The 137,100-nt window shown below is 49.1% G+C and overlaps 11 protein-coding genes and 3 long non-coding RNA genes across 28 annotated transcripts in view; 6 read left to right on the plus strand and 8 right to left on the minus strand.

The window, feature by feature from the left end:
- Positions 1-1,465: 1,465 nt before the first annotated feature.
- On the minus strand, positions 1,466-8,870 carry LOC114427908 (uncharacterized). The gene is made up of 3 exons (XR_003669484.1): positions 8,808-8,870; positions 1,796-1,945; positions 1,466-1,502 (listed from the first exon to the last, which is right to left on the minus strand). It is a non-coding gene; the product is annotated as an uncharacterized LOC114427908 (long non-coding RNA).
- A 10,843-nt stretch (positions 8,871-19,713) lies between these two features.
- LOC114427907 (uncharacterized) lies at positions 19,714-23,533 on the minus strand. The gene is made up of 3 exons (XR_003669483.1): positions 23,471-23,533; positions 20,044-20,193; positions 19,714-19,750 (listed from the first exon to the last, which is right to left on the minus strand). It is a non-coding gene; the product is annotated as an uncharacterized LOC114427907 (long non-coding RNA).
- An 18,740-nt stretch (positions 23,534-42,273) lies between these two features.
- Positions 42,274-42,983, minus strand: LOC114427909 (uncharacterized). Of its 2 annotated transcripts, none has more exons than XR_003669486.1 (3): positions 42,629-42,983; positions 42,504-42,563; positions 42,274-42,412 (listed from the first exon to the last, which is right to left on the minus strand). It is a non-coding gene; the product is annotated as an uncharacterized LOC114427909 (long non-coding RNA). The 2 variants fall into 2 exon arrangements; XR_003669485.1 differs by having other exon boundaries at positions 42,283-42,428.
- A 4,332-nt stretch (positions 42,984-47,315) lies between these two features.
- LOC114427884 (protein transport protein Sec23A) lies at positions 47,316-55,063 on the minus strand. Of its 2 annotated transcripts, none has more exons than XM_028396108.1 (20): positions 54,961-55,063; positions 53,810-54,076; positions 53,615-53,672; positions 53,449-53,535; positions 53,127-53,363; positions 52,965-53,041; positions 52,739-52,883; positions 52,496-52,654; positions 52,300-52,415; positions 52,062-52,185; positions 51,894-51,974; positions 51,649-51,738; positions 48,959-49,065; positions 48,728-48,881; positions 48,580-48,657; positions 48,329-48,490; positions 48,098-48,184; positions 47,775-47,930; positions 47,626-47,691; positions 47,316-47,549 (listed from the first exon to the last, which is right to left on the minus strand). In XM_028396108.1, exons 2-20 carry the CDS (start codon positions 54,028-54,030, stop codon positions 47,460-47,462), a joined length of 2,295 nt encoding a protein of 764 aa, XP_028251909.1. In that variant the 5' UTR covers positions 54,031-54,076; positions 54,961-55,063; the 3' UTR covers positions 47,316-47,459. The 2 variants fall into 2 exon arrangements, with proteins under 2 accessions (XP_028251909.1, XP_028251911.1); XM_028396110.1 differs by lacking the exon at positions 54,961-55,063 and adding an exon at positions 54,767-54,954.
- Positions 55,064-55,746: 683 nt separating this feature from the next.
- LOC114427890 (signal recognition particle 54 kDa protein) lies at positions 55,747-60,168 on the minus strand. The gene is made up of 17 exons (XM_028396116.1): positions 60,031-60,168; positions 59,161-59,250; positions 58,940-59,037; positions 58,779-58,870; positions 58,587-58,671; positions 58,405-58,509; positions 58,256-58,322; positions 58,104-58,161; positions 57,859-58,009; positions 57,602-57,750; positions 57,291-57,391; positions 57,091-57,177; positions 56,940-57,013; positions 56,748-56,856; positions 56,494-56,664; positions 56,320-56,415; positions 55,747-56,243 (listed from the first exon to the last, which is right to left on the minus strand). The coding sequence occupies exons 3-17, from the start codon at positions 59,015-59,017 to the stop codon at positions 56,152-56,154; spliced, it is 1,515 nt and encodes a 504-aa protein (XP_028251917.1). The 5' UTR covers positions 59,018-59,037; positions 59,161-59,250; positions 60,031-60,168; the 3' UTR covers positions 55,747-56,151.
- A 1,789-nt stretch (positions 60,169-61,957) lies between these two features.
- Positions 61,958-63,592, minus strand: LOC114427902 (HAUS augmin-like complex subunit 2). 2 transcript variants are annotated; one of them, XM_028396142.1, is made up of 7 exons: positions 63,411-63,592; positions 63,161-63,247; positions 62,922-63,020; positions 62,674-62,743; positions 62,369-62,501; positions 62,178-62,286; positions 61,958-62,097 (listed from the first exon to the last, which is right to left on the minus strand). In XM_028396142.1, the coding sequence occupies exons 2-7, from the start codon at positions 63,245-63,247 to the stop codon at positions 61,999-62,001; spliced, it is 597 nt and encodes a 198-aa protein (XP_028251943.1). In that variant the 5' UTR covers positions 63,411-63,592; the 3' UTR covers positions 61,958-61,998. The 2 variants fall into 2 exon arrangements, with proteins under 2 accessions (XP_028251943.1, XP_028251944.1); XM_028396143.1 differs by having other exon boundaries at positions 63,189-63,247; positions 63,411-63,488.
- Positions 63,593-63,665: 73 nt separating this feature from the next.
- Positions 63,666-66,719, plus strand: LOC114427899 (leucine-rich repeat-containing protein 57-like). 6 transcript variants are annotated; one of them, XM_028396130.1, is made up of 6 exons: positions 63,666-63,872; positions 64,478-64,641; positions 64,916-65,051; positions 65,130-65,398; positions 65,514-65,699; positions 65,780-66,719. In XM_028396130.1, exons 2-6 carry the CDS (start codon positions 64,558-64,560, stop codon positions 65,819-65,821), a joined length of 717 nt encoding a protein of 238 aa, XP_028251931.1. In that variant the 5' UTR covers positions 63,666-63,872; positions 64,478-64,557; the 3' UTR covers positions 65,822-66,719. The 6 variants fall into 6 exon arrangements, with proteins under 6 accessions (XP_028251931.1, XP_028251934.1, XP_028251930.1 ...); XM_028396133.1 differs by having other exon boundaries at positions 64,481-64,641; XM_028396129.1 differs by having other exon boundaries at positions 63,666-63,868.
- Positions 66,720-66,742: 23 nt separating this feature from the next.
- On the plus strand, positions 66,743-75,085 carry LOC114427880 (tyrosine-protein kinase receptor TYRO3-like). Its single transcript, XM_028396102.1, has 19 exons — positions 66,743-67,024; positions 67,590-67,773; positions 69,176-69,276; positions 69,406-69,576; positions 69,722-69,808; positions 69,891-70,006; positions 70,073-70,253; positions 71,077-71,219; positions 71,291-71,429; positions 71,910-72,033; positions 72,113-72,207; positions 72,299-72,394; positions 72,912-72,992; positions 73,156-73,248; positions 73,328-73,449; positions 73,528-73,637; positions 73,722-73,881; positions 74,065-74,201; positions 74,350-75,085. The coding sequence occupies exons 1-19, from the start codon at positions 66,961-66,963 to the stop codon at positions 74,798-74,800; spliced, it is 2,655 nt and encodes an 884-aa protein (XP_028251903.1). The 5' UTR covers positions 66,743-66,960; the 3' UTR covers positions 74,801-75,085.
- A 1,695-nt stretch (positions 75,086-76,780) lies between these two features.
- Positions 76,781-93,923, plus strand: LOC114427873 (MAX gene-associated protein-like). Of its 5 annotated transcripts, none has more exons than XM_028396082.1 (25): positions 76,781-76,850; positions 79,567-80,673; positions 81,203-82,922; positions 84,296-84,395; positions 84,791-84,925; positions 85,007-85,132; positions 85,251-85,373; positions 85,627-86,345; positions 86,513-86,792; positions 86,880-87,007; positions 87,085-87,238; positions 87,322-87,662; positions 87,733-88,101; positions 88,468-88,735; positions 88,812-89,033; positions 89,115-89,731; positions 89,804-89,923; positions 90,003-90,114; positions 90,209-90,312; positions 90,510-90,607; positions 90,815-90,851; positions 91,783-91,999; positions 92,084-92,215; positions 92,301-92,372; positions 92,528-93,923. In XM_028396082.1, exons 2-25 carry the CDS (start codon positions 79,613-79,615, stop codon positions 93,202-93,204), a joined length of 7,932 nt encoding a protein of 2,643 aa, XP_028251883.1. In that variant the 5' UTR covers positions 76,781-76,850; positions 79,567-79,612; the 3' UTR covers positions 93,205-93,923. The 5 variants fall into 5 exon arrangements, with proteins under 5 accessions (XP_028251883.1, XP_028251882.1, XP_028251886.1 ...); XM_028396081.1 differs by lacking the exon at positions 76,781-76,850 and adding an exon at positions 76,923-77,734; XM_028396085.1 differs by lacking the exon at positions 76,781-76,850 and adding an exon at positions 76,923-77,734 and having other exon boundaries at positions 90,212-90,312.
- Positions 93,924-94,213: 290 nt separating this feature from the next.
- LOC114427875 (mitogen-activated protein kinase-binding protein 1-like) lies at positions 94,214-110,160 on the plus strand. Of its 3 annotated transcripts, none has more exons than XM_028396093.1 (31): positions 94,214-94,747; positions 96,395-96,486; positions 99,273-99,335; positions 99,408-99,465; positions 99,538-99,708; positions 99,798-99,935; positions 100,019-100,201; positions 100,856-101,016; positions 101,126-101,324; positions 101,391-101,519; positions 101,628-101,830; positions 102,336-102,427; positions 102,970-103,095; positions 103,177-103,247; positions 103,350-103,471; positions 103,552-103,627; positions 103,771-103,882; positions 103,959-104,022; positions 104,105-104,233; positions 104,932-105,050; positions 105,191-105,228; positions 105,310-105,462; positions 105,539-105,658; positions 105,740-105,864; positions 105,938-106,065; positions 106,139-106,324; positions 106,808-106,889; positions 107,408-107,826; positions 107,897-108,601; positions 109,364-109,449; positions 109,542-110,160. In XM_028396093.1, the coding sequence occupies exons 1-31, from the start codon at positions 94,631-94,633 to the stop codon at positions 109,761-109,763; spliced, it is 4,689 nt and encodes a 1,562-aa protein (XP_028251894.1). In that variant the 5' UTR covers positions 94,214-94,630; the 3' UTR covers positions 109,764-110,160. The 3 variants fall into 3 exon arrangements, with proteins under 3 accessions (XP_028251894.1, XP_028251895.1, XP_028251896.1); XM_028396094.1 differs by having other exon boundaries at positions 107,900-108,601; XM_028396095.1 differs by lacking the exon at positions 94,214-94,747 and adding an exon at positions 96,049-96,124.
- An 8,744-nt stretch (positions 110,161-118,904) lies between these two features.
- On the minus strand, positions 118,905-123,301 carry LOC114427888 (beclin 1-associated autophagy-related key regulator-like). Its single transcript, XM_028396114.1, has 11 exons — positions 122,797-123,301; positions 122,188-122,250; positions 122,066-122,108; positions 121,915-121,996; positions 121,590-121,827; positions 120,945-121,174; positions 120,725-120,842; positions 120,431-120,521; positions 119,926-120,011; positions 119,400-119,574; positions 118,905-119,314 (listed from the first exon to the last, which is right to left on the minus strand). Exons 1-11 carry the CDS (start codon positions 123,072-123,074, stop codon positions 119,192-119,194), a joined length of 1,527 nt encoding a protein of 508 aa, XP_028251915.1. The 5' UTR covers positions 123,075-123,301; the 3' UTR covers positions 118,905-119,191.
- Positions 123,302-126,041: 2,740 nt separating this feature from the next.
- On the plus strand, positions 126,042-129,098 carry LOC114427895 (bifunctional peptidase and (3S)-lysyl hydroxylase Jmjd7-like). Its single transcript, XM_028396121.1, has 9 exons — positions 126,042-126,410; positions 126,676-126,829; positions 126,909-127,047; positions 127,141-127,255; positions 127,519-127,575; positions 127,648-127,743; positions 127,815-127,891; positions 127,967-128,126; positions 128,967-129,098. Exons 1-9 carry the CDS (start codon positions 126,362-126,364, stop codon positions 129,053-129,055), a joined length of 936 nt encoding a protein of 311 aa, XP_028251922.1. The 5' UTR covers positions 126,042-126,361; the 3' UTR covers positions 129,056-129,098.
- A 639-nt stretch (positions 129,099-129,737) lies between these two features.
- LOC114427893 (complement component C1q receptor-like) lies at positions 129,738-132,232 on the minus strand. The gene is made up of 3 exons (XM_028396118.1): positions 132,187-132,232; positions 131,531-131,729; positions 129,738-131,372 (listed from the first exon to the last, which is right to left on the minus strand). The coding sequence occupies exon 3, from the start codon at positions 131,366-131,368 to the stop codon at positions 130,097-130,099; it is 1,272 nt and encodes a 423-aa protein (XP_028251919.1). The 5' UTR covers positions 131,369-131,372; positions 131,531-131,729; positions 132,187-132,232; the 3' UTR covers positions 129,738-130,096.
- A 699-nt stretch (positions 132,233-132,931) lies between these two features.
- LOC114427878 (protein TALPID3-like) overlaps positions 132,932-137,100 on the plus strand; it is a 20,002-nt gene continuing 15,833 nt past the window's right edge. The window contains exons 1-7 of the mRNA XM_028396099.1: positions 132,932-133,357; positions 134,468-134,537; positions 134,805-135,003; positions 135,080-135,162; positions 135,311-135,371; positions 135,445-135,559; positions 136,716-136,812. Coding sequence (XP_028251900.1) covers positions 133,111-133,357; positions 134,468-134,537; positions 134,805-135,003; positions 135,080-135,162; positions 135,311-135,371; positions 135,445-135,559; positions 136,716-136,812 — 872 coding nt within the window. The 5' untranslated portion in view covers positions 132,932-133,110. The remainder of the gene's footprint in view (positions 133,358-134,467; positions 134,538-134,804; positions 135,004-135,079; positions 135,163-135,310; positions 135,372-135,444; positions 135,560-136,715; positions 136,813-137,100) is intronic.

The raw sequence follows: 137,100 nt of genomic DNA on the forward strand, positions 1-137,100 counted from the left end.
CCCCAGGTCATCGGTGGGGGCGTGGTCTCTGCCAGCCAGCAGATCGGTCCGTTTCAGAGCGCGGCCTTCTCCAAATGCACGGTACAGATACACCGCCATGACGAACAGCACCACCTGCAGAGAGGCGGAAACACTCAGTGTGATGGAGCTAGAGTAACATAAGGTTACCATCCAGACTCACTGTATGAGACAGCGTCTAGTGGACACTGGAGGAACTGCAGTTTGTGCTGCTTGGTCTCAGTACCTACCTCAGTACCTCATCTACTAACAGATACAGAGCTGCGCTGATCTTCCTTCTTCTTCACCCTTAATAAATATTTATGTCATATAACCACAAACAGGCAGCCATGTTGATTCAAAACCATCCAATCAGAAGCAGACAGGAAGTGCTGACACGTCAAAGTGATCTGCTGGTGACTCAGTGAAGACACATAAAAACCCTCAGACTGTGACAAAGGTGTGTTTGCACCCTCTGCAGGCAGTGCAGTGTTACTACCTGCAGTAACTGCAGGGCGACGTCCATGGCGATGATGGTCAGGGAGTTCTCCTGCAGCCAATCACTGAACGTCTGACTGCAGCCCTGAAAACCACAAACCCAGCAGCATCATGGGTAAAACATCACATCACACCAGCGATATGAAACACAGCAGGTTTAGAGCCGCCGGCGCCCCCTCAGGAGCGAGCTCGTGCCGCTCCCTTGGCCAATCAGAGTGAGGTTCAGCAGCTCGGAGCACCAGGAAGAGTTGACGCTGCGCTGAAACGAGTGAAAGCAGGAACACGGAAGCACGTCTGGACTCGTCAGGTTCAGGCTCTGGATGTAGGTGTTGCTCAGCCAATCAGCAGCACCGGTTCTGCCACAGCAGCCGCCCTGTGAGTCAGTCACAGTGTCAGTGTGTGTTTTAGTGTGTGTCAGTGTGTGTGTCTGTGTGTCAGTGTGTGCCAGTGTCTGTGTAATAATAGCACAGGGTACCAGCAGGGGGCAGCACTAAGAAACAAAACTGGATTTTATTTCTCACAGTGTTCTTTCAAGAAACCCACCACACATCAGCCGAGGGACACAGGTAAAAAACACCTGACTGAGCCCTGGATGTGGTCGCAGCATTTTCCCACGTGACCTGAATGCAGCATCAGACGTTACGCTGACTCACCGTCAGCAGCAGGAACCTGATCTCACAGGTCGCTGCCACGCTGACCGCCAACACCACCGATCACCAGCAGGCCCACGGACACCACCTGCAGCTCCTCTGCACACACAGAGACACAGAGACAGAGACACACACACAGAGACAGACAGACACACACACACAGTGTCATTGAGCTATGCTAACAGTTCCCCCTTGTTTACAGTCTTTGTGCTAAGCTAGGCTAAAGCAGCGTCCTCTTTGTAAATGTTGGGCTGATCCTTTAAAGCTGCAGTCTTTACCGGAGGGGAGGGAGTTCAGGAAGCTTCCTCTGTCGAACAGGATCCAGATCGCACAGCCGGCCGCACTCAGACCCACAAACTACAGAGGTCAAAGGTCAAGACAAGGCTCTGAGCATCATCACTGTTCAGACTGTGCTTTACTGTTAAAGTGAACATCTATTCCTACTGTTGGCTTCAAAGAGGAAACTACTAAATAAACCAGCTGACATCAGCAATTCAAAACAAACGAAAAGAAACAGAAAAAGAACACATTGAAAATGTATCCGTGATGATCAGAAGGACTCTGACTGATTAATCCAGAGGAATCTTTTCTCAGACCTCCTGGATGAAAAAGGCCTCTGAGCTTATTGAAGGATGTGAAGATGGACTCACCAGAAACACGGTGTTAAAGACTGCCAAGCAGAACTTCAGCAGCTCCACCTTCACCTCCAGCTTCTCCTCCACCTTCATCTCCACAGGCAGCAGACCACGGTCCGTTCAGGTCCCTCCGTCTGACCCTCAGAGGACCGACACTGCAAACGCCTGCGATCAGAGTTCACTTCCTCATTGTCTGTAAACATTAACACCATTTTGATCTGTAGCCATTCTCCAAGATGGCGCCAGTGTGTGTAGCCGGCTGTCTGTCTCTCCGAGCTTTGATTGTTTTTATGCTGTTTTTATCTTTTGTCACTCTAAATGTTGACTCGCTGTACGTCTATGATCGACAAACGCTTCTAAATCTGCGATCATTTGTTGAAAACTTTGCTGAATTTCGTCAGGATGGACAGAAAACCTGCCCTCCATTACTCTCTGTCATACCAGCTTACCTGTGCCGCACGCCGGCTCCACCTGTACGTAGGAGACGTGGACGCCGTGGAAAACGCAGCGGAAGGATGGTGAAGCTGAAGGCCAGCTTGTCACTCTCTCGTGCGGAGAATATCGTGATGATTCCACCGTCAGATCGCCGTTTTGTGCCCTGGCGCTCCCGAGACCCGATCAAATCTAGCCTCTTCCCTGTGGTCGGCTTGGATGGAGGGCCAGTGAATCGCCGTCTTCCCTGTCGCCTGGTCCGGCGCGGGGTGAACCTCCACAATCTGCGGCCTCTTCCTCGTGCTCCACCGGCGGCAGCGGCACTGGAGCCTGCCGCTGTCAGGGTGGCCCTCGTGAATGCTAGATCGCTAGCCAACAAGACTTTCATTTTAAAGGATTTCTTTACTACAAATGAGCTGGACTTCCTCTGCATCACGGAGACCTGGATGTCTGTCGGTGAGTCGAGCGCTCTCTGCGAACTTTTACCGTCCGACTGCACATTCTTCAACTCCCCTCGGACAACTGGCCGCGGGGGCGGCATAGCGACTGTTTACAAAGATAAATATATCTGTAAACAACTCACTCCGACATCGTCTTACTCCAGCTTTGAAGTCGATGTGTTTGAGCTGGGCCCGTCTCTCCCAGTGCTATACGCTGTTATTTACAGACCACCAAAATACAGCAAAGACTTCTTGGGAGATTTCTCTGATTTCTTGGCTGAAATTATGCCAAATTACGACCGTGTTTTAATTCTTGGTGATTTTAATATTCATGTCTGCTGTCCGGACAAACCACTGGCCAAAGACTTTTTAAATATCATTGACTCTTTTAATCTTGTACAGTGTGTCGTTGGCCCCACTCAACAGCACGGACACACTCTGGACTTAGTGCTGACTCATGGTTTTTCTGTTGCAAACTTAGAGGTGTACGATGCATCGTTTTCAGATCATATGCCTGTGGTCTTTGACTTTCTGCTCCCATGTCCTGTGGTCAAAAAGCCGTGCGCTCCTGCGCAGCGCCACCGGGTCGTTACATCCTCCACTGCTTCTCAATTCTCCGCTTCTTTCAGTCAAACCTCCGCTGCCGATCCTTGTACCGCAGACGTAGAGGCACTCTTTTCTTGTTTTAATTCTAAATGCCTGTCTATTTTAGACTCTGTGGCTCCGGTGAAAACTAGGCATGCAAAACCTAGTCCTGAGCCCTGGCTGAATGACGTCACACGCGCAGCCAGGCGTGAATGTAGAAAAGCGGAGAGAAAGTGGAAAAAGGACAGGCTACAGGTGTCCTTTCAAATTTTAAAAGACAGCTGGCGCAACTATCAGAAAACTGTAAAAACTGAAAGAACTAAATATTTCTCTGACATTATTGCTTCCAACTGTAATAATCCCCGTGTTCTGTTTAAAACCATCAACAATGTTATTAATGCTCCCAAAACAGCCTGCTTGGAAGCTTCTGATGAATTATGTGAGGCATTTTTGCACTTTTTTATTAGCAAGGTTGAGAGCACCAGAGCCCTCATACACCCCCCTTTATCTAACCCATCAAACCCGATCACGCCCCCTGCTGTATTAGACCAATTTGAGCCTGTTGGTCTTCCTCTGTTAAAGAACATTGTTGGTCATATGAAGCCCTCTGGTTCCCCTAAGGATCTCCTTCCACCCCGTCTCTTTAAAGAGGTTTTTCCAACAGTAGCTCCAGATGTGCTCAATATTATAAACAGCAGTCTGATAAATGGTACGGTCCCTGATGGTTTTAAGCATGCCGTGGTGCAGCCTTTAATCAAGAAGCCTGGTCTGGACATTTCTGTCCTCTCAAATTTTAGGCCGATTTCAAAACTCCCTTTTATCTCAAAGATTTTAGAAAAAGTTGTTTTTAGTCAGTTGAATGGGTTTTTAGATGAACAAAAAATCTTTGAGGTGTTCCAGTCAGGTTTTAAAACAGCACAGCACAGAAACTGCACTACTGAAGGTTTTTAATGATGTTCTTTTAGCCACAGACTCTGGCCACTGTGTCATCCTGGTCCTGCTCGACCTCACTGCGGCCTTCGACACAGTGGACCATGACATCCTCCTGTCTCGATTGAAAGACTGTGTGGGAATCCAGGGCAGTGCGTTACAGTGGTTTAGGTCATACCTGACAGGGAGAAGTTTTAATGTCCGTGTGGGGTCTGCTGAGTCCTCTGCTGCCCCTCTCACCTGTGGAGTGGCCCAAGGCTCTATTCTGGCCCCACTCCTCTTCTCCCTATACCTCCTTCCTCTCGGGTCCATTCTCCGTAAACATGGTGTCTCTTTCCATTTTTATGCGGACGATTCTCAAATCTACATGCCCTTAAAACAAAACCAAACTCATTCTGTTCAAAAACTCTTAGACTGTGTTGAGGAAATTAAATCCTGGCTGTCAGCAAATCTGCTTCATTTTAACGACACTAAGACAGAGGTCATACTGTTTGGGCCCAGTGATGCCTCTGCTGCTGATATAGATTTGGGTGTCCTGACACAATATCAAAAGTCCACAGTGACAAATCTGGGTGTAAAATTGGATTCCAACCTGAAACTTGATGCTCAGGTCAGTGCAGCTGTCAAAGCGAGCTTTTTTTCAATTGAGGCAACTGGCCAAAGCCAAACCGTTCCTTTCTCGGCATCACTTTGAGATTTTAATTCATGCTTTTATTACGAATCGGTTAGATTACTGCAACGCACTTCATTATGGGCTCAGCCAGGCTTCACTTGCACGACTGCAGCTTGTACAGAATGCTGCTGCACGGCTTTTAACTGGGGCTAAGGAACGTGAGCACATTACTCCGATTTTAAAGTCATTGCACTGGCTCCCGATTCCTTTTCGCATTGATTTTAAAATTCTCTTATTTGTTTTTAAATCCCTTCATGGTCTCGCCCCTCAGTACATGTCAGACATGCTCCAGCCCCACTGCCCTGCTCGCTCTCTAAGGTCAGCTGACCAGTCTCTCCTGGTCGTCCCAAAAACACAGAGAAAACGCAGGGGGGACCGTTCCTTCTCTGTCGCAGGTCCGAAACTGTGGAACAAACTGCCTTTGCACCGTAGACAGATGGATTCTTTTATGGTTTTTAAGTCATCACTTAAAACATATCTTTTTACTCTGGCTTTTAACTCTGTTTGAGTTGTTGACTTTTACTTGTTTTATTGTTCTTACCCCTGACTGGTGCTTTTATTGTATGGTTGTATATTCCTATGTTTTATCAACTTATATTTATTTTATTTCATTTTATTCTATTTTATTAGTCAATTATTCTATGCTTGGTAGGATGTGTACAGCACTTTGGCTGACCCTGTTGTCTTTTAAAAGGTGCTCTATAAATAAAGATGGATTGGATTGGATTGGAACATTAAACTGGTCTCAGAGTCTCCAAGGAGACGCGGCACACACGTCTATCACATAAGGCCATGTTGTAGGACAGGACCTGGACTCTCTGACAGAGGTGTGCCAGAGGAGGACGTGGTCCAAAATAAAGACTATACTGGACTGTCCCTCTCACCCGCTCCACACTGTGCTGACCAGCTACAGGAGCTCGTTCAGCAGCAGACTCCGACTCCCACGATGCACCACTGAGAGACACAGGAAGTCATTCCTGCCTGTCAATCAAACTACTGAACTCTGAACTGTGACAGTCACTCAGACACTGTACATTCATACTGGTACATTCATGTCCTGCTCTTTACTATGTAAAGGTTTTTATACAGTAGTAAATATGTGTCTTCTTCTTTAGATACAACTCAGGGATTTAAATGCTGTCTAGGTATTTAGATTATTATATATTTCTATTTCAAACTTCAATTTATCTTTGATTTCTTTGTCTGTAACAAAAAAGAATTTCCCCTCAGGGATAAATAAAGGAATTCTGAGTCTGATACTTGCAGCTATTTGACAATACCAACACGCGGCCACCAGAGGGCACTGATGAAGCCAAATATAGAGAAAAAACATGGAATTCTTTAAAAAGAAGAAGAGACAAATGCACCAAAATGTTGTTCTTAGGAAACTCTCCCAGCAGTATTTATAGGACAGATGTGAATCAGACAACCCACATAAACTGTTTTAAAGTCTGCAGGCCATTTGAATTTGAATATGAACAAAGAAGATTTGACAAAGAGGATGCTACATCTTCCTCCTGTGTTGCACAGAGGGGGAAATATCTGATCTCCAATGCTACACATCTCATTACACATGCACCATGATGACATCATGTGTGGACACTACCATTCAAAAGTTTGGGGTCACCGAGCCACTTCTAGAGCTTCTCTGATCAGCATTACTCAGCTGTGCTAACATCATCTCACAGCACTGTTCTAATCATCAATTAGCCTTTTTAACACAATCGGCTAACACAATGCACCATTAGGACGACGCTTGTGCCAAAATCTGATCGTGTGCGATTAATCGTCAGAAAAATTGTCACCGATTACTATATTTACCACTCATCAATTACTGCAATTAGTGCCTTGTCATGATGATGCATTTTTGTGTGACGTACTCTCCCCTGCAAGTGCACACATGTAAGCCCACAATAATAAATCACAATAATGGCAGAAGGCGGTGGTGTTCAGTTAAATGACGCGGAGCAGGACATTCTAACAGAGGCTCAACGTCTGTCACCATAAGCTGGAGCACGAAGAAAGGCGAAGAAAGCGTGACGAGGTCACAACGCCAGCTACAGCGAGGCCTCCTCCAGCAGATATTGGAAAGAATTCCACTCGGCCGAGAATCCGCGACATGTTTAGTATTATGCTCCTTACAACCAACCTAACGTAACGCAGGTTGATTTGCACAAACACACAGTTACATGTGAAATTGTCCAGTTTGTTTGTTTTTTCTGCTGCTGTTCTACAGTATGAGTGAAAACATGCACTAGCGTGGGACGTATTCCAGCCACAGGTTAGCAGGTCTGTTTGCACAGACATTTTTTTAACCTTAAATAATCACTGATGTGTAATCATTATCAGCTAAATGCCATAAATAATCGTGACTCATTCTTTGGCCAATATCGCCCAAACCTAATTACAACACAGGAGTGATGGCTGCTGGAAGTGCCTCTGTTCACCTTTGTATATATTCCATTAAATAACAATACAATATATTATATATATATATATATACAAAAACATACCTGTTAACACTGGTACACTCTGCTCACTCACAGCACCCTGCTGCAGCTCAGCACACACCCGCAGAAAACACACACACAAAATGAACACATGCCACAACCTTCTCAACTACATGACCGCACACAGACACATCACAGCATGACCCGCTGCTCTCTAACAGCCCATTTACCACACCGACAGGAAACACCTCGTAGGACCTTCAGGAACAAAACACAACGTCAAAAACAACACACAACACCGTCTCATTAATCACATAAACTACACACACACACAACAGTTACACAACACCTGCATCCGCACATGCCTGTCGCTCTGGTTGACAGGCAGCAGCCTCAGCTCCTGTCAAACCAACCAAACACTATCAGTTTATAACACATCACAACGTGTCATCACCAACAAACAGGATCACTGGTCCCACTCCAACAGGACCCGTCACAACAACACTACACAACTCCACATCACAATGTTTCTCTTTCGTCCTCTGGTTCTACTTGAAACATGAACAGTATCATTCACTGACATGGACCCATTTGGCCCGTTGCTTGTCTGAACTGACCCGGTGCGTCCAGGTGCCGATGTTGCTCTGTATGACACAGGTGCAGCAACGTGCTGACGGGCCTCCCTCACCAGGAACCTCTCTGAGCTCCTCCGGTACCTCTTACTGGAACGCTTCCTAGCTTCTATACAGCTGCTTCTGATGGGTCACAGGCCCAGACAGCAGCTCGGCATAAATCCAGCCTGCAGACACATGCAGACACACAAATGTCTACAACTACACAGCTACATTACACTCACCAACCGCCGACTGTGTTGTACATATGAAATCTCCGCCTTCGTTCACACTGCAAACCTCTGGCTGGCCTTCATCACACAAACACCACTCAACACATTAGCCAGAGACTCTTTTCATCCCATGTGTCACAGCCAGTGGTTAGGCCCTTTGTTTGGAGGAGGTTTGTGACAAAAAAATAATTTTCTCACCAAAAAAGAAATTCAAAATAAGAACTAATCAAATCAAATCACGGCAACAAAACCGGATCTCTCCTCCTGCCTTCCTCCTCCTGCACACACCTCGCCCCGCCTGTCTGCAGGTGTTTTAGAGCTGATTGCCAGGGAGGAGCCATCCATTCATTCTATACAATCCGTACATTCTATCCATAAAAACAATTCAAATCATAATCTAATCAGTAGCAACATAAACTCTGATTGTCAACATATTTACGTCTATTCAAAATTCATCTGGCTCCATGCGTAATGAACACACAGTGACCCGACTCACTGCTTCCCTCTCCACACACACACACAGACAACTGCACACTTCTTCAAAATCTTTATAACTCATCACATGAGCTTCTAAGACCTTTGGACATTTATTAAACAACTACCTAACCTCACAAACTATTTGTGAATGGGAAATATTTAGCAACACAACACACTGACACTGACAAACCATGACCTGAGGGTCAGCTGCTGTGTGTCCTGACACTGGCTGTCGAGCTTCTGTTATCATCACACACAGGGCCTGTGGCATAAACACAACAACAACAACACATTAACTGTGGGACTTCAGGACGACATTTCTACTCAGTTACACAACATACTCAAACCGCACATACCTGCATCACTGCTGATTCACTCTACACTTCATTCAGCTGGATCATCTTCTGCTCCAGGACCTACACAAAAAACACATTCAACTCATTTCCACTATTTTAATATTGCAATTTAAATACTGCTAACAGTGTCAGCTACCTCAAAGCACGTCTAACAGCAACAGTAACATTACAGCAGCTCAGCTATGCTAAAACATGTCCTGTGCTGAGGCCACGTCAGCCTCTACACACTATGTTTAAGGCTGCCTGAAGCTGTACTGCTGCTTTGGTCCGGTCTGTCTGAGGCAGACCATCACACTGGTTCAACTATCTAAGTAACTATCTAAGTAACTAACTAACAAGAAGACATTTATACTCAGTTCAAAGGGAAGCAGGCAGAATTAGACCAGCAGGGGGCAGTATGAGAGAAGAAAGATGCATTAAAAGACTCAGACTTGGACACACTGGGTTAAACAAACACTGAAACGAACAGGTAAACATACATCAGGGCTCTGGAGGATTGTACTGAAGAAGAAACAGTCCCTCATGTGTTCTGCATATGTCCAGCACACACAACAGAAAGAAACAAGTTCCAGAGGGAGGAAGCTAAGGAAAGCAGCATGAATGAATTCAGATACCATCTATTCTAAAAGGGAAACCTTGGAGATATTTGCTAAGTTACCTAAACAGGCTTAGTTTTTAGGATTTAGCTGTTTTGTTTCGCTCTCTCCACTCAGGCCCACACTGCAGTATAGTATGGGTGGTAATGCACAGGGGTAGGATGCCACTTGCCAATAAACTAGAAGAAGAAGAAGAAGACAACAACATAAACGGCGAGCAAACTGGGTAGAAGTCCGGCCGCGGCTCAGGTCAAGATAAATACCTAATTTGCAAGTTAGCACCGTAATGTAATGGCGGATAGTTTATAATGACTGAAGTGTTGTCACTCGGCTAGTTAGCTGTGCAGAGAGTTAGCTTCTGTGTTTGGTGACTTGTATCGCGGGACACCGGGGACAACAATCTGGCCTTCTTGGACTGCACAGTACATATTGAGGAGGACAGGAGCCTCAATGTGGAAGTGTACAGGAAACCCACACACACGGACCAGTACCTGTTGTTTGATTCACACCACCCACTGGAACACAAACTGGGAGTCATCAGGACCCTGCAGCACAGAGCACAAACTGTACCCACCAGCTCAGAGGGGAAGAAGAAGGAGCAACACCACATCAGGAAGGCCCTGCAGACCTGTGGCTACCCCAAGTGGGCACTCATCAAAGCCACAAAAACAAGACCCCCCAACAACAAGAAGAAGGACGACACCAGGCGGAGGAAGAACATCTCCATTCCATATGTGTCAGGAGTATCAGAGAAACTCCGCAGGATCTTCAACAACCATCACATCCCGGTCCATTTCAAACCTATGACAACACTGAGACAGAGACTGGTTCACCTGAAGGATCAGACTCCCAGGGAGAAACACAGCAATGTGATATATGCAGTCCAGTGCAGTGAGGAATGCTCTGATCTGTACATTGGAGAAACTAAACAACCACTCCACAGAAGAATGGCTCAGCACAAGACTCAGCTGTTCACCTCCACCTCAAAGACAAAGGACACTCCTTTGAGGACAACAATGTCCACATTTTAGACAGGGAGGAAAGGTGGTTTGAAATGGGAGTCAGGAAGCATCTACGTGAAGCTGGAAGAACCTTCCCTTAACAGAGGCAGTGGCTTCAGACATCATCTTTCTACCACATACAATGCAGTGATTCCATCCATTCCCAGGAAGTTTGCACAGACACACAGCAAGTGTTTGTTTATTTAAATTTTACCCAGACCCACCCACTGAGGTCTGCAACCACATATAAACCATGTTTCCCACCACCAGTCAGAACTGATGAAGCTGCTTGGATGAGCAGAGAAACGTCTTCAAGAAAACTCTACTCTGCTCTACGTATGATGACCTGGATGACTGAGAATCTTCATCAACATGATTATAATATGAAAATTAAAAACTACATATGTTCAACCTTTAAGGATCTACACCCCATCACAGGACACCAGCATGGTCATCACATGAGCAGACGACACAACAGTGGTGGGGTTGATTAGGAATGGTGACGAGTCTGCACACAGAGAGGAGCTGCAGGCGCTCACAGACAGGAGCAGCGAGAACAACCTCACTCCAAACATAAGAAAAAATCTGATAGGAGCTGTGTCACTGACATGCAGTGAGTGCATCTTCACAGACTCATGTAATAATGCAACAATAGCTTGATGTGTTGAAATTAAACATTTACAAAGCTGATTATTATGCATGTGATTATTAACCCATTGGTTGTATAGAATTATACAGTCATCAGCAGTGTTCAGTTTCAATTGAAAAGCTGGAAGCTTTGGACCTGAGGCTCCACAAAGAATGATACTCCATATGCTTCTTAGTTGTTTGTGTTTTACGGATAAAGGCTGAGCCAAAAGTCCAGATGCATCATTTTATATTCAAAACATTTGAGTTCCCTACCTGTTACCCCAGAAACCATCGCATCATTTCAAACTGGGGTTCCAGTTTAAAAATGTGACTTGGGGCATCTAATTATTATTATTATGATTACCATTATTATAGGACAGAAGGGGGTCTGGGGGTGGTCCCCCAGAAGGTTTTTCATTTACTAGAAGCCATTTCCTGCATACTGGTGGATTTTAACAGGTTGTTAAACACCTGTGTTACATACAGAAGTAAACGCTTATTTTCCCATTCTGGAATCAGATCTACTAATTCCAGCCTGTAACCCTTCTCCTCATGTCCATCGCAGATATGGCAAACAACAGATCATCAGCCAAATAAAACCATCTACTGTACCTTTAAGTAGACAACTGCTTCCTCCCAGCGTTTTCTTTGAGTCTAACCATCAATGTACCGTCACAGAGAGCTCCACCGTCTCTACAGTCCCTGGGTTTACACTTCATCTGGTCTCTGTATCACAAAGTCATTGCACTGGCTCCCGATTCGTTTTGGCATTGATTTTAAAATTGTCTTATTTGTTTTTAAATCCCTTCATGCCTGACATGCTCCAGCTCTACTGCCCTGCTCGCTGTCTCAGGTCAGCTGACCAGTCTCTCTTGGTCGTCCCAAAAACCCAGAGAAAACTCAGGGGGAACCGTTCCTTCTCTGTCGCGGCTCCTAAACTGTGGAACGAATTGCCTTTGCACCGTAGACAGATGGATTCTTTTATGGCTTTTAAGTCATCACTTAAAACACATCTTTTTACTCTGGCTTTTAACTCTGAGTTGTTGACTTTTATTTGTTTTATTGCTCTTACACCTGACTGGTGTTTTTATTGTACTGTTGTATATTCCTGTGCTTTATCAAATTTAGACTTTATATTATTTCATTTTATTTTATTTATTAGTAATTTATTCTACACTTGATAGGCTGTGTACAGCTCTTTGGCTGACCTTTGTTGTTTTTAAAAGTGCTCTATAAATAAAGATGGATTGGATCACGCAGAGTGGAGTTCGCCCCAATACACACACACACACACACACACACACACACACACACACACACACACACGGCATGCTCGTAAATGTGCACGACTCTCTCTCTCCCTCTGTTGGTACTCACCACGAATCTGACTTCATGAAGAACTCTGTTGCTAAGATGTTAGCCTCCTCTGCAGCTGTGTTTCTTGTTCTTCCTCTCTGATGACAATATAACAATATATCAAAAATAAATACGAACGATGAAACATAAACATAAAGTCATATCTGCCCGCATCCTTTGCATAGACAGCCTGCTAGCAGACCCACCGACAGCTCGCCAGTAACATGCTAGCGGCCGCACCCCACTCCAGCTGCCACCAATAAAACAAACATTACTGGCATCACGTACTATTCAGACCCGCCAGATACCAAACTACGTACTTAACAAAAATACAACAGAGTAAAGGCGGTTTTAGCAGGCTTCATAAACCGACGAAAATCACTGGAGCACACAACCCAGCTTACCTTCAAGGTAGAACAGCGACACTGAACGTGAGCAGGCGCTTGTCCAGGAGGGTTGCGCCCAAACTACGGTGTCCCGGGGGGCTCACTAAGTCTGGGTAAACTGTTACACGGCTGCCACCTAGTGGCCAAAATAAATACCTGTCTTACATATATATGTAGAGTATATATAGTGTGTGTGTGTGTATGAGAGGAAACTGTTAAATAGCTGCATTTCTTTTCTTTTATCTTGTTAATGAGGAGCTTCTGCAGCTTCTGATGAAAGCAGAGCTGATGAAGCTGCTTGGAGCAGAGCAGCAAAACCTCTTCAAGGAGCTCCAACAAGTCCAGCTGCCCTGCTCCAAAAATGACCTGGATGAAGCTCCATCAATGTGGAGCTGCATGGCTGCAAAGAGAAGGGAGCAGGTGCAGAGCTCCACCAGCTTTGGTGTTATATTGCCACCTAGTGGAGTAGATATGAATAATTAACTACTCTGTTATTGGTACATGAATAAATATAATATAGAAGCCCGCACACATGCACCAGAAGTGATTGATGTAACATCTTAATGAGCAAAAATTAACATGAATTAATACATGTGTAAATCTCATTTTGTTATCAATTAAAATTAGAGGTTACAGTTGAGAACCTGCATGTAAAGCAACATTAATGATTAATTAACAGTAAAACTAACCATTTTTTATCCCTGATTAACATAATCAATCAAATCAAATGATCAAAGCCAAGCAAATCATTTATTTCAAGCAATACATTTGTCCGTTTATGTTCAATAAATCCAACTCTATTCAGTTTACCATAAAATACCCCACAGATTTGAGACTCTGACACTGACATGTAAATGTTATCCATCCATTAATCAGTGTATCTACTACTTGGGAATGTACTTGGACCACAAACTGGACTTGGACACTGTTAGATAAAATAAGGTCAAGTAAACAAGGTCAAGTCAAGTTTTTTAATTTTATTTATAAAGCACATTTGAAAAAACAACTTTCATTGAACAAAGTGCTGTAGACAGGAGTCAGTCATGTATTAAAAAATTAAATTTATTAAAAGTAAAATAATAAAAGTACAGTAAACAAGATAAAACATGCATAAAAGTGGTAAAAGCCAAGGTGAACAATGTAAACTAAATGTGAGACTATAAACTGACATGACAGACACACAATGACCAGAACAGAACATGAGTGGTGGTTGTTGAAAAAAAAAAAAACAGGTTAAATTCAGAGACTTAGGTCTACTTCAGTATCTTCTGTGTGTCTTCTTTTTCTTCTTTCGTCCTGTCTGTCTTTCGCCTGTCTCCTTTCCACAATTATCCCCAATCTTCGGGTTGCCCAGGCTGTATTGGTCCTGGTGGTCTACGCTCTCGTTGTAGTCCCAGCCGTGCTGGTAGTCTGCGTATTCCTGGTCGCTTAGGTTGTCCGGGTCTAGGGTGCCCTGCTCGTGTATGCGGAACAGCCAGTCCAATCTCTTATCTGGTGTCTCTGCAACACGTTCTCTTTTTGGAGGTTCCTGTAATTTTACCCATTTTGGCAGAAAGATGTCTACCAGCTGTTCGGGGTCCAACGGTCTGTACTTGTCCCTGCTCTTGGACAGCTGGTTGCAGGGATCCTTGCTCTCAGCAATCAGGTCGCTGCCATGTTGCTTGAGCTCCTCTGGTTCTTTTGCTTCCTGCTCACATTTCAGCTGATCTTGTAAGGAGGACCTGTCCTCTGACAGTTGGCTGATCTTACTGTCCTTCTCCTGGACGGTCTTGTTGGCCTTCTGTAGGTCACTCCTCAGAGTGCAGACCTCGTTGGCCAGCTCCTCACACTTGGAAGAACACTGGGCATGTTCTTCGGCAGCCTTTCTGAGGTTTTCATTTTCTTTTCTGAGCTGGTCACACTTTACCCTTAACTCTAGAGCCTCTTTTTGCTGAAGAGTCAGAGACTGCTGTAAACTTTTCTGCGTTTGCTCAAATTCCAGCTCTCCCTCCTCCAACTGTCTGAACTTGGCCTTGCTCTTGGCCAGTTCGTTGCAGACATGATTGTTTTCAGCAAACAGGTCAGTGATGACATTCTCCTTACTAACCAGCTCTGATTGAATTTCACTGTTACGTTTCTCGAGCTCATCAAGGTGTTTCTCAATGCTTTCTCTTGATTCCTGCTCACGTTTCAGCTGATCTTGTAAGGAGGACCTGTCCTCTGACAGTTGGCTGATCTTACTGTCCTTCTCCTGGACGGTCTTTTTGGCCTTCTCTAGGTCACTTCTCAGAGTGCAGAGCTCGTTGGCCAGCTCCTCACACTTGGAAGAACACAGGGCATGTTCTTCGGCAGCCTTTCTGAGATTTTCATTTTCGTTTGTGAGGACGGTCCCGTTGGCCTTTTCCAGTCCAGTGATCAAGCCGTCTGATTTCACAATAAACTGCTTCACCGTTTGTCCTTTCTTCTCGCGCTTCTCACGTTCTTGGCGCTCTTTCTTCTCGCGCTTCTCTCGTTCTTGGCGCTCTTTCTTCTCGCGCTTCTCACGTTCTTGGCGCTCTTTCTTCTCGCGCTTCTCACGTTCTTGGCGCTCTTTCTTCTCGTGCTTCTGACATTCTTGGCGCTCTTTCTTCTCGTGCTTCTCTCGTTCTTGGCGCTCTTTCTTCTCGTGCTTCTCTCGTTCTTGGCGCTCTTTCTTCTCGTGCTTCTCTCGTTCTTGGCGCTCTTTCTTCTCGCGCTTCTCTTCTTGTTTTCTGCCTGAAGGCATCAGTTTGGACATCCATCCATCCATCTTCTGTTAACCCGCTTGTCCTGCAGTGGAGGGTCACGGGGGGCTGGAGCCTAGCCTAGCTAGCTTTGGGTGAGAGGCGGGGTATACCCTGTGAGGACACGACACACCCTGGATGGGAAACATTGGAGATGCATTAGGAAGGGGACAGAGACAGTTGAATGGCTGAAATCGGTCAATGTATGCTGAAGATACGCTGCTGTAAAAGGCTCCTGAAGGAAATGCAAGTTTGATTGCAGAAGCTGAAGCATTGCTTTGAAAGCTTATCTGAATGATTGCTTTGAACTCTAAAAGTATGAAAAAACACATCTAAATGCATATGAATAGAAGCTGGATGGCAGAACAAGGGCTGAATTCCTCTGAACACAAGCTGAAGCAGTCATAAAAGCAGCCGAATTAACCTGAACAGCAGCTGGATAATTGCTTTGAACAGCAGGTGAATTGTCTGATCTTGGAATAATAGCTGAGGCTTAGGGAGACTAAACGATTTTGATGTGGGCATGTAGCAAACAGCTCCATAGCGATGAATATGGCAGATATCATGTGTAATGATTGATAAAGAAGTAGCCGTAATACTAGTGATACTATACAGCTGAAGGATGATCAATATGACACATATAATGCTTAAAGTCTGATAAAGACTACAAATATGGCTGCTTTGTATGCTTCTTGACAGCCTGTCACCATGGTAACCGCTCTGCCTGCCTAATTAAGCCTAATTAATGTTGGAGAGAGAGGTGTGTCAGCCTCCTGTTACTCCTCTCAGGGCAGATCCCATGTATTTTAATAGGGGTTGCACCCTCTGAACAACTGCTTGGTGTGTCCAAACCAAAACACTCAACAATTTAAAAACCGTGAGCATCACAAGTGTTTGCTCTACAAATGTCTGCAATTTCATGTTGATCCTGTAAAAGATGTGGAAATGGCAGCGACTTAGAAAATAGGTTTGCTCTGGTCCAGTCACTTCACCATGAATGAGCAAAAAGACCGGCACTCTCCCCGAACAGCTGGCTCTACAGGCAAAACAGTTTGGTTTAACGTCACCAGGAGCTCTACCGTCTCTACAGTCCCTGGGTTTACACTTCTCTGGTCTCTCTATCACGCGGAATGGAGTTCGCCCTTACACACTTACACACAAACACGGCATGTGCATAAATGCGCACAACTCTCTCTTTAAATAAACATGAAGAAGTTGCACTTATCACTCACTACTGTTGGTACTCACCACGAATCTGACTGTATGAAGAAATGTGTAAAAGATGTTAGCCTCCTCTGCAGCTGTGTTTCGTTCTTCCTCTCTGATCCTTCTCTTCTCCGAGTTTAGTCCAGTAATCAGTTTGATTATTTTCCTTTGCACTTTAGGCAGGTTCGTTTCCACGAACTCTCCAAAATCTCCTGCTGTGTCTCTCCTTGAAACTGTCCACCAACACCTTTATTGCACAAAGGTGTACCTTTATATAACTTTGGTATGCCTTTGATCTCTGAGTCATCAAAGGTACCCCTGTCAGCCTGTCACCACGGTAACAGCCCTGCCTGCCTGTATCCATGGCAACCTGAATGTTTCTCAACTGCCCCTAACTGCAGCTCTCTCTGTCCCCCTCCTAATGCATTTCTGATGTAAAAACACCCTCTAAACAACTGCTGCTTTTGTCCAAACCGAAGCCTTCAGACAAAAAGTATGGACACAGCCAGAATCACAAGATGTTGCTCTACAACACAGTATATGCGATGTGGACATGTAGCAAACAGCTCCATAGCAATGAATATGGCAGATATCATGCGTAACGATTGATAAAGAAGCAGCCAAATACTACACAGCTGAAGGATGATCAATATGACAGATATAATGCTTAAAGTCTGATAAAGACTACAAATATGGCTGCCAAATGCAGCCAAATGCCATATGGTTGCCAAATATGGTAACAGCTCTGCCTGCCTCATTAAGCTAAATTAATGTTATTTTTTTCAAAAGACTATAGTTTTTCAAATATTAAGCAGTTTCTGTGTGATTTTTAACATGGGAGTCTATGAGAGAGCCCTTCAACCAGGGTCATCTGCCAAATTTCTCTCCTCCTACAAATTTCAAGCTTCACACGTATAGACTTAGCCTGCCTGTGTACGTCATCTCCCCAGTTGTGTTGTTTTAGTATTGGTTGTGTAGTGTTAGCTGTGTTTTTGCCATCGTTCGTTGTTTTCCACACAGGTGTTGGTGTGTTTATAGATGTCTTACTATGGACATATATGTGATGTCACTCCGATGATCTCATCCATGATATGTTACTGTGAAATATGATTGTGCCTGTGCCTGCTCTAAGATGTGTGTGTGTATTCTGAGAAGCTGTGTCTGTTGGATAACAGAGGGTATAAGACCGCAGGCTGGTTGGAGGCTCATGTTTCCAGAACCAGAACCTGAGCCTATAATGTTTGTAGCAGGTTAGTAGCTCTGCACTTGGTCCACATACACCTGGCCGTGGTCATCGTGGTGATAAGGCAGGTGATGGGGGTCTATGTAAGCTCCAACCTGGTCATTGTAGGCGTAGTTCAGCTCCCCCAGGTCATCGGTGGGGGCGTGGTCTCTGCCAGCCAGCAGATCGGTCCGTTTCAGAGCGCGGCCTTCTCCAAATGCACGGTACAGATACACCGCCATGACGAACAGCACCACCTGCAGAGAGGCGGAAACACTCAGTGTGATGGAGCTAGAGTAACATAAGGTTACCATCCAGACTCACTGTATGAGACAGCGTCTAGTGGACACTGGAGGAACTGCAGTTTGTGCTGCTTGGTCTCAGTACCTACCTCAGTACCTCATCTACTAACAGATACAGAGCTGCGCTGATCTTCCTTCTTCTTCACCCTTAATAAATATTTATGTCATATAACCACAAACAGGCAGCCATGTTGATTCAAAACCATCCAATCAGAAGCAGACAGGAAGTGCTGACACGTCAAAGTGATCTGCTGGTGACTCAGTGAAGACACATAAAAACCCTCAGACTGTGACAAAGGTGTGTTTGCACCCTCTGCAGGCAGTGCAGTGTTACTACCTGCAGTAACTGCAGGGCGACGTCCATGGCGATGATGGTCAGGGAGTTCTCCTGCAGCCAATCACTGAACGTCTGACTGCAGCCCTGAAAACCACAAACCCAGCAGCATCATGGGTAAAACATCACATCACACCAGCGATATGAAACACAGCAGGTTTAGAGCCGCCGGCGCCCCCTCAGGAGCGAGCTCGTGCCGCTCCCTTGGCCAATCAGAGTGAGGTTCAGCAGCTCGGAGCACCAGGAAGAGTTGACGCTGCGCTGAAACGAGTGAAAGCAGGAACACGGAAGCACGTCTGGACTCGTCAGGTTCAGGCTCTGGATGTAGGTGTTGCTCAGCCAATCAGCAGCACCGGTTCTGCCACAGCAGCCGCCCTGTGAGTCAGTCACAGTGTCAGTGTGTGTTTTAGTGTGTGTCAGTGTGTGTGTCTGTGTGTCAGTGTGTGCCAGTGTCTGTGTAATAATAGCACAGGGTACCAGCAGGGGGCAGCACTAAGAAACAAAACTGGATTTTATTTCTCACAGTGTTCTTTCAAGAAACCCACCACACATCAGCCGAGGGACACAGGTAAAAAACACCTGACTGAGCCCTGGATGTGGTCGCAGCATTTTCCCACGTGACCTGAATGCAGCATCAGACGTTACGCTGACTCACCGTCAGCAGTAGGAACCTGATCTCACAGGTCGCTGCCACGCTGACCGCCAACACCACCGATCACCAGCAGGCCCACGGACACCACCTGCAGCTCCTCTGCACACACAGAGACACAGAGACAGAGACACACACACAGAGACAGACAGACACACACACACAGTGTCATTGAGCTATGCTAACAGTTCCCCCTTGTTTACAGTCTTTGTGCTAAGCTAGGCTAAAGCAGCGTCCTCTTTGTAAATGTTGGGCTGATCCTTTAAAGCTGCAGTCTTTACCAGAGGGGAGGGAGTTCAGGAAGTTTCCTCTGTCGAACAGGATCCAGATCGCACAGCCGGCCGCACTCAGACCCACAAACTACAGAGGTCAAAGGTCAAGACAAGGCTCTGAGCATCATCACTGTTCAGACTGTGCTTTACTGTTAAAGTGAACATCTATTCCTACTGTTGGCTTCAAAGAGGAAACTACTAAATAAACCAGCTGACATCAGCAATTCAAAACAAACGAAAAGAAACAGAAAAAGAACACATTGAAAATGTATCCGTGATGATCAGAAGGACTCTGACTGATTAATCCAGAGGAATCTTTTCTCAGACCTCCTGGATGAAAAAGGCCTCTGAGCTTATTGAAGGATGTGAAGATGGACTCACCAGAAACACGGTGTTAAAGACTGCCAAGCAGAACTTCAGCAGCTCCACCTTCACCTCCAGCTTCTCCTCCACCTTCATCTCCACAGGCAGCAGACCACGGTCCGTTCAGGTCCCTCCGTCTGACCCTCAGAGGACCGACACTGCAAACGCCTGCGATCAGAGTTCACTTCCTCATTGTCTGTAAACATTAAACTGGTCTCAGAGTCTCCAAGGAGACGCGGCACACACGTCTACCACATAAGGCCATGTTGTAGGACAGGACCTGGACTCTCTGACAGAGGTGTGCCAGAGGAGGACGTGGTCCAAAATAAAGACTATACTGGACTGTCCCTCTCACCCGCTCCACACTGTGCTGACCAGCTACAGGAGCTCGTTCAGCAGCAGACTCCGACTCCCACGATGCACCACTGAGAGACACAGGAAGTCATTCCTGCCCGTCAATCAAACTACTGAACTCTGAACTGTGACAGTCACTCAGACACTGTACATTCATACTGGTACATTCATGTCCTGCTCTTTACTATGTAAAGGTTTTTATACAGTAGTAAATATGTGTCTTCTTCTTTAGATACAACTCAGGGATTTAAATGCTGTCTAGGTATTTAGATTATTATATATTTCTATTTCAAACTTCAATTTATCTTTGATTTCTTTGTCTGTAACAAAAAAGAATTTCCCCTCAGGGATAAATAAAGGAATTCTGATTCTGATACTTGCAGCTATTTGACAATACCAACACGCGGCCACCAGAGGGCACTGATGAAGCCAAATATAGAGAAAAAACATGGAATTCTTTAAAAAGAAGAAGAGACAAATGCACCAAAATGTTGTTCTTAGGAAACTCTCCCAGCAGTATTTATAGGACAGATGTGAATCAGACAACCCACATAAACTGTTTTAAAGTCTGCAGGCCATTTGAATTTGAATATGAACAAAGAAGATTTGACAAAGAGGATGCTACATCTTCCTCCTGTGTTGCACAGAGGGGGAAATATCTGATCTCCAATGCTACACATCTCATTACACATGCACCATGATGACATCATGTGTGGACACTACCATTCAAAAGTTTGGGGTCACCGAGCCACTTCTAGAGCTTCTCTGATCAGCATTACTCAGCTGTGCTAACATCATCTCACAGCACTGTTCTAATCATCAATTAGCCTTTTTAACACAATCGGCTAACACAATGCACCATTAGGACGACGCTTGTGCCAAAATCTGATCGTGTGCGATTAATCGTCAGAAAAATTGTCACCGATTACTATATTTACCACTCATCAATTACTGCAATTAGTGCCTCGTCATGATGATGCATTTTTGTGTGACGTACTCTCCCCTGCAAGTGCACACATGTAAGCCCACAATAATAAATCACAATAATGGCAGAAGGCGGTGGTGTTCAGTTAAATGACGCGGAGCAGGACATTCTAACAGAGGTTCAACGTCTGTCACCATAAGCTGGAGCACGAAGAAAGGCGAAGAAAGCGTGACGAGGTCACAACGCCAGCTACAGCGAGGCCTCCTCCAGCAGATATTGGAAAGAATTCCACTCGGCCGAGAATCCGCGACATGTTTAGTATTATGCTCCTTACAACCAACCTAACGTAACGCAGGTTGATTTGCACAAACACACAGTTACATGTGAAATTGTCCAGTTTGTTTGTTTTTTCTGCTGCTGTTCTACAGTATGAGTGAAAACATGCACTAGTGTGGGACGTATTCCAGCCACAGGTTAGCAGGTCTGTTTGCACAGACATTTTTTTAACCTTAAATAATCACTGATGTGTAATCATTATCAGCTAAATGCCATAAATAATCGTGACTCATTCTTTGGCCAATATCGCCCAAACCTAATTACAACACAGGAGTGATGGCTGCTGGAAGTGCCTCTGTTCACCTTTGTATATATTCCATTAAATAACAATACAATATATATATATATATATATATATATATATATATATATACACAAAAACATACCTGTTAACACTGGTACACTCTGCTCACTCACAGCACCCTGCTGCAGCTCAGCACACACCCGCAGAAAACACACACACAAAATGAACACATGCCACAACCTTCACAACTACATGACCGCACACAGACACATCACAGCATGACCCGCTGCTCTCTAACAGCCCATTTACCACACCGACAGGAAACACCTCGTAGGACCTTCAGGAACAAAACACAACGTCAAAAACAACACACAACACCGTCTCATTAATCACATAAACTACACACACACACAACACCTGCATCCGCACATGCCTGTCGCTCTGGTTGACAGGCAGCAGCCTCAGCTCCTGTCAAACCAACCAAACACTATCAGTTTATAACACATCACAACGTGTCATCACCAACAAACAGGATCACTGGTCCCACTCCAACAGGACCCGTCACAACAACACTACACAACTCCACATCACAATGTTTCTCTTTCCTCCTCTGGTTCTACTTGAAACATGAACAGTATCATTCACTGACATGGACCCATTTGGCCCGTTGCTTGTCTGAACTGACCCGGTGCGTCCAGGTGCCGATGTTGCTCTGTATGACACAGGTGCAGCAACATGCTGACGGGCCTCCCTCACCAGGAACCTCTCTGAGCTCCTCCGGTACCTCTTACTGGAACGCTTCCTAGCTTCTATACAGCTGCTTCTGATGGGTCACAGGCCCAGACAGCAGCTCGGCATAAATCCAGCCTGCAGACACATGCAGACACACAAATGTCTACAACAACACAGCTACATTACACTCACTCACCAACCGCCGACTGTGTTGTACATATGAAATCTCCGCCTTCGTTCACACTGCAAACCTCTGGCTGGCCTTCATCACACAAACACCACTCAACACATTAGCCAGAGACTCTTTTCATCCCATGTGTCACAGCCAGTGGTTAGGCCCTTTGTTTGGAGGAGGTTTGTGACAAAAAAATAATTTTCTCACCAAAAAAGAAATTCAAAATAAGAACTAATCAAATCAAATCACGGCAACAAAACCGGATCTCTCCTCCTGCCTTCCTCCTCCTGCACACACCTCGCCCCGCCTGTCTGCAGGTGTAGAGCTGATTGCCAGGGAGGAGCCATCCATTCATTCTATATAATCCGTACATTCTATCCATAAAAACAATTCAAATCATAATCTAATCAGTAGCAACATAAACTCTGATTGTCAACATATTTACGTCTATTCAAAATTCATCTGGCTCCATGCGTAATGAACACACAGTGACCCGACTCACTGCTTCCCTCTCCACACACACACACAGACAACTGCACACTTCTTCAAAATCTTTATAACTCATCACATGAGCTTCTAAGACCTTTGGACATTTATTAAACAACTACCTAACCTCACAAACTATTTGTGAATGGGAAATATTTAGCAACACAACACACTGACACTGACAAACCATGACCTGAGGGTCAGCTGCTGTGTGTCCTGACACTGGCTGTCGAGCTTCTGTTATCATCACACACAGGGCCTGTGGCATAAACACAACAACAACGACACATTAACTGTGGGACTTCAGGACGACATTTCTACTCAGTTACACAACATACTCAAACCGCACATACCTGCATCACTGCTGATTCACTCTACACTTCATTCAGCTGGATCATCTTCTGCTCCAGGACCTACACAAAAAACACATTCAACTCATTTCCACTATTTTAATATTGCAATTTAAATACTGCTAACAGTGTCAGCTACCTCAAAGCACGTCTAACAGCAACAGTAACATTACAGCAGCTCAGCTATGCTAAAACATGTCCTGTGCTGAGGCCACGTCAGCCTCTACACACTATGTTTAAGGCTGCCTGAAGCTGTACTGCTGCTTTGGTCCGGTCTGTCTGAGGCAGACCATCACACTGTTATGTGACGTGTGGGGTTTTAATAGGACCCAGGCGCAGACAAAAATAATGTTCAACAAAAGGAGCTTTATTCAAAGCTAAATAACAAAAGCAGTCCAGAGGAGCAGGTAAACGAAAGGAGGGCTACTGGAAACAGTGCCAAACAAAAGGTAAAAAGTACAAAATAAACACAAAAGAATAAACCAAACCAAACCTGAGGATGATTGGGGAAACATGAGGAAACACGGAGGAAGAAGAAGGACGAAGAGGTGAATCACGAGGGAGTACACACGAGGAATCACAAGGGAAGAACTGACAAAGACCAAGGGAAGGCACAGGGCTTAAAAAGAGGAGAGACGACACAGGTGAACACAATTAGGGAGGAGTTGATAATCAGGGAGGAGGCTAGAGGAGGAGAGAGGGAAGGACTGAGGAGCAGAGAACAGGAGGGAGGAGGAACAGAAGGAGAGAGGGAAGGACTGAGGAGGAGCAGAGAAAGAGGACAAACACTGAAAACTAAATGACAAAATAAACAATATAATAAAAGACAAGGAGCCAAGACCCTGGCTCATGACAGTACCCCCCCCCCCCCCTCAAGGGACGGCTCCCAGACGTCCCTGAAGGAAAAATACAACAAGAGTCCAAAACTGAGCCGGGAGGGTGGGGGGAGGTCCGGAGGAGGGACCAAAACAAAATTACAAGGCCAGAGTTCAACACAAGGTGACCCAATGGGCAAAAGTTCGGGAAGAAGACAAAGTTCATAAATGGCCAGGGGGCCAAAACAGAGTCAAAAATGGCCAGGGGGCAAAAACAGAGTCAAAAATGGCCAGGGGGCCAAAACAGAGTCAAAAATGGCCAGGGGGCCAAAACAGAGTCAAACTGGCCAGAGGGCCCAAACAGTCAGGGGTTTGGGACCTTCTGGGTCCTGGCAGCTGCCCAACAGAGGCAAGGAAAAGGGCAAAAGGGCCAGTGGGGGCAGAGTCGCGGGCCCTCCAGGGTCCGGTCGGAAGCCCAGCATGGACAGGGGTGAGGACCCTCCGGGGTCCGGGTGGCAGCACAGCAGGGACATGGCTGAGGGCTCTCCGGGGTCCGGGCGGAAGACCACCAGCGATGGAGACGCGGACCCTCCAGGGTCCAGGCGGAAGACCACCAGCGATGGAGACGCGGACCCTCCAGGGTCCGGGCGGAAGACCACCAGCGATGGAGGCGAGACGGACCCACCTGGGTCCAGGCTGAAGACCAGCAAGGACGAGACGACAAACCCTCCTGGGTCCGGGCTGAAGACCAGCGAGGAAGGCGAGACGGACCCTCCTGGGTCCGGGCAGAAGACCAGCGAGGACGAGACGACGGACCCTCCTGGGTCCGGGCTGAAGACCAGCGAGGAAGGTGAGACGGACCCTCCTGGGTCCAGGCAGAAGACCGGCGAAGACGATGGGGCTAACCCACCAGGTTCAGGGCAGACGGTCAGCGGAGATGAGGAGGCTGACCCACCGGACGAGGAGGCTGACCCTCCAGGGTCAGGGCAGAAGGTTGGCGGAGACGAGGCTGCGGACCCTCCAGGGTCCGGGCAGAAGGTCGGCGGAGATGATGAGGCTGACCCACCAGGGTCAGGGCAGAAGGTCGGCGGAGACGATGCTGCGGACCCTCCAGGGTCCAGACAGGAAGCCAGAGCCGAAGACGAAGCAGAAGACCCTCCGGGGTCCAGACAGGAAGCCAGAGACGAAGACGAGGCAGAAGACCCTCCGGGGTCCAGACAGGAGACCAGAGCCGAAGACGAGGCAGGGGACCCTCCGGGGTCCCGACAGGAAGCCAGAGACGAAGACGAGGCTGCGGACCCTCCGGGGTCCGGACAGGAAGCCAGAGACGAAGACGAGGCTGCGGACCCTCCGGGGTCCGGACAGGAAGCCAGAGACGAAGACGAGGCTGCGGACCCTCCGGGGTCCGGACAGGAAGCCAGAGACGAAGACGAGGCTGCGGACCCTCCGGGGTCCGGACAGGAAGCCGAGGCAGAGGACCCTCCGGGGTCCGGACAGGAAGCCAGAGACGAGGACCCTCCGGGGTCCGAACAGGAAACCAGAGCAGGGGACCCTCCAGGGTCCCGACAGGAAACCAGAGCAGGGGACCCTCCCGGGTCAGGGCTGGAAGCCAGAGTTGGGGGTTCCCCAGTGACTGGACCAGTCGCTGGGGCTGAGAGTCTTTCTGGGTCAGGGCGTGGATCCAGATCTGATGACCCTCCAGGGTCAAGGCTGGATGCATCCCCAGCATCCTGACAGGTGACCTCCAGTGTCTCTGCCACCCCTGTCTTGGCAGGAAGTCCTCTGCGGGGGGCACTGGAGGTCTCTGTGGCAGGTGGCGTCGTCTGGAGCCCGCCCTCTGGCCGAGACGGGGGAAGCGACGCCGCCTGGAGCCCTCCCTCTGGCCGAGACGGGGGAAGCGACGCCGTCTGGAGCCCGCCCTCTGACGGAGCGGGGAGGAGCGACGCCGTCTGGAGTCCGCCCTCTGACGGAGCGGGGAGGAGCGACGCCGTCTGGAGTCCGCCCTCTGACGGAGTGGGAAGGAGCGACGACGTCTGGAGTCCGCCCTCTGACGGAGCGGGGAGGAGCGACGTCGTCTGGAGTCCGCCCTCTGGCCGAGACGGGAGGAGCGACGACGTCTGGAGTCCGCCCTCTGACGGAGCGGGGAGGAGCGATGTCCTCAGAAGCCCACCTCCGGGCGGAACCGGAAGTGGTGGCGTCGTCGGGAGCCCGTCTCCGGGCGGAACCGGAAGTGGTGACGTCGTCGGGAGCCCGCCTCCGGGCGGAACCGGAAGTGGTGACGTCGTCGGGAGCCCGCCTCCGGGCGGAACCTGAGGTGATGACATCAACTGAACCCCACCTTCGGAAGGAAACTTGAAGGCCAGCCGAGTCCCTTCGAACAATGGCTCGAATTTAGATAGAAGGGCATAGTCCCATATAAACTCCCAATAATCCAGAAAAAACTGTCTACGCTCCTCTGCCCCCTTCAGGGCAGCAATGAAATCAAATAAAACGTCTGCTGGGTCCATTTTGGTCAGTTCTTCTGTTATGTGACGTGTGGGGTTTTAATAGGACCCAGGCGCAGACAAAAATAATGTTCAACAAAAGGAGCTTTATTCAAAGCTAAATAACAAAAGCAGTCCAGAGGAGCAGGTAAACGAAAGGAGGGCTACTGGAAACAGTGCCAAACAAAAGGTAAAAAGTACAAAATAAACACAAAAGAATAAACCAAACCAAACCTGAGGATGATTGGGGAAACATGAGGAAACACGGAGGAAGAAGAAGGACGAAGAGGTGAATCACGAGGGAGTACACACGGGGGTGCACACGAGGAATCACAAGGGAAGAACTGACAAAGACCAAGGGAAGGCACAGGGCTTAAAAAGAGGAGAGACGACACAGGTGAACACAATTAGGGAGGAGTTGATAATCAGGGAGGAGGCTAGAGGAGGAGAGAGGGAAGGACTGAGGAGCAGAGAACAGGAGGGAGGAGGAACAGAAGGAGAGAGGGAAGGACTGAGGAGGAGCAGAGAAAGAGGACAAACACTGAAAACTAAATGACAAAATAAACAATATAATAAAAGACAAGGAGCCAAGACCCTGGCTCATGACACACACTGATTCTAACATGCACACCAACTGCCTACACTGTAAAAAGCCCTTCAATGGTGTCGTCTGTAGGACTTTATTTTATAAAGTATATTTCTTCCAGTAAGTTCATTACCTTTTCTTTTTGAATTTATTTAAGTTGCACATAAGTAAAAAGTGTCAACGTTTTGGCAGCTTAATATTAAAACAGATTTGACTGAACGTCAATAATAAATTACTTCTACAGAACTCAATGTAATTGTCTATATCCAAAAACGTCAGGACCCGCCCACCCACAGCAGAACAACGGCACCGTTCCTCACTGTCACCTACACCGGAGCAGCGCCATCTGTTGGGGTCTCTGTGGAGTGCCTGAGGGCTACATACAACACGCAGCACATGTAGCTATTTACCTGGCTGAAAGTCAGGATTCATGCAGTAACGTTACGTTTAAAAACAACAACAGACAGAGTGTCGGTCATAGCACTTTGAAGGCAGAGTAATGTCAAAGTAGAGCTAACAGAACATTTACACCGACCGTGGAAGCAGAGATGTTCGGGCTGCTGCAAGTTGACTCTAAAGTAACGTTAGCCTCGGTCAGTGTTCTGTCTCAAGTCACTCAAGTCACAATGTTAGCCTCTGTCCAGCTAGCAAACGCTAGCAGCCCTGCCTCTTGTCCTGGTTCACATATCAGTTAAAAGTGACGCTGGGTTTGTAGTCACTGTCGTCCCTGCATGTTCGCAAAAGATGACAACATCATATATTTCAGCGTGTCTCTCCCTGTGCAGCGTGGCATCATAAAAATGCGTAAATATGTAAAGGCTACGTGTGTGTGTGTGTGTGTGTGAACACTGTTCTCTGTTGCCGATTATTTTTCTGTTTATGTCACAAAGACAAATGGAGACCAGTGTCCAAGAGGAAAATGCAGGTCTGTCTGTGGAGAGCATTGTCCTGAGCATGGATCTGTTGTATGTATACGGAGATTGTACATACACATACTGACTCGTTCTGTTCTATCATTACTCACTGAATTTGACCTGGAAAAATATGGACAATGTCTGCACACGAGGAAGTAGTACTGACCCGCTCAGAGGACAAAGTGGTTCAAAGTAACGACACTCATGTACAATCAAAATCTCTAACTACTGAGCACTAACTGGCAACACGACACACACACCAGGACAAACCATCACCTGATCGACAGCTGCTGTGGCTCCTCACACTGGGGCCAGGGCCGGGGCCAGGGCAAGGGCCAGGGCCGGGGCCTACGGTAAAAACAAAACGAAACATAAACTTTAGGACTTCCAATGCTGTCCCACTACACAACATACAGAAAAAAACATACCTGCAGTCTTGCTTACATTTCCACCATTTCTGTTAGGCTGACACCACTGTGACGCTCCGTCATCTCCTTCTCCTTAGCCTACATAAAAAAACACATTCAGTTTAATTCTATTTCAATTCGACAGCATGTCTCACAATCTCAACTGTCTCAAAGCACTTCACACACCCAGAGCCACAACCCCTGACCAACAGCGACAAGAAACACTCCCTTACATACACATATTTATGTGTATATATATATATATATATATATATATATGTGTGTGTTAAAAACAGTCCATTCCAGTCCACATATTTTACACTCAGGGCCACATTTTACACAATAACTTATTATATACTTATAGATTATTCCCAGCTCATAGAGCCCACGAAAAGAGGAATTGAACAAAATTAGACTACAGTGACCCCTCATAGACCATTATCAAACAATCGGGATGCAAGAACAGAACAGGACAAACAACACAATGCACTTTTATAAAAACATGCAACGCTGCACAAACAAAAACCCACAAAACAGCAAAGCGCATGACCGCAGGCTGTGAAACACTGTTTTCAGCCGTCATTCTGATCATCCACTCAACTCAAAACACCTGCACAGATGTTCCAAGATGTCTTTACATTGCTTCAACATGAGCAAAACTGCAGACATGACAACTGGCCAGAGGACCATCACCGATACCCTCCATCCGCAACGGTTCATAGCTAAGGAGCGCTGTGTCCAAGCTTATAAGCCTGAGCCAACATACAAAGTCAAGCGTGCCTTTCATTCAGGACTCAAGGTGCAAAAGTTTGGAGAAAAAAAGGACAGATTGAATCCAGATTGTGACCTTCATGTTGACGTCCACTGAGTTGATGTGTTCTGTGAACCGTTCCGATTCACGCGTCTTGGCTTTGACCCAGGTATCAACAGGAACTCTTCTCTCCACTTCTTCCATGTACAGATTAGCCACAATTGGAGACATAGGTGATCCCATTGTACTGGAAGCAAGTGCTGTTCAGGCAGAGGTCCGGCAGGTCACGGCTGTGGTCCGGCATGACGTTGGTTCGTTGGTCCAAGAATGGACTATCTAGCTCTTTACCGGAGACCCCCATCTTAAATAGCCGGAAAACATATTCTATCAATATCACTTCCAGTAAGCAGCCCTTTCTCACTATTTGGCTACTAGCCTGGTCTGTGGACTGGACTCCGAATTTGGCCATGTTCGCCGGGGTCCCAAATGATCTCGGCAATTCATGTGGCGCTCACTGCTCCGTGTCCCTCTGTGCTTCAGCCTACCGCCATGGCATTCAGCATTCAACCTTTTCTCAATCTGCCACGGATATACAAGGCCGTCATATTTTGAATGGCTGTCACCTCTCCTCATCTGTAGCGCCTACAAGGATACGCACCCCAGGTCCGTGCGCAGTACGGTTTTCAAATCCTCATTTCGCGTTTGTCAACTCTCTGGTTCATGTCTGTTTTATTTCCTCTCAGTTTCACAGGTTAAAAAAAACAAACAAAAAAAAATCTAATCAGCACGATATGAAAACTCAATAGTCTCTGAACAGAAAGAACTAGAAGGGCTACCGTGTATAAATCCCCTCCGCTCTCGTCTTCTCGTACAAGCCCCATCGGCATAGCCACATGCTTACTCCTGCAGAATGGCTTTATTCCACCTGTCCGCTCCTCGCTCCGGCCCATTTCAGCAATTAGTCTGATTACGCCCGAACCTCTGTCCCCTCTTTATGCCAGCGGATAGCGCTTTAAACTTATCTATTCATGGGCCTGGGAGCCGACTTCTCTGACCGATTTAGATTCCTCCATTCGCCTGTTGCAATGGAATCTTTTCGGCATTTGGGATTTAAAATATATATATTTCACCGTTCGTCTCATTTGCATTAGTACCTGCATCTTCAATCTCGCGTCAAAGCCCTATGCCAGATCCTGCTAAAGAAGCTAGAGTTCCCTCTATGCTCACATGCTGGATGATTTCCTCCTCAGAAATCCCTGTTTAGTCATCTTCGATTGCGCTGCATGGAGCTTACTACCTGACGTGCGTAATTTATAACGCGAGTCGATCCACTATCCATCATGACGATGACGTAGTCTGCATATTAAGTAGCCATGTGCTCGTGTTTACATGTATTAGACAAGCGAGTTCGCTATGCCGTCGTTAATGGGTATTTTGCTACGTTTAAATTCATATGGTTTGACAGGTCAAACGGTTATATATTATTAATTATTAAAATAAATATTAGTTTAAAAAAAAATTATAATAATGTATTCAGTTACTGAATACAGATTACATGCCCTACACGTTACGTGTATACATTACAAATTACGTAACGTCACGTTACATTTCTCAGTCTGAGTAATGTATTCTGAATACTTGGATTACTCACACATTGAATTGCATTTTAAGTGATTGAACGCAGCCATCAGCCCCTGCTGACTACAAAGGACGCGATGTTCCAGATGGAGCCCATCTGTGGGTTTTGGGGGGTTCTTTCCTCCAAGGCCAGTGATTCGCTAGATGCCGGCCTTTAAATTCTCAATTCTGTCTCTTCGGTGCTGCATGCAATCTATCCCTTAGCCGGGCTTGCTTCATTTGGGTTCATCATTGGAAACGCATTTAGTTCAGATAAGGGTGCTCCTGGTGGTTCATACTACCTCACATCAGAACCTTGTCGGCTCACATGCATTTCAATTTCAGGTTATTTCTCAAACCTGCAGTTATACTATTAAAGGCATTCGAAGGCTTCTCCCTCTCCTCTAGAATCTCTGTGGCCTATAACCCTTTCAATTCTCCACTAATTGGTTTCAACCCAGATCAGGTGTATTTCTCCTTCTGTTGATTCTCTCCTGGAATCTCTCTTCGCTTAGCTTTTGGCTTTCTTAGAGTAGGCCTCCCATTCGTTCAGTCCTTCTAGAAGTCACCTTCTCAGAACTAGTAGTCCATCTAACCACTACAGCTGCCGTTACACCCTAAATGCAGTGGTGCATGTTCAGAAGTCATAGCCCGCACTAATTCATCCTTCTGTCCTTTTAAATCCATGAGCGGTTATTTACAGGTTGCCCCAATTTAGATCCTCAAGTCCCTCGGTTATCACAGGAATCTCCCTCTGTCTAGGAACTGGTTCTATGCTCACTTCATACAACCTCTCTTCAGATCCCCATTATCCCCTAATCATTATTAGGGTCATTCCTTTAGAATAGGTGCAACTACTTCAGCAGCAACTCAGTGGCTCCGGTTCATGCAAGGCCATTTAGCTATGCTATCGCAGCAGTAGGTGCTTTCATGCAGGCCATATAACTAATGCTATCATAGCCATTGGGGTTTGTTTCACGCAAGGCCATTTAACCAATGAATTCCTGCTAATGGCACGCTCAGTCATCTTCTCTCTACACATTCATCTTCAGGCCCACCTGGCCTAGCTGGTAGAATTGTTAATCATATTATTTTGTGATTTCATCATTATGTGAGTTTTCATCATATTACTGGTGGTGGTGTAATGCTCGAATCATGTATGTTATCTCCATGCCCTCCTTTTCTCTATCCTCTCAGCTTTCCCTCAAGCTTTATAATTAATGTACTGTCAGCCAGCGGGCTTCGTTTCATTCAAAGCATTATCCGTGCATCTCAGCCAGCGGGCTTCATTCTGTCAGCTCAAGGTATCTCCTGCATCTCTGCAACCACTTAGTCGATGATCTTCGCTTCCTGTATTCTCCAAAACACCGAACATGTGCTTGTATCTCAGAAAACTCCGTCCCTGGTGAGTTTCACCTATTACCGCTGTATCGTCAATTCATGTCTGCTAACTTCATTCTCACGGCATTCCCTAGGCCTCATATTAATGCACCTTCTACTGGCGGGCTTCATTCACACAAGGCCTTAAATCAATGCATTCATAGCCAGTGGGCTTCGGATCTTACAAGGCCATTTAGCTATGCTTTCACAACAGCGAGTTTTATTTCAGACAGGTCACTTAATCAATGCCATCATGCCAGCGGGCTTAATTCATACTAGGCAATATATCTAAGATATTCCTGCCAACGAGCACGCTCCGTCATATCTCACCACTCGTTCACTTTCAGGCCCTTCTGGCCTAGCTGATATGCTTATTAATCATATTATTGGGGTGATTCCGTTATGTAAGTTTTCATCACTTACTGGTGGTGGTGCAAATCTTGAACCATGCTTAATTTCTGATTAGGCTGTATAAACAACACAATTTCAGCCCGTGGGCTTCGTTTTAGGCTTCATTTTAACACAATCTCAGCCGTTGGGCTTTGTTTAAACAAATTCCCTTTTCCCTGCTTTCCCATGCTTCCTTAGCTTGAGCACATGCTCGCTAAACTCTCTCCATGTTTTCATCAGCTCGAGCTCACGCTCGCTAAACTCTTCTACGCCTTCCTCGACTTCCTAAACCCTCCTCTTCCTATGCTGTCCCTAGCTTAATCCCTAACTCGCTAAGCTCTGTTTCTCCTTCCCCCTCTCAAGACATCAAGTCCGTAGATTGCTGTCACGTTATGCATTCTTTTTAACAATTGTCTTTCATTTTACATGATTTCTACCTAGAGCCCAGATATGTAAGTATTGACCTCAATTCTCGTCTCTGTTTTGGGGGGATCTTATGATCCAGCAGCCTCTCCTCTTGCGTTTTCCCCCTTTCCGGATGTGGTCTTCACAATGGGGTCTAGGACGGCAATGAACTTTGTACTTAATAAATCTTTCTCATTCAGTTCGCTGAGTCTCTCATGATTGAAATGCACTGGTCTCGAGTCAGAGAGCAACACAGCTTTCGCTTTATCTGCACGATGAGCACAAGACCAAAATGGTTGCCTTTTTGATGGACATTACGTCACATCTTAATGAGCTTCATTTAAAGCTGCAGTCGGTGTTCGCTCTTTCAAAAGGAAGCTGGGCCTTTTCAGAGAAAATCTTCAGGGAGAATGTGAACACTTCCCAAAACTACAAGCTGATTGGAAACTTCACAAAAAAGTTCAACACTTTCTGCCTCTGGCAGCTGCTCCTCCTCCTAATCCAGAATCCTTTCCTCATCGGACAAGTCCAAGAATTTTCACCAGAGCTGGCTCAGACGTTCAAGTGGACACATGCAGGACACCTACAGCTTCAACTCATTCATCTGCAAGGAAATACTGCATTAAGAGAGCGTTTTGAGGCAACTGACCCTGCTTCTGGCTACAGTCTGTTCCCTGGTTCCACCAGTACACCAAAGAAGCCCCAATACTACTCAGACTTAAGTTAACTTTAGGAACTTTGGATTAGGATTGGCCTATAATTGCTACATGCCTCTGTACAGACAAGCATACACACTCCAAACAAACAACATTTGTACAATTATCAATGCTACTTTCATGCACAACACGTGCAGTGTCCAGCTTATCTGACGTACTTCTACCACATGACGGCATTCCTGCAAGGCTACAGTGGCAAACTGAGTACATACAAACTAGCCTACAACACCCTTACACTGAGAAGAACCAATTCATCTGGCAAAGTAAAGCTGGATCCATACTCCGCGAGACAAAGAGCGGAGAACGCGCTCCACGGGTGGTAAGAGATACAAAAAAAAGGTCTTTTCCGCACTGAGGTACCATACTCCGCGAGACGCGTGTGTGCAGAACTCCTCATACGGCCCGCCCACTAAACTATAAGGAAAGACTTTACTGAGTTTTTTAACACACCACAAGGACTTGTGCCATGGCAAGAGGGCATTATACAGAGAGGGTGCCTGCAACAGCGTGAGATGTCCGGCGATGAGTTGTGAAAATGCGACATTAAAAGTAACAATAGCAAAGATTCAGTGTTTGTGCCTTTATGACCACATTTGCACATCTACTGTGTTCCAATGTGCCTGCGATACTTCAAACTGTCCGGTGATGAGCTGTGAAGATGCGACATTAAAAGTAACAATAGCAAAGATATACAGACATTGTTAACGAGCCTATTATGCCCGGGTATGTAGGAGTATATAGAATGGTAATAACAGTCACCATCTGGTATGTGTGAACGGCTGTCTGGAGTTATTGGTGACAAATCACCCTGACTTGCCTTTCTTTCTTTCTTTTATTGCTCATCATGCAAACCAGTATGGTCTTATCTAAATCTGTTGAATCAGCGCTGTTTATACACCTACCTATATACCTGGAGAGGCTCTTGCGCTTCTCCACTTTCATCACGCCCACAATAAATTCCGACCAATCACAGCATGGTTGCCGCACAGCCTTGAAAGACAAAGTTCGGCCCGGACCCTGTGCACAGGAGTGCGGATCAGCGGGCGGTCAGAGACAAAAAATGACGTCATTTTGTGGGCGTAACGTCTGCAGGGGGGAAAAATGTCTTTGTCTCGCGGAGTATGGATCCAGCTTCAAGCACAACAATATGTCTTGCAGGAAGACGCTTCATCGCATAGTGAGAGCAGCTGAGAGGATCACCGGCGTCCCTCTCCCCTCCCTCCAAGACCTCTACGACAGCCGTCTCACCCGAAAGGCTCTCCGCATCACAGGAGACCCCACCCACCCTTCACACCGCTTCTTCAGTCTGCTGCCATCAGGAAAGAGACTGCGCAGCCTCCGGGCCAGGACCAGCAGACTGAGGGACAGCTTCATCCACCAGGCTGTCAGGAAGCTGAACTCTGTCCCTGCTGCGCCCCACTTTCTCCCCCTTCCCTGATACAACTCTGAAAACTTTCCTTTCACATCACCCAAAAACACTCCATCTTCTACACTGCAGAGAACGCTAGCATGCCGGTTCAGCCTACAGCGCTCGACGACCAAGAGACCAAGAGAGTGTGAAGGTTTCTTCATATTAAAAGGGACTTTCTATCTGGGGGTGAGGCTCTGGGTTTCTTTAAAACAATTTCAGACAACTTTTCATGCACAACATGCTACACAAATAACATTCTACATGATTACATCAATGCCACTAATGCCATTACCTCAATAAAACCAATAATAGCGTCAACAACCTTTACCGGAACCCCTCCTGCTGACGGGAAGCCAGGACAACTCTAGCCGTCTCACAGGTCCAGACTGCAGTTCTGCATCAACATCCGACGTCACGCGGGCCTGCGGACACAGTAAAACAAAATCAGCTTCAGCGTCGTACCTCTTTGGAATAACATCTTTCAAAGGATTCACCAAGTGTTCGGCTTTCTATGGCAGGCAATACATCATGTAATTAACTGGTGAATACGCAATGCATTTCAAACATTTACCATTTTGGAGACGTCAGCATGGCTTGACTGCACCCAGTGACATGACTGTTATGACGAGCAATGGCATAGATTTTTTCAAATACAGATTGTATGTAGAGAAGATTGAAGCAAGGCGTCTGGACTTGTAGAGTTTTCTAGAAGACGTTTCGCTGCTCATCCAAGCAGCTTCATCAGTTCTAACTGTTTGGTGGGGAAACATGGTTTATATGTGGTTACAGACCTGTGTGGGTGGGTCTGGGTAAAACTTAAAAAACTTAAAAACAATAGCACTAAATGTTTCCATACTTACCTGTGATGTTCTGGCTGACTGGGCCAGGTGTGTCTAACGACTGGCTAACAACTATGAAACTGCCGGAGGGGGACTGGTTGACAGCCCTTTGTTCTTACTGTGAGCATGTTTCCCCACCAAACAGTTAGAACTGATGAAGCTGCTTGGATGAGCAGCGAAACGTCTTCTAGAAAACTCTACAAGTCCAGACGCCTTGCTTCAATCTTCTCTACGTATGATGACCTGGATGACTGAGAATCTTCATCAACAGATTGTATGTAATGACTGTAACTTCATGGCATGATTCACACGCTCAAACTGTGTGTACAACCTTTAATGACACATCTTGCTTGTACTTTTTAAAGCCACCTTATCACTCAACTGTAAACAAACACACAACATTGTGTGGGACAATTTATTGACTACAATACCAAGGCTTTGACATTAAGGGGAAACCAGGGCACTGTTTGGCAGGACACAACCGCCCACTCCAGAAGCTCCAGTACCTGTGTAAAACACACTAAAGTATAACACATGCAATCGTTTAAACACCAAATCTGTCTTTATCAAAGCACATTCTGATGTTCCAAACTCACAAATATGAGCAAACCACAAAAACTTCCATCAATCACTTTTATTCAGTAATTTCACAACATGGCATTGATAAAAATAAACAAAAGGTAACAGGCTGGAACACAGCGAGGCCGGCGAGTGACGTCACCGGACCATCTGGAAGACAAGAGACAAACTGTCAGTGTCAGGAATCACCACCTCAACATACACTGCATTTAAAAATACACTTCGCTTGCCAGCTCCACTTACCATTCCTTGTTAACGGCATGCCCCAATTGTCGATCACATCTCGCTCATTTCTGCAAAGGCAAATTCTGGACACGGCTGTATTGACTGAAACGGATCCATTACAAAAAGCACGTTTGGGTTTGTGGTGACGCAAGTCTGGCCAAAACTATCCAGGTCAAGACCACCCCTCTGGTAAAGAAGACCATTATTAAACAAGGTTAACATGACAATGACAAACGGGATTAAATGGTTAGGGTTAGCAAATTAGGAATACACATTTATTGACAAAAAACAAGCAGGTCAACTTTTGTCCCCCAGCTCAGATTCTGGTCTTTGCTCCACCCCCCACCACCCCAGTGTTAGGTGGAGTTGGGGTGGCAGTGGGTACCTGACAGATAAGCAACAGAAACAAAGAGAAAAAGCACAGGTTTCTAGAATGACGTGACCATGCGATGCAATGACGCCACAAAACGCAAGGGGTGGGACCAGAAAAGGATTTTTGTCCTTTTCAAGCATCATTGGTCCCCATCATTGGTATAAAGGGACCGTTCTGAAAGTGCTGAGATTCCAAAAAACCAGCACCCCAGCACATTTGAATATCATGTTGGTCACAGAACCCGTACTTGCATTTCCACAATTCCCTTGTGCAAGTACTTGATTGAAACATTGCTGTGACACCTTCATTGTTGTTTTGAAATTATTTCCCAGTTGTCCACAGCTTTGATTCGGGTTTGGATGCATTTGCTGATAGCATTGCTCGTTTGTAGTTGCAACTGCGTTTTCCATCTTGCTCTTTACTTTAGCAGTCATGTGCTGCTCTGTTCCAACACCGTGTTTGAGTATGTTTATTTCATTTGTCCACAATGTCTCCCTGCTGTCACCGTTTCCACACAATGGTTACATTGAGAAATCCTTGGTGCCTGTTGTGCGACACATTTGGCATTCCTTGCTCCTTTTTTGGTTGTTTTTTGGTTGGTTGGTTGCTCTCAGTCCCAGTCAAGTCACCCAAACCACACCTCAACCACCACAAAACTAATCAACTAATCCACAAGCTCAACTCCAACTAACAACATGCCGGCATTCTAGGATCTAAGCTACAATATCCACAACCTTGACCCTACATTGCACAACACAATACCACCCACACCCTCAGTCAGTCAAACAGTCAGGGCACGTTGGTGCACGCCGAATCCATCCAGAGCCAAATTCCTGGTGAGATTTCCAACACAGAGAGTCAATAACAATCCTGTCCATCGGGGTTCTGGAGACAGGGCAAAACACTGTTTGAGTGTTCGGCCAAACCTAAAACGAGTCCTTTGACATTTCAAAAAAAAAAAAAACAAAACGGAAAAACACACAAGTTAAATACCTACAGTTTCACAATGTTTTACAGTACCTCCACATCTGCAATAGACTGTTGGTGTGGTCTGAGAGAGAACACTAAAACAATTACTGTACACCACGCTGACAGGCAGAGGCGATGATGCGCAGATGCTTCGGGGTGCTCTTCATCTGTGGAGGAGAGGACAGACCATATTAACACAGTAACCTTCCTTTGGTTAATTGCCATTGGTGACAATCTGTGACGCGGAGTTCATCGCACCTGGTTGAACTGCAGAAGCCACCGACTCCTTCAGCATTTCTTCAAGGCCTACAGGGGATAAAATGGTCACAAAGCAAATATTGTAAGTATATTACTCAGGTAGGATGCATTACCATGACTTGCAGACTTAATACCTACACATCCAGGCTTCTAAAGTCACACAGCAGCACCCATCTTCACGGGTAGGATGTACTACGATGAGTTGCAGACACATCACCTCACCGGCAGAAATCCAGCCTTCAGTGTGATGAATCGGTGGTCCTGTGAAGAAAAAAGTGGTAAGGAATAATGTTCACTGAAAGAACGTGTTAACATAGCTTGCAAACACACTACCTTACTCGCAGAAATCCAGCCTTCGAGGCGACAAATCAGTGGTCCTGCGAAGCCAAAAAAAAAACACAGCAGCATGGTGAGTGTCTTCACTGGCAGGATGTGTGAACAGGTTGCAGACATATTACCTCACTTGCAGACATCCAGGTGTCCACTCAGCGGTTCTGCCGAACAACAAAAATCAGAGTGGTAAGCAAGCGTCTTCACTGGAAGGATGTGTTAACATGAGTTGCAAATATACTACCATACTCGCAGGAATTCCACCTCTCAGATGACGAATCAGTGGTCCTGTGCAGCTAAAAACATAATAAAACACAGTGGTAAGCAGGCATCTTCACAGAAAGCATGTGTTATGATGACTTGCAAACACACTACCTTGCTCGCAGGAATCCAGCCTTCCAGGTGACGAATCTCTGCTCCTGCAAAGCAAAAAAAACACAGCAGCATGGTAAGTGTCTTCACTGGCAGGATGTATTCAGTTGCAGACATATTACCTCACTTGCAGACATCCAGGTGTCCACTCAGCGGGTCTGTGGAACAATAACGTCAGAGTGGTAAGCAAGCGTCTTCACTGGAAGCATGTGTAGAGAACAGTTGCAGACACATTACCTTTCTCGCAGAAATCCGGCCTTCCAGGTGACAACATCAGCGGTTCTGTGAACATGAAAACAGCCATGAACGCACACATATTTCCTCCAACAACCCACTGTTCTGTTAAAGCCCTCCAGTGCTCAGACAGGAACCTCCAAAAAGCCCATGATAAAAAGCACCCGTAGTGGCTGTGCTACCTAGCTGCCTACATCAAAGTGAAAAGTGACCCTACGCTTTCGGCTACCAGCTCGTCCTAAGTTTGAATTAGACTTTCTTTATGCGCTCTACAGCTACACCTTTTTTTAGGAAGCATAGTTTGTTCTAAGAATTTACCTTTGTACGCTACAACTACTTGACATATTTTACAGTTAAAGGGAACACTGACACTTCACCTCTCCTTTAACATATTCTAGTTCATTTGCTGCCTGGTTCACACACCGACACTTTAATCCATCTCACTTATATTAACTACTCTTATTGTTGATGATGAAGATTCTCAAAATTAACCTAAACACCTTTTTTTGTTACGCTCTGTTAAAACACTAATGACGCACGTGCTACTTAACGAACCTCGTTTTGCCACTATTAAAGGTGATATACGCAACATATAAACTTCACTTTTAGGACGCCAGGTTTGGGCCATTAATTCTAGCCTCTACACTACTGCTTTGACTAGTTTGCCTGGTATCCTGTCCTATTTATTACTACACCAAACAACTACTCTGGGCATTCTACACCAAACAACTCCCCAAGACCGACAACTAGCCCATCGTCAACAACCCACCTACAACCATCACAACAAACCAAATGCCCAGCACCAAGAGCTCCTACAACCACTAGCTACCAGCTAACATAACGTCTGAATCCCTAATGTTACTTATAATAACTACTAACTCTCTCCTACCCTACTTAGCCATTAAAGTTATATACATTATAAATTTGATCTACTAGTAAATAAGGTCTAGGCCATGTTCTCCTGACGTCCTTTTCTTACTGTGCTGCTAGCACGTGGTAACGAAGCACAGACTTTAAACGCCTACTTAATTACTTCACATTTTATTGGATTTTTGGCTAGATAACGACAAGTGTTTAGCAAAACTACAGCTAAATTCTCTCAGTCCTATCATCCTCTATTATTACTTGTGTTTGATTATTCTGCCCTACACTGTCCTATTTTATATGCTTCCCATCACAACACCTAATGGTTTCATTTAACTCCTTCCTCTCCTACACTGTCCTAGTTTATATGCTTCCCATCACAACACCTAATGGTTTAATTTAACTCCTACCTCTCCTACACTATCATTCGTTTGCTTATTCTGCCCTACATTGTCCTATTTCCAAGCCAACACCTCCCAAAGCTCCTACAACAGTTCAGGAGCACCCGTCCTGCAGACGTATTGAACGTCTGTCTCCCCATCTCCTCAGAAATAGACTTCCAGTTTCCACAACAATTGCTGATTGATTGGAACATTGCTGTGACGCTGCTCGTCGTCATGTTGACGTGGCACACACTGAGTGTATGATCCAGAAGGTTTGTCCAGGTTCTGACACAGTTGATGAAAGCATTGATCATTTCTTCTTGTTGTCTTCAACTCTTCAGAGATCCTCACAATGCTTCTTCCATTTAAAGGAGTCATGAGCTGTTCCATTCACTGCAAAGTTGATTTATTTCTTTTCTTATTTTCTGTCCACGTCGTGTCCTTTGCTGTCAACATTTTTATGTCATTGCTTCAAAACTAGTCAAGGCACCCCTTTGGGTGTTGCCTATTCACAGTCAACAAAAAAAATCTCCATCAATCAAACCCAATCCACATAACCACCAATACCACAGCAGCACATGGTAAGACACAAAAACAAACCCACAACACAGAACCACCACAACAACAACAACAACACTAACCAGATGCCGGCATCCACACACCCCCTAAACAACAACCACAACCTCCTACACACCTGTCGTCACTAAACACTAATTTAATCTTACTTAATCCTACCTTAACGCTCTACTACTAATTTTATATTATAAATATAAATCTATATATTATAGTTATTATTGTTAGCGACCCTGACTAGCCACTCTATTTAAACATCTATTTTATTATTAAGCCTATTTTAGTTGTCTACTGACATAATCCTAACATTTAGGTTAACCTAATTTCTTTGTCGCACCTTTCCACTAAGAACACTACATTTATTTAATTTATTAATGCAACAACTATGTTAATTTATTTAATTATACAATGAATAATATAATTTTTATCACTACACTAGTGGTAGCCTGCGTGAGGGAAGAAAATATGAGGTGAAAAAAAACCATGCCATACAGAGATAACAAGAAAACCGATAACCTGACACAGCAGCACATGAAGACGTCTCCTCAGACCACAGGCGGGGCCTGGCTGGTGGATGACCAGGTGCAGGCAGAGGCACTGGAGGCGCTGGTGCTGTTATGTGGTCGTCAGCTGAGGAGGACAAGATGGACCATGTTTAACAACAAATATAACACATGATCTGCAATGCAGAGTTAAAACACTGCAGACATGAGGGCAACACGAGCAAAACTAAACGCTGATGGTGCAGATGTTGCTGCAGGCCTCATGAGTAGTCGCAGTTGAGGACCAGGCCAACACGCCTGACGTTGCCACTGTTCCTCCTCGCAAGATGCTACTTTTGTCTGAGCGCTAATCATCTGCCAAAGAACATGCTTTATCTGCCAGGCAGGCCATGCTGCAGTCAGGGACCTCTTCACAGGACAGCAGCTGGACAAACAGCAGAGTCTTCAGGTTGGTGTGTCCTACCATCAGCAGTGAAGCAGCCAGGAAACATCCACTCACCTTGTCGAGTTCAATCCACTGCAACGTCTCCCAGAAAGCACCAAGGAAGGCCTTCAAGGCCTGAAGAGGGAAAATCAGACGTGATGACACAATTTACAACTAAATTCAACTTTAAAAAAACACACTTCATGATCCTTGACTGTAAACTGAAGCAGACAGCGCTCGTCCTCAGACAGCCTGGATCCTCTGCAGTCTGTGCATTGCTCCTGAGCGCCATGTGCTCTGATTATCACTGCTTTCAGCTGTGTCTCTGGAAGCGGCGCATTTCTCCTGTTCACCACTAGATGGAGACAAACTTTGTTAGTTTGGAAGCATTGACTTCACACTGATATTTATGAAGCGTTGACTTCACACTGATATTTATGAAGCGTTTGAATTTAACACTTATTGTTGAACACAGACAATAATGCTTCCCTTTTATCTCAGCGACTCTGTAATGAAGTCCAGATTATCTGCAGCCATTCACAGGGTGGAAGCACCTGCTCTGGCTTCTAAAGACAAAACAACATTCATCAACTTGTGTCTTCATCTTCACTGTAAACTCAAACAAGCCAACAGCACCTGCTGCAGCTCCTTGCTGTGCGCCATGTGCCCACCGCTGCCTCTGCTTCCAGGCCTTTCTGTGGAACCAGGCCTTCTCTCTTCTCCTTTGGTCGAACCAGGGCCCTTTCTCTAATCTGTCGGTGGATGTTACACCAGAGCTGGCGGTGACGTGCAGTGATACTGGCTAGCTGCCGTTACACCAGCAGTAAATTAGACCAAGCAGCTGAACTTCCACACCTGCTTCAGGTTGTCTCCAAAATGGCGCCGACATGCAGCCAACTTATCACTTCCTGAGAACTTCTTCTTCTTCTGTTTAACGGCGAGTGACAACCAACGTTTGAGGTGCATTACCGCCACCTACTGTCCTTCTCACCGTTCCTTTAAACATGAAAACCCGAAAACCTCCTAAACACTGACTGTGTTTTATTTATTTATTTAGTCAAATGTCCACAGGATGTTTTTGTTTGGCTTCATCAATCACACTATTAATTTTTATACATATAAACTAGGGGTGGGACGGTTCAGGAAAAAAATCCGAACCGTTTGGTACACGTGTTTCGGTTCTGGGCGCGTGTTCTGTTCGGTTCTCTCACTACATTTGGCGGCTTTCCAAACTTTTTTTAATCTAAACCAACTACTGACTCTCTCTGGTGACGTTTGGAGACTGACGTGAAATCATTCTGCGGTCAGCTCCTGTCCTCGACCAGCAGCAGCCATGAGCTCCTCCGCCGCCTCAAAACACTCACAGCCGGTCACTCTGTAGCTTCACGCAGCAGGTTCAGCTGCAGGCGGAGCAGACCCACAGACCCACAGACCCAGAGACCCACAGACCCACAGACCCACAGACCCAGAGACCCACAGACCCAGAGACCCAGAGACCCACAGACCCAGAGACCCACAGACCCACAGACCCAGAGACCCAGAGACCCACAGACCCACAGACTCACAGACCCAGAGACCCACAGACCCAGAGACCCACAAACTCACAGACTCACAGACCCACAGACCCACAGACCCAGAGACTCACAGACTCACAGACCCAGAGACCCACAGACCCACAGACTCACAGACCCAGAGACCCACAGACCCAGAGACCCACAGACCCAGAGACCCACAGACTCACAGACCCAGAGACCCACAGACCCACAGACTCACAGACCCAGAGACACACAGACCCACAGACCCACAGACCCAGAGACCCACAGACCCAGAGACTCACAGACCCACAGACCCAGAGACTCACAGACCCAGAGACCCACAGACCCAGAGACTCACAGACCCAGAGACCCACAGACCCACAGACCCACAGCAGTCTGCATCCAACCGTGCGCAAAGCTGCCGCTGGTCCCGTCACTGCTTACAGAGCGGGATGTAAATAATATATTTCAATGGCAAAAATAAAAATAAAACCACGGACATCAGCACCTTTAGCTTAGCCTAGCGTGGTCATAGAGTTCAGGCTATCCAACTAGCATGTAATGAGCAACAGTGGACAAAGCAACACACGCTCTGTCCGACGGTGTGTGTCTGTGTGTGTTTGTCTGCGCATGTGTCTGTGTGTGTCTGTGTGTGTACACGTCATGCTGCCGTGCAAATAAGATCAATAACATGAGCTGTTGAGTTTGTTTAATAAAGAACCAGATGCAGACCTGTTCTATAGGAAAGGTTCTTAAATGGCTTCTGTTAGGATCTGGTGCTATATAGAAATGAAAAAGAAAAGAAATGACCTGATATAATGATGGAAACACTGAACTGATTCTTAAATATGGTGAATGTTGGATAATCGGGATGTATTTTAGGCTCATCTGGTATTTAAAGTAGAAAAAACCTCAACAATGTGAACCGTGACCTCAGAACCGTGATACGAACCAAATCGTGGATTTAGTGAACCGTTCCATCCCTAATATAAACAATACATAAAGACAGAGCTGTGGTCATTCCCCACACTGACCAGTAGAAGCCGATAGTTTCTTACGACTGAGAACAAGAGCAGACATGAACATTATTTTCGTAGTCTTTAGGTTTGAACTATTTGATTTTTATTAGGGCATCAGGTAGTCCTGCAAACAGCAGACGTAGCTCCGTTCACACACAGTAGCTGTTTGTGGACTCGTATTCCAGCTAGCCGGCTAGTCGCTACTTACTGCACCAATCCAGGAATCCAGGATAGGTTCTTCAGACAGTACTTCTATCAGAATCAGAACCCGAATCAGAATTCCTTTATTTATCCCCGGGGAGAAATTCTTTCTGTTACAGACAAATAGAAGTCAAAGATAAATTGAGGTACAGAGAGGGATGTAGAGAAGATTGAAGCAAGGCGTCTGGACTTGTAGAGTTTTCTAGAAGACGTTTCGCTGCTCATCCAAGCAGCTTCATCAGTTCTAACTGTTTGGTGGGGAAACATGGTTTATATGTGGTTACAGACCTCACTGGGTGGGTCTGGGTAAAACTTTAAAAAACTTACAAACAATAGCACTAAATGTTTCCATACTTACCTGTGATGTTCTGGCTGACTGGGCCAGGTGTGTCTAACGACACACATTTAGTGCTATTGTTTTTAAAGTTTTACCCAGACCCACCCACTGAGGTCTGTGACCACATATAAACCATGTTTCCCCACCAAACAGTTAGAACTGATGAAGCTGCTTGGATGAGCAGCGAAACGTCTTCTAGAAAACTCTACAAGTCCAGACGTCTTGCTTCAATCTTCTCTACGTATGATGACCTGGATGACTGAGAATCTTCTTCAACATACAGAGAGGGATAATGTTCTGCTCAGAGAACCATGATGCAAATGTTACACAATGAGTTAAAAACAAAGAATTTCCTGTTGATTTTGTTTGATTTACTCTGTGATTCACTCTTGGCAGGCGGGCCAAAAAGAACACATTTTAAGATAGAAGCCGCGGGCCATAGAAAATCCGACCACGGGCTGCAGTTGGCCCGCAGGCCGTAGTTTGGACACCCCTGATTTAGGCAAACTGGCTGCCCTGGAACGCCTCTCATATAAATATTGGACAGAACAGACAGTTTCCATCTGAAATGGGACGCCTGTCTTATTAGGATATGCGGGACTATTCAGCTCTCTATGGCCCCCTCTCCATTATTCATCATTATTGGGTTTTAGGGTGGTAAGACCAGCCTCTTTCTGCTAAACTTGATCCTCTCACTGGGTGACCCTTAGGTTAGTTGTTTGTATTGTGTTTGTTATTTGCTTGTTGTTTTTCAATCTTGTCACATGTTTACCCTTTAAGGGTTGTGTATCTCATTTTGTATCTCTTGATTTTTGTTATGCCAAAAATTGTAATAAAATTCTAATTATATAAAAAAAGAATGTTAAGCATACATCAAAGGTTACATATAAATAAAGAACCTAATGAGGGCCTCTTACCCTCCCTTTGTGAATATGTACCACCAGGATTCAGTCTTCTGGATGTTTGAGTCCTCAGTCTCATTGGAATGACGCCAAGGTTTCGCACAGATGACAGAAAATAGTGAGCAATCACACTTAGGTCAATATTTGTTGGTCCACAGCCAAGCAGGACAGTACTTTATGTCGATAAAGAGCCAAACTCTATGTTGTTTATCATATCCATCCGCGTATCCCAGAGAGTAGTAAGTTATTCTTATAAACCTTCTGCATGCTCTCCTGTTGCACAATCAAGGGTTGAAATCATCACATAATCAATGATCCATCTTCACTCACAGGTTTTTATTGCTGTCCATCTGGGGTCCCCATGAAGTCCAAACACAACAACTCCAACAGTCCACTCACATTATCACTTCAGCGTTCCCCGGAGTTAGGACATTCTGTTTCCAGTAGATTTTGGAACTTGTAAAAGTGTTTCGCCACCTGTAAATGTGTTGTTTTGCATCGTGTTAATTTGTTTTCTGAAATGTAAATTTGTTTCGGTACATGTAAATGTGTTTTGGCAATGTAATTTTGTTTTATATGTAAAAATGTTTCTGCTCCTCCTCTCTGAACCTCCTCCTGAAGTACTCCTCCATCTGTGGGTCGGTGAACCCTCTCTCTCCACAGTGTCTGCTGGACCCCAAGAGACAGAAGAGTCCTCACAGAGACACACGGAAGACGTTGGACTCCCCTTCAAACAGACAAAAACAAGCTGCACAGAAGATGCTGCTGAAAGTGAAAACAGACCGCAGCACCAACACCAGTTTGCTCGGGATGGGGACTTGTTCCAAAAGCTGATTGGTTAGATCAGGAGACAACAGGAGCAGCAGGAACAGAAACACAGACTCTTATTGTGAAACTGTCAGTGCTGCTTTATTTTGTATATGTGACACGTGGAATTGGCTGATTCTAAACAGGCAGCTTGGTTGGTTTAATGGTTGTCATGAAAAATCAGGCAGCAGACAAACTCATGAGACATGAGGGGGTGGGGCGGAGTTGGATCAGGCGGCGCTGGACACGGCCAGTTTCTTCAGGTGGTCCATAAAGACCTGCAGGCTGACGTCATCCGTCAGAATGGGAGCTCCGGACTCCTGCAGAGGGTATGACTCATGTCAGGCCTATGTCTGATTGGTGGGTGTTTAATGAGAAGTAAGGTGGGGGTCTTACCTGTCCCCAGGCATACATGTTGTTGTGGGTCTGGGAGGGGTTAACTTTGGAGAGCAGGAAGCGAGCCTGAAAACAGAATCTGATCTGAGCCGAGTGTGTCTGAACAGGTGTGTGTTTATGGATGTACACAGTGAGTGTGGCGCCCCCACCTGGCTGCCTCCGTGCTCCGTGTCGATGTATCTGGGCATGGGGAAGCGCGTGTGCAGCAGCTCCTGAGCATCATCCACTGGCGCCTGCAGGAGGTGTTTGAAGTTTTCGTACTCGGGCATGTCCTGATAGCCGGCCTTCCTCCACTGAGCTACTGTCTGACACACACACCACACACACACCATATTATAACTACATTGATTATGTTTATACAGATTAATAACAGCTCTAATAAACAGTGATCTAATTAAACATCTGTGTGTGTGAACACAGCCTCGTACTGCGTGCTGATTGGCTGTGATGTCATACATGTAGCAGCAAGTACCTCTCCGTGGTAGATGAGGATCTGGAAGAACGTGTCCATCAGCAGGATTCGATCTGGAAGGATGCTGCTGCTGTCCAGCAGAACAGGCTGTAACACACACACACAAACACACAGTGATCATTCAATTAATTAATATCCCTGACTTTCTGGTTTTCATAAGGTGTGTGTCTGTGTCTGGTGTCTGTCCAGGTGTGTGTATAGGTGTGTGTCTCTGTGTGTGGGTGTATGTACCTCCGGTGGCCCGTTGAAAGAGTAGGCGTACAGCACCGGTTGGATCATGATGAGCGCCTGGGTCAGGTCCTGTCTGTTGAACTGGTGTCTGTAATATGAGCTTTCGTCTGGACTGTTGTTGAAGACCTGCAGGAACGGCGAGCGCCGCAGGTGGAACATGAACTGCAGACGGAACACACAGGTGAGACTTCAGTGTTTACAGATAGTGTATGGGAATGAGGTACCGCGGTGCATTATGGGATGTGGATCACCTGAGGATAGAGAGAGAAGGTCTCCGAGAACCTGAAGGAGTTGGGGTCGTCTTTGTGGTAGTCTCCGAACTTCTGACACTAAACACAGACACACGAGTTAACACCTCGGATGTCCACGGCCTCTCCGTCCACAGCATCACATTCCTACCAGTCTGATCAGCTGTCTGTCCAGCCATCTGAGGACATCCGGACCCTCTTCCGTCTCTGCCCGGTACACCGCCAGCCTTGCCATCAAGATGGCTGCCGCCTCCTGATCGAAGGACGCTGCGATGTTCTGAATCTGCGTCTGAGCATCGGCCCAGCTGGAGAGAAGTTTGACATGAATGTGAGTCATGAAAGGACACCAACGACAGTTCTGTGCACAGGTGTGCTGCCGTACTTCCTCGCGGTGGTGGTGACTCGGATCCGCCTCTGTCCTGATGAGTGCTGGTACTGAGTGACGAACTGGATCGCCCCGCGGCCGCCCTGAGGGATGGGAGCGTTGTGCTGCAGGAAACAGACTGATAGTGAGGTGTGTTCACTGATCACAGGTGAGGCTGCAGCTGTTTGATTCACTCGTGTTTATCCTGCTGAAGTCACGGACCAACAAATGAACGCCGCGCCCTGATTGGCTTCTTCATGAACCTGACCTGAGCTCCTCTGTGGTCTGAGGTTCAGCAGGAGGATGATTACACACCTGCACACCTGTTATTAACCTAATCAGGCTACACACACACACACACACACACACACACACACACACACACACACACACACACACACACACACACACACACACACACACTATCTGCTGACAGTAAAATCAACACTACCTAAACATGCAATATCCTGTGTGTGTGTGTGTGTGTGTCATCATCTTCTCAGCAGGTGATGGACAGGTGTGCCATGGTAACGCAGCTTGTGGAGACTCCCCTGCTGTGAGGACACGCCTCCTGCAGTCCAGCCTGCTCAGACTCAGAGCTGATCGGATCAGTTCTGATCAAACATCAGAGGACATCAGCGATGACTCCAGAGCCCAGCAGACCACTCAGAGCTCCTCTAATGAATGAACTGATGCAGTGAGGGACACTCTGGACTGACAGGTCCCAGGTCAGGGGACCCTCTGAAGGACTAGGACTGGTCCAGACTCCTGGTGAGTTCCAGTCGTTTAAACTACAGGTCAGTCAGCGTGGTGACTCATCAAAGCTCAGATAATCCTGCTGATCATGTCCGAGCGGTGACTCTGCAGGATCCGCTGTGCTTTATAACTCAGAGCAGGCACAGAACATGGAGGACAGTTGCAGCGGACCTGAACTCACTATTAGTTTCTCAGACAGCTGAGTTTGACTGAAAAAACATTTGAACATAAATTAAGGTCTGTTAGTGATGTCCGACCCCCCTGTCCTATGAACCCATCTAAAGATGACAGACACTCTGAGGACCTCGTACGCTGCTCTCATGATTGTGTCGAGCGTGGCCTCCATCAGTGGGAACCTCCTCCTCCTGCTGGTGCTCCTTCTCAACAAGGAGCTCCGGTCTGACACGCTGGGCCTCACCCTGAGCGTCAGCCTCAGTGACTTGGCCCTCAGTCTCTCCACGATTCCCTTTGGAGCCCACAACAGCCTGTCCTGGCCCACCGTGTATCCCAGCGAGGGCGCCTTCTGTCAGGGTAGCGGCTTCATCTTCCTCCTCCTGCAGACCTCCTCCATCCACTCGCTCACCTGGGCCACTGTCGACAAGTTCACAGAGATCTGCTTCGCCCTCAGCTATGGCAGCATCTGGACAGTGAGGCGGAGCCAGGCGCTGCTGCTCCTGGTCTGGCTGTTCTGTCTGGTGAGCGCCACCCTCCCGCTCCTAGGTTTCGGCAACTATGGCTACAGCAAGTCTCGGTTCCTCTGCTGCCCCAGCTTCACCCCTGAGAACAGGCTCTTTGTGGTGCTGTGGATGGTGGTGGGCATCGTGCTGCCGATCGTCACCATGTGTTCTCTGTATGGATATATCGTCTACGTGGCGAGGAAGCAGGCCAGAAGAGGAACGTTCATGTGCAACGAGCTGCACTGCTTCTACGTCCCTGCCAACAATTATCTGAGGAGCTCCATCGTCATGGTCACCACTTCAGGTGAGCTCCTGTATTTTATGACACCTGTACACACCCTCACCCTGTACACTACACAAACAGCAGGTGTGTTGTTACCACAACTAGCCAACAGCTGCCAAGTCGAGGGTTTGAAGGTAGGCGTGAGCAGCAACCAGAAATCCAACAAGATGGTAACCTTCAGGACTCACAGTGATGTCATCAACACAGAAAGGTCAAAGGTCACCACAGAGACAACAAGTCCTGACAGTTCCTGTTCTGATCATCAGATAGTAGTCCTGACCTGTTTCCTGTCTGCCTGCAGTGTGTCTGCTGCTCTGCTGGCTGCCCCACATCTCAGTGTGTCTGTACGAGACCTTCAGTGGACAGCAGAGTCCAGCAGTGACCTCCGCCCTCTCCGCCTGGCTGGTTCTGACCAGCTCCGCCCTCAACCCCTGGATCACCTGCATGATGCAGACGTGAGTAGAACAAACAATTCTGAATGCAGAGCTCAGTAAGTTGTAGGTTTCAGGTGGAGGCTGATTGCAGTGACTCCTTTGTGACTCCAGCAGGTACAGAGCGGCGGTACGTCGAACTTTGGGCCGGTTTATTCAGAGGTGTCCTGGGAAGTTTCTGGAACCCCACACTCAGAGTTCCGCCCAACACCTGGGCATGACCAAGCGCAACAGCACAACAACAACAGCAACACAACCGCCGTCATCACCAGGAACTCCAACAACACCATGACCCACTCAGCTGACTGTAGGACCTGGTCCTGACATCACCTGATGACACCGCGTGATCCAGACTGTACGGACTGCATGGACCTGGAACACTGATTTTACTGTTAATGATAATAATGTTGATTCCCAGTCATCCAGGTCATTCATAGGTTTAGCTTCAATCTTCTGAATGATGATATTAATAATTAATGGAAGGAATGGACACAGCTGATGTTTACTTCCTGGAAAACTGATCCACATCAGTCACCTGATTCTGTTCCAACCACAGCTCACCTGGTTGACGACTTCAAAGTAAAGAGCCAGTGTGGTGCTTGGATCCAGACCACAGACCTTCCACTGACAAGTTCCTCCTGTGCCAATTTCCTACAACACAAAAAACACACTGTGCTATAGCGTCCTCTACAGGAGAGAGAACTACACAAACACTGCCCCCTGCAGGCAAAGACAGGAGCCACAGACAGTACAGACTGATCCTGTCTCTGCCTGCAGGGGGCAGTGTGGTGGGGACGGTCACATACGTTCTCAGAGACACAGGGTCCTTTGGCATTCAGGGACACACAGGGGCCGATGGCACCGGATACTTTGATCTCTCTGGAGGTCTGTAAAAAGAAACACACCGGGACTACCTGTGACACAGGTGAGCTAGGGGCGGAGCCTCTGTGAGCACAGCGTTTCATCACTCATACCTTGACCTCCAGAGTCGCACCAAAAGCCATCTTGAAGGATCCCTGGACGTCTTTGGTGAAAACCCTCTGGAAGGTTTGCTTGAACAGTGATGTGTTGAAGGAGTCAGCCATCACCATGTAACCTCTGACAGAAGGAGACACACACTGTAACTCCACCATGAAGGAGACAGAGGTGGGTGAGGGGGGACATCACTGTCCTCACAAAGACACTATTTGTACACTGTGTGTGTGTGTGTACCCGCTGTGGTTTGAGCAGCATTTCATCTCCAGCAGGCCGGTCTGGTCGAGAGCGCAGGCGTAGATGTCGATGATGTGACCGTTAGTGGACGCTCTGTTGGCCAGAGCCTCGTAGTGCTGCAACACACACACACTTGAATAGAAGGTGGTAGTGCACTAAGGTTTGCTGACACACTGTGAGAGCAGCTCTCACTCACTTTGGTGGCCTTCTTCATGAACTTGGCGTTGTCCTTCTCGATGTCATGCCAGGACCTGATGGGGGTCTTGAGTTCGTCTCCCACCACCATGCCGGGCCCCTGCGTTGCTGGGCCACCGATGAATGTCATGATCCGGGCGCCGGTGTTGGGGAAGGTGCACTGTGGGTAAACACATTAATCAGATTCTGTATATGGCAGCAACATGGTACTGACCTGTGCCCCTAAACCCCGACCCTCCCTCACCTCCAGCAGGCCCACAGCAATAGACATGGCAACGCCCAACGACCTCAGTGGCCTCTTGCCCTGGGTGACAGGCCAGGGGTCACGCTGCAGCTCCCCCAGCAGATCGGTCAGGTTCATGTCGATCTTCTGCACCGGCTGCAGAAACCTGAAGCACAAGGCGCACTGAGGAAGGCTACATTCACAGCCCAGAGCACGGTAACACACCTCATGTGGACTCAGACCTTACCTGTTGGACAGAGGCTGCTGAGTTGGCTGCGAACCTCGAGCCTGAGTGGCTGCCGGTTTGGACAGCCCGAGCATCTCCTGCAGGAACCACCATACATTCAGAAGTCATTACCGCCATTAGCTGTCCCTCGCCCAGATTCGAGGCACCACCATTGATATCTACCTGGAGCTGCTTGGCATTCAGGTCTTTGGTCCCTCTGAAGACATAGCTCTTGGAGATCCCTTCACAGCCCAGCTCATGCACCTGGACCATACGTCCAAAGGTGATGAGTCCCACCAGAGCGGTGGGGGGCAGCAGAGACAGGGACATCTGCAGAGACTCCTTGAGAGCCTGCAGGTCCTCGTCCTCCATGCAGGTGTCCACCACGTACAGGAAGACCAGCGGCATCTGAGGGCCCCGCTGTGGACAGAGACCAGACTGGGTCACACATCAGGTGTGCCTGCTCTTACCCGTCCCCCTCCCTGTGCCTGCCTGACAGTCTCACCTGAACCACATACTCGATGGTGGAGAACTGAGGCAGGAGCTCAGCGGGTTGGTTCACCTCAGAGATCCCAGCATAGGACGGAGGAAACTGAGACAGAAAACAGGAGAGTGTCAGCGTCTCTGCTCTGAGCCACCTGTCAGACAGGTGCAGGACACACTGCAATCACCTGGTTCCTCTGGTAGCAGAAGTTACAAGCCCACAGCTTGGCTCTGTAGTCCACCTGACTGAAGACAGAGGCCGACAGGTGAGCGAGAGAGAGAGACAGACAGGTGAGTGAGAGACAGAGAGACAGGTGAGAGACAGAGAGACAGGTGAGAGAGAGACAGACAAGAGACAGGCAGGTGAGAGCTGTGATACGTACCACAGCGGGTTGAGGACAGCACGGCAGGTGGCACGGCTGCAGAGAACTGGTTCATACTGGATCGGGGGCAGGTCTGTTCTCTCTTTCAAGGGGGTGAAGAGAGCTGCTACCGGCACCACCATCCGAGTCGCCTCCAACCGGCTGGATGGCCACACGTTCCAGCTGAAGCGAACGCCATCACGCTCCTCGTTCTGAGCGATGTACTCTGAGAAGGTTGCCATGGCAATGCAGGGAGGCAGGAGGCGGGGTCACACTGATGGCTTTAGGCTGGAGGGGGGAGGCAGCATCAGAGTACTGAACATACCACCACAGTGACTATACTACAGCATTGACAATACTACAGCACTGACTATACTACAGCGCTGACTGACTATAGAACAGGGCTGACTATACTACAGCACTGACTGACTATAGAACAGGGCTGACTATACTACAGCACTGACTGACTATAGAACAGGGCTGACTATACTACAGCACTGACTGACTATACTACAGCACTGACTATACTACAGCACTGACTATACTACAGCACTGACTGACTATACTACAGCACGGACTGACTACACTACAGCACTGACTGACTATAGAACAGGGCTGACTATACTACAGCACTGACTGACTATAGAACAGGGCTGACTATACTACAGCACTGACTGACTATACTACAGCACTGATACTACAGCGTGGTTAGTGAATACTCGGTGTGCCTCTGCGGGGATTCTGTGCAGCATGACCCAAACGTTTCCTCACTTCTGTCCGTAGCTGAGAGTTCGCCTGGGAACATTAGATAGTTTGTATGGAAGCTCTGTAACCTCTGACCGTGTAAACACGTCTAAACTGAACTCCCCGTTTTTAGAGTCCACTGCGAGACTAAAGCGTGACGTCAGTGGACACCTGTGTAACACCAACAGTGTCGTCATCACACCTGAAGCTCAGACGCCAAATAAACACATTTACCGTCAGCGAGTGATGAGGGTTCAGGTAACGTCACAGCTAAAGGCTAACAGCGGCTAACCGGGCAGCCGCGTCAGCTATGTCACACAGGTGGCAGCTACAGGACGCACAGACAGGCGACCTGACGGAGCCCAGGTGGAGCAGGGCGGCTGCCAGGTCCAGCTAAGTCCGAGAGGGAAGGTAAACCAGAGACTCACCGCCCTGAAGCCGCTGCTGCTGCTCTCCGCTGACAACGAAGCAAAACAATATGGTGGCTGGCCGGCGCCACGTCAAGACACAGACGGGCCAAACACGCAGAGGTCCCACTCCGAGCGATAATCAGGAACCACATTCCTGACTCACAGTCGCAGACGGCCCGAGGTCTCACTCTGACGCTGTTTTCTACTGAAAACATGTCAAATATCAGTGGATGAAATTCAGGCGCTTCCAATACGACTGTCAAATAAATAATGATTATTAGTCCCCGTTCATTATGGAACTGTAAATATTTATCATGTATTTTTTATTTTTCCTGGCTAGTGAAGGGGATATGGTCTGTTATGCATTTATTGGACAGTTCTGGGAATATTTTACTTTTTGAAATGTTTGCTCAAAGTTTGGATTATATGACTGAAAACAATATGATCATGTCACTTAAGAGGTGAATGTCATGATTCAGAACATTTCTGTCAAAGGACTAAAGCTTCATTTATCAAAGAGGATCTCAATCTACAGCAATTCTCAAAGGATGAAACAAAAACAAACAGAACCTCTCCTCCTGAACCAAAGAAGCTGTGATATTTGGGATGATTATGAAACCCATAACAATACATTTATTATACTGGGAAAATGTTTCTGACAAATGTAAATACACAGCCGAACCTTCCAGCCTTCTGTTCTATGACTGTATGTTTCAATAAAAATAAATTTCCTGTTTTATTTACACAGAATAAATCTATACATGTTTGACTTTGTGAAAGGCAGAGAAATAAACACACAACAGGTTTACATGTTGTAATAAAAATGTTTATTAAATGACAAAAATACTGTCATTTACTAATATCATCATCATCATCATCATCATCACGTGGTGTGAGCTCACCCAGTCAGGACTGACTCTGCTCTGTTTTGAGTTTACACAAACATCTTGAACACATTTAAATTAACAAGGCCCAAAAACATCCGTCCTTCCTCCTCCTGAAGAAAACAGTGAAGAAGAACCTCTAAAATGTGCCGCTGCTCCTTTAAACCTTCAGTTTCTTCTTCTGGTGTTTTTCTAAAAGCACAAATCTTTTTTGTTTTCAGTGAAAAGCTGCAGCAGACAGGTTGCTACGCTCGGCCTTCCCCACCTGTCAGGATGTGGGGCTTTAAGAGTTTCTTTTGTTTTAAGGCAGCCGACTGGTCTGCGGTCACATGTTGTTGAATCCCATCATGCCTTTCATGTTGCCAGCAGCGCCCTGCTGAAACTGACGCATCATCGACTGAAGTCCCGCCATGCCGCCTGAAACATGCACCCATTAGTACACAGGTCATTCACACACACAGACGAACAGTGGACTGGCAGTGACGGCTCTTACCCATGTGGTGCAGGACTCTAGGGTCCATCATTTTGGCCATCTGCTGGTTCAGTTTGGCCATCTGAGACGGGTTCACGTTCTTGGACATGTCTCCTCCTGAAAGAACCACAAAACAATTAGAACTTTTCACTCCTGCTCAGTCCTCCTCAGCCTCACCCCGTCCTCTCCTGTTACCTTTGAACAGTCCTTTGATGCCTCCCATCTTTTTGACCATCTGGGCGAACTTGGTGTACTGAGTCAGCAGCTCCTGGACGTCCCTGGTGGCGACGCCTGATCCCCGGGCCACCCTCTGGATCCTGTTGGGCTGCTTACTGAACAGCTTAGCTCCATCTTTACTGTCCAGCTCTGTGGGGACCAGAGGAGGTTCTGTTGGTCTTTGAAACATACCTTTCTGTGTGTGTGTGTGTGTGTGTGTGTGTGTGTGTTACCCTGGTCATTCATGCTGTCCATGATGGTCATCAGTTTCTTCAGTCTGGCCATTGATTCCTGTTCATTTCCTTTACTCATGAAGTCTGTGCCAAAGCCTGGTATCATACCCTGGACAGACACACACACACACACACAGTCCTTGTAAGTCCAGCAGCTGAAATGTTTTTTTGAGACTCAGGTGCTGAGCTTACCATGATCTGTCCGAAGGGACCCATCTTCATGATGTTCTGGAACTGCTCGTACATGTCTCTGAGGGTGAACTGACCTGCAGGCCAGAGGTTGCATGTCAGTCAATATACCCACAATGCACTGCATGCTCTGTGGGTCTATGTGTGTTCTCACCATGTTTCAGTTTGTCAATCAGCTCCTCATTGTCATCAAGCTTCAGCTCGTTCACTCTGTCGATCAGGCCCTCGATGTCGCCCATCCCTGTGGGTTTCCACAGAATGTTACTCAGTGAAGTCTACGATTCAACCACATGTGCAGTGTGGTTGTGTGTGTGTGCTGGTCTCCAGCACAATGCAAACAGTGCAAGTGATTACCGAGGAGTTTGCTGATGAACGGCTGAGTCTTGAATGGCTCAAAGTCATCGATGTGTTCGCCTGTACCAATAAAGATGATGGGACTTCTGGTGGCCGCCACACTGAGAGGAGGCATCAGCAGAAGAAGTTAAACATGCATTAATAGAATATACATTATTAATCCCTTTGAGAAGGAAAGCACGTGTGCTGTATCAGGCGGGCTGTACTCCCCCCCCAGCAGACTACAGCATAAAAAGTGTACCAGCCACCACAGACTGGTAGAACATCTTGTCATCATCATTGTCACCATGCAGTCGAAGATGTTTGCTTACGCGCTCAGAGCTCCTCCTCCTTTGGCATGTCCATCCAGTTTGGTGACGATCACAGACGCTACATCCACTTTGTCTTTAAAGGCTTTAGCTTGAGACTCACAGGCCTGACCAATCGATGCGTCCATCACGTACACAATATTGTCTGGTTGCTACGGAAACAGAGGCAGAATATTAGCAAAGCAGCACTAACTCCCCTGGCCCTGCACTTCACACACTTGAGTCCAGGACAAAGGACCTGCAGAGGTTCATGTACTCACCACAGCGTTGGACACCTGCAGCATCTCTTCAAACAGCGAGTCTTCCTGTTTGTGACGCCCGCTGGTGTCCACAATGATGATCTCAAAGTTCTCTGCTTTGAACTTCTCCACGCCCTCAGAGGCAATCACTACTGGATCCATCTCTGTGTAACTAAAAACAACACACAGGCCAGCAGTCAGGTGACGACACCAGAACACAGAGCACAGCAGGGTGCCACCTGCCCACCGCCTGTGGGAGGACTCACCTGCCGTAGAAAGGGATTCTGGCTTTGGTTGCATTTTGTTTCAGCTGATCGAAGGCACCTGAGAGAGAGACAAGGCGAGGGTTATCACAGTGTGGGAGCAGGTAGGTAGAAGGATGTGTGAGGTGAATGAAAGCAGCTGAAGCGCGGCTCACCTGCTCTGAATGTGTCAGCACAGATGAGGCAGGTCTTCCATCCTTTCCTCTGGTAATAATAGGCCAGCTGCAGAGAACACAGCAGCCAAAGTCAGACCAGGCAGCAGGGGGTTAATGCACAGGGGATATGTCTCAGGTGTGTGAGTCACCTTAGAGCAGGTTGTTGTCTTGCCGCTGCCCTGCAGACCAACAAACATGATGACATTGTTCTTTCCTTTGGTCGGAGTCCAGGCCTTCACACCAGGGTCCACCAGCTGGAACAGAGTTCAGACATGTTGTTTAAGAACATGTCAGCCATACACAAGACACCTAAACCGCCTGGTGGTCTGACCTTGACGAGCTCCTTGAAGACGGCATGCTGGATCATCCGCCTCTTGTTCAGACCTGAGGCCATCTCCTCCAGATCAATAGCAGACCTGCAGGGACGAAAAAGAAAACATCAGGGTCGCTGCTGAACTGGACCAAAGCTGCTTCAGAGTTAGACCAGAACCGCTGCTTAGGGACCGAGCGGCATCAGACTCACTTGACGTTCTCTCTCAGCTGTTTGACCAGCTTGATGTTGACGTCAGCCTCCAGCAGCGCCGCGCACACCTCCTTCAACATGGCATTCAACACCTGAGCGAAAGACACACCTGGTTAACCTCCTGTAACTGCAGACATCTGTGGCAGCTGTTAACATGTTACCTCTTCATTGATGATGGTGGCATTGCTGAGTGACCTCAGCGCAGAGGTGATCTTCCTCCCCAGATCGGCGAGCACCATGATGCCGGTCTGACTTAATCCTAGGGAAAAAAAACAAAGATTTGAATCACAGACAATGATCAGATTATCAACTACCCACTTGGATGACTACTGAAAATAATGGTGTCACAGCATCAGTCAGTGCAACATGTTGCATCACTTACTGTGTGTGTGAGTGAGTGTTTTGGAGGGAAACCCCCCAACGTAGCCTGATCAGGGTCAGCTGACAGGTGAAGGAGGCAGCCACCCACGTTCTGTACAGAAGAGAGATCAATCAGAACCACGGTGGATCTCAGATGCTCTCAGACAAAGGGCCACCAGACCGACTGGGACTTATTCTGGTGGAGGGTTTCTACCTCTGAGCTGCATGACAGGCATCCACCCAGCCAACACAGACCGATACCTTCACATCAACACAGTGTCACTGGTTTAAAATGGTCTCACTGCTGCCTGACATCACGGTGTCTGTATGAGACCATTTTAACTGCAGCTTCATCATGTGACATGTTTCAGTCAGATCCTTCATGCAGCTCCTCCTCCTCTTCATAACAACAGTGGCTTCTAATCACAGAAACACTCCATCTATCATCTGTGGAAGACTGACCTGGAGGTGGCAATAAGGATAAACTCACACCGATGTTTCAATGTGAGTGATATTATCAGGATTTTGAAGACTAAACCTAAAGACAAGTTTCTGTAAAGTTAGATGTTGTGAGTTTAATTAGTATAAACACATTACATGAACTCGTATGTACGGGTGTTTTTATTTTCGGTAATCAGACTGATTGGTCGTGTGTCTAATCAGTTTCTGCTGCGCTAACATGTCAGCTGTTTACAGCGTTTCTCCATGCTAACTGTTAGCAGCTAGCTGCTGCCGTTCACACAGAGTTGGGGGATTAGCCGTTAGCCGATCCGGCCGTGTCGTTAGCCGTTAGCTGGGAGCCTGTCAGCGCGTCGAAGCCACAGAATAAGGTTCAGCAAAGACTTTACCGCGCTCAGTGACGGTTAACCGGGGAGAGGAGCTCAAGACTTACCGAGTGTCGGTGAGTTGGATCAAAGCGCAGCAGCAACAACGAAACTCCGACAGAGAAACGTCATCTAATGCAGACTCAACCGGAAACACGAGCGGCTTCTTCTTCTCTTTCTCTACAGAACAGCATCAGGCGCACTGCTGCCACCTTCTGGCCCGGAGTGACAACCAGCGCTTCAATTCTACCCAAAATAATTCTGAAAGTTCACTACAAATTCTAATTAAACTGGAAATAATTTCATGAAGAAAATGCAAGTTTGATTGCTGCAGCTGAAGCTTTGAATGCTGATGTGAAGGATCAATTGCTGGAGAATCTGAAATCTGAATTTAATTTGCTGAAACACAGTTAAGAATTTAGAAAGATGAAGCTCTTATTTTGAAAAGTAGAAAATGTTGTAAAATTATGAAGATATGAAAGAGAAACAGCTGAAGACACGAACAGTATGAAGTCATGACCTTAAAGAACAGCCTGTGAATAAACCATATGAAAGGTCTGAGGCTGGAATAAACCCATCAGACTATCAGAAGCTCAGGCTGTGTGCTTTGAATGTGGAAAAGTAGTATACAGCTGAAGGATGATCAATACGACAGATACAATGCTTAAAGTCTGAAAATATGGCTGCTTTGTATGCTTCTTGTGTGTCAGCCTGTCACCATGGTAACAGCCCTGCCTGCCTGTATCCATGACAACCTGAATGTTTATGAACTGTATCAGCTCTCTCTGTCCCTAGTGATGGGTTTTCGAGGCTTTGTTGAAGCTTCGACACCTGATTCAAGAAACAGGTTCATTACTCGAGGCTTCAACGACACAGTGCTCGAGTAGGACATCTAGTGGTGAATAAAATGAATTGCGGTGTGTATTTTGGTTCATGGATTGTTTGGGATTTGTCAAAGTTGAAGGTGGTTTTGAAGGCTCCTCCAGACTCCCATGTTAAAAATGCTTAATATTTGAAAAACTATAATTTTTTGAAAAACTGAAATCAGTCAATGTATGCTGAAGATACGCTGCGCCAAAAAACGTACAGAAGAAGAAGAAAGAGGGTGAAGAACAATAAATAAAAACCCAATCACTCCTATATAACTTCACATCTTTATTAATCTATACTATAATTTACAGTTCTAATCATAATCTACAACACACATAAGCATAATTCATCTCAAGTGGTTTATCACTCATCATTATTGATTCTTTACTCATCAGAAGGGCCGGTGGTGTTGTGGGGGTGGAGCTGGACTCCCTGACAGCAGGGTCAGGCAGAAGGATGCTGTCTGAGCTGCAGGGATCCTGGAGAACAGCCTCCATCCTCTCCACCACGTGCTGCTGAGGAGCAGGAGGACCTTCATCAGACTGACCCTCCAACATGCAGCTCTGAGCCACAGGAGGTCCCTCCTCCCTGTGACCATCAACCTGAACTCTTCCCTCTGAGATCAGGTCCAACACACTGTCTGACTCATTATATCCATATTGAATGATATTTAATGCTGTTACATTTACTGCTCACTGCATTCCAGTTTTTCACTTTTTATTTTCCCTGATCTTTCTTTAAATCCAACCTGTTAATATTTCTGAGCAGGCATGGAGCACCTGGGATGCCAGGTCAGTAAACAGTTTTCAGGTGATAACACTCAGGCCATCCTGTGGTCAGGGAGCTTCCTGTGATTATACACTCATGTTACAGTTAAATTCAAGGGTAGCTGTCATCAGCCAACAGGATCAGTGTTCTCTGAAGTCCACAAAAACAAGTGGAGCTTCAGGTTAATGTCTGGGAAACGAGGACAGCCATCTGCTACAAAATCTGATTTTATTATCACCGTGTTTCATTTAAAAGAGTCTGTAAACATCTCATTCAAAGATGGCTGACTCATCACCACTTCATGCTGCTGTGCAGGTGGTGTGGTGACCGGCTAGTTGATCTCTGAGCTTTGTGTGCAGGGTCCACCCCACCCTCCACTGAAGGTCAGGGGTCAGAGGTCACTCGGCTGCACTGCCGACTGTCTTCCACTGCAGCACCTGACTGCACACAGTCTCCATCTCTGCTGCCTGAGCCAGCAGCTGAGCATGGGAGGTACTCTGACAGAGAGAGGGATACATCGGTTAATTCATGAGCTGGTCAGTCTGCTTACTGGTTACACTTAGGTCATGTGACTGACCAGCAGCTTGAGGCGGTCTGTGGCAGAGTCCCGGATGTGGGCGGAGCTCAGCTTCTCCTCCAGAGTTTCTATGAAGGCCATCATCAGCTTGGTGGATTCCACAACACACCTGAAACACAGCACAGTGCTTTAGGACACACACCGTCCCGCTGCGCTGCCACAGAGAGGGTTGCCATAGAGATGCCTGGTACCTGTGCAGGTGAGCCTGGACAGGCAAGCTGCTGCAGTCCAGCGGCTTCATCAGTCTCTGCCTCAGATTCTTATGGTCTCTCAGGATGTCCTTCAAATGTCCACCAAACCTCTGCAGGACCTGTAACCTCTGAGCTGCAGAAAAAAGAAAAATCAGGAACTTTAGAAGAAATGTGGGGACTAAGATCAAAGATGGCCTCCTGTGGAACATTCAGTTCATTAACGCTGTCAGGCCTTCCTGTCGGCTGACAAAACTCAAGTAAACATCAAAAGGGGCACAGAGTGGGTGGGACAGGCTCAAACTCACCAAGGTGGAAACTGTGTGTGACGTCAGCGCTCAGCTCGTCAACCCTCAGCAGCTCCAACTGCAGCTGCAGCTGCACCAACAGAAGACATGAAGAGATCAGATATCTCTGTACTGAAGAGGACGTCCTACAACTACAGGAAGTCTGCTGCACCCAGTGTCTGATGCTGGGAGAGACCATTACATATGTTGTTGTTTGACATTTGTTGAGCATAAGATGATAATCAATAACTGTGATCAGCAGTTCTAACCTCGTGCAGCTGTCGCTGCATCCTGATGTGCTGTTCAGCCTCTTGCAGGTGACAGGAGAAGGCGGGGCTGGGGCCGGAGGAGGCGGAGTCTAACTCCTCCTGAGGACAGCAGGAGACAGGACTGAGTGGACACCGTTAAACTTTCATTACTTTATTCATTAAACCTTCAGCGTGCTCTGAGTGCATATAAACCTCAGCCTGCACGTGTGCGGCCCATTCATAAATATGATGACATTAACCTGAGACACTGCTCCCACAGAGACACACCTGGACAGCAGTCTGGCGGCTGGAGTCACCGTGAACGGAGACAGATCCCACTGGTGCATCTGAAACACAGACAGGCCGAAGTGAAGACAAACAGTCCGGGTCCAGCCGGAGCCTCACGCAACGTGAACCTGAACCACTCTGATGGGATTTAACGTCAGAGACTGCGCGGGAAAAGTCCACACTAAGTGTATTATTGTGGAAAGGCCCGTTTCGATCACTTACGGTTCTGAACGGTTCCTTTGTCCCGTGTGGGTGGAAGAGTCCGCGCGCGCTCTGGTTTGTTTTCCTCTCCGCTCTTCTTCTACGAAACCATATCACTGCATCGGCGCCCCCTCAGGACAGAAGAAGAACTGCAGCCTCCCGCGCGGACAGCGTCACTTCGATCTAATAAAGTATGAAGTACAACAACACAATAACCTGAGAGGCGTGTGAAGACAAAACCAGACACACAACAGTCCGCGTTTGTTGCAGGATGTTGGTTTTCTGCAGAGTCCACACGGGTGACGTAAGCTCCTGGCTACTGCCATTGGCTGTCGGGGCTGACGTCAGAGAGCCGTCCAGCGTGTATTAGTAACAGGGTGTTTACATTTTCTTCTTAAATTCGTGTTTGTTTCACACCTTTGATCTGACTTTAATCACCACAGCCTCAGGTTAAAGGCGCCGCACGTCGTGTATTGTACGTAAGTACGTAACCTGCCTCTCTTCCTGTAGGTGAAGCTGCTGCTAACAGGCTAACGCCACTGTGCTAACGGAGCTTTACGTTGAAGATTAGACTCCATGAAGCTAAAGCTGCTGTTAGTGGGACCGCGATATTTTTCACGTTACATCGTCACTGTAACATGTTACTAACATGTTGTAACATGTAACTAACATGTTGTAACATGTAACTAACATGTTGTAGCATGTAACTAACATGCTAACGGTGTTAGCCGCGTCCGCCTGTTGCTTCATTATGTATCAGCTGTGAGCTCATTTCTCTACACCTTAGTGTCTTAAATATCAAAATAGCGACTTAATAACCTAATAAATGCCTAAAAAAAGATTGAATATGTTTAATGAACTAATAATTTTACCAAGTAATGCATGGTTTGGAGCTAATCGATGACATTTACCATCTGTAAACACATGAAAGATGAAAATCCCCAAAGATAATTACTGAGCTGTTTTTATTTACACGCTGTGTAAGATCAAGATGAAAAGATGTCACATGTTTATTATGTTTTATGAAAATAATCAGGCAGCTCTGACCGTGCTGAAACATGAGCTCATTAACTCTGATTAATACTCAGCAGCCTGTGTGGACATGAGCGGGGCTGTGCTGTAGAGGACGGTGAGCTCAGACAGGCGGGCGCCTCGTACCTGCTGGAGGATGGGGAACAGCGCGCTCAAGTCCCACCTGGAAACCTCCCAGAAGACGGGAGTGTTCCAGCTGACGGGGAAAGGCCTGCAGGAGGTGAGACGTCCAGTCACACACACACAGACACAGGTAATGTAACTGAGGAGTTTGAAGTGCAGCTGATATGACGCTTTACTTAGTGAGCTCAGCTCTGACAGTCACAGAGGAGTTATAGACTGATGGCGGACGGCAGGAAGGACTTCCTGTACCAGTCCTCAGAGCGGCGGGGCAGCAGGAGTCTGTGGCTGAAGCTGCTGTGTCCATGATCGTCCATAACTTCAGACACTGACGTGACGATGGCCCATCTGTGACATGTCCCTGTCTGTTTCAGTTCCCAGAGGAGCTGCAGAGACTCACAGCCAACCTGAGGACAGTGGACCTGTCCGGGAACAAGATCGAGGTTCTTCCTGCCGCCATTGGAAACTTCCTGCAGCTTAAGAGTTTAACACTGAACTCCAACAGGCTGAGTGAGTGTTTGATCCGGACCTGCAGACTGTGACGTGTGAACCCCCCTGACCTGTGAACTCTTGTGATTCTGTCCTCAGCTGGACTTCCCAGTGAGATTGGCAAGTTGAAGAAGCTGGAGACCCTGAGCCTGAACGGGAACCAGATACAGCAGCTTCCCCCGACTCTGAGCCAGATCAAAGCCCTGCGGACCCTCAGCCTGGCGGGGAACCAGATTTCAGAGTTCCCTTCCGGACTAGGAACGCTGAGGCAGTTAGACCTGCTGGACTTGTCCCGCAACAAGATCCAAAGTGTCCCTGCAGAGGTGTCTGAGCTGCAAGCCATCGAGATCAACCTTAACCAGAACCAGGTCAGTTAGAATCAGGTTATGAAGACAGGTACAACAGAACCTCACTCAGAACCAGGTCATCAGGACCAGGTGCTTATGTACGCTGCAGTGACCCGGTTCCCTCCTTCCGGTCCAGATCTCTGTGGTGTCGGCGGAAGTCTCTCGATGTCCCCGTCTGAAGGTCCTTCGTCTGGAGGAGAACTGTCTGGAGCTGTCCTCCATCCCAGTGTCCATCCTGACTGAGTCCCAGGTGTCTCTGTTCTCCGTGGAGGGAAACCTGTTCGAAGTCAAGAAGCTCAGAGAGCTGGAGGGATATGAAAAGGTCAGAACCACTTCCTGTGTATGAACATGAGCTCTCTGCTGGTCTTACTGGTCTTAATGGTCCCTGTTATTCCTCCTCAGTACATGGAGCGCTTTACCGCCACCAAGAAGAAGTTCACCTGAAGACTGTCCTTCATGAGTCCAGACCTCGGCACGCCACCTGGAGGTGGGGTCAGCTTCTTCTGCCGCTGAAAGCCTGGCAGCTAAGACAGACACGTCCTAGTGGACACAGGAAGAGACACAAACAGGATTTAACACCACAGAAGAAGAAGTTTTGCTGTTTTCTGTCAGTCTGCGATGGACAGAAACATTACTGCTCGAGTAATCAATCTAATCAGCCACTTTTAAATGAAGACAGTCTAATGTTATTTAGCATGTAAACCAAGTATCCTCCAAACTGATTATTGATTATTGACCACCACGTATACTGAAGCTTGTAGAGAATGGACTGCAGTCATCTTAAATACAGTCAGCAATGCTGCTCTGCTACGCTAGGCTAGTTAGCATTTAGCAGGTTTGTGTAAGGTGCTGCTCTTTTTCCGTTAATGTTTTTTAAATAGAATTTCAGCAGCTGAACTATGACCAAGCTGCAGCTGTGGATATGCTAACCCGAGCTAGCTGAGATGCTACTTGTCAGTTCTGCCTCCTTGTGTTTCTGTCGTTGACTCATCTTAACACTGTTGATTTATTTATTTGTTGATGTTCCTGAACTGCTGTTAGAACATCTCTTGGTTCTGGACTCGCTCTGTGTGGTGTTCCTGGTCAGAAACATCATGTCCCCTTCAGGTCCTTCAGAACTCAGCAGGACCAACACAAACCCGCAGAGTCTGGACCTCAGAGCACCGAATGAAACCACCTGACCCGCACAGCTACATTAACACAACTCTGATAAACAAAAGTTCACAAACTGATGAGGTGCTGTTTGTTTGTAACGCCAGCAGGCGGCGGTCATGCGCCCTAAGTCCTCACACATGTAAGCACGAACATAAAATCTTCAAAATAAAACCACCCAAAACCTTTATTTTGAAGGTGCTTCCGGTCGGCTCTGTGTTTACGCGTGTGTGTGAAGAGCCGTGCTCCTCTTCATCACTTCTCCTGTTTGTGTCGGGGTCCTCCCTCCTCCCCCCTCTGCTCTGTTTGAAATCCTGTTTGTCCGCTGGGACATGAAGCTGCAGTGACAGAGTGGGAGACCGAGCCGAGCCGAGCTGACCCGGTTCGTGTGAGGTTCGGTTTTAAAGGCCTCGGACGGATACGATGAGACCATGAAGCTGCTGCTGTGGATTTGTGTGCTGTGGCTGCAGACCCCGGCGGGGAGCTGCGGGAACGGTGAGTGGGACCGAGCGGATTCCAGCGGTTAGCTCGGGAGGCTAACGAGGCTACAGGCGGTGAAAAGTCCACAGCTGATAACACGCGGCGTGTCTCATGACCCGCAGCCAGCCAGCAGCAGGAACACCCGCAGACCTCATTGGTCCGGGCTGCTGGCTGGTTCGTGTTGATGCAGATTCCATCACGGGGCTCGTGTCACCTAAACAAACCAGCACGAGCCTCAGTCAGCACAGACCGGCCGGAAGACACGCGCCAATTGTTTTGTAGGTTTAGGCTGAAGGCAGTCAGGTAAGTTCAGGTAGGGTCAGGTAAGTTCAGGTAGGGTCAGGTAGGTTCAGGTAAGTTCAGGTAGGGTCAGGTAGGTTCAGGTAAGTTCAGGTAGGGTCAGGTAGTCATGACACACACACACTGATCACATACATCCAAACTACGGAAGCCTACAGAGGTCAGTCAGAGGTCCAGGTGTATTGTGGACCTTCAGTGACCTCATTGCTGTGCACACTGATGTCATCGTTGGTGGGAAGTGACGTCACCTGCTGGCCTACTCTGACTCCTCTTCCTGTAGGTGTGGTGTTCACCAAGCATCCGTCCAATCAGACGGTGTCTCAGGGGAACGAGGTGAGGCTGGGCTGTGCGGTGGAGGGCGTGGCTGAGCCGGACATCACCTGGATGAAGGATGGCGAGAAGCTGTACAGCACTGACCAGGTGTTTCTCACGCTGGGAGAACAGCACTGGGAGACCTCACACAGGTTTGATCAATCAATCAATCACCCTGTGTGTGATGTTTGGGTTCAGACCGTGGCTTGGTCGACGGATCTGTCATTATAATCATGTATGTATAAAGTTATAGTTACAGCTACCTTAGCTTGCGGCTATGCTCTCACTACCACCTGGCTGATTTGGGTCGCTAGGTTAGCTAGCTAACAACTTGACACCAGGTCACCGTGTAGCTGAGCATTGTTGGATAAATCTACACACTGCTCAGAACATAAAGGGAACACTTCAACAACACGATGACTCCAAGTCAGTCCCACTGCTGTGAACCCAGCCTGTCCAGGTAGGATCAACACTGACTGTGGATCAGTTCCAGCTGCTGTTGGTCAAATGGAACAGACAGCAGGTGCCCTATAGAGGAGAGGTTCTGCAGGTGCTGACCACAGACCAGTTCTCTGCTCTCATCCTTTCTGCCTGATGTTTGATCACTTCTGCATTTTGTCAGTGCTCTCAGCATTAGGAGAGCATGAGGCGGTGTCTACAACCACAGAAGCTGCTCAGGTAGTGCAGCTCATCCAGGATGGCACATCAATGAGTTCTGTGGCAAGTAGGTCAGCACAGTGTCCAGAGCATGGAAGAGGTACCAGGAGACAGGCCGGTCCACCAGGAGACAGGCCGGTCCACCAGGAGACAGGCCGGTCCACCAGGAGACAGGCCGGTCCACCAGGAGACAGGCCGGTCCACCAGGAGACACACCAGGAGCTGACTTATGCTTTAGTCCAGGTCTGGAGGAGATCCCCTCAGGAGAACATCCACCTCCTCATCAGGAGCATGTCCAGGGATTGTAGGGAGGTCATCGTATTCCACTCATGGAGATCCAGGATGTGTTCTTTTAGTGTTCCCTTTATTTCGTTGAGCAGTATTATATCCCTGACATAATCGAAGTTTATATCATTGATATTAGCTGGAGAAGTGCTGTGACAAGTTAGTTATTATCCATCCTGCCCGCTAACCACACCTCTTTGATCTTGTCTTCTTGTGAGGATCACTGTCGACTTCAGCAGCTTGAAGTTTGGTCTCTTACTAAATGAACCCATGTTACTGATTGTTTACCGCTCGGTCTGAGGGAGGTGGAGCCGGGATGTCTGTGTGTGCCAGAGTCTCACCATGTCTCACCATGTCTGTTGCTGCTGTGTGGTTTTAACACGTAGGTCTGTGGGGAACGACTCACTGCGGGAACCAGCCTCTAGGGGCCACTGCTGGAACTGCAGCTCACATCACCACTCAGTTGTTGTTAAATGGTTAAAAACATCAAGTGTGGTGCAGGCCGTGTTGTTGGTGGAGTTTCTGTTTGATGGTCAGCAGCTCAGCGGTAAACAGAGGCTGAGCTGCTGTTATCTTTGGTTCTGGTTCTGATGTTGTGTGTTCTCGTTCCAGTGTAAGGTCGGTGCAGCAACAGGATGCAGGTCAGTACTGGTGTGAGGTGGAGTTTCACGGTCTGACGTTCTCCTCTGAGAGAGCCTGGATCACAGTGGAAGGTGAGAACCCTGAACACACCTGTCTGGGACTCCTGGACAGTCTCCTCCTGTCTCCCTTCTGCTCTTTCTCTTCTCCTTGTAGCAGATTACATGTAATGCTCCTTCAGCACCTCCTCTTTTCTCCTGCAGGCGTCCCTCACTTTGTGCAGGAGCCTCGGGATGTGGCAACGTTCGCCAACACTCCCTTCAACCTGACCTGCGCAGCTGTGGGCCCCCCTGAGCCCGTGGAGGTGCTGTGGTGGCTGGGAGGAGTTCAGGAGGGAGATCCCAGACCATCGCCCTCCATCCTCCACGTGTCAGGTTAGCCCTCTCCTCTCATCAGGTGCATCATGGGAAAGGAAGGATACAGTGAACTGATAACCTGCTGTTTCAGCCTCAGAGCTACAGCCTACATGACCCACAATGCACCAGGTGTCTTATGACAAACTCATCTGTGTGTGTGCAGGTGTGAACAACAGTGTTAAGTTTTACTGCGAAGCAAAGAACACCAGAGGGATTTCTGTCTCCAGGACTGGAACTGTTCTCCTGAAAGGTGAGTCCAGGGTGTGAGCTGAGCTGTGATTGGAGGAGACCCCCAAGGAGTGGGGCTTGATGAAGTACTGTCTCGGTTTCAGTGCTGCCAGCTGCCCCAGTCAGTATGCAGGTCCTGAGCATGGTGGACAACAATGTCACGTTGTCATGGAAACCAGGATTCACAGGCCACTCTGAGCTGTCCACCTGCATTGTACAGGTAACACGCACACACACGGGCACACACACGTGAGCAGCTTGCAGACTGTCTTCTCCTCCTTCTCAGGTGTCGAGGCGGTCTGTTCGGAGGTGGGACCTGCCACAGAAGGAGGTCCAGGTTCCACCTTACCTCCTGGTGCTGTCAGGTTTGAGGAGTCACTCCAACTACAGCGCCAGAGTCTCCTGCGTGAACGAGGTGGGGGCGTCTCCTTTCTCCTCCTGGCTGCATTTCCACACGCCTGAGTCAGGTACAGGGCGCCAGCTCTCTGTTTTCAACTGACAGATGTAGTTTTGTAATAAGAGTGTTTACTTCTTTAAAAGTTTAAGATAAATCACAAGCCGCTTCCCATCATCCTCCATTTAGACTGGATCCATCCAACCAGCAGCAGGAGCACAAAGTCATCTTTAAAGGCTAGCTCATAGCAGTTAGCTGTAGATCTGTAGAGTGTTGTTGTCTCTGTGAGGGGGAAATATGAGCACTTTAAATTCTCCTGTCTGTCCAGTTCTGTTAGCTGCGTGTTGTAAGGACTAAACTAGCATGTTAAGCTAGCTGCCATCATGAAGGTCAGTGACATGGTCTGTTGTTAGCAGCAGTGCAATCACATGATCAGTGTTGTTGACACCTTTAAATGTTGAGTTGAAAGTGGTTCATCATGACATCATCAGCAGTACTTCACTCTGATTGGTACTTAGAGCAGCAGGTGGACCTCGGAGTGTTTCAGCAGTAAACAGAGGAGCTGCTGGTTGCAGGCTGTGTGTGTGTGTTGGGCCAGCTGGCTCTGGTCCAGTAGATTCCAGTTCTCTCCGTACAATCAGCTTTTGTTTGTGGCCTTAATCCCCATAAAAGGACTGCAGCAGTGCCTGTAGCGCCATCTGCAGGGACGCTGGCAACACTGAGATTTCAGGGTGCTGGCTGAGATCACCACAGTGACCCACATTCAGACTGAGGGCCTGCAGACAGGAAGCGGCTCCCACAGCAACAGGGCACACAGCAGCGGACACTGCGCCCAGACAGCAGGGGGCGTTGTTGTTTCACTGTAAGTCACTGTGACTGTATGATCCTTCCCACAGTGCCCTACACCGCCCCGAGGAACCTGACCTTTGACCTGTCAGAGCAGCAGCTGTCTTTGAGCTGGGCGAAGCTGCAGGAGGAGGAGCTTCAGGGGAAACTGTTGGCCTACAAGGTGCAGTGGACTTTGGGAGGAGAGGCTCAGGTGAGACATGCACAGCTGAAAGCAGCTGAAGCCTCCATGGAGGAGGATTAACTCTGTGCCAACATCTGCAGGAGCCACTACTGTTCAAAGACAACTCGGCCCAGCTGTCTGGAGGAGGCCGCTTCTTCAATGCCTCCTTCCAGGTGTCGGCCTGCACCTCGGTGGGCTGCGGACCCTGGAGCCCCCCAGTGCTGGTGCTGCCAGCTGCAGGTAGGGGGAGTGTTAGGTCCAGTACACACATCTGTGGAAATGCCTGGTGTTTACATTTGACCCCCTGTGGCCACTTGGTGAACTGCAGCTGCTGTCTGTGTGTTCTGTTTGTCATGCATGTGAGAAACCGTAGGCTCATCATCACACTGTGATCAGACTGTTGTCATGATGACACTGTTAGATCATGAAGCTAACACTCATAGCTGCACACAGCTGGCTGAGCTTAGCTTAACCAGAGTGGATAATGGCAGTTCCAATAAATCAACAAGCTAACAGTGTAAAGCTGGATCCATACTCCACGAGAGCAGAGAAACACCCCCCCCCCCTTAACTAGTCAACAGATTAGTGACTAGTTTAGTCATAAGCCACATTAGCAAAAACCCCTCAGATCATTCATTCGGGTTATGGAACCTTTAATATAAATGTATTGATTGCTGGTGAGCTGATGAGCTGATTGTCTCCTCCCTGCTGGTCCCTCAGTGCAGCTGCAGGTCCAGCGGAGCCACATATGGGTTGGCGTGCTGCTCGGCTTGCTGGGGGCCACTGTGCTCGGCCTGCTGCTAACAGTTGTTGCTCAGCGCCGTGGGAAAGAGATGCAGTTTGGGTAGGAGGTGGAAAGTCTGCTTGTTAAGGCTGGCACATCTCTGACTGTCTCTGTAAGCTGCTGCTGTCTCTGTCCTCAGCTCAGCCTTCAAGAGTCCCTGTCCTGAGAGCTCCGTCTCCTTCACAGCTGCTCGGTCGTTCAGCAGAAACGCTGCTGACCTGCAGGAGTCCACCCGTGAGTCCGAGTGCTGTTCTTATCACAGCTGAATGTGCAGCAGTTTGTCTAATGAATCCTTCACAGACATTCTTCATGTGTCTCTTCCCAGTGGACAGTCTCGGGATCAATGACGAGCTGAAGAGCAAACTGCAGGATGTCCTGATCCCAGAGAGGCTGCTGACGCTGGGACACATGCTGGGGAAAGGTAACGCAACAATAAACAGACTTCACTTAGCTTCAACCTAGCATTTCACACACTGAATGAATGTGTATGGCATGAGGTAAGAAATTCTTACCTTGACCTAGCTTTAGCCTAGCATTAGCGTCAGCCCAGTATTAGTCTTACATCAGAATGTGTTTGTAGCAAAACACTGAACTTTATTAACCCACAACTTGTGTGTGTGTGAAGGTGTACTCTGTACAGTGACTGAATCTGCCCTTCATGTTATTTAATGAAAAGGAACTGAGCCTGAGCTAACGTGGCTAACATTAGCCTAGCAGCACCTGCAGGTTAGTGGTGGTGTGGCTCTGCCTGTGTACAAAACACAACAATGTGTTAAGTCAGCACTTTGAATGTCAGGAGGTCACCTGACTCACTGTGTTAACATCAAACACCTGAGCAGCCTGCCAGACCAAGCACAGGGCTCACAGTCTCACAGTGTCAGACCATCGGTACACATCAGAAACAGATGAATAACATGTTCCCATATTTACCTGTGCAGGTGAGTTCGGATCGGTGCGTGAGGCCTTCCTGAAGACGGAGGACTTGTCCGTCCAAAAGGTGGCGGTTAAAGTGCTGAAATGTGAGTTGTAGTCCTCCTGAAAGCAGTCGAAGTGTGAGACACAGAAGGGTTATTATACATAAGGTTGAAATAATCTGAAGTGTATTAATCCCTGTAGGGAGATTAAGTTGTTATATCACTGCACATTGATATGTTATTGATGAGTGTGTGTGACCTCCTGCAGCTGACATCACCTCGTCAGGTGACATTGAGCAGTGTCTGAAAGAGGCGGCCTACATGAAGGACTTCCACCATCCCAACGTCATCCAGCTCATTGGTGACACACACACATACACACACATTAACCTGGTGTCAGAGGTCAGCTGGTTAGACTGACGGGCTGTTCTGTCCAATAGGAGTGAGTCTTCACCGGCGTCCTGGACAGAGGCTACCAGTCCCAATGGTGGTGCTGCCGTTCATGAAGCACGGAGACCTGCACACCTTCCTGCTACTGTCCAGACTGGGAGAGCAGCCGTTTGTAAGAAGGCCTCCTTTGTGTTCATTGTGGAACGGTCCTGTGTGTGGTGTGATGAGTAAAGCTGACCTCTCTCCTCAGGACCTGTCCGTGCACATGCTGCTCCAGTTCATGTTGGACATTTCTCAGGGGATGGAGTATCTGAGCAGCAGGAACATCATCCACAGAGACCTCGCCGCCCGTAACTGCATGTCAGTCTACCAGTCACACACAGCTCCTCTGAGATCCGTCTGCAGTGTTAAACAGGTGTGTGTGTGTGTCTGTGTGTGATTCAGGCTGAACGAGAACATGACGGTGTGTGTGGCGGACTTTGGTCTCTCCAAGAAGATCTACAGCGGAGATTACTACCGACAGGGCTCCGTCTCCAAACTGCCCGTCAAGTGGATCGCTCTGGAGAGCCTGGCTGACAATGTTTACACCACACAAAGCGACGTGGTACACACACACACACAGACACACACACACACACACACACACACACACACACACACACACACACACAGACACACACACACACACACACACAGGTCTGGATCTTTTAATTATCTTACAGCCACCCTGTCAGCACCAGCTGCTCCACAGTAATGTGGCTCATGTGTGTGTTTGTGTGGTTGTTAGTGGGCGTTTGGTGTGACGATGTGGGAGATCATGACTCGAGGTCAGACTCCGTACCCCGGAGTGGAAAACTCCGAGATCTACGAGTTCCTGATTAAAGGAGAGCGACTAAAAAAGCCCGCAGACTGCAGAGACGACATGTAAGTCTGAACAGGACAAAGAATGCAGGGACACTGTGTGGGTGGTCATGTGCCCGCAGGAGTGGTCATGTGCCCGCGGGAGTGGTCATGTGGTGGCGCCTCGTGGCAGTGGCGGCGGTGAATGCATGTCTAACTTCCTGTCTTTCAGATATGAGATTATGCACAGCTGCTGGAGTCCCGTCCCTAAATGTCGTCCCAGTTTCCAGCAGCTGGTCGGCCAGCTGGAGGCGCTGTGCCTCAGCCTGTCCCCTGCTCCACCACAGAAGGAGCCGTTACTATATGTCAATCTGGAAGGGGGCGAGGGGGAGCTGGGCAGGGCTGGAGAAGTGGGCGGAGCTCTGGCCGCAGGGCCAGAGGAAGCAGTGGCCTGCAGCTGGGGCATCCCGTGGCAGCAGCAGGCTGAGGACGAGGAAAAGGACTGGCTGATGGTGGGCTCTGCGGCTGCGCTCGCCATTGGAGGAGACTACAGGTACATCATCAGCCAATCAGGGGGCCCCGAGGAGGCGGCAGGGGAGGGGCCGGCGAGGGGCAGGAGGGAGTCAATGGACAGGTTACAGGACATCAGGGATGAAGAGGATGATGTGGTAATTAATGTCTGAGAAAAACTAACCACTTACAGTGCTCCCCTCACCTGATTGGACCTGAGCGCCGCCTGCTGATGGAGCAGCAGGTGGGCGGAGCCAGCCACACGGACTCCTTCACACAATCAGGACCTCCACCGCTGCACCGGCACCACATGCTGCGACGAGACGCAGCTGTAAGACGATTGATCCGTTAGACGATTGATCCGTTACACTATCGATCTGTTAGATGATATCATTGATCAACTATTGTAATTTCTCTTAAACATGTTGCACTGTGACAAAACAAACTAACCGCAGACACCTCGTCGCCTCTGAGGTTTTATTCATTTTTGAACAGCTTCTGATAAGTTCCCTGTAGATGGACTAATGGACTGATCATTGATAAGCCTGAGAGCTGTTTGTACCCAAGTGTCCTTTTAAACTGCTTTTATTTTGAAGAGCTGAGAAACCACTTCACCGTGCCTCCTCCTGGACAGACTGATACTGATCGATGTTCTGATACTAATCAATACTCCTAGGGTAGATTTGTGAGAAACCCCTGCAGCGTCTGGTTTGATGCCTGAAACATTGAGCTGTCCACATACTTTTGGATATGTACATTGATCTGTTTTTATTGATTAGACAAATAGTCATTCATATTTTGGGTGGTTCTTTATATTTTTATTGATCAGATTAAATTGTAATTTCTATGTTTAGATGTGCTGTAGCTGAGCATCTGTCTCAGTGTGAGTCAAAGTATTCAGACTAATCAATGATTAGCTGCTTTTTTATTGGCTACTCGTGGTTTTAATGTAAACTGGTTCTCACTGTCTGAAAGAGCCAATCGATTGATCAGCTGCAGCCCTGCAGGTGTTCTTAGATATAAGAATGAGTTGGTGTAATGTTGACCTGCTCTGGCCTGCGTGCGCACACAGACACACACACACACACACACCTAACGCACACTGGAGCAGGGGGCCTCTGGGGCCCTGGAGGAGTTAAATGGGCATTTTTATTAACCTGAATAAGATGTCATAGATGATGTCATTGATGATGTCACAGTGTGGAGGCTGGTGCGTCTGATGGAGTCCTGCTGATGTTCTGACCTCCAACAAATAAAGTCTCACTGCTCTTCTCTGTGTCCTGATCCCACCCCACACACACATCAAGTGTCTGCTTGAAATACATGAAGATAATTCTTTCAAAATGTATTGATCACTCAGATCCATAGACCCATGTCACCTGATTTAACTGACAGAGGAACATCTTGGGATAAAAACCGGTCGAGCCACAGAGGTAATGATGGCAGGCATTTTATCACTGCTACCAATCCAGACTTATTGATCATCAGACTTCCATCCTGGACAGTTCGTGTCTGTCTCCTGCCCTCAGCCGACACTCATAACCTGAATTCTCTGTGGAAGCAGGAAGGATGCAGCGAGGGCTGTTACATTAGTGTCAGCTAAGAAGCTAACTGCTGGGTTTACCTTCAGACATGAAACCTGTAGGTGTCCACTTCCTGCTAACGAACCTGTCCACAGCTCCTGTAGGGGGCGCTCTGAATGAACAGCAGTGACCGGTCAGATCCAGAATGTAAACAGACTGATGTGCTTTGGTCTCTCTGACAGCTGAAGCTGATTTAGCCCATCAAACACTAGCATGCTGCTAACGGCTGCTGATTGGTCAGCTCAGATTGGACTGATGGGGACAGGAGCTCCTCCCTCCATGAGTCCTCACATTTATATCTCTATAGGGGCTCTGCTGCTGCTGCTGGCGGATGTGTCCAATCAGAGTGGAGGATGCTGGGAAGTGGCTCCTGGTGATGTCACTGATAGTTATAGATTTAAAAAAACATTAAAATTTAAATGCAAATGAAAATTAGAATGTTTGGGCTCCATGAGACCCCCACTCATTCTGGACATTCTCCAGACTGCCCCCTGTGGGACAGGAGGTCCAAAGCCTTCTCTCATACATAAGGGGACCAATCACCACTGAATCACAAAGACTGTACTACATAAATGAGATGTAGTCAACATACTCTGGTACATCCAGGCTGTTCACTCATGATGAAACCCCTCTGAAGCAGGTAGGCGGCTGACCGGACACTCATGGTTAGAGGAAATTGGTGACGTCATTGTGACGCTTTGTGTTTATTTTTGGCTGCGTGAGGAATGAATCTGTTACCGTGCTGATGTCTAAACCTGACGTTACCTGCTCACGCACACACAGAGCGCGCGCACACGCAGCACTGATCGAACGTTGTGCGTGTATTCTTCACGTGAATGATCCCGCAGCAGCTGGCGACGTCACGCGTTCTGTCACAGATGGTTCGAGATCAGGTCAAAACGTGAAGCTCCACCAGCAGCGCGCGCGAGCCCTAGCTCTGTTCGGCTCGAAAAAACATGGCGTCAGCCGAACACTTCCAGACACCGAACATGGCGGCTGATTCAGTACACACACACACACACACGACCTTCACCGTCGCTGCCCTCTTTTACCGTCAGTTGTGTGAACAGTCTGGAAACTGAATTCTATCAGATTCGATGTTTAAATTCTGTCCGGTTCTGAGAACCGACACAGCAGCCGACCCTCGGTGTGACCGAACCCGGCGCGTCCGTCCTCCGTGTCGGAGCCGATTCACTTCCCGGCAGGCAAAGGGGGAAACGCGGACATCCGAAGGCGCCCACAGCTCTTCTTCTGCAGCCACACGCTGCAGATCCCCCGGTGTCGGTGGACTCCGAGCCGAACGCCACGAGTTTGAACAAGGTGGCGGCAGCAAGATGGCGTCCGAGGCTGCGCAGTACCGTGGGAGGACGGGCGGGCGGTGACGTGACAGAGAAGGCGCCGCATGCTGTTTCCCCCTCAGAAAACATCCACCGTGTCGATGGCTGTCCGACCGACAAAACGGACCGAACCCCTCGGATCAGCGTCGCTCCGTCGAACCAGTCGGTGTGTTCGGGCAGAGAGAAGGTAATGCGCGCGCCGATGCCGCAGCACGTGGCCGTAGAAGGTGGATGCAGAGGTTTGGTGCTGGGGGGGCAGCCATGACTGTCAGGCCTGCTGTTAGCTAGCAGCTGTTCTGAGATCCACGGGCCCACGCACAAAGCTCACCTGTCCGCTCAGGTGAAGGTTCTGCCGGAAAGCAAGCTGTTAGCTAAACAACCACCGAGGCGAACTGTCACTAAACCTGAAACAGTGGGCTTTGTAGCTAACATAATGGCGGCTGCTCCACTCCTGTGAAAGTTCCTGCTTCTTCTGACCAAGTCTGCTGTTGTGTGGGACCAAAGGTTCGGCTACTTGGAGCTGCCCTGGACTTTGGTGCTAACAGAAGCATTTAGGTTGTTAGCTGAACATCGTGCTGTTCTTATACAGTAACACCAAAGAGCCACAACATTCTGACGTTGGAACATTTAAGCTAATGGCATGAAATTGTCCTGTTTATCTGTCTCTAAGTAGGCAGGACAAAGAACTTCAAGTGTTTGTGTGAATATTAACCTCAGTTACTTTACTGTGTTTCTGTAGGAATGTATGAGCTACATTATAGGCTAGTTAAGACATTAGCGGTATTTGCACAGCTAGCATTTATACTTGGCATTACAGGAATGAGCTAGCTAGGATGTTTGCTAACGCTACATGTTTATTTCTGCTAAAGTCTTCTTGGAATCCATGGACTCAGCAGCCTCTGCTAATGGGGTGGAGCAGAGCAGAAGAGCATGTGACACAGATGCAGGAAGTAAAGTGTCTGGTTATAACAAACGGCAGAAAGTCGTATGTTAGTCAGCCGTGGTATTTGTTTTATGCAGCCTCCCTGCAAAGCTGTTGTCACCTGTCCAGTCTAGTTTGTGTCCAAACTAACGTCCCATGTGGGCGTCTTGTCTAACGCCTTACTTAAAACAGTTTAAAGTAAAAGTTTGTTTGGGCAGACTTGTAAGAGGATAAAGTTTAAAAGTTACTTACTCCACGAGAACGGGGAAACTGGTTCTGGCTCCCAGAGCTCTCAGCTTGTTCTCCACACGTCCTCTGGGCAGAACTGTTTTCGTTTGTCGTGTCCAAGAACTATTGTGTGATCGGTCAGAATTTCAGAGTGGGCGTGGTCAATGTGGAGAAGCAGAAAAGCTTCTTCAGGTGTGCAGAATTCACACAGGTCAAACAGTACTGTCTGTTATCGTGCTACAAGCAGGTACACGCCCACCTCTCTGAACATTACCAGCTCGTTATCATCCCTCATTCATGAAAACAGATATTTGGGCAATCGAGCAAAATACCAACTAGTAGCAACATCTTCCTCCTCCTCCTCCTCTTCAAACATGTTCACCTAGATGGCTGTTTCGGCTGATGTTCAGCAGCGAAACGTCTTCAAAACCGGTGTGTGTGCCGTTTCTCGTGAAGTATGAAAAGTCAGTGCCGAAACGAACTTTGTTTTTGTTCTTGTCACCTCGAGAACACAAACAAATCATCTGTTTTTTGTGGAGTATGCAACAAACGAACCTGTGAGGTGTCACACCTGCTTCCTTATCATTTCCATTTATTTATAGAATAGAATATACTTTATTAATCCCTTTGGGAAGGTCCCTCAGGGAAATGCGGGTTATTTCCTCTGTTTATTCTGTACACGTTACCTATGTCTGTACTTTTTATGCATGCTCTGTTGTCTGTTGTAATGCTGCTCCTGGATACCTGAATTGTCCCCTGAGGATCAGTAAAGTTCTCTATCTAATGCTTTACATAGCAGCAGACGGACGAACAGCAGTAGGATGTGTCAGCCATGTTGGTGCTGACATTTTTTGGTTCTTGTTTTGCAGGAAACGCACTGATGTATAAAAAGTGGGATCCTCGTGGGACCTGTTGATGGCTTCTAAAAAGAAGCAGAGAGGCATGGTGACCCATCAGGGAGGGGCAACTGTCCCTGACCGTCCACCTGCAGGCATAGCCGTTTCCAGAAAAGGAAAGGCAAGTGAAGGCAGGATGAAGCAAAGCACCTCTGTGACCAGTGAGGAGGATAAACCCAACATATACCCGACCAAGGTGGCCATCGGGAGGACTGGTGGGCTAAAGCAGACTCCCAGTTCTAACGCTCAGTCAGACAACCCGTCGCCTGACTCCATCTGTAAAGGCATCAGAGTGACACTGGACAACACCAGCATGTGGAACGAGTTCTACAGATGCAGAACTGAAATGATTCTGACGAAACAAGGCTGCAGGATGTTCCCCTACTGCCGATTTCGCATCTCTGGCCTGCAGCCATCCAGGAAGTACTTTTTGCTCATGGACATTCAGCCTGTAGACAACAGTCATTACAAGTGGACAGGCAAGAGCTGGCAAGTTGCAGGAAAAGCGGAGTCTCATAGAAAGAGTCGACCGTTCGCTCACCCAGAGTCTCCAGCAGCAGGTCAACACTGGATGCAGAGCCCAGTGTCCTTTTACAGACTGAAGCTCACAAACAACATCTCTGACCAAGAGGGGAACGCTGTTCTGCATCCAATGCACAGATACTTACCGCGTCTGCATGTGGTCCAGACGGACAAAGCTGCTAAAGACATAAAGCTGAATGGCCCCCATGTTTTCACGTTTACTTTTCCCCAGACTGAGTTTATGGCTGTTACTACTTACCAGAACGCACGGTTTTCTCAGCTAAAAGTCCACTACAACCCGTTTGCTAAAGGCCTGAAAGAAGATGGGTCCAGTTTGTTGGGCCTCAATCTAAAAGGAAGCTCTGGTAGAGGTAGAGAGCTGAACAAAGACACCACTGAGCAGTGTCCTGTGAAGCAGAGCTTGAAGTCTTTGCTGGCAAACCATAAACCTAAAAGCTTAAAGTCAGCGGAAAAACCTTCAGCACCCGAAGACCCCGAGAAAACTGTCAGTGCAAACAAAGACCGATCAGCTACCATGGATCCCGGGGAGAGTTCACGGTAAGAGTTTCCTTTGGTTACTTTTTCCATTTCAAAGTAAAACCAGGTTAGTAGTAGTTGCTGTAGAGACTAGGTGTAAAAGCAGCAAAGATTATGTTCAGACACCGGACCTTCTGAGCAGAACAGTCCAGAGAGAGGTTAGTAAAACTGTGGACAACACAAAGGAAGAAAAAGAGTCAGGGTTTTAGGCTGCTGATCGAGTCATGGGATATTATTGATTTATCACGTCACCTCCTGAGCCAGGAGAACCTACTCCGGATGGTTTTTACTGGAGTCTCATTTAGTGATATTTAACAACAAGAACTCAAAGTCTCGACCTGCGTTCTGTTAGAAACAGTTTTAACTGCAGCAAGAAACATTAGCCAGATGCTCTAAGGTTGTTTAATGTTGGTGTACAGTTGACATTGTTGCCATAACTATAACTTTGTTCCCTACAAGGTCACCAGAGCCGCCATCAGTGTAAATGTGCAACATATTGTGACTTAAAATGAGACCATAATGAGATCTTCATGTTTGGTTCCCTCCCCAGCAGTACGCCTCCAGCTCAGAAGTTGTTCTCTGAACTGATTCGTGAGGCTCATGTTTCACTGCAGAGATGCAACCTGGAGCAGCTTGGCCTCAATCACAGCAGTTCTGTCAGAACGGACCAAACAAACACTAAGACTGTCACTTTCAATGGCAAAGTACCGGATGCTGTTCACAAAGAGAGTCTCTCTGTCAAAACAAGGAGAAGTGGAACTGGTACAAAGAGTAAAGCTAAGGCAGGCAGGCATGGTTTGACTCCACTAAACTGTAAGGACAATGTTCAGAAAGATGTTGTTGCTGCTGGGTCTCCAAACTCCTCCAAGGACTACCAGCATAGTCCAGATGCACCGTCAGAGGTAAAGCAGCACAAGCAGCCAGTTCGCCTGCCTCTGCCAGCACTCGCTTTGTTTTTGAAGCAGCATTCTTCAAAATTTAAAAAAAGCAAAAGCAAACCCGGCTCTTCTCCCCCTGCACCCTCTGCAGAACCTCTGGCTGAATCGCACACCTCAGAGGGTCTGCCTTCTGACCACACTACCAGTGCACCCTTAAAGGATCCCAATGCTGGGCCTGACACCCAGGCCTCTGGACCTTCCAGAGCAAATCTTACTCCAGATGAAGTGTTTTTGAATGTTACTGGACAAACTGATCAAACCTGTCCAGATGCTGCTACAGATCTATTGGTACCAAGACCTGATGATCACATGGCCTCCGTTACTGAAAGTTTAAGTGGGGAACCAGCAGTCCCAGAGGGAACAGCAGTGTTATCACAGTCAGATCGGCCATTTTTTCCCTTTGGAACATCTACGTTCACACTTTTCTCCAAATGTTCTACCTCTGCTGCATCTTGCAGTTTGTCCCCACCCCTCAGCACAGTGTTACCTGCCCCACACTCCCCACAAACACCAACCAAGTCTTCCACACTACCTTCAGACTCTGCCACCTTAAAGTCATTGCTCACTGACCCAGATATTTCCTCTTTAAGTTTTGAACCTCCATCACCTGCAAGTTCTCCAGAACCTTTACCTGCACTGCCGGCCTCATTGACTTTAGAACTTGATTCCTCCCGCTCTGAAGCAGCCAGCGGTGCAGAACATGCTGAAGACCTCCTGCACAGCAAAGACTCATCTGTCTTTAAATGGCATACAGTGTTACCTCCTGCTGAGCCTTACATAGACACTTCATACACACCTTTTCAGCCCACACTGCAGAATCTTAATTTAACGTCACAACCTCTGTTGCCTTCCCATACTCCCCCCCAGCCTGAACCACAGAGTCTTAACACTCCTACATCAGCACATCCACCTGGCCCACCTCCTTCATTTCAAGACACTGAACAGTCCCTGCCTTTTCCAGCAGAACTTTCACCCCTTGCCCTTCAGCTGTCTCTGTCTCCAACCTTCTCTTCTTTAGACGGAGACGGCCTGTCACCCACACCTTCAATTGCTGACCTTGTGCATTTTTTCTCCACTGATGATGACCTCGGCATGGGCGTGGAGTTTTCAAACACGGACGTAGCTGTCGCGTTACCACCTCCAGCTACAGTAGAAGCAAATGAGGTCTCTCAGCAGGTACAGCTAATCCCAGCCAGCAAAGCCTGCAAGCGTAAAAAGCCACGGCGGCGGAAGATGGATGTGGATCAGAAGATGGATGACACCACCTACAGAAGTATGCAGCCAAACCTGGAGGAGGTGGAGGAGCAGTTATTTATCTCATTCACATCAAAGGTAAAAAGAAACCAGGCACATTTCTGAAGTGTTTTTGAAGCTTAAGCTGGATCCATACTCCACGAGAACAGAACACCCCCCCCCCCCTCGACGTTACGCCCACAAAATGACGTCATTTTTCTCTCGGGCTGCCCGTTGTGCGATCTCGGACACATGTCCCGGGCAGAACTTTTTCTCTCAAGGCTGTGCGTCAACCATGCTGTGATTGGTCTGAATTTATTGTGGGCGTGATGAATGTGGAGAAGCGCAAGAGCTTCTTCAGCTGCAGAACACACAGACAGAAGGAGGAAGCACAGCGACGATGGACAGTTTAGATGAGCAGCTGGCAAACAGCTCCTGGAAGGAGAAACACGGCGCACAGAGGAGAGAGTCTGTCCACAAGGTGGCGATAAAACTAATCCCAGTATTGATCACGGCATTACAGTGGTAAACTCACACAGACCAGAGGTCTGCTGCAGTCAGCTGCACCGATCTTCTATCTATTGTCAGCTGTGCGTCCTCTTCCCTGAACATTATCAGCTCGTTAGGCCAGGTGACCACGACTGTGCTCACAATTTACAACACAACTGCATTGACAACCTTTTGTGTGTGACGTGCGCTGCGTAGGAGGGCCGTATGAGGAGTTCTGCACACACACATCTCGCGGAGTATGGAACCTCCGTGCCGAAACAAACTTTTTTTTACTCTTACCACCCGTGGAGCGAGTTCTCTGTTCTCTGTTCTCTGTTCTCTGTTCTCGTGGAGTATGGAACAGCCTTAAGTGCATCCATGCTTCATGTTACAAGCTCCCGTCAGATTCACAAACTCCTGCAGTAATCAACTGTTGACCTGATGGTAATGTCCTCTCTGCATGTATCAGGCCGGGTTACAGAGCAGTCACTGAAACCTCGGATTCCTCCATCAACACACGTACAGTCCTTTATGTTTTATTTTGAAAATCTACCGGAAACTCTTTGGTGTTCTGGTGCCTGACTGGACGTCTGCAACACGTCCTGTGTGAATCCTCTGATTAACTCAAATTACAGTGTATCACAGTGGCTGGTGCGACATTGCGCAGCGCTTTTGTAATGCTTCTAGTGTAAATCTGGCTTTAGAGTCTGGCTCCTTTCAGGTGAACCACGAGTAAACAAGTGCTCCACAGAAGCTTCGGGAAAGTTCTTGCAGACCAAAGGGTCAAACACCTGGTGGTAAACCACAAGCTTTATTTTCAGGTTTATTGGAGTGTTATGTGCCTTAAATGGGACTAAGGGTTCAGGCAGCTAAAGAGCTGCAAAGAGTTCTAATGAGTCCAGTTGTCCTGTTTAAAGCTCATGAATGAAGCAGAGAGTAACAATGATGAGACATGGGGACTAAATCACAAACTCCTGTTTCAGGAGGCCCTCAAACTCCACGTTACAGATTCCTCTGAGGAGCCGCTCCCTCAGCCTCAGGCGGCTCTGGAAGGTCAACCAGATAACAGCACGCCTGATAACGGTAACAGTATCTCAGTATGAGTATCGTTTTTTACTGAAAAATGGTTCCATCTGATCCAAGTTGGTCAAATAGGAAGCTAATTTTAACCTGATGAGAATTAAAATGTAAGTCTAAGGGGATAGGTCCCAAAGCTGACTTGGAGCTAGCTAAACAAGCGCTAGCTAACCATTAGACCTACAAGCTCTAACACTGGGTGATCCTCAGTCAGAGCTGGAAGCAAACTCTGATTATGGAAGTACCTGTCACCTAACTCTAAACTAATGAGAACTACTGCCTAATGCCAATTAGAACCGAGACTGATTATGACAAAAAAGCTGACTAGGATCTAGAAGCTAAGTGTAACATCTCTTGGTTTCGGTGTTGTCCGTTTTTTACAGTTTTCTGTTGTTTTGTAGACCAGACAAATGGAAACATGATCCAGCCTTCAGCAGAGAGTGTGGAGGAGACCATCACTGCTTTCCAGAGGATTCTGCTGAAAGACTTAAAGCTGATGAAGCACAGGCAGGTCATTCACCCTGTGCTGCAGGAAGGTATGTCTCACCTGATTCTGAGAAGCTAGCAGGACTTAGCCTCTGACTCTAAGGTAACCTTCCATCGTCTCATGATTACAGTCGGCCTAAAGATGACCCTGCTGGATCCAACTCTGGCCATTGACTTGCAGTACCTGGGAGTCCGTCTGCCCATCCCCACTCCTGGAGGCTGTCCTGGGTTGGTGACGGAGGAGCTGCCACCTCAGAGTGAGCATCTTGACCTGCAGAATGTTTACAGCTGGCTGCTGATTTAGTTACAACTAGAGTGTTTCAGTCCAAGAAACGGACGTCAGCCCTCAACAGTTCTGTTTTCTTTTATTTCCAGATGTTTCTGCTGCGTTTGTTTCCAGGACAGGGAAAACTACAGATGTGACTCAGATTAAAGGCTGGAGAGAGAAATTCTCTCCGTCAGAGGCTCCTCCCACCACCGCAGCCTGCAGACCTGAAGGTAATTTACAGGGTTTGTGTCTGTTGATGTTTCCGTCTTCTGTCTTCTAAAGCTAAGCTCACAGCATCTTAACTCTTGGCTCAAAGCTCACATAGGGAACAGGCTGACGTTAGATCTGAATTCAGAGCTCTTGGTTCTACGGATGTGTTTTGTTAACATTTGGTTGCTACTGACTGGATATAAGTGCATGGGTGACATTTTCCTTCAAAGTGTATTTAATTAAAACTGCCGGTGTTTGTGTTGCATCCTGCAGCTGGTCCCAGCTCAGACCTGCAGAAGAAGAACCTGTCAGCATTCTGCAGCGACATGCTGGATGAGTATCTGGAAAATGAGGGAAAGGTGATTAATGAACGAGCTGCCAGCTTCTCCCAGCCACCCGTGGAGCCGCCAGTCTATGAGCTGCCAACGCGGAGCACCAGCTACGTTCGGACCCTGGACCACATTCTGAATAAACGAACCACCACCTCCCTCACCTCAGACCTCATATCTGGGTTTGTCCCGCCTTCTAAGAGACTCAAGGAGACTAAAACCTGCAGGAAGGCAGACAGGAAGCAGAAAAGACACAAACAGAACAAACCCGGAGCAGAAGATGCAGCTGCTCTGGGTTCTGAACCCAGTCAAGCTAAAACCAAACAGGCTGCAGCGGATCCCACATCAGCCGCAGCACATATACCAACCCCAACCCTCAACAACAGAAGGAAACTCAAACCCAGGACCATCTCCCAGACTCTCAGTCTCTCCAGGTCCACAGCCCTCCCAAAGGATCTGATGCAGGACCTAGCTCCCCTGGAGTCAGACTCTGAGCTGGTGCCAGATGGTGTTCAGCACGAGGGCACCTGCAGGTCTCCAGTGCCCCAGACACTGATTAGACAAAGGGACCTGGAGGATGCCACAGTGTGGGAGGGCCAGTACCGGACTAGAATCACTGAGGATCGGGCCGTCGTTGCCCTGACGTCCCTCTTCACTCTGACGGTGAGAGTCATCCAGATACTGAATGCTGGTCATGTGACTGTGCTCACATGTTCTGGCTGTGTGAACACTGAGTTATGTTTGTGGTTTTAAAAGTAGTCGTTGTTTATTGACACCTAGCGAAACTGTCCCAGTAACTCCCTCCTTCTATCCCCCCTTTCCTTTCTCAGGGTTTTGTGAGGGAGAATCCAACAGACCCCATCCAGCTGGTCCGGAGACAGCCACCTCGCTGTTTGAATGAGTTCTGTAGGCTGGGCTGCATTTGCTCCAGCCTGTCCCATTGTCTCCGCTCCAGCCACTGCGGCCGCACCACCTGCATGTTTGGCTGTAGCTGCCTCAAGCAGAAGGTGGTCCTCCTCAAGAACCTGGACGGGTCTGACTCTAGCCCGCCCTCCCACCATGGGAATAGCAGGAAGAGAAAGAGGAGGAGGAGGATGAAGATGGCATACAGTAAGTCAGAGACCAGAAGCAAAGTTCATTTACCCTTAGTCCAATAAATGAAACAAAAACCTCTGCTCTGTCACTGTGCTGAACTAGTCCTAAAGGAGGCCGACAGTGTTTCCCAGCCCGCTGAACGGATCCGGACTCTGTGGAAGAGGGACAGTAAAGACTATGATCCAGAGTTGGTCTACATCCCCACAGCCAGCTCCAAGTTCCGTGCCAAGGTAAGATTTTGAAATAAGTATTTATGAGCATGGTAAGAGCTGTGTAGTTAAAGTTTAGTGTCTTCAATGGCTTCCAGGTCAGAGAGAACCACAGCAGCTGTGCCAGAGTCCGAGCTTACACAGGACTGAGGCTGCACAACAAGAAGGTTAAACCCGCTGACCGGACTCCTCAGAAACAGAGACGCAAGCTCCTCCAGGGAATCAAGTCTAAGACCTCCAGAGCTCCAACAGGTGGGCTTTTCAACACATCAGCCTCCCTCTGCTCTGGGGTTTTTTTCTTCCCTGTTTGATGACCGTCTTTCCTGCACCCTCAGCAGGTGAGCCAGTCCAGACTCCTCCCTCTGATCCTGCAGCAGAGCCAACCCCGAAGCCATCAAAGCGTCTTGTCATCCGGGCTGACTGTAAGTGGGAAAGTGATACGGACCGGAATCACGCTCTGAAGAGGCTGTGTGAGGCGATGGCCCAGGACCAGCTGGGCCAGCCGTTCTGGATCAGGAAGTATCTCATCAGTCCCATCAGTCAGACTGTGGAGGGAAGTGGTACAGATCGATGCATCCAGTACAAGGTCCGTGTCTCCAGACCTAAAACACTGCAGGAAAAGCCAGCAGCACTGGAGATCCAGAGTGAGATGGATCCAGCAGCACAGCGCATACAGGTGGGCAGCATGAGAATCTGTTTACCTGTCGGTTTGTCTTCACTGTATTTAAACCTACTGAATTCTGCAGACGCCTCAGACTGGAAACACAAGGCTGGAGGGCAGGGAGGCGGAGCTACCAGAGTATAGGCAGGAGGAACGGACAAAGGAGGCAGGGCCTCCTGAGGACAAGCTGGAGGAACGGACGGAGGAGGCGGGGCCTCCTGAGGACAGGCGGGAGGAGCCCACTGAGGAGGCAGAGCCACCGGAGGATTGGCAGCGGGAGGTGGAGGAAAGTGACATTGATGAGGCGGAGGACTGTGTGGATAATGCTGGAACAGAGAGGGGCGGAAAGACCATGGTCACCACCATGGCCCTGCCTTTCCTCACCGGAATCTCCCCGGCCGGCTTTCTCTCGGCCAATAGGAAACAGCCAGGAGGAACCGGGGACCTGATTCAGGTAGGAACACCGTGTATGGTGGAGACTGTAGGTCTTCTCAGCGTTGAGCTGCACTTCCTGGTCTTCCCCAGTGGGATCAGTGGGTTGTGGAACTGCTGCTGATACTGATCTCACACTTACATTCAACAGTTCATCTCCACAACACAGAATTCCAGGATTAATAAAATTTGATCTAATCCGACAGAAGGCACAGCTCTTTGTACGCCACAAAAAATACACATTTACCACTTCAGTTACTTTTACTTATAATTATTAGTTACTCGGAGTCATTCTTACTAATGCTTTAGTTAAAGTGTATTTTTACAGCAGTGGTTGCACTTCAGCTGCTTTCAGCACACTCACAGAGACTCTCATGTTTCCCTGCAGGTGAATGGGAAGCTCTATCCTCTGGCGAAGATTCAGCTTGGAAAGATGGGGGCACTCCACCCAGCTAACCGCCTGGCAGCCTACCTGACTGGCCGGGTGCTCTCCAGCAGGGGGAAGCAAGCTTCTCCTTCACCCTGTCCGCTCTCCTCTAAACCTCCTCAGAGTTCAGCACCAACTACTCAGGCCATCTCGTCTGCTTTCTCTGCAGGCCTCCATGCCACCGTTGCCTCCATGACTGCCACGGCCCCACCCACACTGTCCTCTAAGGGTGAGTCTTCTATTTTCTGGCCCTTGGTTCATGCATCAGAGACTCTTATCCTAAACCTCTCCGTTGTTGTCTGTAGACTCAGTGTCTCCGGTAACAGCGGTCCTTGGAGCTCACAGGACATTTCCTGTGGTTTTGTCCCACCCTTCCTGCCTCCCCACCTCCAGTTCCCCCATGGTCCTGCAGCCAGTCCAGATGGCGACAGGTGTCCAGTATTATCGCAGATCAGATGGAAAACTGGTGCAACTGATTCCCATCAGCCAGCTGAGATCGGTCAACCCACACCCACCTGCAGGCAGAGGTACGTTCTAGCCCCCCAGTCTCATTCTTTCTTTTTATGTTGGAGTGTCTGACCTTCTCCTCCCCCTCTGTATCCCCCCAGGTCCATCCTCCCCCTCTGTCCTCTCTGTTGTATCTACTCAGGCTCCACCTGTCTCTGTCATTAAACGACAAACAACACCTCCAACCAAAGCGACCCCCTCCTCCACCCTGATCCTGCCTCAGAAGACAACCTGCACCTTCAAAATCCTGCCTCCTGCCCCTGGCAAGGAACCAGTCATTGTCACCTGTACAAAAGCCCCCACCCAGCCCCCAGTCAAGGTACTAACACCTCCACGCTCCGTCACCCTCACCCAGCCCTCCCCCACAGCCCCAGTAAAGGCTGCCTCTGTCAAGCTGCCCACAAGTCTGGGTGCTGAGCTGGGGGTGAAACCTGTGAAGGTGTCTCCAATGCTGCTCGGTCCTGGAGGGGCATTAGTCCAACAGAAACCCCAGACCATCCCCCCACCGCCCCCTCATGCAGTTTCAGAGGTCACACCTGCACCCAACAGCAATCCCACAGCTGAGCTGGCCAGTGATCCAGTAGACCTGGACATCATCTGTGTGGATGATGACACGCTGCAGAGGGATGTGGTGGTGCTGACGTCAAGCAGCGACACGGACAACTCCTCAGATGTAGAATCGGACGACGACGAGGAAGAACAACTGCTAAATAATCTAGTAAGTCCTCCATCACAGGCGGAGCCAGTCAGTCAGAACATTCTGTGAATCATGATTAACCCGTTTCTGCAGCGCGACAATCACAACGTGAAGGAGCGACTGCGGCGTGGTAAGATGCGGAAACGATTTGATGGTCTGAGGCAGCAGCTGGGGCTGACGAACAGGATGTCTAAGATTCACACGCTGATGAAGGTCAGGCCCAGCCGGCGAGGCAGCAGCTTTGTGTGAGTGTGTGTGTGAGATGTGAAAGTAAATGTTGATTTTGTTCCAGGCGCAGCGAACGATCCAGGAGCTGAGGAGGATGGAGGTAAACCTAAAGAAGAAGAAGAGCAGACTGAGAAAGAAAAGGGATGAATACCTGTCCACTCTGGCTCCCCCTGCAGGTCTTAGTGTGTCTGAGCAGATAAAGGCTGCGATTTGTTCGTTTGTACCGAAGGCGGAGTCAGACTGACTGACCGTGTTTTTGATGTCTAACAGAAGACCTGAGTGAGGAGGAGCCGGGGGGGTCATCTGAGGAGCTCAAGGTCATCACAGGAAGCACGAATGTGACGTCGCCACATCAGATTTTACCTTATAACGAGGTCAGAATCAGAGTCTGAACAGCCCCGTGTCAGTGTGGAGAACTTTGTTCTTGCTCTTGCCACCTCGGGGACCAGAACAAATTTCTCTGTTCTCGTGGAGTATGGAATAATCTTTATGAGGAGTGTGCTGACTGCTAAGTGTATAAATTCTAAGAAACAAACGCTCCTCCTCTGAGACCTCTCTGTGTGTGTGTCAGGTGGAGGATGAGGGTCAGGCTGTGGCTGCGGAGATGGAGGAGGAGAGCAGTCGACTGAGGAGGCCGGAAGGGACGAGGATAAAAATCAACTTGAATCAGTATGTGCAGAAAAATGTTTTGCAGAATCTTGTTGGTGCAAACCCTTTTTAGTATCTTTAACTCAGTCATGTGCATATGATGCATTCAGGGACCATCACAAAGTTCCGGCTCCATGTTGTCACAGCTTCTGTGTGTGATGATGCCAAGTTTAAACGGTCTCTGTGTGTATTAACAAACACTCACACATGTTGTCCGATGTTTTTCAGAGTGAAGGAGACTGCTGGGGCGCTGCTGTCAGAAGAGGTACGACTCTACTGGTCACGCTGTAAACACACACACTGTAAAAACACACTGCAGAGACACACTGTAAAAACACACTGCAGAGACACACTGTAAAAACACACTGCAGAGACACACTGTAAACACACACACTGTAAAAACACACTGCAGACACACACACTGTAAACACACACACTGTAAAAACACACTGCAGAGACACACTGTAAAAACACACTGCAGAGACACACTGTAAACACACACACTGTAAAAACACACTGCAGACACACACACTGTAAACACACACACACTGTAAAAACACACTGTAGAGACACACTGTAAAAACACACTGCACACACACACTGTAAACACACACTGTAAAAACACACACTGTAAACACACACACTGTAAAAACACACTGCAGACACACACTGTAAAAACACACTGCAGAGACACACTGTAAACACACACACTGTAAAAACACACACTGTAAACACACACACTGTAAAAACACACTGTAAAAACACACTGTAGAGACACACTGTAAACACACACACTGTAAAAACACACTGCAGAGACACACTGTAAACACACACACTGTAAAAACACACTGCAGACACACACTGCAGAGACACACTGTAAACACACACACTGTAAAAACACACTGTAAACACACACACTGTAAAAACACACACTGTAAACACACACACTGTAAAAACACACTGCAGACACACACACTGTAAAAACACTGCAGACACACACACACACTGTAGACACACACACTGTAAACATACACACTGTAAAAACACACTGCAGCCACACACACTGTAAAAACACACACTGTAAAAACACACTGCAGACACACACACTGTAAAAACACACTGCAGACACACACACTGTAAAAACACACTGCAGACACACACACTGTAAAAACACACTTTTTTGTCCAAACTTTCAGCATGAGACGGTGAAGGCCGCTGACGACCACATTCTGATGACATCATCTGTGTCGCCTCAAAAAGCTCCTCCCACTCCCACACCTGTCCAGACAAATGGGGTGTCAAAGCCCGTCCTGAATCCTCCTGCTGTGTCCTACAGTGCAGTGAGGCAGAAGCTGAGGACTATTCCTAACATCCTGTCTCGCAGGAAGAATCCAGCTGTGCCTTCAGTAGAAGGTCAGACTGAGACTGTGCGGCGAGCTGTCCTCTAAAACAACACGTCTACACCCAGGCTGAAGTCTTCCTTTTGTCTCTGTCCAGGTGGACAGTCGTCTCTGGTAGTTCCAGCTGAGATTCTGTCTCTAGTCGGGGGAGCATTGCCAGTTCAGCCCGTCCTGACCCTGAGCCCGCTGCTGGCAGGACAGACAGTGCTGCAGACCAGTCCCATGTCAGGTTCGAACCAGTCTCTGCTGCCCAGTACTCTTCACTTCACTCTGCTTTTATTTTGAAAGTAAGACCCGTTCTTTCCTGTATGCAGGTGTGGCCTCAGTCACCCTGAACATTTCCAGTCTGACCAGTACACAGATCCATCTCACAGGTCCTGTAACTGGTAAGAAGTACACCTGCTAACTAGTGAGCTAACTGACTAATCACTCATGCAATCTAACTGACTAACCTGGTTAGTTACCCGTCAAACAGCCGGTAGGTTATTGATAAATCATTTCACTTTGTTCATCAGCTGATCATCAATGTTTTTCTCGACAGCCCCAAACGTCAATGTGCTGCCCCCGGTTCAGCCAGAAAATACACAACAACACACAAAACAAACACAATCTCAGCCAGCAGCGCCTCCAGACCCTCATTGGGCCCCAGCTGCTGGATCAGACCGGATCACAGACCAGGACCAGCCGCGGACGGGTCAAGGTGCCAGGTGTATGTCAGAGGTAAAAGAGGTGGGGCCTTCAAGGCCTGAGCCCAGGGGCGACTCAGAGAATGAGACCCTGACGTCACTCCTCAATGAGATCGTGTTCCTCAGCCAGCAGACCGGTGTCCCACCAACCACAGCGGCGTCTCCATCACCAATAAAACCATCATCTGAGGCTGAACCGGGTGGAGCTGAGGATCAGGGACACACCCAAACCCCTGTGGTCAAGCAGCACTACACTGATGCAACTGAGACAGAGGGGGTGGGGATAAACTGCCATTCAGAGACGACACAGACAGGAGTGCAGGGTGAACACACCAGCACCTCTAAAGAAGGAGTCCTGGCCCCTCCCCCTCTTCTGCAGATGAAGGTGGGCGGAGCTAAAAGGGCCAACCCTACCGGCAGTGACAGAGCAGCAGTAGATGGGGAGGAGGAGCGGAGCAATGAGGGGGTCCTACCCTGGAGACCGATGCCGAGGCTGGTTCCTCTGGGTCTGAGAGGAAACCCCCCCAGCTGATGATCGCATGATGTCACAGCAGCTTATGTGGACAGACAGGAACTCGCTCTGATTGGTTTCAGCTGTTGCTGCAGTTTCCTGGTGACCAATCAGATGACTGATTATTTATTTTCTCATATTTTTCTGTTTAATCGCCAACTGGAGGAAGTGACATGTAACCGCAGCGACGGCCTGTAGCTGCTTTGTTCAGGAGTTCCAGAATGTTGAAACATTTGAGGGAACAGTAGTGTCATCTGTCGCCATGGTGAAACCGTCCCATCAGGAGACATGACGTTCACCTGCAATAATTTCATTCATGTTTCCAGGAAAATCAAACAAATGTCATCTTTTGTGTTCAGAGTGCGCGAGTGGAACACAAAGAGGAGTCGGACCTGTACAGGAAGCGTGTCTGATCCTGGAGGGGAATGCAGTCCAGAACTGTTCAGACTGTTCAGCAACATAACAAGATAACCCATCATGTGGAAGGAATTTGAAAATGAACGCTTTGTCTAAGAACTCTTGTAGTTTTTCTGTTTTTCAAATACAATCTGTGATTCTGCTCCAACTGTTACAACTTTATTCTGAGTTTGGCATCATGTCAGGATCTGAAGTTCAGCAGGAAGTGTGTTGGTGTTTCACAGTAAAAGCAGTGGGTCTCTTTTCTTTTTGATATTTGTATTTTTGTATATGTTCAAAGTAAAAAAGAAAAAGTTTGAGTAGGACCTGGGTTAATGACGCCTAACCTGTCAAAATAAAATCTGAAACGCTGCAGTTCCTGTTTTCTGCCGCTGGGTGCGCGTCAAACCGAGGGGCTTCTGGCACCACGCCGGAAGTGACCGTTCAACATCAAAATAAAAGTATGGAGTGGAGACCGCGGGAATTCTGACGTCAGAATCAGAGGACACCTGAAAACTTCACGTCGTAACAACACAAACAGGAAACACGTGCTGCCTGTAAACGTGACGTGTCCGGGTGGAACTACGGATTGATTGGCTGATCGGAACTCCTGTTAACAGGCAGGTGGGTGAGGTTGGAGCTCCTCTGCTGGCTGTGTGGGTGGAGAGGTTTTAATGAGCAGCTGCCATGTTTTGTTTTTGTTATGAGGAATATTCGTGGACGTGGATCGAGGGTTATGTTATTCTGAAAAGCCCCACCGGAAGTGATGGTGTCCCTGCCGCATGCGGCCTTGACGCTGTCGGACCGTCGCCCGGCTCAGTTCGATCCTGTCGTGTTGGAGCCGCAGCGTCTCCCCGTTCCTCGCTGCGGCGGAAGAATAAGATGCTGAGCAGCAGCGAGCCGGAACCGCTCAGAATCAGAAGCAGAACCGGAACAGCGGAGCCGTCCGGGGCGGACAGAATGACAGCAGCTGCGGCGGTGGTGGAGGAGCGGGCCACAGAGAAAGGCTGCAGCCGCTGAGAAACGCAGCTAGCCGGCTGCTAACGGCGCGATGGCCGCGGATGGAAGCGGAACGATCCGCAGCCGCATCAAGAACCTGCTGCGCTCCCCGTCCATCAAGCTGAGGCGGAGCGCCGCCGCGCGGCACAAGCGCGACCTCAGCGGCAAGGTACGCGCGCGCACACACTGCAGTGGTGTCCGTCTGCGGGCTGATTGACCTGAGCCGTAGAAGGCTTTAAAGCTGCCACATGTCCTCATACCTGCAGAGACACAGCTGTCCCCTGGAGGACACCTGTTCATTGTAACATGCTGCTGACCACTCTGAGCTGACTGATCCAATCAGCAGCCTCGGTTTCACAAATGGCAGTTCCTCCGGTGTCCACTGGAGGCTGACCCCAGAAGTGAGTCAGTCCCCTCGGACTCTATGTCAAACTGTGTGTGCAGATCATTAACACATCGTCTGCTCACACTAACATTAACCAGGGTTAGGTACACAGTCGGGGCGGACGTCTCCTGCAGGACTTCCTGTTAGTCAGGTCTGTCCGGTCTGTTTGTCCCTGCAGGGTTCTCATCTGTTTGTCTGCACAGCTCCCACAATGCTTTGTGTCCCACATGGATCCTGCCTGTTTGACTGCTGTTGTAAGGACATCCCCTTTAGTTCTGACATAGAGGACATGTCCTAACTCTGTAAACACGTCTTCTTTAAAGTGTGTCCTCATTTTGTAGTGTTGTATTTACTGACTTTGTAACACATAAAACTGAAGGCATGTGCACAAGTGGACAGCCTCCTGTTTGGTGCATGAAAACCAGACTGAATCCTGTCCTGCTGTGGACACAGGACAGGATTCAGGATTCAGTCCTGCTGTGGACACAGGACAGGATTCAGTCCTGCTGTGGACACAGGACAGGATTCAGGATTCAGTCCTGCTGTGGACACAGGACAGGATTCAGGACAGGATTCAGGATTCAGTCCTGCTGTGGACACAGGACAGGATTCAGGATTCAGTCCTGCTGTGGACACAGGACAGGATTCAGGATTCAGTCCTGCTGTGGAGCTGTGATGCGATCACAGCCACATGTTTCCATGTGACTTCATTCAGTTGTTCAGCCCTACAATGTAAGCTTCACTGTAAACAGGTTTTTCATGGTCGAGGACATGTTAGCATGTTAGCATGTTAGCCTTGCAGGAGGTATTTTTCCAGGGACGCTCCTGAGAGGACAGACTGGGTGAGTCAGCAGGTCTGCAGTCAGTCTGTGAACACAAACAGCTCATGATTCATCCGGATGGGTTTAAGTTTGAACGCTGTTCACAGCTCAGAGGGAAAAGCAGTGAAAACATGAAGAGGTGCAGAGGGAGGGAAAGTCATGTGGGCGCACACACACACACACACACACACACACACACACACACACACACACACACAGGGCAGACTGTGTGCTGTTAGCTTAGCAGCAAGCTCAACACTGCCAAGCAGCTCAGTGTGTTTTACAGCTGGACCGGCTGTCCAGATACTTCAGGAGACAATTAAACACCATGGCCTGTGAAGTAAGTGTGTGTGTGAGTGTGTGTGTGTGTGTGCATGCAGTGATGTTGTGTGTAGCAGCTAGAGCTCCTCCAGTGTCTCAGATCAGAAAGAAGCTGAGACAAAAGTGAAGACACAGCCTGTCTGTCCCTCAGTTAGCATCCAGCCCACCAATGGGAATGCAGACCTGGCCACACGGCCGTCTGATTGGTTGGTGTAATGATGTTGGTGACAAATGTCTGAAATGATGGAGGAGACCCCCCCTCACATGACCTCTGACCTTTGCCTTCCAGGTAACCTTGGAGAAGGTTCTGGGTATCACAGCTCCAGGAAACCGAGCGCTGGCCTGCGACCACCGGACTGGACTCGTGGCGTATCCTGCTGGGTGAGGATCAGATGAACACTGTGAGGTTATTAGATCCACATCAGCCTACACACTGAAGCCCCATGAGTGGAGGGGTTGATGCTTGAACATCTAACAAAGCTCTTATGAGAGTTTAAATGAGAGGAAGGAGTTAACCAGTCAAAGCTGCGACGTAAACACAGCCCACTGTTGAAGTGTTGGTGAAGAACAAAGGCTGAAAGGAGTCGATGTGTTGGTGGAGGTGTTTATACTCAGGAGCTGGTTGGACATAGAAACAGATTAAAGTCTGGAATGTCAGCAGCAGACCGTCGCTGCGCCTCTCGGCTGTGGAGGCTAACGAGCTGATCAGATTATCAGATTAAAGGCATCATGTGTTCAAAGTGGCAGCAGCCGCGCTCGGCCTCAGCTCTCTGCTGACTGGACAGGGTTCCAGAGAGTTCGGAGGGCGTCTGTACTCCCTTAGTACTCCTTAAGTTTACAGATGCATTATTCATTCACGCCACATTCACACAGTGGCAGTGGTGAGCTACAGATGTAGCCACAGCTCCCCAGGGGGGCGGAGACGTGGCTGCTAAGGTGTGCGTACGGCCTCTCCGACCACCACCGATTCATTCAGACAGTGAATGCACTGGAGGCGATGTGGGTAAAGTGCCTTGCCCAAGGACACACAACAATGACTAGAACCGCCAACCTTCCGATTATTGGACAACCCTGCTCTACCACTGAGCCGCTGCTGCCAGCTGAGAATGGAAAAGAAGTGGAAGTGTCTGGAAGTGCAGACAGAAAAGTGTGTTCGACCTTAAAGGTCTTGAACTGTTTGAGGATCAATGAAATGACTGTTGGTGAAAGCAGGTGAAGCGCAGTGTGAGGCAGAAACACTCAAATAGTTGAGTTTAGGCAGAATATGAAGCGGTACCACGGCCTCAGGGACTTCCCTGAAAGAGGTCCCGATCATGAGAGGCTCTGAGGTCTCCAGCTGTGTTTTAAAGCTGGGTTCCTCAGAGGGGTCCTGGAGGTTACGGTGGGATCTGTGTGGGTTGGTCTGGGGATGGTTCCTGATGAGTCACAGGCCTGTGGAGTGTTTCTGCAGGTGTCCTGCAGGGGTCGCTGTGGGCTGAGGTCTGTAAGGTGTTCACAGAGGCCTCTGGATCTTTAGAGCTCTCTCTGCGGCTGTCAGAGTTTCAGGAGCTTATCAGAAGGTGTTGGTGCTTCTAGAAAGTTCTCTGTGCAGTCCATGGACAGACGTGTCCTCGGCTGGGCTCCATTAAAGCTCAGGGCACAGATAGATGTACTTTATTGATCCCACATGGGGAAACTGAATGTTATCTGCTGCAGGCGCCTGGACTTCAGTCTCTTTGTCAGCTGTCAGGACACACACACACACACTCAGTGGATATTGTTGATGAATCTGGTGGGATGGCAGAGAATGTGTGAGGGTGCCCCCCCCCCAACTGGAATCCAAACTCTGACCAATCAGCTGCAGGCTGGGAGCAGCTGATTGGTCAGTCTGTGTTCAGATGCAGCATCAGTCTGATGCTAAGAAATGCTGACGTGAAGTGAAGTGGGTCAGTGGATCAACTGGTGGGGGAGGGGCGGGGTAGTCATGTGTGTAGAGACATGGAGAAAATAATATAACACACAAAGTTATGTTGTGTTCATAGACACACACACACACACAGACACACACACTCCGTCCTGTGTCAGAGTGTGTGCAGAATCACTCAGGTATTCAGACAGAGATCAGCTGCAGGAAGCTGCAGGTCAGACAGAGACTCTCTGAGTGTTGGTCATGTGACTGCTGCTCACAGTGACTCCATCATGGCGTCCTGCTGAGGGGGACAGGACTTCATGTTTGGACTGAGTCTGGTGCTTTATTTCTGGAGGAGTTTTGAAGTCAGGTCAGCGTGGGTCCTCACTAATGTAGAAGCTCAGCTGTGTGTGTCGGTGAGGAAGAATATAATTGGCTGCTGATTCAGCAGCTTACAGACGAACAGTCAGCAGCAGAGTCTTTATCTGCACACACACACACACAGACACACACACGTGTGATTTACGGTGTTGTGAGGACCTGCCTTCCTTTTAGGGACAAACTAAATCCTGATCAGTTCAACCATTACACCCGTGTGTGTGTGTGTGTGTGTGTGTGTGTGTGTGTGTGTGTGTGTGTGTGTGTGTGTGTGTGTGTGTGTGTGTGTGTGTGTGTGTTTGTGTGTGTGTCTGTCTGTCTGTGTGTGTCTGTGTGTCTGTCTGTGTGTGTCTGTGTGTGTGTGTGTGTGTGTGTCTGTCTGTCTGTCTGTCTGTGTGTGTCTGTGTGTGTGTGTGTGTGTGTCTGTCTGTGTCTCTCTGTGTGTGTCTGTGTGTGTGTGTGTGCGTGCTGACCTACATGAACATGTCCATCCATCTGTAAAATGTTCAGAGTGGGTCTGCAGCTGATTAAAGAAGAAGTCTGTCGCACTGCAGTCAGGATACGCATAGCCTAGCTTAGCTTAGCCTAGCTTAGCTTAGCTTAGCTTAGCCTAGCTTAGCTTAGCTTAGCATAAACGGCTTTGTGCTTGGCCCAAACCGTCTGCCTCTGGTCTGCGATGATTTATGTGATGGATCAATAACCTGATGATTGTATTGCCTGTATGAGTATGTGTGAGCTTGTGCGGCTCCCTGTGTTTGTCTGTGTGTGTTGTTATGTCTGTGTGTGTGTGTTTGTGTGTGTGTTGGTGTCAGTTTCACTGTGTGCTTTAATGGTTTTGCTGGTCATGTGACTGCAGGCGGAGGCTTTTGTGAGATTCTTTGGCTGCTTCCTGTCTCTGCAGGTGTGTCGTGGTCCTGCTGAACCCTCGTAAGAACAAACAGTACCACATCTTTAACAGCTCCAGGTAAAACCTGCCGATCAGAGCGCCTCCCCGCTGCTCCGCCTTGCTTTGACCTCCTGTTGTCTGTGTTTTCAGGAAGGCCATCACCACGCTGGCGTTCTCTCCAGATGGGAAATATGTGGTCACCGGTGAGGTGAGTGAGTGTTTGTGGCTGTTGGCTGCTGCGGTGGCACCTGGGTAACAGCTGTTTGTCCTCCCTCCTCAGAGCGGCCACATGCCGGCGGTTCGGGTCTGGGAGGTGGCGGAGCGTCTTCAGGTGTCTGAGCTACAGGAGCATAAATATGGAGTCTCCTGCGTGGCGTTTTCCCCAAATGGCAAATACATTGTGAGCGTGGGCTACCAACACGACATGATGGTCAACGTGTGGAACTGGAAGGTAACGGCCGGCTGCACGCGTCGGGTGCCGGCTGCACACGTCGGGCGCCGCCTGCCGGGAAACGTGCTGACGTGTTGTTTCTTCTTCAGAAAAACGTCGTTGTTGCTGCCAACAAGGTGTCAAGCAAAGTGACGGCCGTCTCCTTCTCCGACGACAGCTCCTACTTCGTCACTGCTGGCAACCGACACGTCAAGTTCTGGTACCTGGACCACGCCAAGACCTCCAAGGTTTACACAGCAGCCCATCCGTTGCTCGCATGCTGGTCAGCTGTTGATGAGAACATGCACTGATTGGTCGTCTTTGTCTCCAGGTAAACGCCACCGTGCCCCTGCTGGGGCGTTCAGGGCTGCTGGGAGAGCTCAGGAACAATTTCTTCAGCGATGTGGCGTGTGGGCGGGGCCAGCAGGCCTCCTCCACCTTCTGCATCACATCCTCTGGCCTGCTGTGTGAGTTCAATGACCGCCGGCTCCTGGACAAGTGGGTGGAGCTGCGGGTGAGTAACAGTTCCATCTGCTGTGACACTCCGACCTTCACCTGGAACAACCTGGAACAAAGCTAGCTTTGGCTAGGTCAGCGTAACGTGACGCTAGTGTTCAAAGCTAACCGCGTCATCATGCTAACACACAGCACACAGACTGTTCTTTACAACCTGCTGCCTTCAGCCTCTAATGTGAACTTCCTCTGCTTCCTCCTCTGCTTCCTGAGCAGAGAGTCGACTCTGCCTCTGTAAGTCCTCGTCTCACCTGGACGCACCTGTCGGGTGTAAACACGCTAACATTTCATCCCTCATCCGATGACAGTCCTCCCGCGCTCAGCGCTGCCACTGTTCAGACACGCCCACTTCCTTCCACTCACCCTCATTGGTTTGTTTCACATGCTGCTCTCATTCATAGTCAGTTCTCCACCTGATTGGATGAATCATCCCACACACACATCTCCAGCCTCACAGATGACCCTGAACGCACCATCGCTCACCTCCACTGTAACAGTATCTCACAGGTTCAATGACTGCAGCGTCAGAGCATGCTGTTAGCATGTAGCTGCTGCCTGTGCTAACATGTTAGCCTAGCCTGGGTGGTTCTTGTGAATGAAGGTGAAAGGTTCTACTTCCTGATGTCTGTCTCTCTGTCCACCTGTGTGTCCTCAGACGTCTCAGGCCACCTGTCTGTCGGTCACAGACGACTTCATCTTCTGTGGTTGTTCTGATGGAACGGTTCGAGCCTTCAGTCCTGTAAACCTGCACTTCCTGTGCACTCTGCCCCGCCCACACTGTCTGGGTGTTGATATTGCCAGCATGGTGGACGCTAGGTAACCCACCTGTCCAGTAGTCCAAAACGTCAGCCTGCATCCTCCCTCACATGGAGACTGTTCTGTTTGTTGATTTTTCACATCAAACTCTCCTCTTCCCCTTTCTTAGTCAGCTGTTCTCCTGCAGGGCGGAGTCTCGTTACCCGGACACTGTGGCGGTGACCTATGATCCCACCAACCGCTGGCTGTCATGTGTCTACAATGACCACAGTGTTTATGTGTGGGACGTCCGCGATCTCCGTGACCCCCGCAGGGCAGGAAAACTTTACTCCGCCCTCTACCACTCGTCCTGTGTGTGGAGCCTGGAGGTGAGTGTGTTAACACACACACACACACACACACACTTGAAATCACTCCTCCTTTTTGTGCTGCAGGTTTACCCAGAGGGAGAAGGCGGTGTGCGTCCACCCCCAGGTTCTTTCCTGTCCTGCTCGTCAGACAACACCATCCGACTGTGGAACATCGAGGGACACGGTGCCCTCCACAGGAACATTCTGAGCCACGTAGGACACACACCCACACACAGCTACCTGTGTTTATGTGACTCAGGGCTCAACAGCGCCTCCTATAAAAATACCTTCATTTTTAATGTCTGACCTTTGATCGCTCAGGACCTACAGAAGGTCATTTATGTGGACGACAACATAACCAGCCTCCTGGACGCTGACAGCGTCGCTGTCGGCAACACAGAGAAGGCAGGCTCATCAGGGTCAGAGGGTCAGCAGGCAGACCAGAGCCGGGCTGGCATTAGGACCCTGCGAGTCAGTCCTAACGGACAGCACCTGGCCTCTGGTGACCGGCTGGGAGTCCTGAGGTGAGGTGAAGGGGCCCAGCTGGGTGTGATAAGGAATGGATCAGTCAGACTGACGCTGTGTGTGTGTCTGTGTGTGTCTGTGTGTGTGTGTGTGTGTGTCTGTCTGTGTGTGTGTGTCTGTGTGTGTGTCTGTGTGTCTGTGTGTGTGTGTGTCTGGGTGTGTGTGTCTGTGTGTCTGTGTGTGTCTGTGTGTGTGTGTCTGTGTGTGTGTGTCTGTGTCTGTGTGTGTCTGTGTGTGTGTGTGTGTCTGTGTGTCTGTGTGTGTCTGTGTGTGTGTGTCTGTGTGTGTCTGTGTGTGTGTGTGTGTCTGTGTGTGTGTGTCTGTGTGTGTGTGTGTGTGTGTCTGTGTGTGTGTGTCTGTGTGTGTCTGTGTGTGTGTGTGTCTGTGTCTGTGTGTGTGTGTGTGTGTGTGTGTGTGTGTGTGTGTGTGTGTGTGTGTGTGTGTGTGTGTGTGTCTGTGTGTGTGTGTCTGTGTGTGTCTGTGTCTGTGTGTGTGTGTTTTTAGGATCCATGATCTGAGCAGCATGGAGGAGATCCTCAACGTTCAGGCTCATGACTCTGAGATTCTCTGCCTTGAGTTTTCCAAACCAGATACAGGTAAGAAACACACCATGTGTACACAACGTAAACAAACACACACTGCTGATCAAACTCGTAGGACCAAAGAAAAATGACCAGAGAAAATATTCCTGTTCCAATGTTTACTTCTGCGTCTGAGGGTGAAGCGATGGGTTTGGCACATGTGGCTCAGCCAATAGGAGATCAGACACCGTCTTCCACCAGTATTCACCGCAGAAAGGTCCTGGCAGGGCAGGAAGGTCCTTACAGGGCAGGGCAGGAAGGTCCTTACAGGGCAGGGCAGGGCAGGGCAGGAAGGTCCTGGCAGGGCAGGGCAGAAAAGTCCTGGCAGGGCAGAAAGGTCCTGGCAGGGCAGGGCAGGGCAGAAAAGTCCTGGCAGGGCAGAAAGGTCCTCGGGTCCTGGCAGAGCTCACACATGGATCAGGCAGTAAATGTCTCACTCTCTCAGATTAACTGTAGAAACAGAACATTTGTGTCGAGCAGGAAACAAGAACACAAAGGGAGGAATGCACAAACACACGCAGACTTTGTGTCATGGATACCGTCTCTTCCCCTCTCAGGTCTCCAGTTATTAGCCACGGCCAGCCGGGACCGGTTGATCCACGTCCTGGATGCGGGCAGAGACTATAGTCTGGTTCAGACTCTGGATGAACACTCGTCCTCCATTACTGCTGTCAGATTTGCTGGTCAGTGACTCCGACCACCTTTAACCCTCTGAACTGTGACCACTGTCAGGGTTTAACCTCTGACCTTCTTCTGTCCATCAGCCAATGAGGGGAAGGTCAGGATGATCAGCTGTGGAGCTGACAAGAGCGTATACTTCCGCACTGCCCAGCAGGTGAGTTTCATCAAATGGATTTGGTCGTGTTCGGAGAGGTCTGGCAGAAACAGACGTGGGATTAAAGGATTTATGCTGATGACATCACATCCTTTTCCTCAGGTGGGGGAGGGGTTGGAGTTCACTCGTACACATCATGTCGTCAGGAAGACTACTCTGTATGACATGGACGTCGAACCCACCAGGAAGTACGCAGCAGTGGGCTGTCAGGACCGCAGCATCAGGTAACATACACACACAGACACACACACTGGATGGACCAGTAATCACTGTGCTCCCGTCTGATTGGCTGTTTGCCCCTCAGGATCTTTAACATCAGCAACGGTAAACAGAAGAAGATGTACAAAGGCTCTCAGGGCGAGGATGGAACGCTCATCAAGGTTCGTCTGTTTGCTATAGTGATGTTTCCATCAGGACAGGTGTTAACTGGCCCCTCCTCCTCCTCCTGGCCCCTCCCCTGGCTCCTTCTCCTCCACCTGGCCCCTCCCCTGGCTCCTCCTCCTATTTCTGGCTCCTCCTCCAGGTGCAGATCGACCCGTCAGGGCTCTATATCGCCACCTCCTGCTCTGACAAGAACATCAGCATCTTTGACCTTTACTCTGGAGAGTGTGTGGCCACCATGTTCGGACACTCCGGTCAGTCTGCTGCCGACTGTGTTGTTGGTTTGCGTTTATTGTTATTGTTGTGTATTGACTCCTGTTTGTGTTGCAGAGATTGTGACGGGGGTGAAGTTCAGCAGTGACTGCAGACACCTGATCACTGCGTCAGGTGACAGGTACGCCTCACTGCAGGTCAGAGCGCCATGTTCTTCATCATTGTCCACACTGAACACTGTGTGTGTGTCTGTGTGTGCACAGCTGCATCTTTGTGTGGCGTCTCAGTCCAGAGTTGACCATCAGGATGAGGCAGCGACTTGTTGAACTCCAGCCCTCCAGCAGCACTCCACACTCCCAGAATGCACCTCAGCAGAGAGCTGTGAAGTTCAGGTGAGTGTCAGCAACAATCTGAGAATCCACAATAATGACAACAAACACAATGATGTGTCTGTGTGTGTCTCTGTGTGTCTGTGTGTCTCTGTGTGTGTGTGTGTGTCTGTGTGTGTGTGTCTGTGTGTCTGTGTGTGTGTGTGTCTGTGTGTCTGTGTCTCTGTGTGTGTGTGTCTGTGTGTGTCTGTGTGTGTCTCTGTGTGCCTGGGTGTGTCTGTGTCTGTGTGTGTCTGTGTGTGTCTGTGTCTGTCTGTGTGTGTCTGTGTGTGTGTGTGTGTGTGTCTGTGTGTGTCTGTGTGTGTGTCTGTGTGTGTGTGTGTGTGTGTGTGTGTGTCTGTGTGTCTGTGTGTGTGTGTGTCTGTGTGTCTCTCTGTGTGTGTGTCTCTGTGTGTCTGTGTGTGTCTGTGTGTGTGTGTCTGTGTGTGTCCGTGTGTGTGTGTGTGTGTCTGTCCGTGTGTGTGTGTCTGTGTGTGTATGTCTGTGTCTGTGTGTGTCTCTGTGTGTGTGTGTGTCTCTGTGTGTCTGCGTGTGTGTGTGTGTGTCTGTGTGTGTCTGTGTCTGTGTGTGTCTGTGTGTGTCTGTGTCTGTGTGTGTCTGTGTCTGTGTGTGTCCGTGTGTGTGTGTGTGTGTGTCTGTGTGTGTATGTCTGTGTCTGTGTGTGTCTCTGTGTGTGTGTGTCTGTGCGTGCGTGCGGTCAGGGAGGCGGTGTCTCCTCGTGTTGTCACCATGTCATCTGACAGTGACAAAGAGGAAGAGGAGGAAGAGGAGCTTGGTTGTCCTTATGTCCCCACAGCAGGAAGTCTGGAGGAGGAGACAGGTCTGTTGCCATGGTTACATGTTAGCTCCTCTGTTGATGATACTTTGCTGCTGTATTGATCATTGATCAGCTCAGCTGCTGACTGTGATCAGGAGCAGCTGATTCATCATTCATGGCGTCTTTCTGCTCGTCTCCCTCAGAGGCGCCTGATGATGTGCACAGCAAAGATGGCAGGAAGGTCAGAAACAAACCGTTACTGCGTCGTCTACTTGAAAACATCAGGCAGGTTAATCACAGGCTTTTCTTTATGACTTCTCAGGAGGCGTCGGAGAGTCGACTCCCTCGCCGCAGGTGGTCCAGGAGGACGGGCGGCGCTGACGGCGTCCTGATGGTAAAGTCCATGTTGGATCTGAGACTCCTGGACTCATACTGCCCGGGCAGACAGGAGGAGCATCAGGCGGAGCAGGAGGAGGTCAGCATGCTGACGGACACAGAGCACGCTTTAAACAGCAGGTGGATGTAGTATTCATCACTGTATCCTCCTACAGGTGGAGACACACCCACTTCATGTTAGCCCGACCAGGGGAGGGCAGGCTGTGGAGGCGGGGCTTCACAGGACCAATCGGGAGCTGGGGAGTACTATGAGCCTGCAGGTGACCACAGCCTGGGTAAGAACACACTCAGTCAGCTTTATGTAGCACAGAGAGGGAGTTACACAGACACACACACACACGTTTCTGTCCTTTCAGGGGGATGATGAGGCGAGGACCAATCAGAGACCAGACTTTATCCTGCTTTCCAATCAAAGCTCAGGCAGGGAGGATCAGGTGCTGTATCCGGACCAATGGGAGGACAGAGTGAGTCTGGCAGAAAGGTAAGACTGCTTCCTGTCCTAACATGACCCCCCCCATCTGAACCTGATTCTGATGTGTGCCCCGCCCCCTCAGTGAGTTCCAGGTAACAGAGGTGCATCCTGCTGCTGTGGGAGGACGACAAGACAAACCCAGTCCAGACAGCGGCTGCTCCCTGGGATTCAGCTCCAGACTGTCCAGTCCAGACAGACCCACCAGAGACGGTGAGACAGGGGACCTGAAGGCTGACCCTGATCTGTCTGTACCTAGTCTCACTTTGTATTCTGTGTCCCACAGAACCCACTGAGCCTCACAGTGTGGACGGCAACTCCTCTGAGCTGGAGGAGGAAGAGGAGGAGGAGGAGGAGGAAGCAGGCCAAGGAAGTGCAGAGGTCAGAGCGTCTCAACCCGTCCCTCAGACTCCAGACCAGGAGGCTTTCCTTAAGGAGCACTTTGTGACACTGGCTGACCGCTCTGCCTCAGGTACACGGCAGGTCTCACACTGGAACATGACCGGCAACACAATGAGCGTCACAACGAGCAACACAATGAGTAACACAACAGCCGACACAATGAGTAACACAACAGCCGACACAATGAGTAACACAACAGCCGACACAATGAGTAACACAACAGCCGACACAATGAGTAACACAACAGCCGACACAATGAGTAACACAACAGCCGACACAATGAGTAACACAACAGCCAACACATTAACTCTGCATTTGCCCCTCTGTGTTGTGGTGAGGATTGAAGCTTGTTCCTTACTGCAGGAGAACAGAGAAGCTCTCACAGCTTGTTCTCCACACATGGTCCAGGCAGAACTTTTTTATCGGTCAAACTGTCAGAGCTGTTCGGTCTGTTGTTCTTGTCGCCTCGGGGACACGAATAGATGTCTCTGTCCTCGTGGAGTTTGGAAGCTGTAATCTGCACCTAACTGAAGTGTGAACTTTGTGTTGGCAGGAAGTCCAAGCAGAGCATCTCACAGCTCCACCGAGAGTCTCAGCATCTCCTCCAGGTTTCTGTCCCAGACCTCAGTTGGAAGGTGAGACACCAGTTCACTGATCAATCCCTATCAATAACCCCATGATCAATAACCCCATAATCAATAACTCCATGACCAATAAAGTTATGACCAATAACCCCATGATCAATAACCCCATGATCAATAACCCCATGACCAATAACCCCATGATCAATAACCCCATGACCAATAACTCCATGACCAATAACCCCATAATCAATAACTCCATGACCAATAACCCCATGACCAATAACCCCATAATCAATAACTCCATGACCAATAACTCCATGACCAATAACCCCATGACCAATAACTCCATGATCAATAACCCCATGATCAATAACCCCATAATCAATAACTCCATGACCAATAACTCCATGATCAATAACCCCATAATCAATAACCCCATGACCAATAACTCCATGATCAATAACCCCATGATCAATAACCCCATGATCAGTAACCCCATGATCAATAACGTTATGATGAATGGAACCAGCTGCTCAGCACCTGTGTTTAAACGTTGCTGTCCTCCTCAGCCGGACTGTGTGTCCTCTTCTATCTCGGACCCCCATCGAGGGAAAGGCTCGTCCTTTAGTCTCTGAGGTCCGACCTCTGATGGATGAGAGCCAGACCAGAGACCAAGACAGGAGGGTGTCATGGAACCAGGACCAACCCCAGAAACAGACCCAGGACCAGCTCTCCTTACTTCAGGACCAAGTGCAGCCTCACAATGGGACCAATCAGGGCAAGCCATCTCAGGACCTTATCCAGCCCCAAGAGGACCCCTCCTCGGCCCAACAGGCCCACCGACCCTCCCCACTGCGGAAGAAGGTCCAAACCTCAGTGGAGTCCCGAAGGACCCTAGGCCCAACGGCCCGGGCTGCTGCCTCCCACCTAGGCTCCTCCTCTGGACTTCGGAAGGCTCAGTCTGTGCACAGCCTGCTGTCGGACCCAGGTAACACTCCAGCCTGACTGTAGACCCGCCTGCAGCTGAACCTCTAAACACTTCCTGTTTGTCTTTCCAGCAGGGGACCCCTCTTGTCCTGGCAGAGAGGTCCCTCCTCAGCTGCTCCCCCCCCCTGAGCGTCCCACCACCCTCCCTTCCTCTCCCAGGCGGCCCCCAACCACAGGACCCGCCCTTCAGAAACCCAGCCCCGCCTCCCCTAGATCCCCCCAGCAGGAAACAGCTGCTGCCACGCCAAGGAAGTCTTCCTCCTCCTCTCTGACCCCATCAGCTCTGCGCTCCTACATGAGCCCCACTGCCAGCTCCATGGCCAAGATCTCCCGCTCCGTGTCCATGTGTGATGGCCTCAACGACCCCAGTGAGGACCCTGCAGTGACATCACTGTCCTCAGCGGGAAACCCCGCCTCTCAGGTCAAAGAAACTCCGCCTCCTATCGTCGCTGTGGTGCCTTCTAACGCGGCTCTGGCCACGCCGCCCCACGCTGCTGTGGTGCCCGTTGTCGTCTCCTCCTCGTCTTCGTATCTGGGTAACCATGGCAACCAGGCGGCCCTCCCTCCTCGCAACCTCCAGGCCCGAGTCCACAGCGGTGGCAGCAGATCACTCCCTGACAAGCCCTCCCTCGCCTCCTTCTCTCCTTCCTCCAAGCCTGCTTCCTCCTCGTCAGTGCGGCCTCCTCCGGTCTCTGTCCCCCCCCTGAGTTCCGCTCAACAGGAGGAGGAATCTCAGAGTCCTGCAGATGGCAGTGCAGAGCAGACAGACGACGCAGGTTTGGACTCATCCTCTTCCTCCTCTTCTTCATCCCTTCATCCTGTCATCTGTCTGGCTCTGTTCCTCCTCCCCCTCCTTCCCTCTCCACAACGGGTGAGATGTTTCACTCCTCTGTTTTTTTGTGTCTTTTCTTTCTCCATGTCTCTCTCACACACACACACACACACACACAGACACACACAGACACACACACACAGAGACACACACACACAGACACACACACACACACACAGATACACACACACACACAGATACACACACAGATACACACACACAGACACACACACAGACACACACACACACACACACACACACAGAGACACACACACACACAGGCTGTGTCTAAAATCAGCCCTACTTCCTACATGTCCCTTTGAATGTGTAGTGAGAATGTTTAGACCCTCTGTAGTGCCCTCAGTGTGTCCCACAATGCATCAGGAACAGTCGTCATGTACCATCATGTGCTGTGTGGAAGGTAAGCAGCAGCCCGGTGAGGAGATGAGGAGCATGGTGATGTTCTACAGACAGAACCACCAGCAGTTAGGTTTGTTCATCAGTTGTTGTCACCTGAGAAAACCTGTATTTGATGATATGATGTCACTGGTTTAGCTGGCAGAGAGCAGCGCGTTTTATTTATGCGACACAACATGTAGGAGGGAGATGGTTTCCACCGAGCCCTGCGTGGACCACCTCATACAGGGAGCAGGAAGTGAGCCTGTGATTTTGGACCCGGTCTTACCTGCTGCTTCTCTCTCTCCAGACCAGCCAATCAGTGTGGAGACCTGCAGGGCTCTGACCAATGAGCTGCAGAGTTGCTTTAAAAGAGCCACACACCTGTACAGGAAGGTGAGTCTGTGCCGCCCAGTGTCTGTTGTCGGTTCTGCTGCTCTGCATGACATCACGATGTTCCTGGATCTCATGTGCTCCTCCTCCTCCAGGTGAGCGGCTCCTCCACTGATGACTCCGCCTCCGACCAGCGTCAGATGTCTCTCCTCCTATCAGAGGCCTTCCAGGCCATGAGGGCAGAGCTGGACACCCTGCCACTCTGCATGCCAAGCATGCTGGGAGGAGCGGGGGAGGTGAAGACGGCGGCTCTGCTGGAGGAGTACTCTCTGCTGCTCCTGCAGGCTGTCAACAGGAGGCTCAACCACACTGCATGACGCTGCTCCTCTTCATGTCTGCTCCTCCTCCTCCTGCAGGCTGTCCATTGAAGGGATCATTTCATTCTCCTCTTCGTCATCTTCCTCTCCTCTTGTTTTGTTTGCACCTCCTCCTCCTCACTGATGAAGGATCTGAAGCCATTTTGAGTTTGTTTTTATGCAACAATCTTCCTCGTGTGAATCGAAGTGTTGACTCATTTTTTGAGGTCATTTTTTTAAAGACTTTTTCCCCTCGTCACTTTGTGACCTTCCCGTCCCCAGAAGGAGCAGATGGCAGCTCTGAGGGATCAATCATGTTATTGATTACTGCTGTAGAGAGCAATAGGAGGCTTCCTGAAGACACTCTGATGTACATGTTCTTTGAGCTAACACAGTTTGTATTTATTATCTTTTGATGACCGTCACACTTTTGGCTTCAAACAGAGTTTTTCTCACATTTAATAAAAGTTTCAGACTTCAGCTTACACGTGTTCCTTGTTACAGCAGCTCAGGTACAAACATTTACAGCTAAATGACAGGTTATGATGATAGTTCTGTGAAAGGCTTGTGTGATGAGCTCAGACTGAGCTGATTCTGGTTGAAGGTTGTTGTGATTTACATCCTCACAGGAAGCGTCAGTCCAGCCTCTGTGCTCCGCCCCGAGGAGGTCTCACTCATATCCTGATCCTGACTCTGAATGCTCCCGTCAGAGCTGGAACAGCAGGAAGCCGGAGAAGATGCTAAAGTTTCGGGAGTCGTCATAGAGCCGGTAGCTAGCCGGCAGACTAAGGCGGACCCGGTCGCCCTCCTCCAGCTGCAGAGCCACGGCGTTGGACATGGAGGTGTAGCCGCCATGGTCATTCAGGTCCAGGTTAAAGATGATTGGTTGGTTGTTCTTGTACAGGTACAGGCCCATGTAACCTTTCAGGTAGTCTGCAGCTGTAAAGCTGAAGAAGTAAACACCTCTGACCGGAGCTGCGAACACACCTGAGGAAGAACACAGAGCCTTAAAGGGACAGTCCAGCAAAAACTTCTGATCCATCCAACAACTGATGCTCAACAGGAACAAGGTGAGTGGAAGGAGGTCACATCTGAACCCTGCTCTGTCACATGACCAGTCAGTGTCTTCTCATTGGTCAGCTCCATCCTGTCTGCAGGCAGAGAGCAGTCAGTGTGTGTGTGTGCAGAGTCACTCAGGTATTCAGACAGAGATCAGCTGCAGGTCAGACAGAGACTCTCTGAGTGTTGGTCATGTGACTGCTGCTCACAGTGACTCCATCATGGCGCCCTGCTGGCTTTGTTTCTGGAGGATTTTAACTCTGATTTATTCAAGCGCCATCAGAAAGTGGTGAATAATGAACGTTGGTACTAAAAGAACAGGTTTGTGGTTTGAGGAAGAGCAGGAGGAGTGACTGGGTACCTGCAGTCTGGTTGTAGGCACGGCCGATGTTGGTGATGGTTTTGGAGAAGATCAGTGTTGTTTCTTGATCAAATGGTCCGACTGATCCAGAGTCGGTCAGACCAGCTGAGAATGCCACCTTCAGGTCATCTGGAAGAAACCGGTTTGTAATTCTAAGAAAGAATGAGACCTGAGTGTGTGCCGAGCATGTACCTCCGCTGTCGGTCTTGAGCTCTTCCACTGCAGCTGTCAGTCTGCCCTGCAGGCTGTCAGTCAGGTTGAGCTGTCTCTGCAGGTCCTCCAGCTGCTTCTGGCTGACTCTCAGTCTGCTCAGCAGCTCTGCACAGAGAACAGTATGTATTCCACTCACGAAGACATACAGCTAACATGTTTCCATGGAGACCTTAAAGGTAAACATCAGTCCACCTGCAGTGGAGTCTTGTCCATCTGCCAGTCTGGATTCCATCGAGGACAGCTGATTAGACTGAACTGAAAACAGAGTCAGAGGTTCAGATCTGAAGCTGCAGAAGACAGAACATGATGAGACCTGAGTGTGCCCAGTGTGGTCAGAGTGTGCACCTTCACTGTCGGTCTTCAGCTCTTCCACTGCAGCCGTCAGTCTGTCCTGCAGGTCTGAGGACAGATGATAGACATACTGAACACAGCTCACACACAGCAGGCTGGGCACAGACGGTCAGTTACCTGCAGTGTGTCTCTGTGCTGCCATCAGTGTGTCTGAAAGAGACAGCAGCTCTGCAGCTCTGACTGAAAACATGAAGACTACATGCAGTCAAACATTTGCAGCAGCAGCAGCGCTCGGGTTTACATGATGGTCTTAAAGGCAACACCTGAGTTGTGTGTCCTCAGCTCATCCAGATGTTCCTCGGTCACATTCAGTCTGACGGTCACCATCGACAGCTCTGCTCCAAGCACTGCAAACACACACAGCCTCCTGTTCTCAGTCCTGACTCTGACTGGCTCTTCCTGCTGGCTCCAGCCAATCAGCAGCCAGAGAGTTTATTTAAACATCCATCAGACTGAAGCCTTCATGAGTTACCTGAGCTTCCTGTCTGCAGGTCCTCCAGCTGCTTCTCACTGACTCTCAGTCTGCTCAGCAGCTCTGCACAGAGAGCTAACAGTTAGCTAGGAGCTCCTCAAGGAGGCCTGCTGGGTCCTCTGCACCTTCAGACTGAAGAGTCAGTCTAACAAAGGGTTAACAGTCTGTGTGTTGATGGATGTACCTGTGTTCAGTCTGCCCTGCAGGCTGTCAGTCAGGTTGAGCTGTCTCTGCAGGCTCATCAGATTGGAGGTTTGATCTGAAACAGCCGTCAGATATTCAGAGGAATCAGAGGAAGAAACAAACGTCTGTTAGATAAAAGCGGACACTCCCACAAGCACCGTTATGTTTTACGCTGATGATGAATCAGATCAGGGTCTCAGCAGCTTCTCCAAAAAGCCTCATTTCTAAGTAACTCACACAACAAAGCTGATGGAGGAGTTCCTCAGAGAGCCTTTGTGGGTCTTCTTCACTTTCAGTCAGCACTCACAGACTGACCCTCCCTGTTGTCACTGTGACTCTCTGTCACTTGGTTTGTGTGTCAGAAATTAACTCATTAAACATCAGACTGAAGCCTTCATGAGTTACCTGAGCTTCTTGTCTGCAGGTCCTCCAGCTGCTTCTCACTGACTCTCAGTCTGCTCAGCAGCTCTGCACAGAGAGCTAACAGTTAGCTAGGAGCTCCTCAGGGAGGCCTGGTGGGTCCTCTGCACCTTCAGACTGAAGAGTCAGTCTAACAAAGGGTTAACAGTCTGTGTGTTGATGGATGTACCTGTGTTCAGTCTGCCCTGCAGGCTGTCAGTCAGGTTGAGCTGTCTCTGCAGGTCCTCCAGCTGCTTCTGGCTGACTCTCAGTCTGCTCAGCAGCTCTGTACAGAGAACAGTATGTATTCCACTCACAAAGACGTACAGCCAACATGTTTCCATGGAGACCTTAAAGGTAAACATCAGTCCACCTGCAGTGGAGTCTTGTCCATCTGCCAGTCTGGATTCCATCGAGGACAGCTGATCAGACTGAACTGAAAACAGAGTCAGAGGTTCAGATCTGAAGCTGCAGAAGACAGAACATGATGAGACCTGAGTGTGCCCAGTGTGGTCAGAGTGTGCACCTTCACTGTCGGTCTTCAGCTCTTCCACTGCAGCCGTCAGTCTGTCCTGCAGGTCTGAGGACAGATGATAGACATACTGAACACAGCTCACACACAGCAGGCTGGGCACAGACGGTCAGTTACCTGCAGTGTGTCTCTGTGCTGCCATCAGTGTGTCTGAAAGAGACAGCAGCTCTGCAGCTCTGACTGAAAACATGAAGACTACATGCAGTCAAACATTTGAAGCAGCAGCAGCGCTCGGGTTTACATGATGGTCTTAAAGGCAACACCTGAGTTGTGTGTCCTCAGCTCATCCAGATGTTCCTCGGTGACATTCAGTCTGACGGTCACCATCGACAGCTCTGCTCCAAGCACTGCAAACACACACAGCCTCCTGTTCTCAGTCCTGACTGACTGGCTCTTCCTGCTGGCTCCAGCCAATCAGCAGCCAGAGAGTTTATTTAAACATCCATCAGACTGAAGCCTTCATGAGTTACCTGAGCTTCCTGTCTGCAGGTCCTCCAGCTGCTTCTCACTGACTCTCAGTCTGCTCAGCAGCTCTGCACAGAGAGCTAACAGTTAGCTAGGAGCTCCTCAAGGAGGCCTGCTGGGTCCTCTGCACCTTCAGACTGAAGAGTCAGTCTAACAAAGGGTTAACAGTCTCTGTGTTGATGGATGTACCTGTGTTCAGTCTGCCCTGCAGGCTGTCAGTCAGGTTGAGCTGTCTCTGCAGGCTCATCAGATTGGAGGTTTGATCTGAAACAGCCGTCAGATATTCAGAGGAATCAGAGGAAGAAACAAACGTCTGTTAGATAAAAGCGGACACTCCCACAAGCACCGTTATGTTTTACGCTGATGATGAATCAGATCAGGGTCTCAGCAGCTTCTCCAAAAAGCCTCATTTCTAAGTAACTCACACAACAAAGCTGATGGAGGAGTTCCTCAGAGAGCCTTTGTGGGTCTTCTTCACTTTCAGTCAGCACTCACAGACTGACCCTCCCTGTTGTCACTGTGACTCTCTGTCACTTGGTTTGTGTGTCAGAAATTAACTCATTAAACATCAGACTGAAGCCTTCATGAGTTACCTGAGCTTCTTGTCTGCAGGTCCTCCAGCTGCTTCTCACTGACTCTCAGTCTGCTCAGCAGCTCTGCACAGAGAGCTAACAGTTAGCTAGGAGCTCCTCAGGGAGGCCTGGTGGGTCCTCTGCACCTTCAGACTGAAGAGTCAGTCTAACAAAGGGTTAACAGTCTGTGTGTTGATGGATGTACCTGTGTTCAGTCTGCCCTGCAGGCTGTCAGTCAGGTTGAGCTGTCTCTGCAGGTCCTCCAGCTGCTTCTGGCTGACTCTCAGTCTGCTCAGCAGCTCTGCACAGAGAACAGTATGTATTCCACTCATGAAGACGTACAGCCAACATGTTTCCATGGAGACCTTAAAGGTAAACATCAGTCCACCTGCAGTGGAGTCTTGTCCATCTGCCAGTCTGGATTCCATCGAGGACAGCTGATCAGACTGAACTGAAAACAGAGTCAGAGGTTCAGATCTGAAGCTGCAGAAGACAGAACATGATGAGACCTGAGTGTGCCCAGTGTGGTCAGAGTGTGCACCTTCACTGTCGGTCTTCAGCTCTTCCACTGCAGCCGTCAGTCTGTCCTGCAGTTCTGAGGACAGATGATAGACATACTGAACACAGCTCACACACAGCAGACTGGGCACAGACGGTCAGTTACCTGCAGTGTGTCTCTGTGCTGCCATCAGTGTGTCTGAAAGAGACAGCAGCTCTGCAGCTCTGACTGAAAACATGAAGACTACATGCAGTCAAACATTTGAAGCAGCAGCAGCGCTCGGGTTTACATGATGGTCTTAAAGGCAACACCTGAGTTGTGTGTCCTCAGCTCATCCAGATGTTCCTCGGTCACATTCAGTCTGACGGTCACCATCGACAGCTCTGCTCCAAGCACTGCAAACACACACAGCCTCCTGTTCTCAGTCCTGACTGACTGGCTCTTCCTGCTGGCTCCAGCCAATCAGCAGCCAGAGAGTTTATTTAAACATCCATCAGACTGAAGCCTTCATGAGTTACCTGAGCTTCCTGTCTGCAGGTCCTCCAGCTGCTTCTCACTGACTCTCAGTCTGCTCAGCAGCTCTGCACAGAGAGCTAACAGTTAGCTAGGAGCTCCTCAGGGAGGCCTGGTGGGTCCTCTGCACCTTCAGACTGAAGAGTCAGTCTAACAAAGGGTTAACAGTCTGTGTGTTGATGGATGTACCTGTGTTCAGTCTGCCCTGCTGGCTGTCAGTCAGGTTGAGCTGTCTCTGCAGGTCCTCCAGCTGCTTCTCACTGACTCTCAGTCTGCTCAGCAGCTCTGCACAGAGAGCTAACAGTTAGCTAGGAGCTCCTCAGGGAGGCCTGCTGGGTCCTCTGCACCTGATCCTGATCCTCCCTGTTGTCACCTTGACTTGGTGTCACCTGGTTTTATTTGTACCAGGGTCAGACATACTTTAGGTCTATATTAGTACCTGTGCTGGTGCTGCCCATCTGCAGCAGGTGGCTCTTCACAGCTGACAGGTCGTCCTCCCAAGATGACAAACTGCTGACAGCTGGGAGGAGAGACGATCAACGGCTTACTGACAACCAGCTCAGTGTTTCCAGCTGTGATTGACGGGGTTAAAGATCCATGAACATGTGATCAGGACTGAGCCGCTGTCTGAGGACTCACCTACAGCTCGTGTCTGCAGCTCGTCCAGTCCACGTTCAGTTTCATTCAATCTTTCAGTCAGTGCTGAAAGCTCAGCTGACTCGGCTGGAATCAGGTGTGAAAAAAGAGATTCAGCACTAACAGGAGCGAGATGGATCCTTTAAAGTGATCAGTACGTCAGGCTGACCTGCTCGTGCAGTCGTCAGCTCCTCAACCTGTCGCTCGGCCTCCTTCAGTCGATTCTCCACAGAGAACAGTCGACCCGTCTGACCTGCAGAGAGCACGCACACACCTGTCACACCTCCTCTGATCATGTGACCACCCTGATCATGTGACTGACCTGCAGAGCTTCTGCTCAGCTCGTCCAGCTGCAGCTGACTGGACTCCAGTTTGTTTCCGAGCTCAGAGACTTGATCTGCAGATAATCCAGTCTGATCATCAATGGATTCAATCATATTGATCAATCAGTGGTTATTGGAAACAGTTGGAGTTGGCTGGTTTACCGAGAATGGGGCTGAGCTGCTGTTTGTCTCTGGACGTGTTCAGTTTGTCCTGGAGTGCTGAACACACACACACACATTCAGCTGTTTGTGTAAGCTAACATTCTGAGAACGTCACCAGCTGCTCCCCTCCTCTCTGAAGCTCTTTGTTACAGCGCCCCCTGTGGTCACTTGTCTGTACCTGCAGGCCTCACTGAGTGTTAGCATGATGATATAGTTTGAAGTGAACTTTGAATCTGGTTTAATCTAAACTCAGTCTGGTTTTAGTCCTGCTCTCTGTGACAGGAAGGTCCTGGAGGTCCTGGTGGAACCTGGCTGGTCGCTGAGAACCGAGAACCGCAGTTCCCGCTGCGGCCTCTGGGGGCTGGCTCCAACAGACAGTCAATCTTCTATGGTACAGCTTGGTACAGCCCGGTTCAGTTCCTTATTGATTTGCCCCTTGTTATATTTGTTACCCTGAATGTCCTGGCTCGTTTTATCAGTGTTAGCAGGTGAGTTCGCATCTCTGAGACCTTCAGCAGCAGAAAGGTCCTGAGGCCTGTCGGCAGCTTCATTACTAATCCAGACTCTCTGACTAAATGAAGGTCACCTGTGAATATTGATCATTACAACAGAAGGCTGTGATTGATTGTTACCTTCAATCTTCAGTCGATTCTCCGACACCTCCGTGATCAGTGAACTGTTGGAGGCTGGAAGCTCTGGGAAAGATGCAGGTTGCATAATTCTGTCAGGTCACTAAACCTGTACTGTTAGCTTTAGCATTAGCAGAGACCAGTAAAACCTGACCTGAGCTCTGTCTCCTCAGCTCCTCCATCAGACTCTCAGTGTTACACAGTCGAGCTGCCAACACTAAGAAGTAGGAAACACTGTGATACACACTGGACACACACACACACACACACACTGCATTCATGTGGTTAGAACACTGATGATGATGACCTGCACTCTTCCTCCTCAGCTGTTCCACTGTGCTTTCGCTGGCCCTCAGTCTTGTCTGAAGGAATGGAAGCTCCGCCGCCAGAGCTGCACACACACACACACACACACACACACTTAACCACAGAGTCATCCAACTACAGCTTGTTACTGGTCACTGTCTCACCTGAGTTCCTCTTCTTCAGGTCCACCACCAAGCTCTCGCTTAGGTTCTGTCTGGACCGAAGCTCTGACACTTCAGCAGCTCGGGCTGAGAGGCAAAGCACACAGCAGCTTATCAGGAGTGAACCAGGAGCAGAACCAGGAGCAGAACCAGGAGCTGATTAGTTCATAAATCAGACTCTAGTTTCATGGAGCCCAGCAGCAGGGGGCGCTGCTGCTCAGAGGGAGGCTCTTCTACAGGAAATCTGATCGAGAAAGTTCTGACCTGTGCTCTGCTCCTCCAGGTCCTCCAGCCTCCTCCTCAGCTCCTCCTGCACTCCGCCCGTGCTTCTCCTCTGCTGCTCTGCCTCCACCTCTCTGTCTCGCAGCTGGCTCTCCATGCTCCGCAGCACCTGGCGGCGCCCCACCTCCTCCGCCTTCAGGCTCAGGACCAGGTCCTTCAGACCCCGCAGTTCATCCCAGAGGATGGGAAGCCCTGGAGGGACACCTGTACCCGTCCCAGAGTAATCCTGTGTGGGGACAGAAGCCTCCGACCAACCCTTACTGACGGAGCAGCAGAGCAGCAGCAGCACCAGAACAGCAGACCGCATCCTGGAACCAAAACCTACTGCTAAGCCAGGCCAGCAGCTTAGACACACTAATCCTGCGGGCGGGGAGCACACGTTTCCTCCCTCGGCGGCGCCTCCTGATGGTGACTTGTGCTTACATCACGGATTGTTGATGTTTGACAGCCTCTGCAAGGACAAATGATGTGTGGTTTGTTGTTGATTAGAATGAGGACAAAATGGCTGCCCTGTGCAGGTGGACATGGACACAGCTGTTCCTCTGATGCTCTGTATGTAATGCACAGATAAGCCTGTAGGGGGCGCTGACAGCGCTGCTTTCATCAAGGGGATCAGATTGCATACCACACATAGCTAACATGCTAATCTGCAGCTCACACTCATAACAAAGCTGCTCAGTCGGTCACATGCATGCTCACGTGCACGCCTCCTGCTGAAAAACACCTCACTGATCGCTGGACCTTCTGTTTATAACACCTTTATTATCATTACTATCACAGAGCTTCCTCATCATCTGAAACAGTGACGCTTGTTAGCTGACAACAAGCTAACAGGCTGAATGGAACGCTAAGTTAGTTAGCTCACTGTTTTTATTGTACAGCTAGCTTATCCATAGCTTGAAAACATGATAGGATGGATAGCTAGCTAGCTGTTGAACAGCACTGTGAATAAGTGCTTTCTGTCAGCTCCACAGCATCGACCTGGCATCACACTGTATGTGAGGAGGTTTGACTTGATGTGTAGAGTAAATAAATCACGTTCAGTTGAAAAGCTGATTTTATTTTAAATGAAAAAGGTTTCTGCTGACTTCACTCCAACATCGCTTTGAACACACACACACAACTAAGGAGTCTCTGGTTTCTGATTTGCTGTAAACAGGGTTTGTCGTCACCATGGTAACCAGTGTTTGTCTGTGCCGTTATCCTCCTCGGCGCAATCGAAAAGAAAACAGGATGAAAAGCAGAAAGTTCCCTTTGCAGCAGCTGTGAGGACATCCAGGACAGGAAGTGTCTTCAGTCTGATCATCTGCTGGTACCTGTCCACGTCTGGATCAGCGCTGGCCCGTGTACGCTCTGAACCAGGAGGTGACGGAGGCAGCAGCTGAGGAGATCATTCCTCCAGTGTTGGCTGAAGGCTGAGACACCTGCAGTGCACTCTGGGAAAGATCCATGGACTGCATGAAAGGAACAGGGGAGAGGTTACAGCGGACTGTTTATGAGCATCACTTCCTGTCTTTAGGACAGTAAGGCCATCTCTACCTGTGAGGGTATGTCACAGAAGCGTGGACTGGGCACCGTCTCCCAGTCTGTCCCCAGGTCCGTCTCCTCATCCGTTACAGCCTCGTCCCCGCTCTCCTCCGCCGGCCCTGCAGCCTCTGGCTCCACAAACTCCATGGATTCCTCCAGGTCAGCGCTGACCTCGAACGGGCCCGTCCTGAACAGACAAACCATCAGGTGGATGTCACACCTATGTCCAGTTTGATCCAAGCACGAGGACGAGCAGCAGCCACCTGTCACTCAAAGTGGCCTTAGGTCACTTTAACCTTTAGAGGGTGTAAACATGTCGGGCAACAGTCCTGTGGATTATCACTGAGCACTGATCAAAGTTATTGATTTGTTTTCAAACCAGGTGTGACTTGTAATCAGACAAAATCACCCAGAGCCAGACCAGCACCTCTAGATGAGCAGTAGGGGGTGCTGCTGGTGCAACATTTAGCATGTGTGTGTGGTACAGTAGGTTCACACCGAGCTTCCTTCTCCTCACGTGTGTGTGTGTGTGGCTCACCTGCCCAGGTTGTCGTTATCGGGGGCGACTAGAAACATGATGTTCCTCAGGGTGTGATGAGGGTGGAGCTTCTCACTGTCCACATGCTGAACAGAGAAAACACACGTGTGAGCACTGTGGTGTGGTGTGTGTGTATGTGTACGTGTGTGTGTGTGTGTGTGTGTGCGGATGCTTGTGTGTGTGTGTGTGTGTGTGTATACGTGTGTATGTGTGTGTGTGTATGGATGCTTGTGTGTGTGAGTATACATGTGTGTGTGCGTACGTGTGTATGTGCATGTGTATGTGTACATGTGTGCGTGTGTATAAATGTGTATGTACATGTGTATGGATGCTTGTGTGTGTGTGTGTGAGTATTAAGAAACCTTTATTAGTTCCACAAGGGGAAAATGCATACGTGTGTATGTATGTGTGTGCGTGTATGTACGCTTGTGTGTGTGTGTATGTGTGTGAGTATACGTGTGTATGTACGTGTGTGTGTGTGTGTGTGTGTGTGCGCCCTGCACACCTGTGAGAAGCAGAGGTGAAGGATGTTGGTGTTCAGTTTGCTCAGAGCTCTGGTGAAGCGGTACCGGCTCAGGTTCTCTCCACAGAACTCGCTGCAGGACACAAAACAGCATCAACAAACGATGTGGTGCTGCTGCGACACGATGAGCTGGATGTTTGTCAGGTAAATAAATGTTTTTATATTTGTGTAACCTGCGTGCCATCATGCTGCCAAATAATGCTCTCATCATTACTCCTATCAATAAGAACCACAGGCCTCCACCATGTGTTCGGGTGCTCTGCAGTCCTGCACTACCTGTTGCAGAGCTTCTTGGGCAGGTTGACATCCAGGATGTGGGACAGGATGGTGACGAGCTGCGTAGCGTAGCAGAGGGCGGCGCTGATGGTGTGAGCCGGGTTAATGTGGTCCAGCTCTGCAGCAGCAGGAGGTCAGAGGTCAGACAGGGTGAGATGAGCACCAACTCTGCATAACTATGTCCACTGTGCGAGCTCCCCACCCCCACCCCCATCCTCACCTGGACCCTGATTGGTGCTCTTCTCCTCCACCCAGCTGTAGTAGGCAGAGCAGTCTCCATTGCTGGGCAGAGCGACAGGAGGTCCTGTGATGCTGATGCTCGTCTCCCCGTTCTGGTCGTCCCAGATCCAGCGCCCTGACAGGTAGGTGGTCCTCCGGGCCTCGGCCAGCTCGCTCACCGTGCTGGAGGTTAGCACGGGGTCACACTCTGCCACCACATCCACAGGATCTCTGAAGGACAAAGACAGGGGCTCAGCGTCAGGGCCGGTTTCTGTAACCCTGGTGGGAGTCTCACCTCCAGCTGAGAAACACACCGAGGAGTCTGTCATGGAGCCTCGTTCTGTGCCTGCTGCTAGCTGAACTCTGATTATCTTTAGCATGACGGCTACGCTAGCTTTCATTTGGGTTTTGATCTTTGCGTTAATCTGATGTGTTCTGCAGTCACATGACAAACACTCAGGAAGGGTCTGCTGATTTCTGTATTTCCATGTTATTCTCTATAGTTCTCTGCTTGCAGCCATGATTGTTTCAAAGGACTCTGTGCTGCCACTGACTGATCATGTGATCCTGGTCTGGGTGCACAGGGCTGACTGTGAGCAGTGTTTAACAGTGATACCGGGCTGCAGGCCGGGTTCTGAGCTCAGACCTGCTCCCCTGCTTCTCCTCCTGCGTGGGGAAGATGTGCGTGGTCAGCTCCAGGATGTGTTTTCGCCTCTGAGCCGCCAGCTGGCCCAGTCTGCTCTGCAGCTCCCGGCTGCGTCTCTCCAGCAGCTCGCCCAGACGCCAGTTGTGACGCTCGATCTTGTCCCGTTTCTCCTGGTGGCGTCCGGCTCTGCGCTGCAGTCGCTGAACCTCCTCCTGAGAGCGCAGGAGCAGCTCCTTATCTGCAGCCGCAGGAGGAGACAGAGGTGCTGAGAACGGACCGATAATCTGCTGCCATAATGGACGAGGAGTTTCACAGACACACTCACCACTCTTCACCTCTTCATCGCCCCAAGCGACCGCCTCTTTCAGCTGCTCGATCTTCATCTTACAGGACATGATCTTCCATTTCTGAGCACAGAGAGCAGCTCGTCAGTTCACCGTCACACACTTCATCTGTTCACTTTGTTTTCTACTCACAATCTCATCTGCCTGCAGCTTCCTGTCCATGGCTGCAAGGACACTGTGAGGACACAGGAGGACAAACACTGAGAGCATTAACAGAAACTGGAAGGTTTGCCGTGTGAACGCGCTGCTGTTACCTCTGCTGCAGCTGCTCCTTCTCCTCCTGCAGCTGCTTCAGTCGCTCCATCTTCTCAGAGTATCTGCAGAGAGGTGAAGCTCTCATCAGTACACCGACCGGACCACAGGCGTGTCACAAACCCACACAAAGCACCAGAACTGCTGAGGGCCCTCACAAACTGCAGTTCACTTCATGTCCACTGCGCGGCGCCAGACAGCACAGCACGTACATGTCTGCTGTTCCACAAAGTTCCTGCTGTGCAAAAGTTATTTTTGGGTTTCACATGTTGTGCAACGGTAACAGGCAGCTAGCCGCGCGGCTAACTCAGAACCAGGTGAACACACTGACTCAGCAGGGGGAGCTAACAGGCTAAAGGTGTTAGCCGATATAACACTAGAGTCAGCAGCTCGGCCCCCCTCTGATAATGACGTGTTTCACAGAAGGACTTTATTATTAGTGACGCTGCTGGTCCTCCGAGCTCTACAGAACCTTCACGTTCAGAACAACAACATATGTGACGTTATGAGACGTCACGGTCAAAGTAAAACGTCCACATCTGTGAATGAAGTCTTAGAGGACACACACACACACACACACACACACACACACACACACACTGCAGCCTTACCGTTCTGCGTTTCTCCCGTCGAAGTACACGAAGTCTCCGGCCTGGACGCACCGGGCGCAGATGAGCCTGCGGCGGGAGGTGCTGCACAGGGGGCACCGCTCCACCGCCACGTACAGACCCTCCGCGTCGTCCACGGATTCCACCATCACACAGCCGGGGGTGGAGTGGGCCGGGTGGGGGTGATGAGGACGGAGAGGTGGCTTGCTCCCGAGGAGAGAGCCCGAGGAGGAGGCGGCACGGTCCGGGCCGAGCAGCGGGAGTCCCGCTGAGGACGCCATGGAGGGGACAGAGAGCAGAGCTAAGCTATGCTAATGCTAACAGCCGAGACGGGGGGATCCAGCGGCGGGCTGTGCGCTCCTCGCGGCTTCCGGCGGGGCTCCGGCGGGGCTCCGGTCGGTTACGTCCTCGGTGGATCGGCCGACATGTTTCCGTCTGAGTGACAGCTGCTTGTTTTTGTGTTGATGCTTCGAAGAGGAGACGACTCCGCCACTTCCGGTTCACTTTGAACGTGACGGGTTTGTTTATGTAATGACGTAGGCAGCGTGGGCGGAGTCAGCGACACAAAACAAAGCTGTAGCCTTTGGTCAAGTCTTCAAACCCGGAAATGAGCAGCAGGGGCTGAAAGCAGACGTCCCTGGAAGAGTCCGTGAGTTCCTGTGTTTATTATATTATTATATCTTATATCATATAGAACACACAGGTGTCACAGTCAGGACTGACCCAGACTCACTGCCCTGTGGTGCTGACAGACTGTGGCTGCTGTCTTTAAAGAAAAGGTCTCCGCTCTGCAGTGTTTAAACGTCTTTATTCTCTGAGCTTTGACTCTGCACGACAACATAAAGCAGTAAATATGAAATCAGGTTTTCAACAGAAAGTGCTGTCAGAGTCCTCACTGCTTCCTGAAGCCCTTCAGGATCGGATAGATGTTCTCAAACGCTTCGTAGATTTCAGCTCGTTCTTTAGCTCCTGGAATTCAACACACTTTGAAATGACTTCTCTTAAAGGCGTTGTTGTTCTCTGCAGCGACCCCTCTAACAAAGCATGACCTGTGGTTACCTGTCAGCACGACCTTCCCGGACACAAAGATGAGCAGCACGATGCGAGGCTTCACCATCCGGTAGATGAGGCCTGGAAACAACTCAGGTTCATAACTGCAGGGAAGAGGAGGGTTAACATTCATCTGACATGACAGGAACATGAAGCATTCAACTTAAATCATCTCATTTTAAAACAGAAACATCTGTAATGACTCTTAGAAAGGTTGAAAATGTTTAAATATAAACTGCTGCACCAGGATGTCCCCGGCCGCTCCGTCCTGCGCTCTGATGTCCCCGGCCTGAATAAATGTCTTCTGTCCGGTCTTTGTCCTCACAGAGACATGGTCTCAGAGACAGAGTTCTGGACGCCTCTGTCCAGCTGGCCCGTCTGGTTCGGTGCTGACAGACTCGCCGTGGCGGCTGCTGTGTTTACATCAGCTCAGCTTCTACTTCCCGCTGCTCCCTGGTGGAGCAGAGGCTCCACCCACAGACCGGGTCCATGATGAGAACATCAGGACTGTTTTTATTGTGTTCTACACTTTGTGGAACTTTAGCACAATGGAAACAACAGCGCCCCCTTGAGGATGAAAGGAACTAAAACTAAGAACCTTCCTCATGTGAAACAAATGCCCTTAGTGGGTAATGAATGTGTGTGTGTGTGTGTTACCTGCTGAACTGCTGGTGGGTCAGGACCAGTCCCTCCAGTCTGATGGGGAAACAGACGTCGCAGCTGGCTACCATGTTCTGGATCTTAAAGTCCAAGAACCGGGCGGGGAAGCCCAGTTTCTGAACCACACGGGCATATTTCCGGGCTGCCAGCCTCGACTGCTCCTCACTGCACACGCTCAGACACAGAGAGGTCAACACACAGCATGACGTCAGGTGAACTGTGAGCATCGTGGCTCAGCCTCTGACCTCTTGGCTCCCGTACAGACCATCTTCCCTGAGCTGAAGATCAGAGCTGTTGTCCGTGGCTCGCGAATCCTCATGATGACGGCTGCAAAGCGCTGAAACGACACACGAGGTTCACACACAACAAACTGCACCGATGGGTGAGGTGGAGTCTCCGTACCTTTGGGTTGTACTCTGCATTTCTGGCTTGCAGAGCGATGAACTTCAGATCCAGGGGACAGCCCAGGTTCACAGTGGAGACGATGTTCCTGCACACAAAACAAGGAGGTCTCAGGTTCCTCTGGTTCCTTAGCTACGCGGCTCATGTTGTTCTGGGACGTGTGCACTGTGCGTTCTGTGAGAGCAGGACTGTCAGGGACTCACTGCAGCTGTGGGATGATTCCTGATCGCTCAGTCACAGGGGTCATCGGGGTCATCGGGGTCATTGGGGTCATAGGACAGAAGGGGGAAGCACCCAGCAGCCCTGTCATGGACACCCCCTGGTGGGGCTCAGCTGCTGGGGCATCCTGGGAGTCGTGGTCCAAGCCGACACCGCTGTCCTGAGAAACATCCAGAACTGCAGTCTGACTGTCTGAAATAAAACAGCCCGGGACGTGCGGTGGTTTTAGTGGTTGGTGGGTTTGTCTTCATGCACCTACACACAGACCCCCACCCACCATGACTCGGTTCGTCCTGACCACTCAGCTCATCAGGCAGGAAGCTCAGGTCGAGATCATCGCCCAGGTCTCCACTCTCTCCAGACTTCACTGGCAGGAAGGAGCTGTCCTGCACGGAGGGGGCGGGGCTTGGGAGATCTAGCCCCTCCCCCAACAGATAGCTGGCGTCCTGCACAAAAAACAGACTGGCTAATTTTCAGGATTTTCATCTGCTTCTTACGATAAAATGATGCTGTGGCGTTTTATTTTTATCCTGTCAACAACCACATTAAGACAGACACAACTAGAGAGGGACACAAAGCGACCGCAGAAGGACCGACAAACCCAACCAGGCTTCACTGAAACCTGTCTGCTTGCTGAGCCTCCATCACAGCCTCCAGCTCACACAAAGAACACCTCACAGTCTGCACTCACATTCGCAATGGAGTCATCAAAGTAACGCTCCAACGCTGACTCATCCATGGGTCCAGTGCCATGTGACCAGGGACCAGGACCTGAACCTGCAGGTGGCTGCACAGCTGTGTCCAATCAAATACTCAGAGGCTGCTCAGGAGGACAAAGCTGCCGGTGACTCCCTGAAGCTCTTCTTCTATAATAATAATAATTACTTATTATTATTATTATTATTATTATTATTATTATTAGTAGTAGTAGTAGTAGTAGTAGTAGTAGTTTATTTAATTGTAGTTTTTGTTAGTCGCTGCAGGTGGCTCAGAGCTGCAGTTCATCCTCCCTCCTGCAGGGGGAAACCTGCTCTCACTTTAATCTTATGCGTTTCATAGAACCTTTGTTGTGCGCCTGCGTGCCTGATGTAAACAAGGCGGCATGGCGGTGTTCCGAACAGGGGCACGACGTCTTCGAAGAAGTGATCGGTCTCATGGATGTCAGTTATTGATCTGCCATTAACGCCAATAAATCAATCAGTCATTAGATCGATCCGTTCGACGACGGAGAAACAAAATGGAGTCTGTGAGGAGACGCGTGGCGGAGTTCTCGGTGGAGGCTCGCGGTGAGGAGACATGTGATGCCCCCTGTAGTAGTTCTGCCGGACTTGGTATGGCCCGCTTGCTGCAGGAGTATGCGTCGATCTCAGAGGTCCATCTGTGGTCGTAGTGGTAGAAGAGAAGGTAGCTCAACCGGGTCACCATGGTAACTCAGTCCGTGAACATGGTCCGGAGCAGACACCAGCTGTTAGGTCGCTGCACACGCTGCAGCCAGCGAGGCATACCAAGTACTCTGTTAATCAGCCTCATCGATCACTGATCACTTTTCAGATCTGTATCTGAGCCAATCTGTGCCATACTTGGATGAACCACCTGACCCGCTGCAGTTCTACCGTGACTGGATTGGTCCGAACAAGCCCTGCATCATCCGCAACGCCTTCAACCATTGGCCGGCTCTGTCCAGGTGGACTCCCCAGTACCTGAGGTGACCCACCTATAAACACAGGCCTGCACTCTGCTCCTTCCTCTCAGCCACAGGATGTGACATGCTGTCCTGTCTTCAGGGAGAAAGTGGGGTCAAAGGTCATCAGCGTAGCAGTGACTCCTAACGGCTACGCAGACGCTGTCAGCGGTGATCGGTTTGTGATGCCCGAGGAGCGACAGATGAGCTTCTCCTCTGTGCTGGACATCATTGAGGGAAAGGTGAGACACATGAGACCCCCCCAGAGACAGGTGAGACTGTGAGACAAGTGTCGCTCAGGCATGCTGCTGGCCTGATGAAGCTCGTCGTTGCAGGTGGAGGTGGGAGGAGTCTTCTACATTCAGAAGCAGTGCTCCAACCTGCTGCAGGAGCTGCCTGAGCTCACCGACGACCTGCAGCCTCACGTCCCCTGGATGAGTTCCGCACTGGGTGAGTTCACTGAACGAGCATGCTCAGACCTCGGAGCAGAGAGACCGCAACCAGGGCGACAGACTGAGGCTTCCAGGCTCCAGAGCGGTCAGGGCGGGCTCAGGACTTGGTGACATGTTGGTTGGGTTGTCGTTGAGCTGGAGCGAACACACAGTAAATAACAGCAGAGACGTGGCGGCTTATTGAAATTAAAACATGTTTCACACTGTGTCATGTTGAAGGAACAAGACTCATGAAACAGAAAATGTCGTCTCTGTGTTTAGGGAAGTTACCAGACGCTGTCAACTTTTGGCTCGGAGACCAAAACGCCGTCACCTCCAGTAAGCTGTGCTCCATGTGATGGCTGCTGTGTGTTCATGTGTGCGCTCAGAATGTTGTGTGTTTACTTCCAGTGCACAAAGATCACTATGAGAATCTGTACTGTGTCGTCTCCGGAGAGAAACACTTCATCCTCCTGCCGCCCACGGACCGACCCTTCATCCCATATGGTACTGTCTGTAACCATAGCAACCACAATGTATCCTCAGCATCTCCCTGTAACTACAACGGTCTCTGTCAGGGTGGTACCAGCCAGCTGTTTACCGCCAGCGGGACGATGGCGACTTTGACGTTGTCGATTTGAGCGATTCAGAGAAGGTGTGTTTAGCGTCTGCTGGGTAATCTTAGCGCTGTCTTTAAAACACCGCATGCTGACCTCTGACCCTTCCTCAGGTGCCATGGATCCCCCTGGACCCTCTGGACCCAGACCTAGAGCGGTATCCACAGTACCAACAGGCTCGGCCGCTCCGCTGCACCGTAAAGGCCGGAGAGATGCTGTTCCTGCCGTCCCTGTGGTTCCACCATGTGCGGCAGTCACATGGCTGCACCGCAGGTACCTGTCACAGACACCTGAACGCACCATGCCACTGTCACAGACACCTGAACGCACCATGACACTGTCACAGACACCTGAACGCACCATGACACTGTCACAGACACCTGAATGCAACATGTCACTGTCACAGACAGCTGAACGCACCATGACACTGTCACAGACACCTGAACGCACCATGACACTGTCACAGACACATGAATGCAACATGTCACTGTCACAGACACCTGAACGCACCATGACACTGTCACAGACACCTGAACACACCATGCCACTGTCAGACTCCTGAACACACCATGACACTGTAACAGACACCTGAACGCACCATGCCACTGTAACAGACACCTGAACGTACCATGACACTGTCACAGACACCTGAACGCACCATGACACTGTCACAGACACCTGAACACACCATGCCACTGTCAGACTCCTGAACACACCATGACACTGTAACAGACACCTGAACGCACCATGCCACTGTTAGAGACACCTGAACGTACCATGACACTGTCACAGACACCTGAACGCACCATGACACTGTCACAGACACCTGAACGCACCATGACACTGTCACAGACACCTGAATGCAACATGTCACGGTCACAGACAGCTGAACGCACCATGCCACTGTTAGAGACACCTGAACGCACCATGACACTGTCACAGACACCTGAATGCAACATGTCACGGTCACAGACAGCTGAACGCACCATGCCACTGTCGCAGACGCCTGAACGCACCACATTTAGGGTGTCGTCCTTTGAATACCAAATGAGACATCAGTACTGAAAATGACGACTAGCTGCACAAAACAAATGTCTGTTTTTCTTCTTGCAGTGAATTTTTGGTACGACATGGAGTATGACATCAAGTATAACTACTTCCAGCTGCTGGAGGCACTGAGTGACGTCACAGCAGCTACATGATGACGCCCACTGTTTGTAAAATAAAGTTTTATTTCAAAGTGTAGAAATCTGGCTGTTTCAATCGATGGGCTAAGTGAAATGGGCGCCCCCTGGTGTGTGAACAGTGAACCAGTGCTCATTACAGTTGCAGGTTTCTTCGCTTACCTCCACACGGATTCTCCCTGCAGGTGGAGGACATGGAGAGGACAGGCTGTGTGTCAGAGAGAAGCAGAGGGAGACAGGTGTGTCCTCACTCGTCTCTGTTCACTGCATTCCAGAGTCTCCTCTTCAGTTTGTAATTGTTGAGTTTATCAGGAATTTGCTGTCTGCCATGATATGCACTGTGCAGATCCAGATAATGTGATGTCACTGTGGATCAGGCGGCTTCATCAGTCACATGACCTGTGGGGTGCGGGGTGGGGGATCATTTCCTGCCTGCACATTGCAGTTCTTCAGGAAACAGGAAAACCAGTTTGTAAACACACAATGACTACTTCCTGTAGAAGCCCCTTCTGGTAAGTGGACAGATGATTTAGATTCAACCACAATACTGTTCAACATTCAAGAACTTCAGCATTTACTGTCTTTATAAAGTACACTGTTGACCACAAGACTGAATGAAATATCTCCAAAAGTCTGTGGACAGCTGAACAGACATCACTGTGAACATTTGTCCACACACTTTAGAGAAAATGACCATTGATCAACATCTCAGCCTTTAATGAAGAACTCCAGCTTTAATACAGTTTCTGTAGATTCAACAGCTCAGTCAGCTGTTCGGTTACATTCAACAGCTCAGACTGATTTAAATACATTCTCTGAACTCTGAGTGTGAAGATATAAACACTGAAAACAGCATTGACAGTTCTGATGCTGATCACTTCTGTAAATCATACGACATAAACGTTCAGTTCTGGAGTCTTTAACACATCGAGACACTGAAGCTGTGTTTTTCTGAATGACACAGTTTGCTGCTGCCTGTCAGACCGAGCTCAGGGTGGAAACTGTCTTTTTGAAGGTCATATGTTGTGTATGATGTCACTGGTGACATCACAGCTCACCTCATGTGGCCCTTTCATTGGCTGTTTCACAGGAATCTTTGCTGTCTTTGCTCTTCAGCGCCACCCTTTCTGCTGTCTCCACGGCGCGCCTCTTTGACCGCCTCATCAGACAGCACTTCACCGTCACCGCAACAACCAACACCAGCACCACCAGAGCTGCCACAGCCACCACCACTGGGATCAAGATGGCCGACAGCGAAGCCTCATCGGGCCTCCCTGTCGCTGTGTCCTCACAGAGCGTGTCATTGTAGCAGACACACCTGTAGGAGCCCGGGGTGTTCAGGCAGGTGTGCCTGCAGGAGGCGCCGCCTGCGCCGCTGCACTCGTCGATGTCCACACAGTGTCCAGACGCATCTTTCTGGAAGCCGGCCTCACACTGCTGGCAGATGGTACTGATGTTGGCCAGGGAACCGTCCAGCATACGCCACGTGGCAGGGTGTCCTGAGCAGAACAGGTCCAGCCAGATGGGGGACCAGCACTCCACCCGGATTTGGCTGCTGTTGTCAGGGTCCAGGGTCAGGGAGCGAACACTGGGGATGCTGGGATGCTGGCATGAGTCTGAAGGGTTGGGTTCCAGCTCAGGCTCTGGTGCAGCTGGTCTAGGCTCGGACGTTGTGGGTCTAATTTCAGGTGCAGCTGGTTCAGATGGTTCGAACAACACAGGTGTGGATTCAGGTGTTGCCTGTTCTGGTTCTGGGGTCGCAGGTTTGATGGTCTGCCCATCCTCAGGCAGTGTTTCCATCTGTTCGTTCTTCTGTTTGCAGATGAACTGGTACCTCCTTCTGCACAGGACAGGAATAAGACCCCACCCGGGCACCATCGCCCCATCAAACTGCACCTTCAAGGCTGCACATCGGACCGCTGTGCAGGTGGGGGTGGGCTCCTCCGCCCATCGGCTCACCTGTGACTCCTGATGTCCGTTCTCCGTCCATGTGAACCCTCTCAGGGGCTTCAAAGGCAGTACACACGTATGCTTCTCCTTCTTCAGCCCAACCCAGAAGGTGGACTCGCCCTGAAGTGGTGCTGGATTGGACACAAGCTTGAGAATTTCACTGACTTCCTGTTCAGTGGCAATGGTGGTGAGGACGCCAGGAGAGCAGCTCTGAACGGCCTCGGCGAAGGTGGCGTTGGTGCGATGGAGGGTGTATCGTGGCATTGAGGACACTTGAGCGGAGACATTTCTTAGCAGGAAGAGGACAAACCAAGTGAAAGTCCAACAGCAGCACGGTCGCACCTGCATCTTTGTTAGCCCTGCCCCCTGTGGTGATGACATCACTCTGCCAAAACAAAAAGTGGTGGAGTGAACGGATGGATCCGATTTAAAGGCATCAGTATCCAATCTGCCACTAATCATTCTGCGTCCCTCTCTAAAAAGACCTGATCAATAACCAGAAACACAATCGATCAGTTCTGAAGTTACCAGCGTCTTTCTTACCGTCTGTGGCTCGTCTCCTCGGCTCCTACTACAACACTCAGCAGCTCTGCTGAAAGACTGAGGCCAGCCTCACCCTCACCACCGCAGCTCCACCTCCTCCGCCTGCAGCACAGGAAGTGTGTTGTGTCTTGATACAGCTCGCTCCTTTCCTCAGGAGAAATGCTGTCATCATGGGAGGCTCCAAATCTCAGTCTGGATTCTACAGGTTCAGGATTAAACAGAGGCTGCATGAGTTCCTGTAGAGCAGCAGGGACCAGAACTCTCACACACACACACACACACACAGACACACACACACACACACACACTCACACACACACACACACTCACAGACAGACACACACACACTCACACACACACACACACTCACACACACACACACACTCACAGACAGACACACACACACTCACACACACACACACACTCACAGACAGACACACACACACTCACACACACACTCTCTCTCACACACACACTCACACACACACTCACAGACAGACACACACACACACACTCTCTCTCACACACTCACACATCTCACACACTCACACACACACACACTTCTTGAAGAAAGCTCTACAGTCCAGTCTGTGTGATGAAAGACAGAAAGTGTTGTTGTCACAGTCTTCATTATAATCTCATCGTTATTTGTTTACCTGGTAGTTCGGAGGTTCCAGGAGGCTCTAACCCCAACAGCCAATCACAGAGCAGCGTTTGCTGTAAATTCAGTTACACACACACACACAGACACACACACAGGCTGATTGTTGTTGAAGCAGCTCGGACTCTTCCTGTATCCTGGTGGAAGTGTGTGAAGAATGACAGGAAGTCAGAGGTCGCCACCATCAGGGGGGTGTTGTTGTCATGGTAACACACAGAGAACTCTTCCAGGAGAACTTCTGTCCCACAGGTCAAGTCAGATTACATTTCTACAGCTCATGTACAATCAGAGCTGTCTCTAGGCTCTTCACAGGGACCCAGAGGGGGCTGGAGAGGACAGGACTGTCCCCACAGTGCAGGCCTACAGCAGACTCCACACTAGAGTTTAGACTAGTTACACACCTTACTGACCAGAAAGGGTTAAAGAGGTGCTGTCTGCCTGACCAATCAGCAGCCGTTAGCAGCATGCTAGTGTGTATGGGCTAACTCAGCTTCAGCTGTCAGAGAGACCAGAGGACATCAGGCTGTTTACATTCAGCTCTGATACATGATCAATACTGGACCTGACCAGGCACTGCTGTTCATCCAGAGCGCCCCCTACAGGAGCTGGAGTTAATGTTCGCCCAGCGTCACTCTGAACACTAGAGGGCAGCAGCTCCCAGAAGGAGGAGGAGAAGAAGAAGAAGGAGGAGAAGAAGAAGAAGAAGAAGAAGAGGAGGAGGAGGAGGAGGAGGAGGAGGCGGAAGTTCAGGGTTTGTTGTCAGCAACAGTTGCTCTGGTCTTTTGTGGTTTTAGACGTTTGTTCGCTCTGTTTTCAGCCAAGATGGCGGAGCGGGAATTTTAAAAGCGGCTAGCTGAGGTTAGCTGCAGGCTAACGGCTTTCTGACGGCCAACAAAACAACTTATTTTAAAGCCTGAGTATGTCCACGGTGAACATGGCTCAGCCCTCCGGTCCGGTTCGGTCCTCCTGCAGCTCGGACACCGGGGACGTTTTAATCCGCTCCACACGCGTCCAGAGGCACGGAGCCGAAGAGGGGTCCGGGCCGGTCCAGATCACCGTCCAGAAGCTGCACAGCCCTCCCCGGGTCCAGCCTCATCGGGATGGGCTGCAGCGGGCGCCACAGAAAGCCGGTCCTCCACGCCGGGAAGCAGCGGACTGTGAGCCCGGTAAGAGATCCTTCATCCGGACTCCTGACAGGAAGAGTTTCAGCCTCAGGGATTAGACTCAAACAAAGTCCTTAGACTGAGCTGCTGAGGTGAACAGAGGATGAAGAGCTCTTTACCACTGACCTGAGAACAGGTTGATTCTGTTCTGAGCCAGTTTTATTCTTTAAATGTAAATGTGTCACCTCAAGATAGATGGAATCACACAAAACACATAGTCTGACAGAATCAAAAGTCTGATCAGCCTCAGCGGCTTATCGATAAGTCTGATCAGACTTATCAGACTTATCGATAAGTCTGATCAGCCTCAGCGGCTTATCGATAAGTCTGATCAGACTTTTGAGGCTGATCAGACTTATCGATAAGTCTGATAAGTCTGATCAGACTTATCGATAAGCCGCTGAGGCTGATCAGACTTTTGAGGCTGATCAGACTTATCAGACTTATTGATAAGTCTGATCAGCCTACAGTTGGAGTATTGGCCCACCTGTCAGTTGGACATGTTTGGAAGCAGCTTGTAATCTGCTCCTGTGTGTGGCTCCTGTGGCTCCTGTGCGTGGCCTCCTGTGGCTCCTGTGGCGTGGCCTCCTGTGGCTCCTGTGCGTGGCCTCCTGTGGCTCCTGTGGCTCCTGTGGCTCCTGTGGCGTGGCTCCTGTGGCAGACGGCTTCAGTCAGACTGGAACGCTTTCTTCAAGCTGCAGCTTTCAGATCTGCTGACATGTGGGGCTGAGATCTGGGTCTTACAGCTGTTCCCTTTCTAGTGGTCAGTTAACAACGTGTACTGTTAACATGATGCTTAGCTAGCGGGCAAGTGCAAGTTGAATAAACCTGTTCTCCAGGGACAGCCTGGTGTGTCAGCGACCCTCCACACTGCATGGTTAAGCCTTGAAAAGTTAACAAAATATAAGAGCCACACTTTTGTCTTTTATTATAAAGTCACTTACTCTAGAACTACACACAGCTGAAGTGTTGGTTTGTATGAAGGTTTAAATGATTGTGTCTACACAGACTCTTTTTGTCAGAAGATTGATTGTAAGTGTTCATGAACTAGTCTTCAGCTGGTCGAGTTGCACTGTGAGCTGACCACACCTCTGCTTCCATCTGCACGCTCAGGGCACGAGCTGCTGACGTCACGCTTCACTGCTGGAGGTCGAGGAGCCGTGCTGGCAGCTCTAAAACAACGGTGAGCTTCTCTGGAGCCTGTCGTCACACAGAGGGAGCTGTAGAGTTCCACTCAGGGATCAGCAGGGATTTCTTTTACAACATTAGTGTCAGAATGTCATACTTTGGTCTTGTTAGGTTCACAAATGTTTTTCATAAACAGTACATAGATGTTATAATAAAAGCAATCAGCACCCAGTGTCCCCAGATGGCTGTGAACTAATCTACCACAGATGATTAGTTCAGCCTTGGTATTCAGATCCTGTCTCATCCCTGCTTCTGTGCTCAGGTCCCACAGTGCCCCCCACAGAAGGGAAGTCCCTGTACAACTGTTTGACCCACTTCAGGCCTCTGTGAAATGCCAGGACCCTCCTGGTCTGAGCTCCCAGGATGCATCTGATGTGGCGCTGGTCCAGACAGGGCCAGCACTGGTTTCTGGGCACCAGGGAGAAACCAGCAACACACCTGCTGCTGCTGCTGTCATCAAGGTGAACCTGCGGTCCCCTCAGCAGGACGGGCTGACACAGTTCAGAGGGTTACCATGGAAACTGTTTGTGTTTGCAGGTGTGTGTTCAGGCTCCATCAGACATGGAGGCTCGAGTGTCTCGGCTGGCAGACGGAGTTCAGAAGCTGCTGGAAGCTGACAGGTACACACACATAACACACATGAACAACTGGACACACAAAGGACACCCGATGGAGCCGCGCAGCTGGACCCGCTAAAACAACCTTACATACTACGGCACTGTGAGGATTTCATGCACTGGTATCTAACTTCTTCCTGCTTGTCATCAGAGGGTGGAACCAGGCGCTGCAGCAGATGAAGACACTGCAGAGCCGACAGCTACAGCTGCAGGTAAACACTCAGTGGATTAGGGGCGTCCTCACTGCCTGCTGGGAGCTCATTTCCTCTCCTTCCATCTAAACAGAGCCAGCTCCTGGAGTCAAACCTCAAGACAGTAGGAGGCCACGCCCCCACAGCCTCTGACCTCACAGCTTCAGGTCAACCAGGCCGCCTGCAGGCCACACACCTGACACATACAGGTAAACAAACGCAAGCATACACACAATTAATCCCGAAAAGCGGTGGCGGTGTGGTGTAAACACAGAAACAAAACCAACAATAAAAATACCTTTATGGATACACCTACGCTCGTCGCCATGCGGACTGAGGTCACTCGTTTGTAGCCATGAATGTGCGGTTTGTGTGGAGGAGCAGGACAAAGAAACGCACCTGGAGCCGAGAGGGTTTTAAATGTCTGCAACCAGCAGGTGGCAGCAGCCTCCCTCTCTCTGCAGATTGCTGTGATGATGTGCAGCAGACGTGTGTGTGCGTCACATGTAACAGTGGGAAGAACCTTTCTTCTCTGCATCATCACATGTTTCCCACCCACACTGGACCCGCATCAATTTTCCCATAGGAGTACAGAGCATGAAATCTCCACAGTGCTGCACTCTGTGCTCACAATTCAATTCACACAGCACCTTTTACAGTTAACACAGACCCCCCCCCAGCACACACACACATACAGGTGTACCACAGGGCAGTGTGCTGAGCCCAGTCCTCTATCACCTCTTCACCCACAGCTGCAGGCCGTCCATGGATCCACTTCATGGACGGCGGAGGTACAGCACCTGGCTGCATGGTGCACAGACACCATGGACACAGTTTGCCCTCCTGTCGTCTGCCTGAGGATCAACCTTTCCTCCAGTGCCGTCTCCTTACTGAACTCTGCCCCTTGTTAACCTCTGCCGCCCTCCACACCGCTACAAATCCTCGCCCCACTGACCTGCTCTGTGTTTACTCACACAAGTCTTATACTGACTGACACACTAGACTGAATTTCTGCACTAGTTCTGCTCACATGACTGTTAACGTAGGTAGCTTACTGCGTATCATGTGGTGAACCATTGCACTGGTGATTTATAAGTTAATATAACATTTATTTATATCCATTTGTAAATTACGTTCATAGTCTCCGCCTATGTTGGATATACATCTGTATAGTATGTTCATACAGTACTTCCCACTGTGTGTGATGTCTGTAGCACAGCCATCGGATTATGTGTGTGGTAAACTCAGCAGTATCATTTACTTATTGCACTTCCTGTTAGATGTCAAACTGCATTTTGTTGCGTTGCACCTGCACACGTGTAATTACATAAACTTGAATCTAATCTAATGCTTTTACTCTGACAGGAAGCAGCCAGCAGCAGAGTTTCTCAGCAAACACCATGGAAACCAGTCCAGTTGCCATGGAAACGTGCTGCCGTGACCCATGGCCAAAGCAAAGCAGGTGAGGTGGACTGAGAGCTAAAGTAGTCACCATTAGGTCAGACCACAACACCGCCCGCTGTAACGTTCCTTCCATCAAACCTGCCGTGACGTCACTGCCGCCATGTTGGCAGGGTCTGAGGCCGCCTATAGTCAGGGTTAGGTGGGAGCAGGAAGCTCGTCCTGTAAGTCAGCACCTCAGCTCGTGCCTTTAATTAGGCAAAATTTCATAAAGTGACACATCCTGCCTCAGCGCTGGAGGTAGCTGATTGGTTCCCCATCAGACTAAATGTGATCCAGACTGAGCGCT

This window comes from Parambassis ranga, chromosome 22, assembly GCF_900634625.1.
Source record: "Parambassis ranga chromosome 22, fParRan2.1, whole genome shotgun sequence".
NCBI classification, from domain to species: Eukaryota; Metazoa; Chordata; class Actinopteri; family Ambassidae; genus Parambassis; species Parambassis ranga.

What these genes read in the sequence shown, in the direction of transcription:
- LOC114427884 (XM_028396108.1), bottom strand. Translation starts at nt 54,030, where the DNA reads ATGGCAACCTTCTCAGAGTACATCGCTCAGAACGAGGAGCGTGATGGC. An exon ending in TGCTGCTCAAACCACAGCGG is followed by an intron (nt 52,186 to 52,299) that starts GTACACACACAC and finishes TCCTTCTGTCAG; the next exon opens with AGGTTACATGGTGATGGCTG. An exon ending in GACCCTGTGTCTCTGAGAAC is followed by an intron (nt 51,739 to 51,893) that starts GTATGTGACCGT and finishes TTTGTGTTGTAG; the next exon opens with GAAATTGGCACAGGAGGAAC.
- LOC114427890 (XM_028396116.1), bottom strand. Translation starts at nt 59,017, where the DNA reads ATGGTGCTCGCCGATCTGGGGAGGAAGATCACCTCTGCGCTGAGGTCA. An exon ending in TCTTCAAGGAGCTCGTCAAG is followed by an intron (nt 58,510 to 58,586) that starts GTCAGACCACCA and finishes ACTCTGTTCCAG; the next exon opens with CTGGTGGACCCTGGTGTGAA. An exon ending in GTCCCTTCGGACAGATCATG is followed by an intron (nt 56,857 to 56,939) that starts GTAAGCTCAGCA and finishes GTGTCTGTCCAG; the next exon opens with GGTATGATACCAGGCTTTGG.
- LOC114427902 (XM_028396142.1), bottom strand. Translation starts at nt 63,247, where the DNA reads ATGCACCAGTGGGATCTGTCTCCGTTCACGGTGACTCCAGCCGCCAGA. An exon ending in CTGTGGGAGCAGTGTCTCAG is followed by an intron (nt 63,021 to 63,160) that starts GTTAATGTCATC and finishes TGCTGTCCTCAG; the next exon opens with GAGGAGTTAGACTCCGCCTC. An exon ending in TGCAGCGACAGCTGCACGAG is followed by an intron (nt 62,744 to 62,921) that starts GTTAGAACTGCT and finishes CTGTTGGTGCAG; the next exon opens with CTGCAGCTGCAGTTGGAGCT.
- LOC114427899 (XM_028396130.1), top strand. Translation starts at nt 64,558, where the DNA reads ATGGGGAACAGCGCGCTCAAGTCCCACCTGGAAACCTCCCAGAAGACG. An exon ending in CGGGGAAAGGCCTGCAGGAG is followed by an intron (nt 64,642 to 64,915) that starts GTGAGACGTCCA and finishes TGTCTGTTTCAG; the next exon opens with TTCCCAGAGGAGCTGCAGAG. An exon ending in ACTGAACTCCAACAGGCTGA is followed by an intron (nt 65,052 to 65,129) that starts GTGAGTGTTTGA and finishes TTCTGTCCTCAG; the next exon opens with CTGGACTTCCCAGTGAGATT.
- LOC114427880 (XM_028396102.1), top strand. Translation starts at nt 66,961, where the DNA reads ATGAAGCTGCTGCTGTGGATTTGTGTGCTGTGGCTGCAGACCCCGGCG. An exon ending in GGCGGTTAAAGTGCTGAAAT is followed by an intron (nt 72,993 to 73,155) that starts GTGAGTTGTAGT and finishes GACCTCCTGCAG; the next exon opens with CTGACATCACCTCGTCAGGT. An exon ending in ACACCACACAAAGCGACGTG is followed by an intron (nt 73,882 to 74,064) that starts GTACACACACAC and finishes TGTGGTTGTTAG; the next exon opens with TGGGCGTTTGGTGTGACGAT.
- LOC114427873 (XM_028396082.1), top strand. Translation starts at nt 79,613, where the DNA reads ATGGCTTCTAAAAAGAAGCAGAGAGGCATGGTGACCCATCAGGGAGGG. An exon ending in TAACAGCACGCCTGATAACG is followed by an intron (nt 84,396 to 84,790) that starts GTAACAGTATCT and finishes GTTGTTTTGTAG; the next exon opens with ACCAGACAAATGGAAACATG. An exon ending in ACCCACACTGTCCTCTAAGG is followed by an intron (nt 88,736 to 88,811) that starts GTGAGTCTTCTA and finishes TGTTGTCTGTAG; the next exon opens with ACTCAGTGTCTCCGGTAACA.
- LOC114427875 (XM_028396093.1), top strand. Translation starts at nt 94,631, where the DNA reads ATGGCCGCGGATGGAAGCGGAACGATCCGCAGCCGCATCAAGAACCTG. An exon ending in ACTTCCGCACTGCCCAGCAG is followed by an intron (nt 103,248 to 103,349) that starts GTGAGTTTCATC and finishes CCTTTTCCTCAG; the next exon opens with GTGGGGGAGGGGTTGGAGTT. An exon ending in TGTCAGGACCGCAGCATCAG is followed by an intron (nt 103,472 to 103,551) that starts GTAACATACACA and finishes TTTGCCCCTCAG; the next exon opens with GATCTTTAACATCAGCAACG.
- LOC114427888 (XM_028396114.1), bottom strand. Translation starts at nt 123,074, where the DNA reads ATGGCGTCCTCAGCGGGACTCCCGCTGCTCGGCCCGGACCGTGCCGCC. An exon ending in AAGGAGCAGCTGCAGCAGAG is followed by an intron (nt 122,109 to 122,187) that starts GTAACAGCAGCG and finishes GTGTCCTCACAG; the next exon opens with TGTCCTTGCAGCCATGGACA. An exon ending in GAGGAGAAGCAGGGGAGCAG is followed by an intron (nt 121,175 to 121,589) that starts GTCTGAGCTCAG and finishes TTTGTCCTTCAG; the next exon opens with AGATCCTGTGGATGTGGTGG.
- LOC114427895 (XM_028396121.1), top strand. Translation starts at nt 126,362, where the DNA reads ATGGAGTCTGTGAGGAGACGCGTGGCGGAGTTCTCGGTGGAGGCTCGC. An exon ending in CTGGATGAGTTCCGCACTGG is followed by an intron (nt 127,256 to 127,518) that starts GTGAGTTCACTG and finishes CTCTGTGTTTAG; the next exon opens with GGAAGTTACCAGACGCTGTC. An exon ending in CCAAAACGCCGTCACCTCCA is followed by an intron (nt 127,576 to 127,647) that starts GTAAGCTGTGCT and finishes GTTTACTTCCAG; the next exon opens with TGCACAAAGATCACTATGAG.
- LOC114427893 (XM_028396118.1), bottom strand. Translation starts at nt 131,368, where the DNA reads ATGTCATCACCACAGGGGGCAGGGCTAACAAAGATGCAGGTGCGACCG.